General features: G+C 41.4%; 4 protein-coding genes and 1 long non-coding RNA gene across 9 annotated transcripts; 2 read left to right on the top strand and 3 right to left on the bottom strand.

Moving 5' to 3' along the window:
* The first annotated feature begins 83,652 nt into the window (after nt 1-83,652).
* Nucleotides 83,653-91,109, top strand: CDKN3 (cyclin dependent kinase inhibitor 3). Its single transcript, XM_052783767.1, has 8 exons — nt 83,653-83,698; nt 83,811-83,893; nt 84,440-84,495; nt 86,032-86,076; nt 87,093-87,315; nt 88,234-88,265; nt 89,163-89,266; nt 90,571-91,109. The coding sequence occupies exons 1-8, from the start codon at nt 83,687-83,689 to the stop codon at nt 90,655-90,657; spliced, it is 642 nt and encodes a 213-aa protein (XP_052639727.1). The 5' UTR covers nt 83,653-83,686; the 3' UTR covers nt 90,658-91,109.
* A 4,590-nt stretch (nt 91,110-95,699) lies between these two features.
* On the bottom strand, nt 95,700-103,869 carry CNIH1 (cornichon family AMPA receptor auxiliary protein 1). Its single transcript, XM_052783596.1, has 5 exons — nt 103,725-103,869; nt 102,007-102,075; nt 98,602-98,714; nt 97,486-97,629; nt 95,700-96,737 (listed from the first exon to the last, which is right to left on the bottom strand). The coding sequence occupies exons 1-5, from the start codon at nt 103,857-103,859 to the stop codon at nt 96,710-96,712; spliced, it is 489 nt and encodes a 162-aa protein (XP_052639556.1). The 5' UTR covers nt 103,860-103,869; the 3' UTR covers nt 95,700-96,709.
* A 791-nt stretch (nt 103,870-104,660) lies between these two features.
* LOC128140122 (uncharacterized) lies at nt 104,661-112,240 on the bottom strand. 2 transcript variants are annotated; one of them, XR_008234626.1, is made up of 2 exons: nt 106,867-112,240; nt 104,661-106,519 (listed from the first exon to the last, which is right to left on the bottom strand). It is a non-coding gene; the product is annotated as an uncharacterized LOC128140122 (long non-coding RNA). The 2 variants fall into 2 exon arrangements; XR_008234627.1 differs by having other exon boundaries at nt 104,661-105,524.
* A 602-nt stretch (nt 112,241-112,842) lies between these two features.
* GMFB (glia maturation factor beta) lies at nt 112,843-126,930 on the bottom strand. 3 transcript variants are annotated; one of them, XM_052783600.1, is made up of 7 exons: nt 126,832-126,930; nt 124,436-124,530; nt 123,841-123,890; nt 122,819-122,868; nt 121,652-121,734; nt 119,346-119,419; nt 112,843-116,761 (listed from the first exon to the last, which is right to left on the bottom strand). In XM_052783600.1, coding segments are annotated over exons 2-7 (330 nt in total). In that variant the 5' UTR covers nt 124,437-124,530; nt 126,832-126,930; the 3' UTR covers nt 112,843-116,689. The 3 variants fall into 3 exon arrangements, with proteins under 3 accessions (XP_052639560.1, XP_052639557.1, XP_052639561.1); XM_052783597.1 differs by lacking the exon at nt 126,832-126,930 and adding an exon at nt 126,303-126,650 and having other exon boundaries at nt 124,436-124,532; XM_052783601.1 differs by lacking the exon at nt 126,832-126,930 and adding an exon at nt 126,245-126,264 and having other exon boundaries at nt 124,436-124,532.
* A 1,543-nt stretch (nt 126,931-128,473) lies between these two features.
* Nucleotides 128,474-141,507, top strand: CGRRF1 (cell growth regulator with ring finger domain 1). 2 transcript variants are annotated; one of them, XM_052783594.1, is made up of 7 exons: nt 128,474-128,650; nt 133,489-133,628; nt 134,880-135,057; nt 135,252-135,399; nt 135,500-135,640; nt 138,647-138,754; nt 140,128-141,507. In XM_052783594.1, exons 1-7 carry the CDS (start codon nt 128,481-128,483, stop codon nt 140,476-140,478), a joined length of 1,236 nt encoding a protein of 411 aa, XP_052639554.1. In that variant the 5' UTR covers nt 128,474-128,480; the 3' UTR covers nt 140,479-141,507. The 2 variants fall into 2 exon arrangements, with proteins under 2 accessions (XP_052639554.1, XP_052639555.1); XM_052783595.1 differs by lacking the exon at nt 135,500-135,640.
* Nucleotides 141,508-144,179: the final 2,672 nt, after the last annotated feature.

Raw genomic sequence — 144,179 nt, 5'->3', positions numbered from 1 at the left:
CACAATAGTAAGAGTGCACTTAAATGCAGACCCAGATGAGGCCTGTAAGCTTCCACTTACACTGGTTTAGACCACTGAAGTCAGCAAGTATGACTTCATGAACTTCACTGGGCACAGGAGCAGGCCCATACCTCTCATACCTAAAACCTGCTTTCCTTCCTGTGAAATTCTACAGCCAGTGAAATCAACAGGAGTTTCCCTTTAAAACTTAACAACTCATTTGAGATCTTTCGTTCCTTAATGATAATCTCAAAACAAAGTATTATCAGTGACGTAGTATTGCACAGGGGTAAGTGAAACTCTAAAATATTTCTTTTCCCTTTTTTTTCTTATTCTTTTTTAATTGCAAAGTAACAAAAGGGACTCTCACTGTTTGGATCACTTTTCATGAAGTAAATCTACAGACCCAGTCTTAAGAAACAATTGTTCTCAAACTGCTTTCTGAACTAACAAATAGTAAAAATAAAATAAAATAAAAAAGATTTGCCTGTCATGGGAGTTGGTCAATAAAATGCAACAGTGTTTATTACAACATTTAAAGTCTGTGATTAAGAACACCAAAAGGCCTAAACTAGAAAGGGTTTTAGCCTGTAATTTCCCTACAGTCCTGGCCTGTACTTCCTTATGAGCTAGCTCAGCAGGGCTTTTCTTCCATGTCCATCATCAGCTTGTAATTATTGCCATTCTCAAAGCTATGCCAGATGGGCTCTTTAGAAGCCGGCATGCAGCTTGTTTATGAGAGAGCGAGCTGTAATATTACTCTACACAGAGACCTATCTGGTCCTAGTCAAAGAGCCATCGTGTTCCCCCCTCCCCATCCCTCCTCACTCTCCCTGCTTCCCTAGACAAGCCTCTCAGTTTCAGCTTGCTTCCCCCACCGAATGGGGACGGCATGGGGGATACTGTAACTCAGAACAGGGAGGCTGATCTCTGTCTCTCACTCTATTCATTCCTCGAAAAAGGTATATCGAAATGGTGCAGACCAGACACCCGGGCAAGACACCGACTTTGGGGATATTTCCTTCTTTCTCCCACTTCCTTCCTCCTCTCTGAGCTTATGTTTCTTCCTTTGAGCGAGCACTGAAGTTTAGGGACTGAATCTCCCATTGCTGCGCCTAGCGGAGAGGATAAACATTTGCGGAGGTTGAGGTTAAGCAGTTGTGCACGTCAACACAGGGAACGGCAAGAGGGAATAACCCAGAGTTCATCTTGTTATAGGCAGTCAGCGTTAGATATCTTGGAAGGCCAAGACAGTGCTTCTATCAGTAGTTAATGAGGCAGGACTTGCAACAGATAGCCACTTTTAACTTACAAAAGCTTTTAGATGTCTCTGTTTACTTTGATCCATTTCAGTTCATTTGAGCCTTTTTTCTTTTCCTTTTTTTAAACCTTCCCCCTCCCAGCAGCCACCCCAGATAAACTGCCTTCCCCCTCTCTCCCCCCACCCTTAACTCAAACAATAGTATCATTTACCAACTTTTATACTTAACAAGTTTGAAGATCTTTAGTCAAGTTCTGCTACAATGGCATAAAGAAAAAACATGGCTCTTGAGAACACCATCATAAAGAGAGAGGGAGGGGAATCTGGCTGCAGAAACGTAATTAAAAAATCCAACTGCCGAAAGATAAATGAAAGGAAGGGGGGGTGGGAATAACAGGAAAGGCTGCATTTTCAGGAGAGATTTAAAGTTATTTGTTCCTGATTGGGGGAACTGCTCATTCTTTTATCCCTTGTTATTTTATCCATGTGATGCCAAAAGAACTTTCTTTGTTAAAATGTTCTCAGAACGGATAAAACTAATTTGCTGGAATGTGAAATAATCCAGAAAGTAAGAGGACTGTGCCTAATGTTCACAGACTGAGAATGGCAAATTAACCGGCCACAGTTTCCAGTCCCTGGGGCACAGGACTGGAATTTAAAGCTTCCGAAGAGAGCCCTGGTGCTAATGGATTTGCATGAAACTTGGCATGCTAATGGAGATTGTCTCTTGTAATGAGCTTTTAATTAGGTCTGCTTGGTGCTTGACCTTCTTGTAATATGGGGCCACTCCTCAAATGACAGCATTTCTAACCCACAGGTGTGGATAAACAGAGCTTGTAAACAGACAGGACTTCCCCAGCATTCTCCAAATCTAGCCACTTCTTTTCCTCAGATTGCTTGCCTCTTCATCAGTTATTATTCCTTCCCTCCTGTGAACATCCTTGCTTCCCTGATTATTATTTTGAAAGAGACTTTAAAAGTCAGTTGTTTTCATTTTCTTGTCTGATTAAAGATAATATTCCCACCCAACTGGAAAACAAAACAAAACCAGCAACAGGAACCTGGTGTTGCAAGTACACATGGGCAGCCCCAGCATGGCACAAGGATGGGTCACAGACTCTAAGAGTTCTTCTGATTTCCACTGTCCTTCTAGAAAATAAATGTGGGGAAAAGCCTTACTTTGCTAAACAGGCGGCCAAACCCGCCATCTCTAGACATACACACATGAGCCCAATTACTGAGGGCTGTCCCTCCCTTGATAGATAGTCTGAATAACTCCGAAAACAAGAAGTATATGTACTTTCGTATTTTCATATTCCACCATAAAGGGTTTCTTACCACTCACTGTGGCTCTCTGAATCATCATTTCTGCCTTTCATGCTTGCAGGGTGCCCTTCAAATGCTGCCAAGATGTGGTAACGTGCTGGAAGGCAGCGCCTTTCAGAAACTGTGTGAATCACTTCTCACAGCACCAAATTCTCACAGTGGAGGCTATCAGCAACCATGCTTTCCCAAACCATGCTCCTGCTCCTCTCACAGACCTTAAAAAAAAAGGAAATTTTAAGAAAGGAAAGAAGCTGGGTGTGAACCATCTGAATATGTAGCTAAAGAACAATGAATACCAGTAAATAAATTTAAATCCCTCTTTTGAAGCAGCCTCTGCCTATTCCCCTGCTTAGGAATATAATTAGCAGTCAACCTCAGAGGATACATATTCATAGATTCATAGAGTGTGAGGCCAGAAGAAACCATTAGATCATCTAGTGTGATTTCCTATATATCACAGGTCATTAACTTTCACTGGGTTACCCCTGTGCTGAACCCAATAATTTGTGTTTGACCGCAGTGTCACTTGTAGCTGGCTGACACATACCTTTCACCAAGGCAGCCAGTCTTGACGTGATGACTTCAAAAGATGGAGAATCTATCAGTACTTTTGCTACAAAGTTTGGGTTGCTTTAATGATTGAGAACCGCTTTCATTAAAAAAGGTATCATTTTCATTTCAAATGTATCTGTCTAGCTTCTAGCTAGCAGGTTTCAGCATGCATTTCTCCAATAGATTGAAAAACACTACTTTACTAAGTATCTTATACCTGTGAAGGTATTTATACTTTGAGACAATTTACTCTCAATCTTATTTTGACAAGCTAATCTAATTGAATTAAGAAGTCCTTGCTTAATTTATACCTACTGCAAAAGACTGCAGAGCTACCTCCCACCAATGAAAGTGAAAAGGCTCTGAGGAACAAAATCTACCAAACTCCATAACGGAGGAAGGTTACTGAAGTCACTTTAGATACCTACATTGGAGACATCTACCTCTGAGCTTGTCAGGAAAACAAATGGAATAGACAATTCAGGGAACTTATAGTCTGAGTTGGTTTAGGCAACTATTAAAGGAAGAGACTGATACACCTTAATTCTCTTCATTCATTATTTTGGAAGCTAGACAGGTAGCTGAGGTGTAGACAACTTGCTGTTAATATCTGCATATGTCCCCATTGTAACTATTAACATCCAAGTAAAAATTACAACTCTTCATGCAGAAGCTAATTCATATCAAGCTGAAATTGAATAAAAACAGCTTTCCTCTTTAAACCTTATGCACAAAGGTAGAAAAGCCTGAAGTGCCTTCCTAAAGACCCTGGTTCTATCCAAAATAACTCTTAAAACCTTACTACTGCCACAATATGAAGCTTCCCTTCTCTTTCTGGAGCAAAGTCTTCAGATGGAAAATCTGAAATTGAATATTATAATTTAAGCAAAACTCAGACACTCCTTTTGGCAAATGCTTTGGATGAAGATAAAGGACAAGTATAAGACAAGTTTGTCTTTGTGGAATGAGTCATGGGAAGATCAGCTGTCAAGGCCTACAACTCATTCAGTTCTTCTTGCAGATGTTTTTACAATTAAGAAAAGTGACTTGAGTGTCAAGTGGGAAAGAGTATTCCCCCAAGATTCATCCATTAACTCTGTCAGCAATACCCCAAGCCTCCACATCAGAGCAGGTTCCTTGGCTGTTGACAATACAATAAAGAATGACTATTTACCATATGGTAATTATAGTTCAAGATGTGTTGTCCACATGAATTCTACTTTTGCTTTTCATATAACCATACAGGCAGTTGAGGTCTCTTGGATAGTAGTGCCTATAGAAACATCTTTATGGCTGGATATGTATTTCTTGTCTCTTCAGGTGAGCTACCATGACCACAAAATACTTGGTGAATGCCCCAGGGCTGTGAAAAGGTCAAAGAGAAAAACCCATACCAGAATCCTAGTGAGATATCCTTACAGAGAACTTGAGGTACTTTCTGTAAAGTGAATGAATGAGCAGATGAAAGACAGTATCTTGCCACCAACTCTGTAATGAGGTATTAGGGAGGAGTGTTGAAAAGACAAGGAAAGTTGTTGAGATATTCAAAACCCAGATGGGGGTGGTAAATCTTCCTTTTTGTAGGTGAAAAAATAGCAGGAATGAAAAAAAAATCCTGATTGTAAATTCCAAGGGCATCTCCTCTGGATCTGTAAGTTATAGTAGAATCTACAGTGGAGGGAATCGAGACCAAGCTATGGAGGGATTTTGTGTAGCATATTGCTAAGAGTAACAGTTACTGTACAAGTAAGGAGCTGTTTCTTCTTTTTCCAGTGACTATAAATCACAAATATATTCCTCTGCATACTCCCAAGTGTTACAATGGCTGTAAAACTTTCTTCTCAAGTCTGTAGCAGCTTACATGCTTTGATGATGATATGACATATATGAATGTATTAAAATTGACTAATGATCAAAATTAGAATTTTCTTCCAGAATTTTTCTCCGTAGATGGCCTAAGCCATCCTGGTGAAACAAGCAGCAATGTTCCCTGGATGTCTGGAAGTCTGACAGGTAACATCCACTCTAGATACTTATGGAAGCCAAAATCAAGATTCTCAGTACTGAAAAGGCTTGGTCTCTCTTATTTTCCAATAGGCAACATGGACAGGATCTAAACTGCATAATCCAGTTAATTAAGGTGATGATGTCTCATATATACCCAGTTTATTAAACTTGCTCCTGTCCCTGATGTTTCATAGCTCCAGCAAAAATAACTGACACGCTTACTACTTGAATACTTAAGGTAGAAATCTGTTAATTCATTGGACACGAATTCAGGATAAGTCTTAATAAAATTTCTTCCCTGTAAAAAAACCAATATGAAAGAGATCTACCATTAGTGATTTTCCCTCCAGCCTTCCTTGTTATTGCTTAGAAGAAATTAGAATTCAATTGGACAATTGAAAAAGAGAACAGAAGGGTACAAAGTAAAAAAAGGTCTCATGAGTATTGTCAGAACTCAAGTAAAGCTCAGAAGAGAACAATTCCTTTGCAGGTAAGTAAGTCCTCTTTAAGCCTTTTATTGACCTTTTTAACAGAGGTGTAAATATATCGAGCATTTCTCAAGGAGCTGCCAGCTGAAACTGTACTGAATTCACCAAAGGCTCATTACAATTACAGGAGGTATTCTCAAATGTTTTGAATCTGCCTGCTAGATGGAAATGGCAGATGACAACAGGCCTGGATAGAAAATTTCCTTTATTTATCTTGAAGGTACACTGTTCCAATCTTTCCAGCTAAGGAGGATATTTTACGCACTTCAAGAACAGGCTCACTTTGCCTCAATGAAATTAGCAACTTACTGGCTAAACTGTGGCGTAGAAACTGCAAATCGGGCTACAAAGTCCAGCTATGTTATGGTGGTATCACATCCTCAGTGAAAAGAACCAGCATTAGATGGATCATCACTTTTTGCAGATCAGAAAACTAATACTGTTTTGGCTACCAAAGACTCTCCAAATCTTCTTAGCATGTTCTTGTGCCAGCTTTCTGAATTAAGAGGAATTGGAGGGAATGGGGATAGCATTTCTAGTCTCCACAGGGAGAAGTCTCCAGTCTCCACTGGTGAAAGAAACCAGGATACAATCAGCTAAAAGTTTAGTCCTGAAACAAAAGCAGTGATATTTTCTGTTGACTCCAATTGCAAATAAGGGTGCATCAAGAAACTGTTATTTCAAGAATATTGACCATACTGTCTAGTTTCTCAGGGACAACATCCTTTGAACTTCTTTATGAGGTGATCTGTAGAGAGAACTTCTACCCTAGAAAGGTGAAAAACTTAAGAGATTATGCTCTTTTGAATCTAAGATCCAGAGCTGAACTGCCTCCTCACCACAGAGATTAGACCTTGCTCCACTAAAGTACAAAACTATATGTGAATCTGAATGTCCAGCGGGAGTTTGCCCATAAAGCGCATATAGGCGAGAACATGAGAATTGTCATACTGGGTCAGAGCAAGCATCAATATCCTTTTCCCAGTAATGATACTAAGGAGACATCCAAGGTAGAGTAAGAACAGGGCAATCATTTATGATACTTGCCTAAATACTGTTCCAGCTTCCAACTCCACTCAGCCTAGTGGATTTCATGATGCTTCTGTTTAGAAACACTTCACAGATCTCTTGTCCAACTATTTGACAATCTCCCTTAAAACTATTTTTGCATCCATCTATACATCCTCTGACAAGGAGCTCCAGAGATGAACTACCTATCTCTTTTGTCTGGTTTGAACAGGACTCCCATTAGCTGAATTAGCTCCCATTGCCCTCTAGCTCTCGTACTGATACATGAACAGCTGATCCCTATCGATACTCTCCACATTAATCAGTCTTCGTAGCTTTTCCAGGCTAACAAATCCCGACTGCCACCCCAGACTTTTATCAGCATTGTTGTTCTGTGAAGATTTTCTAGTTCTGCTATATTTCTTTCAAGATGAGGGTCCAGAATTGTATACCACACCAAATAAGTAGGCAATAAATTGATTTATATAACAGTGTAAGGATCTTCTCTTTTCATCTCCACTCCCTTCCTAGTAATTCCTAACACATGATCTGGGTTTTTTTGAGTGCTATCGAGCATTGAACTGACATTTTCACAAAAGTGTCCAAGAAAACTAGAGATCATTGCATCTTTCTCCCAAGCGGTAGTGGTCAGCTTAAAGCTCCTCACTTTATCTGTGAAGCCCAGACCAATTCTCCCAATGTGCATCTGTTCACAGGTATGTCTGTTGAATTTCACCCTTTATTTTGTTGACCAGTCACTCAGTCTTGCAAGCTCTTTTACATTCTTTCACTATCTATCAACAACTTTATTCCCCTGACTAAATCCTGCCTCACCACCAGATTTTCTCACTGTTTGTTCTCTCCTCCCCTGACCACTTATGAATATGTTGAACAGCAGACCCCAGCTCAGGACTCCACTAGTGAACTTCCCTCACTGCAAGAACTGACCGTTTATTTCAACTCTCTGTCTCCTGTTGTTTTAAGTTGTTATTTATCCCCACAAAGAGCTTCTCTCCTATCCCATGGCTGCTAAGTTTCATTAAAAGCCTTTGGTGGGAGGTTTTGTGTAAAGTCATTTTCCCAAGTGGATTACATCTATCAGATCACTCTTATTCACTTGTTAATTGATCCAAAGAACTCCAAGACATTTTTAAGATAGGACTTCCTTTCACAGGTACCATGTTGAGTCTTCCCAAGTAAGCCATATTTATGCATGTGTCCATTATTTTTTACTGATTTGTCGATACAAACGTCTGTATTACGCTTCTGTAGTTCCCTGGATCCTGGCTACAGCCTTTTGAAAAACTGTTGTTACATTTGACCCTCCCTATGTTGGAAAAGACTGGTAAAGCTGGAAGATATAAGGCTTGCACAAGTGATCCATGGAGCAGTTGTTAAGAGACTGTCTTGTCTTTACAGCCCACAGAAATGGTCAGAGCTCAGCCAAACTGCTCAGTTCAGGCACCAGATGTCTTAATTGTCATGATTGCTATTGCTATCTGCATTGTAACTTTATTTACAAGCACTGCACAACATCCAAAACCGTAAACCCACTGCTCTACCCAGACACTGCCAGTTTACACCCCAAAATATTTAGATTTTGTAAAAGCAGACAATAAGGACTTTGTTCAAGAAAAATGCAAGTAAACCAACAAATAAACAAGACAAAGATAGACCCTGGGGACAAACAGTTCAGCTTGGGACATTCACAGCATAGTTTCAGTTAACAAGCCCAAGTGATCCTGGTGAGCAGGGCAGGAAATCTTCCTGCAGCCACCTAAGTATGCATACGGAGGGCAACAACCAAGCCCACAACACCCTACTGTTCTTCATCGGTTTCTAGCCCAGGTGCTCAAAACAGAGTTCATCAATGATGTAGTTTCTCCCCAAAAACTAGTTTTTTTCAAGGGGGGTTTCACACCTCCTGCTCTCCCATTCTTTCCCCTCCTTATGACTCTAGTTCCAACACCTTCATGTTCCTTCCACATCTGCCAAATGTCTTCCAGCAACCACATATCCCTGCCCCACCTTGTCCATACCTCTACCCTTTCATCCCCAAACCTAAACTACCTCATCTATTTACTTTAGTCCTTCCCAATTAGTTCATCTCCTTAGGGTAGATACTCCTTTTCCTTGGGCTCTCAATATTTTAATGGCTGACTTAACATTTCTTTAATTTATTTTCTTTTATGTGCATTGGTGATGAAAGGTCAGGCTATTACCACTATTTTACATGACACTGAATCACAGAGAATCTAAGTTACTTACTGAGGTTCACAAAGAAAGCCTGTAACAGAATAGAAAACTGAACCCATGTCTGCCAGGTCCAAAGGAAATGCTCTTACCATGGACCAGCCCTCCCCTCTCAGGTGGTGACCCCATTGTGGAAGTGGTGGTGGCACGTGACAGAAAGAAATGTATTATTCTAAATTCACGTACCTCACCCTGGTCCATGTTCAGACCTCTGTAGTGGTCATATCCCAGATGTCTTCAAGCATGCACAAAGGTAGGAAAAACAGAGTGATTGCAGACCGATCCTGAGATAAACAGCTATCAGTACTCTGTAGCTCAGCTAAATGAAGGCATCCAAAAGAAATACATTTGCCAGCAGAGCAAGGCAGTGATTTTGTGTAAAATGAGTCTCAGCAGTGGGTAGCCCAGCAGCTCTGGCAGCGCCAGCCTGTTTGTACTAATGATGACAGCTGCACAGAAGAACTGGGAAAGTTTTTCACTTTGCATGTTTCCAGCTCATCTAGTTGCCCTTTTCAGGAGTGCTGTCCAACTGGAATGGCCCGAGGCCTTGTCTCACCCCTCCCTGAAAATGGAAAGGCAGCTGGTATATTCCACACTGTGTACCAATGGCCTGTAAAAACTAATGTTATCCAGCTGGCCATGAACAGGATGACTTTCTAGAGCTAGAGTCACACTCTGGGACTGGTGCATTTGCCTAGTGCCTATGCAATGAAAGGAAGATGGGTCTCAGCCTCAGGACTCCACTCCTGCTCAGGGGTCCCATGCCTGGGGACCACTTGTCGTGCAAGCATTCCCAGACAGATCAGGGAACAAAGTGTCAGACTTCCTTAGATTACTCACATGAGCCAAACAAGCAGGATTTGGCCTGAATACAGGAATCAGTCAGTTATCCACTGCTAAAATATAGTGGATAATTGAAGATGAAAGGCAGCTGTAAACAAACAGCAGACCAGACTATTACACTATTCAACAACACTAGGACTAAGCAGCACATGGAAAAGTACATTCCTATCCATATGAAATGGCAGGATAAACTTTGATAAACAGAACGTCATTATCAAATTATGAGTCAGATAAAATGTCCTCTGCCACACAGACGAGAGTGAATGTTGTCACCCGTAGAGAAGGCTCTGCCAGGAACTGGCCCCTCTTGCCTGGAAACAGAGGTAGAGCTGAAAGCCATGGAGGAAGAGAAAGGAGGGAGAGCTGTGAAGAGTAAGGTTTGCTGCTCCTGCTGCTGGGGGAGAAGGAGAGGACAGCAAGATAGCAGCTGCTGCTGCTGGGAAAGGCCACCTCCTCCACACACCCCAACTTCTCCACCGAGGCAGTAGCGGAAGAGCTGGCCCTCCAGAGATCTGGCATGCACTGAACAAGCAGCAGGGCCAAGGAGTCTGCCAGCTCCAAGGCAACTGCTTTGCCTAGAACTACAACCTGCCCTGGTCCAATTCCATATTCAGACGAGATGCTTGGGTACGCTGAGGAACATATCCTCCCCTTGGTTTTTCTTCTCACCAACAGAGACCCAGGGCCAGCATTAGATACTGGGGGATCCCCACCTCTCCATTCGCCTACTCACATACTGGATGTCTTACCCCATTTTTGAACATCATGGGCCTCAAGCAATCACTGCAGCTGCTTGCCTTTACAGCACATCCAGGACCAGAAAAATATCTCCTGACACCCTGTGATTACATCCCTGTGCTGCCCCATGGCACAGAGCATCTGCTAAAAACCACCATCCTGCCACATGTGCGTGTCCCAGCTGAGCAGCTCTAAGACCAGCCCTGTCAGGTCTTGCATAGCCCTGGCTACAGACCAGCTGATCCGAACAGGAAAAGAGCAAGTGTCAGTCTCATTTACTAAGAATGACACAGCCAGTAGGGTGAGACTGAGTTTTGGCTCAAAGCCTTGAGTGTGGTCATTCCTGCACCACCCCCAAGGAGCTGAGAGAATAAAGTATGACCCCTTCCCTGCTCACCACTCGTTGCAGAGTGGGGGGAAACACGGCAGTCCTGTGGCCTGAATAGCTTGCTCTCCTCTCATTCCAGCTGAGCTCCACTGGCTGGTACACTGTGGGAGAAATTACATAGCCTGAGGTTCTTCATGACCTTCTCCACCATGTGCCTGCTCATCTCTGTGCACCATCTCTCCCGTGCCCTTATCTCTGGGTGAAGTGGGGAACCAGGGGCTCACATGCTGGGTGGGAACATTGCACATCCTCATGCAGCTGCGCTATGGCTGGTCCAGTTGAGCACATACTAGAGAGATGATTCAGTCGCAATAGACTCACCACAATCTGTGTCTTTTCCTTTTTTAAACATTATCATTCAGTTTCCAAGAATGGACCAATAGCTTTTATAAGCCCCACAAATATTCACCTTTAAAAATACGCTCCTTCTTTCTGGAGAAATTACTTTTATGTCTATTTTTAAAGTACAAAGGAGTTGTGGTTCTCTATGTGGTTTTACAGTTTATGGTCCCACACATTTTGCAAACTGTAAAATACGGATGTTTCCCTAGTGGAAGAATTTCACTATAAAAAATTCATGGAGTTTCCTGTTTTCACGTGGGGCTTCAGTATTTTCTCTTTAAAAAAATATCACCCCTATGGAAGAATCTGGTAGACCTTAATAGCAAAGAAGAAGCATTCTACAGATGTGGTAAGTGTCCGACAAAATGCAATGGAAAATTGTAACCTCTGTTAAGAAACCCATAGAGTAATTCAGAAGTCCCTATTACTGTTTTCATTTACTGATCTGAACATTTCTATAGGAGGTTATTTTTCACTACAAATTGACTGGTTTCAACCTTGTTACATCTCATTTTCCACTGAGGTAGAACAGGGTAACATAGTACAGAACAGAGTACATAGTCCGGGAGTGCTCTGGGACGCCAGCACACATGTACCATGGGAGCAGAGAGATCACCCCGAAGGCTGCTCTGCGCCGGGATCCTGCTGTGTGCAGTACATATGACAATGACTTCACAGAGAGGGGTTGACAAGAGGGACCAGGACAGTCCCTAGGAAAGGAATCAGCAGGACACTGAGTGTACGGGGGGACATTTGACCCACAGCACATGCTGCGTAGGGTCATGTTAGCAGAGGGCCTAAAACATCTTACCCCTTCCTCAGGAAATCTTCCCTTGTTAGTACTGGCTGGAGGAGCCTCTGAGATGCAAAGGAAAAAAATGTGCCACAGGAGAGTAATCAAGGACCTAAGGTCTCCTAGGATGTCTGGGTGGCTGATGCAACTTAGATATCACTCCTTACTCAGGGCTTAAAGTGCTTAAAGGCAAACCCTCTCTCTCCTCAACTGCTACTTTCTATCTTTCACACTTCACTTGCAAACAAGAGTGGTATTTCCACTTGCGGCAGCAGCAGGATGGCTCTCCAAAGCCACTCTAGAAGACATCACTTTGTGCGAGATGAGCACTGCTCCAATAGACCAAAGAGATAGGAACAGTCTGCCTACAGTCTGGGGTGAGAACTGGCTTCCTCTCTTCCTCCTGGAAACCAAGATCCTAGATTACAGTAATGACAGCAACAACAGTAATACCTCAACTGTGTGTTCAAAGGCCTGCCCACTTTTTTTCTAGCTGTACAAATGGGCCTGTTGACAAATATTACTGCTTCGCAGAGTAAATCACCATGGCTGCAGCAAAGCTACGAGTATTTGTCTCACAATACTTTACATACGGTCATGATCTGAGCTCTCACAGCAGCCTTTTTCTATTTATTTTGATTTCAACAATGCAGGGATACCTGTACAAAGTTATGGCCTTGCTTATCACATACTTACCACATAATGCTTACCACATAATGCTGTTGGCATTTTCAGTGTAACTTATAGGGGAAGCCCCCCAGCTGGGTAAGAAATCTTTTCTAGAACTTTTTGCACCTGGAAGAATATCTTCAAACCTCTACAAAACCTTGTGAAAGGGATTCTTTTGTCACAGAAAGAACAATTTTTTGGCCTGTTATCTCTATCATCCCAGACGAATTTGCCAAATCAGAAAATCCAGTGCAGTCAATGGAGATCTTCCCAGTTCATTCCAAGACTTTCAATCTAGAATCACCTGTTCAAATCTGCAAATAACATGAAGCTGCCTGTGGTACCTCAAGGGACCCAGGAGCCACACCGGAATATCTTCCTTCTCTACACAAAAGCCCTGGAAATTTAGGTAAGGGGAGACAGAAATTCAGTGCTACTGCAGCCACAGAGTCAGGCAGTGCAGAGCGAGCAACAGGGGAAATATGTTTTTTCTTTTTTATTATTTTTATTTTTTGAAGTATTCTCTGCATTCCCTCTGCATTTCTCTGCTTTTCCATACTGGCTCAAAGGCTGACCAGAGCTGGGGACAGGCATTTCTCTGCAGGTTCTTCTGTATATACACAGGCTGTCACGGCCAGGCTGAGCAAGACTGTGGTGCATGAGCTGGTAATAGATTACTCCACACCCAAGGCCTCAACAAGCTTTTCTCCTTGGGCTGCAAAACACCACGGCTTCGAATCCCAGAACTCAAACTTAATTCACTTCCTACTCCCCCTCTATATTCCTCCTCCTTTTTTTTTTCTTTTATTTTTTTTTTTTTAACTGAATGGCCATAAACTTCACCAACAGATTCCATACGGGTTATGTTACACCACCACCTGACTCCAAATCAATTACAGTCCAAAGGGATAGAGTTGCAGAGAGTCTGTGAAGCCCAGCCCTGGGGTTTCCATAAGGGACAGAGAAACTACAGTGCTAAGAACAGAGCCTGGAGATCCAGCTGAAAGAACTGAGTGATTTCACGATGAAAGCATGGGACTGGGAGGCAGAAGACCCAGGTTTGTGTGCTCGCTCTGCTGCAGACTGCCTATGTGAGATCGATCTCTTTATTTCATATCTCAGTATATGGCTCCTTGCACAGTGGAGTCCCCAACCTCAGGGCTTCTCAGTGCTATCATAGCACTGATGTTTCATGATAAAGATGCAGAATGCTTTCTGGGAGACTAAGGCACTGTGTGAGTCTGAGATTCTGTTTCAACACAACGCCAGAGATTTCCACTGTCATTCTAAGAAATATGAGCATGCTGATCAGTAAGAGCTACCAAAATAAACTGTATTCTTCTGTGACATCCATCATTAGGAGGGAAATCACAGGAAGATGAGGATGGAAGGGACTGAATTCACCAGGTTCTGTTTCCTGCTATTACAAGCAACCATGTCACATAATCCTTTTCGTAAGTCAGTCAGTCACACGTTTGTTTGTCAGGTGTACCTTACTAGGCTGAACTTAAGGTGTAACATAAGAAAGCAAACAACACTTTCTCTGCAAGCAATGGCTGTGAAAGATACAGCCACAGAGATAAGAGATTAGGCAGGCTGCGGCTGCCATAGAGCTCATGAATGAGGCCCTCCACCATCTACATGGGATGGCAAGATGTGCTCCACACCAGTGAAAAGACACAGACAGAGCACAGACGGCATGTGGCTTTGTTGCTTATACACAGGAAAGGCTGAGCATAAGGATTGCTCATCTCTTCTTCCTCATGCCTTCTCAAGAGAGACTGGAAAAGGGATAGAGAAGATAGTATTTCTTACAACCCTGGTACACACGATGTACAGAACAGCACCATGCAATACAATGTTGAGATATCAAGATATCTCTGAAAGAGAAGCAGGATCCATTTAGCCAAAGCAGAGCCCTACTGCATTCAAGCCACCTCAGTGAAAGTGCTGTGGGCACTGCGCTCTGCAGCAAAGAGAAAATATTTTGAAGTCTGCTGCCCAACAGGGAGAAATAAATAGCTGCTTTGCAGTGTCTGAAGACATGTGCATGTTCTAGACCTGTTGTTTGAGCAAAGATACTTCTAGTACAGAAACTGCAGCTTTTATAAAGTGGTCTAGAGAAGTCACACTGTGCAGCAGCTGTGAACAACCTGAATCACTGCTGAAGACTGCTGCCTGTCAGCTCAGGTCTGAAACCTTCGTGGCTCACTTGTTTTCTGCTGATTTCAGCAGAAGCTGGAACATGTCTAATGAAATGAAGTTCAGCTCCTTACCATTGAAGTCCTCTTCAGCTGCTTTAGCTTAAGGTTGAACTCAGCAAATCCAGAAAAATCTCTGAGACTCACAGGTCTTTATCCTTCCTTTATCTCACTGAATGGAGAAAAACAGCAATTACCAGGCACTGTTGTAAGAAAGAAATGGATACAGGGCCTGGTAAAATGTGCTGCGTACCTGCGTGTCCCAGTGGGGCACAGCCTGAAGTCTTGGCTCAGTTTTTAACTGAGCACAGCTTGGAAGGATATTAAAGAATGGATAATGAAAGAAAGAAGTGAAGATTTCTGGATAAACCAGTGGAAGATGCTGTTGCTAAGCACCTGTTCGATAAGTTAAATAAAGAAACATGACACATCACCCAAATGCCTGAAGCCAAATTTCTCTCTGGCATAACCCTACTAAATCAATCAAATTACACAAGGAATGAACTTAGTTCAACACACCTCTGCCTAGCAGCCACTCAGGATTTGCCCTTCCCAGTTTCAGCACTGTTTCTCCAAAAGAATTGCGATGTAGACCAGGGAGTTCACTGGAAAGTCAGCCTTTGTAGATTTGAAGTTATGGGGAGGGGAGGGGGGTTACTGTTCCTCTCTTGCCTAACCTGCCTTGAACTTCTCTGCTGCAGGAACTCAGAGACCAGCACATATGTTAGCGCCTTTCAGTGCATTCATACTAACATAAGCACAGAAAGAAAAAAATCTTCACTCGCCAGCTTTTGATATAACCTGGAAAACAAACAGCTTGGAAGAGTTCCTTTTTCCTCAGCAGTGAAAATCGTGGTAAAGCACCATCTTGATAGTTCCCAAAGAGATTCATTTACAAAGATCAGTATAGGGGAGGCTTGTTTGGTCTCCCGAGATGTATCTCATCCTCTGACAATTCACTGAGACCTTTGCTGTATCTAGCTATATGTGTATAATTATCTGCTCTGATACCTGAGCTTCTATGCAACAGTCTTACTCCAAGTAATCCAAACTATCCCCAAGGCATGGCACACACAGAATGGTCAGGGGAGAGAGGGGAGGAGGGGCAGCGGACTTCCCTCGTTTGCCGCTGGAAATCGGCATTTTAGGGCCTTGTAGTCATTTCCTTGCTAGTGTGAGGAAACTTTTTGTACATTTATATAAAATAGGAGGCCAGAAGTGCACACCCCCATCTTACTTCCTAATATATTATGTCCTCCCCTGCCGAGTCCTGGGACTTAGTCTGGATTTGGTAACTGAAGTAATATAAATGTTAGCTAAGAAGTATTCCAGCAATATGGTTCCAATTTAAGCTTGTTTTGAAGTCTAAAGGACTAATATGTCTCAGAGATTCTTCACTGGACGTTTTGCTCTAATGTAACTTGCGCAGGAGTGCACACTGCTCTCTAGAAGCCCTTCTGCGACGCTCCAGAAAACAGGTTCCTTCGCAAGCAGGATGCAGAACAACCACGAGCCCTGGCCCTTGCTGACAGCTCGCTTGCCTCTTCTGAATTTTGGGGCTTTGGCTCAGGAAATGGTGTTGTATTTGCCAGGCCTTGCAGATACATGAAGGCACACGGGCACTGCGTATCGCCACTGGTTTCACTCCCCTTTTCCTCTTGCTTTGTGGAGGCGAAGGAAGCCACCTCTGAAGGAAGCCATGCTCTGCAAGCTGTTTGCACTTTACTTCAATAACATGCTTCTTGCAATGCTGGCTTTATTTGTGTAGACATGCATTCTCAAGGTTTGCCTGCCCCCTTTTCCTCCCTCACACCCCTACGGAGCCCCTGCCTGAATCCAAGTAATGAGCTAACCCATGGAACTCATTGCCCTTTATCTTGCTGGGGAACGTGCACCTTTTGAACTGCCATCTGCAGATTGTGTTGATGCACTGACTTGTTAACTGTGCCATACTGTGAAGGAAATGGCATGATTTAGATCAAGTGCTCTGGACGGCTGTTCATAAGAAACACTTGAGCCAAGCTGTTACTGCTCAGGATGTGCCCTGGGGAGAGGGGTTTCGTTTCGGGTCATGCTCTTGCCTTGTATGAGGGCAGGCGCAAAGTACTGAAATCACAGTCCTTCCCTGAAGCTGAGGGGAGGGGGGAGGAGAAACATTATGAAACCATAGAAGCGAAGCTGCCAAATTAACTTCTCACCCTTTCAATCACACTCCAGAGGATAAAAGCCTAACATTTCTGCCTCAGAAACAGGCTCAGTTTACACCAAACAAGTTATTTCTCTAATTTATCAGACTTGCCAGCTATCATTCTAATTATTGGAAACCTCAGACTTTTTATGAAGTCAGATGTACAGCGTTATTTGCATGGTTGTAGTGTACCACTAGATAAATAGGTCTTGGGGAAAGAAAGGCTTTTTAGAAAGGAATCTGCAGGTTTCTTTACACAGTTAGGGGTTTCAGAACACTATCACTGGGAAAAAAAAATGGTTCTGGATTTAATTTTCTTTTTAAAAAAATGCAACTTCCAACATAATGTAACATACCTCAAGTCAACATGAGACAAGGAGACTATGATGGAAAGCTCATCAAAAGACTCCCATTGACTTTCACTGGCTTTGGATCAGCCCTTAATTCTTTATCTTCACTTGCATAGTAGCATAATCACAGAAACAACCTAACACCCAGCAGTCAGGCCAGGCTAGAGGAGTAGTCGGAAAGAGCCATCTCGACAAGCTGCTCACCCAGCCTTTCAAAACGCAAACACTGATTTGTCCATTATATGTAAATGGATGATTAGAGTCATTCTCTAAGACAAATTTACTTTTCTGCACACTCTAAATCTGTTTAGTCACTTTAAAGGTGTCAATTATTGGAGCATGCTAAGACTATGAATTTCTTAGTAATAGCTTTAATAACATTTTGAAATGAAAAGCAGATACCTTGAAGTTGGCTTACTTTGAAAAGACATATGAGTAGATCTGGTTTTAATTTATGTCCTATTCTACATCTGGAATCCCTTATAATTAAAACTAAAAGCTGGACTACTACTTCCACCTGTCAAATGATGAAAAGATGAATGCACTAATAGCTTACTAAATAGCCCAACATGATAGAGTTTACTTTCCCGTTCTATACAGTAAAAAAGGATTTTGGACAGGAGGCTAAAGGTCTTTGGTCATTACTAATAACACGCTTTCAGTATTAACCTACGTACCCCACTACCACCACCACCAGTGCCTTTTAGCACTGAGATCTCTAAACTGCACTTTGCATTTTGATTAGATGTGTGTAGTCATCTCTGCTGCTGCAGCATTTCAGGATTTCCCAATCCACAGGTTATCTGCCAGGTGGATTCTCTCTCCTATAACTATTTTCAATCACTCCACGTATTTCTTCCTTTCATTTTATTCTGTCATTAACTACTTTAATCCATCAAGTTTTCAATCTATATTTTTGAAGCACTCTTATCCCAAATGACAGCTTTCCCATTGATGTGAGCAGTCCAGGGCATGTGACAACTTGGACTCCATTTTTTAATCTTCTTGTGCCATTCTTTTATGATTCCATCCCCTCCTGTTTCTGTTGATCCACCTGTCTCATCTTACTACACTGCCTGATGCAAGAGAATTTCAGTGCATGCATTTGTACAGAATCGAACAAAACTAGACCCGCAAAAGATAAATAGGGCCTTGAGGTACAGACACAATATAAATAAAATCACAGCTGTTGGATTAACAGGTTAAAACACAATAAAAATATTCTCCTACAGAAATACTGAACACTTTTTCCCTAATGTGTTGATACATCACCCATGAGTCTTTATAGATGCACAGTCAGATTATGAACCTTTTATGAGAATCCATGAGATTCCAGCTCTCCAGTGTGAGCCTACAGCCTCTTTTGGCCCTTCAGAGTCATTCTTCCCAGCACAAGCTTGCCCATTTATCTTTAAAGCTGTTGAAAAAGGAAAAAAGAACAACCAAAAAACAACAGCGGGTTGAATGCATTTGCAATGCTATACATTCATTTTAAAAATAAATGAAGAGCAAAGGAGTTAGTTTCAAAAGGAAAACTTTGGTTCCGTCCTCGCACAGTCCTTGCAGCAGACAGCCAGCTGTGTGGGCAGTCTCTGAAGATTAATTGTCTCATCGCCTGCTCTTGTTTCCTCTCTTCATAGAAATATGAAAATATCCGATCTGGAAAACAGGATTTTACCCAGCTTGAAAAATAGTTTGGCATAGTCCGAAATGTGAAGGTGTCTACTCTAGATAAAGCAGTCTTATTAACACTGTTGATGGTATTATTGCTATCTTCAGAGCTATTGCTATTTCCAGTGAACAAAAAAAACCCCAGTAGTTCTTACAGTTCTGAATATTGCTGAATAAAGTATTTTCATATGACTGTGTTCCTCAAAGGAAAATAAAAGTCTTGTCTCCTGAGTTGCTAGACAGCTGCCCAAATGCCTCCTTGGCATATTGATGCCAAGAGACATGAATATTCCAGCAAAATGTTTTAGCTCAGGCAGAGAGCTATGGAAAAAGCTGTCCCAAATATTACAAATGCGCAGCACTCTACTTCTTACGTCAAAGCAAAGAGTAATGTTTCGACTGCCCCAGCAAGTAGGAAATGATGCAGGTATTAAACGTTATTACGAGAACAGAGACACATTAGTTACTGCTTATGCAGTAGGACTGTGAATGGAGCTTTTTGTTGTGAAGGATTTTCATGGGGAAAGTTAATACACTTTGTCCAGACCATGAGATGGTACAAATCAGTGTAGTTCCATCTAAATCAATGGATCAGTGTTGATTTACAGCAGCTGAGGATCAACCCCCTCTTTTTTGGCCTGCTGAGGATTGTATAACATATACTGCCTAGAAACACTGATGACAAATTTGAAACTGTGTAGGGATATGCTGAACCAAAAGCCTGATTCAAACCCGAACTGGCTACTCTCCTTTTAAATCACTAAGAGCTGCTGTCTTAAACGTTACTGTCAAACGAGCATTTTTAAACATGTATCAAAATCTAGTGGCTGCACCCTCCGGTCTGTGCCACGCATGCTGCATTCCATACAAACTCAAACCCGCCTAGTGCCGATTCATAAATGATGTGTTGGTTTAATCTATTTTTCACAGGGGGTGTTTCAGAGCAGGAAAATTAGAAACAGGTAGAAGGGACTATTATTACTGTCTCATAGTGTGCTCTTGTACATGAGGATTGGATTAAGATAACATCTGGTCTATATTTCTTGAACTATTTCCCTTTTATCACAAGAAAATCGGCAACCCATCTCACAACTGCTCCTAATTTAGATCTAAATATCACTGATGAAACATTGTACAACATGCTGTTATCTATTAAAATGATTTCCCCGAAGGAACAGTGGATACTTTTATATTTTCCAGCGAAGCCAACCACATTCCCCCTTAGCACTAACTAGTTACCTTATAATCATATACTCAAATGGTAAAAGCAAAATCACTTTGGAAAAAACAAATGAGTCCCCACCAAATCTTCAGCTGGTGTAAATTAATGCATGTTCATTGATTTCAGTGAAGCGAGGTCCATTTACACCATCCTCCTTATGATAATGGTTTTGATTCACATACGGTCCGAATCTGCAAGGTGCTAAGGATCTTCTGCACTCATTGGTTTTAAGAGGAACTGATTAAAGCTAAGTCCAGGCTCAAATCCATGATTTAGCAAAGTTTTTAAGCATGTGCTTGAGGGCTTGACTTTTACACACACAGCAGAGGAACAATGAACAGTCCTGAGATTTTCTTCGGGTAGCAGAAAGGCAGAGCACAGCATACTGTCATCCCTCCCATTTGGTTCAAACAGAAAAATTGTCAGTGGAATGCAGTAATCTTTTTTTCAGCACTTTGCAGAGTTCAAGTCCCCAGAAAGCAGCCTATTGAGTTCAGCAAATAAAAACTTCTGTTTTCTTCACGAGTCTATAACTCATTTTCATGGACAGTAAATCAGAAAAGGGGGAAAAAAAGCATTTTACAATCTCAAACTATTTTGCATACCTTCACTGCACATCAGTTTTACCCATTTCCATTGTATCGTTACCACTTAAAACAGGGGAATTAGATAAGCATACGTTCCCTGTATTAACTGGTTTAATTTAAAAGTAATTTATACCATCTGGAATTACTATTTACTGTTGTTTGGAGGAGGAAAAAAAAAAAGAATCTGAAACTGTAGAAAAGATCATCACAATTTCTTTCAAAGAATAACCAATCTGAAGGAGGGAGAAGCGTACAAGGAATGTAATTGATTGTCCACCAGTCAACTTGTATATTTTGGAGGGAATTCTGAGAATAAAAAGTCTCTAGCAGTTATCAGCGGTCAGACTGGAGCCATTCATTTTTCACCTGCTTGTGTTTGTTGTCTGGCAACCAGTCAAGGGTGCTATTAGCAGAATTAAGCTCCAGAAGAAAAGATTACCCTGTAGGAGGTAAGATAAAGACTGGAAAGTGTGGCTTGTTATCAGTATCACAATAAGGACCAGGTCAGAAAGGATTCAGTGTGGGTTTCATTTCAAACAGGTAATCTCTGCTGAAATAATAGAGTAATTGTTGCTTTGAAACCTTTATGTGCTGCAGCATACTACAGCTCATTTGATACAGATTCTGGATTTAATGAAGAACTCCAATAAGACTGAAACAGACACACAGAGAAAGCAAGAAAAGAACAGTGCACCAGTGGAAAATGTCTTTATCCTGTAATTCCAGATCAATATAGTGAAACATAAAATATTATTCAGGGCAGTTTTATACCTTGATTTATGTCTCCCCTCCTTCTCAGGCTGCTTTCTATCTGTCTATAAAGTTTTGGTCTATAAACATGCAGTAACGTAATACAAAATATTGCAAGAGTAATAACATATGCAATTATAGTACATCTCACAAATCCTGGACATAAGCAATGAATCAAAGCTTTCCAGGGCTATTCCTTGAAATACAACTTTTTCTAGGTTTTATTCAAAGGCTTGAAAGCGGTCACTGGGACAAGCTGCAAGAGCAAGATGCACATTGCATATGATGGACAGCATTTTACATTTTTCTGGCAAATCGCCTAAATGTTTGTCTTGAAAAGTAATTGTTGAGTGGGCTTTTCCTTTTTTTCTTTATAAAGATAGTGCACCTTTCTCTCTGTTGTATCCTCTAGAAATGTACATTAACTGTTTGGAGATTAATCTGCAGTTTGGTTTCTTAATGTCTGCAGAAAGCACTAACCAGCAAAATAGTTGAACTTCTCTCCTGAGTCTCAAAGTACAAAGGATGAGGTGGTAAACACTGCCAAAGTACAAAGAAAATATGGGAAAGAATTCTCTCATCTATGGCCTCTTACCTTATGGCAATCTTCGATTTCCAAGCTTTGGAGGCATTTAAAGAAAGCTCCATTTTGGTGTGGACATCATCAGTCTTATGCATAGTTCTTTTCAAGCCGTGACGCAAGGAGGGAAGCCTGGTAGAAGCAGGTCAAGGCTATAAAATCTTCTGCTGGAGCCATTCTGGGTTCTGGCTGTGGAGCAGAAAACAGTAGATTATGCAGAGTTGTTACACATGGAGGCAGTTCCCTGATGCTCCTTCAATTACCACAGGGCGTGTTACAGCCCTCAAAACAACCTAGAGAGGACATAGCCAGGCTATGATTTCAGCCCAGAATCTCAGTGCTGAATCCACAGACACGTTCTATGGGTATAATGCCCACTGTTATATGACATATTTATGGATGTGTGTGTGCTCGCTCCTTCCCTGGATTCCTGATAGCACTTACTATCATACTGTCTTATGCCTGGATTCAGATATGAGATAATTTACACTTAAAGAGTTTTGAAGAGTTGTCCAAGGAGCTCTGAGCTTGTATGGTTTTTATTTAAGATATGTTGCAAAAGCAGGGGATTCGCAGAAAATAATTTATGTACCGATATTTCTATAAAACTAGGGAACTGTGGGTAACTACAAAAGGGTCAACACAGCATCAGTTCCAGATAAGACTATTATAAGGTTGCCATGAGATGCAATCAGTTACAAAGCCTCACAACCCAGATAGTATCAATCCTCTTGATGAAATGGAATACAAGTCTTAAATGCTTAAATGTTTTCATGATTATAAATTTGTTTGGTTAAAAGTAGTGGACCTGACAGAATAAATCAGAAAAATCTGCAGAGTATACTTCACAACATGTCAATTTTAAATAGGACTTTATAAAAACGGATTCGGCATGCAGTCTTTGGCTTGAGCATGGCCAAGAAACCACTCCATATGGAAAATTGAGTCCAAAGGTGCAAAGAACATAGTCTGGGAGCTCCAAGAGGCATAGCACAGGTGGTAGCACAGCGGTCTCACTGTTGACAGTGCCATGCAAAAACATTCCAGAGTTCAGAGGAAGAGACAGTATTGCTGCTGATCAAGTTTGCAGATGACACAAAGCTGGGTGAAGGAGAGAATAACAACAAGCATATGTCAATTCTTCAGTTTGATCTGGACTGTTTGGTAGGTGGATCTCACTTGTCTATTTACACATCTTGTAATACAACCAGATGCAAGGTCATGGCTTGGCAAGGTCCACGCAAGGCTGGCTTGGCATGAAGAGCTATTTGGTTCCTGCTTGGGATACAGTAGCTACAATTTTGCCTCCTGAGCAAGGCCAGTCGCTCCAGTCACTCCAAACCTGTCCCACTGGAAATGTTTGCATCGTCCTAACACTGTCTGCACTGCCTACAGATAACACTAACTGGTTCTAAATCCAAGGAGGAAAAAGGAACAAGGCTTGAAGGAAACTCAGTGTCCCAGACTTTTAAAGTTGATAACTGAAACAATTGCTTGTGTCTTGTATTTTGCTAACCTATTCCAATTACTTGCTTCTGTGATACCTTAGAGGCAACGAAATCACCACACAGACCAAAAAAAAAAGATGGAAAGCTCCTCATTCATAATAAAACTTAGACTCAGATTCTAAAATGAGCTCCACAGGAGCAGCCTCCAGGCTCTCCTGACGCCACTGAAGTCACTGGGGAGGACATGGGCTTGCCTACAGAAGGATCATGGCAGATTTGAGCATATGAGCTGAGGGGGCTGATCCTGCTGACACTTCATACCAGGCATAGAGCCAGGTGCACAGAGATATTCAAACTAAATCCTAATTAAGTGTCTGAGTTCCCAGTGAAATCCATGGGTAGTTAGATGCCTAAATAGCAATGTGGATATTGATCCAGCTGCTTATCACTGTGAGCACACCACTGATTTCCAGAGCAGATGATGGCACTTGCCATTTTATTCTAATTTATCTTTTTTTCTTGAATGTGAGAGAAGTAAACTCCGAGGATGATTGCACTATCATTAATTGTACATACACTAGCATTTTCTCAAATAAAAAGAATGACTCATACCTAAATATGAACCTGAGCTTGGGCAACACAGGGAGAAAATTAGCACATCACTAGAAAGCACAAGGCTTGAAAGTTTTGGAGAATACATACTATAAAGCCTTATAAAAGAGCTAGAAGATCTTAAAGATTTATATAGTCTGAAACATAACGACCTATATGCTTTTTGCCACATTACCATTGAAATTAGCTGATAAAAATATTTGGTGAATAAACCAAAATAAAAACATTCTGATTTCACACAAAAGGTATGCTCAGCTTCTAACAGGAAATAAGAATCCTGCACCTATTAGATCATATCTTTGCTACCCACTCAGAGTAAATGATTGATATAACAGACACGTTGAATCAAGATGCTAGTTCATTCTTTTCTTTTTCTACACAGTCACTTTCAGCCAACAGATTTTTTTCCCCCAGAATATCTGTGATTCCTTAGATTCTTTGAGGCTATTCCCTTAATAATTGGAGGAGCTGCCTGAGCAAAAAGCTGCAGTACAATGCTTTCTCTCTGCTGTAAGAGCTCCCTGGGTCAGAAGCATACACAGTCTGTCTGTGCTGCTGCAATCAAACCAGCCCAGCTTGAGAAAGTATAAACACTGTGGTGGGCAGAATAGCCAAAAGTAGGGGGCCAGGAGGGAAAATAGTCATGTCACTGTTATTTCTTTAACAGATTAGGGCCTGATCCAGGTCCCACTGAAGTCAGTGACACAATTCCTATCAAGTTCAGCAGAAGTGATCTTTAAGAGCATGCTTTCTTGCCAACTATCTGAGTAATATGGCTGGGCCCTACAGATTTCCGTGGCAAAGAAAGTAATCCTTCCCCACCTCCACAGTTCTTCAGAGAAGCAGACCTTCTTTAAAAGAGCAGCATCTTCAGGAGGCAGGATTCCATTAGCATAAATATGCCTTCTGTCCCCAGTCACCTTCCTCCTCTTTGCATATTAGGACTGCAGTGAGGATTTTCAGTTTTTTTCAGATGTGGGACACATCCTTAAAGAAAGCAGCTACTCTTCTCCATTTTGTATTTGCATGAGCTTTCGCTCTTCCTACTCATACCTGGAGACAAGTAAAGGGAATCTGCAGAATAATGACTAGAAAGTTATTTATCTCTGCAATTCAGCAGATGAAAACAGCTACACCACACAGACTTCTGCAAACCAAGAGAAGATGCTCACAAGTCATGGGTTTTTTAACCTTTGGTTAGCATATCCTCTAACTTCTGGCATCTTGGCGCTCTCCCACAGTGTGCCCAAACACAGGAAGGCAGTTCCAGGCTCTTTGCACTTGACTGTACTAGTTCATGTGTGTCAGCCGAAGCCAGGTGGGAAGTGAGTTAGAGCCATTGCTGAGGTATAGCTCAGAGCACATGGATGTTTTGAGTTTTGAGCTCTTGTTGGTAGCACAGCTGTTACATGGACATTTTACACCAAGAAACTTGTCAAAAGTTAGGTAAAATCTTACTTACTGTTTTATTAAATTACTTGGGATACAACAAAATGGAGTTTGAAGTCTTTTTCAAAATACAGACCTATTTCTTGTTGTTTGTGTTCCTTTGCATCTTAAGGGGAGAAATGATACTTTATTGAGTAGGAAGTGTAATGGGAATGACATATTTGAGGAAAGAAGTATCCACATCATTAGTATCAGGAAATGTGGTACATTAAGAATGTAGGAAGAAATTTCTTAATAATGTAAAAGAGAGGGTTTATTAGTTTGGATTATCCCAAGGGGTGTTTGTTTCTCACAAGACTGCAGGAAAATTCTTTTCCTCTTTCAACTCCCAAATCAGCATACCTTCGGGAAACACCTACTTTTCCTCCAGTTACTTTCTCCTACCTCTACTATGTTCTTACCCTAAGACTGAGGAGCTTGCTCTTCCCCTAAAAGGAAAGAACTCTGTAGGGATTTCTTCAGAATAAATCCTATATTTGTTAGGACTTAGTATGGATGAAAATGAATGAAATAAATAGAACAGCAGAAACAAAGGCAATGCTGTTTTCTATTGCATATATGCTGGCTCCGTATTCAGCATTTATTATCAATAACATTTATTCTTGACAGATTCCTGAAATCAGTCCATGTACTGCCTTCCTATTGCACCTTACTACACCAGGTGTTAAACAAATGTCACTCACCTGAGTGTATGCTTAAATTTACAATTTATGTTGGATTTGTGTGGATGAAGAGATGGATGGATACATGAATTGTGGGCAAAGCTGTGAGAATTCACTGTAGTTTTGAAAAACTGGATGTCAAAGATGATCATTTTTTTAAGTTAGAAAAATAATATTTGATCCACAGATGATTTTTGTGCACAGACTCTTGTTCTAACTAAAAATACTTTGCTCCAATGATGTTATTTGTTTTCTACCACTGTCAGTGTGAAAAGCCTAGATCTACAGAATCTGGGCAGATCTTATAACCAAACTATTCTGAGAAAACAAATCTTAAAAACAATATATGCAATACAGCTGTTTAGTAGTTCCCCAGGGCTTACTGGTGCTTACTGCCAGCTCTCAGCTCTTTTTGCTTTAAGCAGGGAGGGACAATTTCTTTAGATTACCTTATAGAGTATGTACGAGACTCTCCCCTCCATGCTGTCACCCTAGATGGCTCTAACACGTCTCCCGCTGCCACATTCTTGTTCTCAGGAAGATCTGTTAACATTTTTGTCTCCTTTTGATCTCTGGACCCTTCTCCTGACACTTTTCACAGCCTCCTGAAAATGGGATTCTTGAAGTCAATAATTTGCTTATTGTCTCTCTAGTGTAAACTTAAATGTTTTTCATCTTGGAAGCTATTTCCGTATGTGTTCTTTTCACATTTCCTATTGGATTCAAGTGACCTGGGATTTAATAATCATTCTACCACCTGAAATGAACACTAGCACCTGCCTACTGCTCAGTAACTAAGTTGCCTATCAGTATTCTGGGATTTATATCTGATAGCTCCTTTCCTTTATAGCATTTGATCAATTTAAGTATATGGAGGTGCTATAGCTGACAGTGGATTTTACATGTGAAGCCACACTTAAGGATGTCATAGTAGATGAGACCTCTTCTATTCACAGCGAGTCCCACCGGGCCTGTAAGGGTCCATGCCTTCAGACCCTGTTGCAGGATGGAAGCCTAAACAAACCATCTAGCATAGTAAGAAAATACTTCTCAGCCTATTATATTCCCCCCAGCACCACCACCCCTCCAATTGGTTAAAATAGCACAGTATTCTGTACCACAAAAGACTGTAATTTGTAAGGAATGCTAAGCACTTGGAAAGCACAAGGGGACACTGAGAGTGGGGAGGTCCTACCCCATAGACACTCTGTCCCTTTCAAACCATGGGAATACAGGCTGCCTCCCTCGATGTGAAATGCAGCCTTAAGAGATGAATGCTGTTCTTAGCCTGAACAAAAATAAAAAAGATGTTTCCAAAACTGCACAGCTCTCCCTTAGCCCAGAGTCTTTCTTTTAAAACAATGAAGCCTTTTATAGGTTGCATACAAAGGAGGAACATGGAAGATAAGTTTACCCTTGCTCCACAAATGAAATCTGATTATATAGCAGTGTTCAGCGATATGGAACAGAGAACGTCTCAACTCTAGGGAAATTAGACCCCAAGTGGTACCTACCACCACCTCCAACCCTATGTGGCATTGAAGGAAGACTAGAGAAATAAGATGGACTGAATCTCCAGTTGATAAGAACAGGAGCAATCAACACAAGGACCTCTGGACATTCAGGTATTGTCCTCACCAACTATCTGCAGGAGAACCAGCATGCATGTTCATTCACAATTTTCTGATGGTTTCACTTGTCTCACACCATTTTAACAGTTGAACTGGTTTTAAAACAAGCAAAACCAGTTTTATTGAAGACAAAATTCTGGTACAGAAGACAGGTACTGTGTTTATTTTCTGCTTTTCTGACTATGGTGACACTGGACATAGAGAGAACTTTCCATGATTCTGCGTGGATTTTCTGTGCCTTCTGCTGAATTTTTTGCTGAAACCCTCCTTCATCCTCACTGTTTCACACCAGTTGTTTCCCCTACTCATATTCTCTTCTTCCTATACGGGACTGCCTATGGCCATAGCTAAGCCACATCGTCCATGCTACTGCTTCTGCTGTGGAGCCATGACTGCAGCTGAGTGGTTGGGTGGACAGCAGACAGTGGGGAATTGGCAGCCTTTTCACTTGCTGAAGGCTAAATGCCATAAGGACCACAAGTCAGAAGCCAGAAGCCTAAGATAGCTACAAGCAATGACCAGGAGTTAAAACCTGGATATAGATTTTACATAGGTGGCACAACCATAGCAGAGCTGTATCTTCCTAGTTCCACCATTCACTGTTCTTGCTGGCCTACAAGAAAATCTACTGCTGAGATATTTTTTCTTTGCAGAAAGACTGAAGAAGGAAAAAAATCTCTAGCTCAAAGACTCTCAAAAATTAAACCATTATTAGAAAAGCAAAAATACCAAATGAACTAATGATATCTGCTATTACTTATTGTACCTCTCCCTCATAAGGAAAGCAAAATGGTACAGTTACCACAGGCACAGGTGAAATCAGTTAGTCACAGTACTTTTGAGAAATTCCATCGGATTTCACGAGCTATGCAGGTCAGGTGCGACCAGGTTATTGTTTCAGGAGCAACCTCTGAAGAATACCTGAACTGCTGCAAGTGATGCTGCTCAGCCAGTAGCTGCATCCTACTTTCTAAATCACTGCAGAGTAGATGACCCAACATTATATTAATGGCAGTTGCTGACAGAGATGTTATCTTTCACATGACATGTAAAATTCAGGTACTTAACACTTTTGGTCATTAAAATCAGAAGGTACCTTTTGCAGGAAAAAGAATACTAGTTGCAGTGTTTCAGCCAAATTCCAACACATTTAGGTTATGCTATCCTGGGAGCGGAGAGGCAGGTGGGACTTGCACAGCTCTGGGAGCTTCACCTTCAGTTGTTTTGAGGCTCATGGAAAAACACCACTGCCAGAAGAACTCCAAAGAAGCCGTACGTCCACAATTCTTCCATTTCCAAATCCAAACCCCAAAATAACATGAGGTGAAACCCACAGGCTGTGGAGTATTGTGCTGTGATCCTTGGCCTTTTGGGAAACAGGAAGTCAGACAATTTTCTGAGGCGAGCTCTGCTGGAAGGAAAGAATCCTTCACGTCGCGGTATTCTTTATGTGTTCCCAGGCACTCCCCTGACCCCTGATGCAATTCACTCAGCCTGCAGGAAAGTTTTTGGTCCACCTGACCAAAGAAAAGGGGTAATTTTCTTCCAGGTTGGTGAGTTGGTTCAGCTTTTACTATGCAGTCAGGCAAGCATAAGAGCTGCTGCAACAGAGGAAAACGATCCACATAGTTGGGAAGAAGGGCAAGGAAGAAGAGTGAGACTGGCCCTTTCACCTGAAGCAAGCTGTTGGACCGGTTCAGTCTTATCATGCAACTTCCATTTTGGTCTCTCTAAAGACAGAGAAGGTGGCTCAGTGCATAGATGACCTCAAGTACCATCTGGAGGAACCTCTCTTCCTCAGAGGATAGCATAAGCCTAGTACAACAATGTTCCTGACTTAAGACTGTACTTAAATCTTTTGCCTAATAAGGATAGAATTAAAGCATCTCCATTAGATGAGGTAAATATGGGCCATGGTATCTATGCCTTAATTCATTCTTGCCAAAAGGTCAGTTTAGATGGACCCAGAGGGAGGACTGCATTATACATCTCATTTGAAACAAAAATCCTACTTTTCCCCTGAATACATGCTTTTTGCTCTTCTGACCAGGCACACCTGTTTTCTCTACTAACTCAAATCCTTGCAGCCACGTGTGCCCAGGGGATGGGGGGGAGTGTAATAAATAGCAGAAGCAAATAATTTACCCAGTAAAGAGCACTCCATGCTTTCTGTATGCAAATTCTGCATAAAAATTCTACATATATGGTGCAGAACTGCTCTGAACTGAACTCTAAAAATGTTTAATGCAAACACAGCTGTTATCAAGTGTTGTTCTTTCCAAGACTCCATTCAGTTTGATAGTTATCACTATGCCAACGGCATTCCCAGTACAAATCTCTCTTTCTGAGACTTTAACAACTGCTTTACACACAAGAGAAGTTCATTTCACCCTGAAACTTGGTGCTCTGGACCCCTACCAAATGTGTGTTTCTCCCTTCTAACGGTACCAAGTGAGCCCAAATCAACTCTAACAGATACTGATATTTAGCTAATTTAAGGTTTTAAGAATATTTTTAATTTAAGGACACATTTTATAACATCCCTGTTCAGCAAAATATTGCAGTGCCTTTGAGTACATACTCAAATCTCACCGGTGTCAGAAGAGATATGATATATATGTTTAAACCACAGTATCTGGTAAAATTCGCTAAAGTGTTTTGAATTGTAATAACACCTTATCCAGATACCAGTTTTTGAGGGCTGAGGTAGATCAGAGAATTCTGACAAAATGTTAGTGTACTATTTTAGTTGACCGGTTAGAGTGTTATTTATATTAGCTTTTAGGAAAGGGGTATTTTCATCCAGCTACAGAGGAGTTTTTTTAAGAATCAGAAGTCTTTTAAATTTATAATTCTACGAAACTAAAGGGGACAGCACTTCACTTATACTTCCTTCAGGGGGCTGATCATAGGATCTAGCTGTGCATTGTGCCCTTGAGAAAACATCTAAAATAACTCAGCAGCTGGCATTTTCAAATGTCATAAGGACAGTAAGGTCAGCTCCCCAGCTGAGGTCTATTTAACTCAAATCAGGACCTGAACTGTTGATTATAGAATATGGCTTGATATTATATGCATGTATGTGATTTAAAAAATCTGAGCTGGAATATTCTTCTTTGTTTCATCGAATGCCTACAAGGGAGATGGGAGCTTATTGCTTCTTTGCATCCCTGCAAGTTCCTCCACCCTCATCAAATCGATTCCCATGTAGGAAGCAGAGATGGCATTCTTGTCAGGGCTGCCGCTCTTCATCTCTTTCAGATGGGTGGATCCTTCAGGATCATCCTTCCCATCACACCAACCAGCACTGCAGAGCTAATGAGGTGGAGCAGGTCATCTGCACACAAAAAAAGAATGGGAACAGACCTCCTTCCACTCTGAAGCAAAGACAAGCATGTGCTACAATGTGTATTAGTTAAATGTTGCATTAGTAGCATATCTAATATCAAGTCGCAGGAGAAGGTAATTCACAGAGTGTCCTAAGAGTACATATCAGTATTATTGCTGTAAACCCCAACCTTACAGTTCAAACTCCACTTTTAGAGTGAAGTAAATGCTCCCCTACACAACTTCAAACCACTCAGGATAGCCTCTTACTACAGTTCGTCCTCTCTCCCTCATTAGCTCACCAAGCAGCAGCATCAGAAGCAAGTGGGGGGTTACTGATGCATTGTAATTACCAACTGATAGCCTGTCACTAGGAAAAGCAGAAGAGAAGTCTCTAATTAACATAGGCCAGTTACTGTCCTCTCTTAACTCTGCCTTCGCTGAAGCACAAGGTGGAGCTATGGTAGGGATGTCCAATGAAAAGCCTGATGGCTATTTGCACCTCTATGAGTCGCAGTAATTTAAACAGGTTTGACTCCATCTGGGCATTAATATAGCTTTGAGAAAAGCAGGAAACAAAGGCATATGGGCCTGTCCACTAGAAACCAAGTTATCACCCCCTGACTCCTAATGGTGAACAGTGATACAAGCAAACAGTCACAATCAAGGAATCCTGGACTGACCTGGCAGCGGGCTGAGTTCCATGATGCCCCTGCCCTCAGTGTCACATACGGAGACTGTGTAAAGGCTACCCTCAGGGTCTTTTGGGTTTGTGTGATTGCTTTTAGGATTCTTGAGTAGTTTGCATCAGGTACAAGGATGTGCTGTAGGTTCTGACTTTGATTCCTAAACTTATTTGTAACCCTTTACAAGGGGATGGTACTAAGGGAATACAAACTGTGAAAAGCAAGTGGCTGGCAGTGGAATTTCTGAGAATATTCCCAGAGTTGAGCTTGAGGCTTTGCTTTGTAGTGCAGTTTCCCATGAGAAGCACAGACAGAGAGACGGTCATCAGCTATATGCCGCTACACTGGATGTGCCAGATTTCAGTTCCTCCCTCAAAAGAGACATATTTTTGCCTTTATGAAGTACAAGGTAATAGTTCTGGTGGAGGAGAAAGTTTGTGGCTGAGAGAAACATCTTTCATCAATAGACAGATCCAAATCACTCCACAGGGACTCCCACACAGTCTCCCAGAGGAATCACATAAAAAGCATAGACAAGAAAACAAAAGATGACTGAAAACATGTCACAGCGAGGAGGAAGCCTGAAATCTTTACCCCTGGGTGTATTTAATTGTACCTGACATTGTGGACATATGAAGAGACTGCCTTGCAAGAATAAGCTGGAGGAACCGATTGAGAATTGCCACTGGCTCAAACCAGACAGACTTCAGAGGTCAAAGACACAACCCTCAACTTGCCAAAGTCGATAGATAGTCCTGTCTGAGAACTCCGTGAAGGAAACTGATTAAGACGATCTGCAAGAGACAAAAGACAGACAATAGGAAAGCTAGTAGTTTTCCAGGAATGAAGGCAACATATTATTACAATGAACATGGAATATTCCAAGTTCAGGAAGGACTTCTTTGGTTACCACATCGACATCCATGACATTACACCAGGCACCATCCCAGAGCTCTTGACAGGCTGCAGAAAAGGGTTTTTAAATTATCTTCTCAGAAAACTTTCCAAGCAAGGAAAAGAACAATAAGTGAAAGTTTAGCTCATTAGGTAAGCAGTGAAGGAGGGGAAATCTGGTTTTGCTGAGCAGTGGAGAAAATTTTACAGAAAAAAGGGGTTTAGTCTCACACAGAGGGCTAACAGCCTCCTGGAAGATAGGCTGAGAATCTCTTATCAAACTGTGTAAATGGAGGTTGAAAATGGGATAATCATGGTATAAATGCCTCAATGTGTATGTAATTGGACAAGGGTTCAATCAGCAAATAGCACTGCGATTCAAGGCATTATCTAGCCTAACAATATGTCACTGCTCCTTTGCTGCAGGTTACAAAACCACAGCTCAGTCAGCAAGAGATCAGACATCTCCTAATGCGGACATCAGTCTGAACCAGTCAGATTAGCAGTTCAGACAAGCAATTTCAGGACATGGACAAATAGTACCTCTAAGCCAATCTAACGGTAAAGCGTCACTGAAAAGGCTGGTTCACCCTTCTGCCTTCTCTCTCTTGTGCCACATCTGGTGCTCATCTACCTGTATGGTGAGCTGGTTTAGGGTGCAGTTACACAAGACTGCTATTTAGCTGCTGAAAAAGAGCGGCAGGACTGTATAGCGGGAAGCAGGGAGGAGCAGAACTACCTCTTTCAACACAAGGGCAAGATGTTAGATCAGCTCAGCTGTATCATATAACTTTATCCTCAGATTGCCTAAAAGAAGAGGCAGAAAATCAGAATTTAGGTGGTCTGAATTACTCTCTAGAGATTTCTCCCTAAATTATAAAAGGAACCTAATGTGATTGCTTCTTAACCTAAGAAAAAGTGAGTAATTATCAATGGTTTTGCCTTCTCCAAGCTGCCTCACTACACAGTCTGATGACTACTAAAGTTTGTGGGAAGAAGGGATTAGGAAAAGCAGAGGTGAGTGTGCTGGTGAGGCCGTTCTGGTTTAGAGGGACTAAAACTGTTGTGGACACACACTGATTTAATCTGGCTGATTTTTGAAGAGCTGGGGAAGAAGGAATCTTTACATTCTAGTCGTGAAGAATAGCTGAGGATAATAGTATCTTAAAGTGGCACAGCTAGACCTAGAAGACAGTGTCTAAAGGCACTTGAAGGTGTTGTGGTTTGAGAGAGACTAAGCTTAAAAACCTCTGTGTTGTAATAGTAGAAGTAGCAAAAAGGAGGTGTTAGACACCTCCTTTTCTTTCCTTCTTTCCCTGATGAAGAAATAATTATAGGGTTAAAACTTGGGGATAAGTCACTTACTTAACCTGAATGTTAAAATCAGTGGTTACATCTCCTTCTGTAAAGCAAGGAGAAAACAGAGCGCACTTGATTTTTTGCAAAGAAGACACTTACCTGTTAGGTTATCAGAGATCATAGAGAAACACACAAGCCTGAATGCTTCCAAATGTCTAAGTGAGCAGTAACGTGCATCTATTCAGTTGTTATCAGGGTGTGCAATAACCTTCTTTCAAGCCTCTGTCTGTAATGGATAGAAAGAAAAACTCCATTATCATGGATGGATCACTTGGCCATTTTAATACATATTGAAACATAACACGTAGGTGTTGCCAGCAGGATAGAGATTGACTCGGAAAGCAGTAAGGATTCAAGGGGCAATGGACAGACACAAACCTCTGAGATGCTGTGGCAAAAAAATAGTTCATTTGATTGTAAGATGTCTATGAAGTGGAAGCAGAGATGCAGCACTGCCTCTGTACATGGATGAGACATCTATTAGAGTAGCTGGTTAGTTCTAATGCCCATGCTTTGAAGGAGGTTGGAATATTCCTCAAGTATTCAAAGAAGGGCTACAAAAAATACTCAGATAGTGAAAAGGAAAGCTTATAGTATGAGGCTTAAGAAATTCAGTCTGTTGAGCTTAATACACGGAGAAGAGACCTGACAACCAGAAACTTCTTGATCTAACAAAAGTAGAGCAAAATCCTGTGGCTGGATGGAGTGGACACAGGTGAATTCAACTCTAAAATAAAATGTAATTTCCTTGTAATAAGCATTATTAAATATTGGAACATCTTAGTACAGGATTTGGCTGACTTTGTTCTTCTTAGCCATTAAGCAAGACCAGATACTGTTCCAATTTAATGCTTTAATCCAGCTTCCAGAAAACACTGTATGGCCTATGGAAACAAGGGGTTGGAAATAGATGATTGGTGGGGTGGTCCCTTCTGCCCCGAGAGCCTATGTACAGGTAGCAGGTACTTCTTTAAGAAAATAAACAAAGACCCGCTTTAAAAGCCAGAGTGTAAACTGATCTGACTGATGTGGTCTGATGCAACAGACTTAGCTTTATTGGATTAACTAGCAAACTTTATCAGCTTCCCAAGAGTCCCATGAAAACATTCTAGTGCTCACCCTTTCAAGACTGTTGCTTAAAAAGGACTTGAGCATGAGCAACTGCAAAAAAGGTAGATCAAGAGACCAAAGTTGTTAACCTTTGCACACAATAATTAAAATACATGGTTTATGGATGTCCATTCACATGTATGAAGCCAATCTGAATCCGTTTATAAAGCCCTGCTGCTCCTATGTAAAAGAACAACCCTTTGAGCAGCAAGGAGCAAAAGTAAAACTTGGCTTAAGTAAACTTGACTTTGCTACAATAACCAATCATATACATCACTGACTTTCAACCTGTGATCAACAGACAATTTTTAAGGAGTCAGCAGCGTAACAATAAAAGACAGCCTATTTGCCACGGTCTTAAACTCAGTGTGCAAGAGTCTACCCTCCTCTGGGAGACTTTTCAGAGTCTGTAAGCTGAAATATTTGGAAACATCTAGCTTCAATTTTCAGAAGCTAACAAATGCATTTGGATGCCTTAATTTTTAACAGCATTCTTGTGATATATTTTTTTTTTCAGGAGACAGATCAGTAGAAATATTCAAAGTTTCCTGAAAACTACATGCCTCTGAAGAATCTTAAACACAAAAATTAAAAAAATGAAAAAAAACAGTTACTTTTTTTGTCCCAGCTAATCATCTGTTTTTCTTTGCCTTTTCTTCCTTTGTTTTTTCTAAGACCTGTGAATAAATCAGAAAAGCTGTCATATCTTATTTGACAAACAAGTTCTCTAAGAATGAAGGCATATCACCCCAAAAAGCAAGGTGCAAAATCTCTAACAACTGGCTCTTCTTAGGGCTGGTACATCTGCATTGTCAGCTATTCTCCAAATAGGCAGGTTTGAAGATTTCTGCATGCACAACACACCATGTGGGCTCCTAGCCTACAGTACAGCTCCTGAAAGTAGATTTTGATGGGTCAAAGCCATTTTATTGAATTAGCCCTTTATTGTTTACATTAAATCCAAGTGAGCTCAGAAATACTGACTTATCCTTCTGAAAGGCTGGATTATACCGCGTGGCTCGGATGCAAAAAAAGATTAGGGTTTTTATACTAATTACTTCCAGCATGAGGAGTGCATGGACCAGAAGAGCACCGACTTTGGAGACACTCTGCTGGGCATTTCAGTGCAGAAATGTTTTCCATCTTTTCTTGCCGCAAGTAAAATGACTGCTGCTCCATAACATAATTTGGAATGCCACACTGTCATTAAACCCTGTGTATGAGAATTGCCATGTCTGGTACAGAAGGTAGTAACGGCCCTTTCCACTTGTTTCTGGTTGTTTTATCTACTCTCCCACTGTCACTGTTGCTGTGCAGTACAGTGTAACATCGCTTCCTCCTACTCTACATCACTCTTTCAGAAAGGAAGAGAATAGAAAAAGCTTATCTCATTATTACTAAGTGAGTTTTCATTCATTTATACTTAATCAACTAAGTAATCCATCAAAGTTTCCCAGACTACAAAACTGAAGGTATTTTCAGCAGTCTGAAAAATCAGAGTTGAATATAGATGTGAATATATTGGAAACATGATATGCCAGATCACTGTCATTACTGTAAATCACAAGTGCTGCAGTCAGACAAGATGGACAGAAAAACAACATGCATAAGACTCTTTCACATGATGTGTCTTCTTCCCTAAACGAGCCCTCATATTTCTCATAATCAAAGGGGCATCTGCCTATGCAGAACAGACATTCAGCTTCTGGGCAGCTTTCGTGGCCAACGATGGAAATCGTTCACAGGCAAATCAGAATTGTCGGGGAGTTTAATAATTTGTATGGGCAAAACAGATGTCCCAGAAGTGCACACAGCTTTCGCTGAATAACTTTGCACACAGTGACATCAGATCTTCTCACTACACAAATTACTACTTGGGGCCTGGGATCTGTTGGTATTTGTTTGAGTGATGATACTCTGCGTAGCTTGTGAAACAGAACAAACAGAAGGCTTAAATGAGCCTAAAGATTTGTGAACTGCTGATCCTACAGAAAGGACACCCTTTATTGCTTTTACATCCAGCAGTATCCAATACAACATGGGGTTTTTTTGTGATTGCTCTTATATATTAAGCAAAATGTTTGTGCTCAAACTCTAGGTTACAGAAAGGAAATGTACAGATCTTTACACTCACACAAGCTGTGATGTGGAAGGTAAGGCTCACAAAAGGGTCTTGTTTTAAATCTTGCATTCAATAAACTGCTAGAAGAACAAAATGAAAACAAGCTATTGTGTTAATCTCCAGATTAGCCCTCATAGTCTGTCAATTTAATACTGATTAGTAAACAATGTCCATAATTAAGCTGTTGTTGGAGACACAAATGCCCCACGAGCCCGAACTAATGCGTAGTATTCAATCCTTTTACAAAGGATGGCAGATACAATTCCAGGAATGTTAATGCTGTCAAGTATCCATGATGTACATAACAAAAGAGAAGGCAGAGAGTTGAGGTAATTAAGCTCACACTAGACCCTCTCTCCAACCTGTACGTGTTTATTGACTAAATGTTATTAGGTGTAGTAAATAAAATGCCACTGAATCGTGGGAGTTGGGACCAAAAATGGTATGAAGTTTATGGGGCCGTCAAACTCTGGATTCCCCTGGCATCAAAGCACACACATACCCTTTGCTAAGGCTAGTGACATTAATGTGCATGACAGGGGTCCATGGGGCCGTGGTCCCCTAATTGTTTAGGAGACCTTTTAGTCTGGTTGCAGACTGCATGTCTTGGTATTTGTGGAGCTAATTGCACTAAAATCCGCCAGCACAGTGTTTGCAGTGATGGGTTAACTCATTTATCCTCAGGATAATACTCAGCTCTTTGTCAACCTGGTCTCCTGCATTCACTCCTAGACTGTCACCCCAGATGCAGGAGGAGGAAGCAGGCTTCCAACAGTGCTGCCCGTGGAAACTCACTGACTGCACATGTGCAAGAACATAAACATTTAAATATGAAACAATACCATTTTTCTGAGTGTTTTCATCACTGGTAACCTGTTCTACTTTTCTCATGAGGGTCACAGAGCCAAGTCTGGAGTTTTGTCCCTGATAAAGTCCAACAGTTGGGACCAGCAGAGGTGCTTGGCCTGGGCTCCTCTTATCAGTTTATTTTTCTGTACTGAATCTCATGAATCTTCAATTTTGAACTAGCCCTGTGCAGCAGAGCCTGGACAGGCTAATGCTCTGGGTTGCCTGTGACAACCTTTTTTTCCCCCGCAAGAAAAAAAATAAAGGTGGACATAATTATAAGCAATCTTCTATTCTGATCTCAATATTTTTTACATGGGGACAAATTGGCACTAGCCATAGTCTGAAAAGTGACATAATGCAGAAAAATATTTTTTCCTAATATGGACTCTAAGATTTACAAACTTCAGAGTGAGAGGAATTAAATATTCTTTTCGCAGTTTTTCCAGAGTTCTTGATTTACGGTATTTTTCTCAGACTTCTTGCCACATGTTTACAAACATACAAGTAACTAACAAAATCATAATTATAGCAATTCAGGTAGGTGGAGCACTTTCTGTCCAAGGATCTCAAATGTCTTGGCCCACACAGAGTGGCACTGTGCAAGTTTCCTATGGGATCAAATGTACTGATAGCCCCATTATACAGTTTGGACATCAGCAAATTAAATTCTTTTGCCAAAGGTCAGAAAGAGTGTAAATTAGTGGTAGAACTAGGAAAAATACTCAACAGTATCTTCCCCACTCTCCATCCTAGACTACCCATATAAATGCAGAACAGCACTGAGTGGCTTCCTGTTTGGACATGTGGATTTGATTAAGGCAGGCCACAAGTTCCCAGAATTTTTGGCCGGGTAGTGACTTAGCTTCTTGGGTGTTACTGAAACACAGCACCTCCGCCGTTCTTTCCTGCCACACTGCAAAACCCACTGCATGCAGGGAGCAGTCCTGCCCCATCCACAGCTACAGGCTTGCTAGAGCCAGCACAGAAAGGAGAAGGGAGGAGATTGGGAGTGGGAATGTGCAAACAGAGGTTAGGGGTAGCACTAGACCACAGCACACCAATTTATTTTGGCTTAAACTGCTATGGAATCACAGGCTCAGTGGAAAATGCTCCTTCTAGAAATAGTGCCAACCAGCCTGTATCCCCATCCCTTGGACAGACTCATAACTAACGTTACTGAGACGCAGTGTTCCCATGTATTAAACTCCACTCCAACACCCAAAAAGTCTTTTGAGCCTTTCCAGAAAGCTGCTTGTCTGCCTTGTTTGCCCATTTCGAGCTGTCAAAACGAGAGCAGGTGAGACAACAAAGCACAAATACACAGCTCAAATCTCACTGGATCACACAATGGTACATCAAAGGGAACAAAGGCAGCAGCTGACATAGAAGGAAATTTGGGGTTGGGACTGAAGTACAGAAGTGAGAACTAGAAGGTATAACAGTTTTTCCCATTTGACACAGGAGAGTCACACAAGAGACTGCCAGAGCTTTTACTGAGCCGGGCAGGAGATTAATAGAGGAATAACCTCCTTCTCCACTTACTATCCTGCTTAGATGGGGAAAGGCTGTTTAGAGGAAGACTCCAGTTCTGGTGAAGAAATCATATTTGCCAAATAAACCCCATTTTGAGCACATTAGCAGAAAAACAGAAGTATGGATAAACTGTAGTTCCATTCCGTGGTTCAAGTGCATCAGAATAAAACAGGAACTTCTCATTGCTCAGCAGAAAAGGAATATGTGCTTCTCTCTGGATTCACAAAAGAAATGGAAGCTGATCTCACATTTCCCCTTATTCTTTTAATTGTTTCATCATGCAACATACAACCAATTTGATTAGAATTTGCAGAGAACTTGGAGGTACTTAGTTGACAGATGCAACAGAAGCACTCACACAGTATATTTTAGAAAAATATTACCCCCATTCTATCTAAGAATATGGATAGGCATATGAAAATTGCTGTCTCTTTTTCCTACTGGCCACAGCCAATAGCTAATGATTCATATGTAAAAGCAAAAATGTCATAATGCACTTAACCAGATGTGAAAAGCTGAAAATGGAGGTGTCGGTGGATAGCTGTCCTTAGCTCCTTACTGTTGCAGTAATCTCTTTCCTTAAGACCTGGAGTGGAAGAGTTTGAAACTTCTCCATACCAAACAAAGACAGACCCTCTTGGTAAGAGAATCAATACTTTTCAAAATTAAATTGTTAGCTGGACTATTCTCTAGACTAGCTGTATGCTGTTTGAAAATCTGCTCTTTAACATTCACATAGAGCACATAGAGGCGCTTTCATACTGTCAAGTGCACCAAGAGGCAAATAATTACCTGAAGCACACCTCAATACATGCCACTGAGTTCCTCAAGCAAAGTCTCAGCACAAGGGCAAATTCTGCTAACAGCAGCTTTTTCTTGACTCTTCAACCACAGAGGGCTGAAGGGAGGCTCAGGCAGAATGGAAATGTGCAAAGTTACTTACTCTACAAACATCCTCTCCTGGATCCAGCAATACCTGTGGAAAATGGGACAGCCTTCAGCCCTGTCAGTTTCCTAGGAAAATTGTTCATGGAAGCACTGTATCACATGCAAAATTAGTGAAGGCCTGCTATTTACATCGTTTAAACTAGCCCTGCTCCTTTAGCCTGCAACAGGACTCACACGAACACCCTTGTTGGTACAGCTGGGGTGGCTGTGGCAAGCAGCAGGGCAGTGGTGAGCAGCTGCAGCAGGCGGGTTGGCACTAACCTCCTTCCCCAGCTCAGCCCACTGTGTAGTGCAGTATGTGTCTCCATCCAGAGGAAGGCAGCCTGTTGACCAGAGTGCACCCGCATGTAGGAAAGTCAAGCCTCACTGCTCTGCTACACAATTTCAGCACGATCTTGGGCAAACTGCTTGGATCCAGATCCTTCAGGACACTGTTTTTACAGAGCCTTAAGTTACTACTAGCAATTATACACTTAAATAGCTTTGTCATCTCGGTGAAAATTTCTCTGTGTTCCAGTTGTTCAAGTGAAAAATAAGACAGCAACCCTTCCTTGCTTTCCAGGAATGCTACAGGTATAAAGACAAGTCTCTGAGGTGCTAGGATAAGTATCTACAGAAAGAGCCACTTAATAAAGTCAACAGAGCATGTATTAAAACATCATTTGAAAAACAGAGGGGTTAGCTCGGTTTTCTGATCATACAGTGTCTGTTTGTCTGTCCTCTCCACAAACATCCCCACTTGCCAATTTCAGTCATATGTGAATGGACTGAGAGGTGAAGTCTTCAGAGAAATTAAAGACTTTTAATTATTTAAAAGCAGGTACCTCTCCTCCATTATGGGAGAGAGAGCTTAGCAGTGTATCCCACCACTGAGGAAAACCCTGCATGACAAGCTCAGCCCTCACGAGGTATCAGGAGCCCACAGAGCAAAGAGCCTTTACCTCTGCCCCAAACACAGAAAAACTTCAATCAGAAAATCCAGCTATGAGACACATCAATACAGAGACCATGATTCATTGTTCCACTTTTTGCTCAACTTCTTGTTTAAAAATCCTTTTCACTGCTTCAGCCTTTATCACTTTGCCTGGTGCTCGCCTGTCTTTTGTGAGCATCTACCTTTTCACCTACATTTCATGCAGGGTTACCAGACTGCAGAGGTAAATCTCCACTTTTTCTTGATACATCAGTTCAGCAGTAACAATGAGGCTGAACTATTTGGAGTCTATAGTCTTATGTTTGCTTTGTGCTTGTCCCTGATTTCTTGCCCAGCACCACCCATACCTGAAATCCCCAGGTGCTCTCCCACCCTGGCTGACAGAGGTTCCTACCCTGTGGTCTTTAATCTGTGAAGAGTCTCTACAGCCCTTCCTGGTGGGCTGTAGAGGCCATCTGGCTATGCTGTGTTGCTGAGGCTTCCTTCTCCAACTGGATTGGAACAATCCTACTGGATTTTTATTTAAAAAAATTAAAGTGCATTTGGCACCTTCTAGTATTGCTTCATTTGATCAGCCAAGGACACAGGTGCTACAGTTACTATTTCAATAATCAGTTGCAAAACAGAGGAAATGGTTTCTGTGGCTGTCCAACAGAGAGGATATGGTCTATGTGACTATGAATGGAAGAGTGTTTTTACACACATGCTTCCAAAAACTAAAACAGCATAATAGCCATCGATTAAGATTAAGGATAAGCAGCTCAGCATTTAAGCACACAAGAAAGAGCATAGAAACTGCCCGCTATGTCAGACCTAAAATCTACTGAGTTCAGCCTCGTCCCTGGGAGGGGAAGAGGGAAAGAGTAGCAGATATTGAAGGAAGAATGTAAGACACAGGCCAAATACAGTACAATTCTTCTGACTGAACCCCACCACCCTTATTTCACATCATCCAGTAGTTTCCAAACAGCATGTTATCTACATACTGATTAGCTGCATTGAATCATCGGTATTCACACAGTTAAGCCAAACCCATTTGTATAATTTTTTAGTAATTTAGTTCTCCCTTTGCAAATTAAGATCCAGCCTTACTCCATCTCCTGTTCTACAAGCTTCCAAGAACCGACTATTGCGGTTTGCAGTAGGTCTGATTCCCTGATAAATCTCAGTTACCCATTTCTCCTGCAATTGCAGAGGCAGAATTCCCAGTCTGCTCAGAAGAAGAGTCTGCTAGATTGCCTGTTTGTCCTTCAAATCTGACTGTTCCTCGTTCCCCAAATACAGGTACACGGAAGATGCCCTGAAGCGGAAGGAAGAAGGAAACATATTACCCATAACTTTAGGCAGCTTAGTTAGAATTAAGAAACTGTATGATATTTTTCTGTAAGCAGGGGCCCAGTCAAAGTTTCCTTTATGCCAATGAGAGTTTTTTGAACAACTTCAAGGGACTTTGGATCACTTCACAAATGAAATGAGCTGAAGCTTTTGTGTCTGTTCTCTTTTACCAGGCAACAATCATAACAGAGGCAGCAGTTACACCCTGGAAGGGTGGAGGATAGGGGTTACAGAGCAGAGGATTCACAGCAAGTGTCACCCATCACCTCTGCTGGCAGTTCCAACTATCAGGAATCAAGAATGCCATGGAAAATCATACTGCATTTGCTCCTGAAGGCATTCCCTAAGGCAAAAGGAAAGTAGGTTATAATTTGCTGCAAGAAAACTGGGCATTACTCCATCAAGACAGAAAAAAAAAAGTGATATTTTAAAAGATTATGAAATCAGATGCCATCTTGTGGCCAAAACCCATGGAACTGCTATGGTAGATACAATACAGTACACAAAACACACAATAAATACACAGACAAAAGAGAAGAAATAAGGGCTTAAAAGATTGGTGACCTACTATGGAGACTTCTAATCTCCAAGTCTGTATTTCTCTAACTGTTTTAGCGTGTTTCTGTTCGCAGGTGTAGAACCAACTCCTCCACACTCTGACAGTTAAACTCCATTAAAAGATAGCTGTAATTATTGAAATTTTCCCCCACAGAAGTTTTCTGTGAAAAAAATCACTATACATCTTCTACAAGTTTGCCCAAGTTCTGACTGAACTGAAGCAGGAGGAAACGCAGGAGACTGTAAACAATGAGGCCACTGAGTGTTGTTACTGCCTGACATAAAATAAGTGCCTTTCCCATGAGACAAATGCTCCAATTAGGACATACCTGTGGACTCTAAGACCTAAATGTTTATTTGTTCATAAACACGAGAGCTGGGAAAATGGCTGCACAGAGGAAAAGAGGGTAGTGATGATAGCAAAAGATCTGAAGGAGAATGAGAAGGCATATGTAAAGACACTACCTAAAAGTAGCTGCATAGGTTATGGAGGGAACAGAAAACACTATGCCAATTATAGATGGGAAGCAGGAATTTCTTCAAAGTCCATCTTATTTGTATTACACTATCAAAGGCAGAGAGTCAGTAGCACTGCCCTAGCCCTTCTCCTATTGAACAACCTTTTTTCAGACCCATCCTCCATGTTTCTTTCTCTCTCCTTTCCCAGCTGCCAACCTGCCCAAATCTCTGGATGAAAACCATTCACTCCCACAGCAGTGAGAGCTTTACAATCTGCTATCTCACACCTCACACGACAAGCAATGAGACGTTTACACCATTGCTAGGAAACAACATAAAAATTTTACATTAGCTCTTCCAGAACTTGAAAATGATCACACATCTATGCATAGAAAAGCTACTTTTGGCCTTTTAGATTATTTCAGATCACCTTTCATGTCCCATATGGCTGGCTGTAACTAAGTTACCTGTGTGGTCTATGCAGAATATAAAACCACCACACGCTCAGGTAAAGCCTTTACTGGCACACATTTTGAATGACTCTCATTCCTGTTTCATGGTTTTGCTAACCAGAAATCATGTGGCCCTCCCATTGCACTGTGGGAGGACCCTGATTCCTGACTGTGCTCATCACAAATACAGAAATAAGTTTTGAAAGTAAACATAGGCATCTAGTGACGCTGAAAATGTCTTACAGTATCAGAGACATCTGCACAGCACTGGCAGATATAACAGAGGACCTACAGGAGACCCATGCCTTCTCCAGAGTGACAGCTGGAGACCAGGTGGGATACCTTACAACATGTAAAATGGTGCTAGATGCCTGTGTTTAGGCAAATGAACTGTTCCCACCCCATGAAAACATACAGGACTATACATTTGCACATATAAAGAAATGCATTTGAGCTAGCAACAGCAGCAGTTGTGAGTAAGGGGTTAACTAGCAGCCATCATTATATTGAGGAAATTGCCCCAACAGAAGTATAATCCACATGGTAGAAGACAAGTGTTATTCACAAGTTATTAATAAAAGAGACCAAAAAGAAGGCAATGGTATACTGTTCTGTTAATCTCATAAGCCCAGATGTTCATGAAATGAAAAACAGCTCAAGTACATGACCTTTCATACTGATGTAAAGGAATGTTTAAGATATGATGGGATGTTATATATCACAGGATGTTAAAAACATCATGGAAAATATTCAATATGGATAGCAAAAATTTAAAGAATCGAATACTTACATAAAGATATATCTGATAGATGCAAAAAAAATCAAATAAGATTATACTTTTCCATAATCATAATTTTACACACTTTTATAGACACCAGCACTTATACAATATGAAAGTACAATAATGGCAGGAGTCACTATGGCATAGGATTGTTACAGTTTCTTGCACACTTTCTCTTAGTGTGAAAGAAACTGTTCATTCTTGGGAAGACATGCAATGTTCCGTTCTTATGCACAATAAAATGTTATGCAGAAAGCACCCTATGTAAAAAAAAAAAAAATCTACAGACTTTATTGCAGCCTGCTCTGGAGTCAGTTCTTGAGGTAATCAATTCATCTGGAAGCAAACTAATTTGGGGAAGTGAGATTCTGAATTAAATTTTATCTGAATGCTGGTCACCCTTTTCTGTTCTACCACTGGTGAATGAGCATAAATGGAGAACCGCAGGTATTATGGGGAGATTAGAAGGAAAAGTCTGTGTGTGCAGACAGCAAAGAATTCAGACATAATCTCTTGGTCTTCCCCCTTGTTTCTTTTCTTTTCAGATGCTTCAGTGTAAAACATGTGGTTTACACTCATCTTTGTGTAAACTTCTCTGGAGTGAGTTTCAGACAGAGGGCAGTCCCTCTGTAAACAAGATGGACAAAGCTGAGACTCAGAATGTGTGGGAACATGTGTCTATTGTAGCTTTTTATTAATAACACCACCTGGTTGATGTGGATTCTGCAACTGCAGACCAGCACAGGCCTATTGGAAGCAATAGAATAAAGGAAAAGAAACTCACCAAAATCTAAAATTTTGTCCCCCACTCTCCACTCCCTGTGTCCCCACCATTGCTGGCATCGAAACAATCTGGCCTAGATGAGGGGAACATGGGGCAAGTTTGGGAGGTTAGTTTACACACAGGTCAGCTTATACATGAGTGTATACAGTATTTGGGTCTGTTTTCTATTTGCTTGTCAAATACCAACACCATAAAGAAAAGAATAGTACTAAATCCACCATTTTAACCTTACACATACCCACAATTACAGCTGAAATAACTCAGCAATTTTTGAGTTATATGAGTGCAAAGAAAGCATCTGTAACCAATCACCTATTTTTTGTTGGCTTTTTTTTTTTTTTTTGGCAATTCTATATCTTAAAAATTGTGAATGCAGCTCTAATTTTTTTTTTTTTCCAAAAAACTTGTTAAAAAAAACAACACATGTGCTCTCAGGCTGAAAACACACATGCCAAATTCAGCCGGGAGAGAATTTTTACGGCTGAGTTATAAAACCCTGAAAATAGGGATTTATAATGGAAATGCTGACAGACCATTAACTACAATAATAACATAAACGGAGCAATAGAATTTCCAAGTTATCTCCTTTTTGTTTGTGTCAGCATTCCTGCACCAAGAGTCTGCACAATGCACATACAGCATTAGCAGCACATCACTTAGGGTTCTCTCTGCGGTGTTCACAGAATACAGAGGAAGACACAGCGGAGGAAGCAGCAAGGCATAATGTATGCAATGTATGTCTCTGGGTGCGCCACATCCCTTCAAACAGCTCTAATCATGGGCTTTTTGGATATATGTTTTGTGAGGAATCCTGCCACCAAGCAAAGACAAGTAGCAGGATGCCAGTTCACCTGTTTTGCTCTGTGCCCTATCGACAGGAGACCAAGCAACTGCTTGTTGATCCCACACAAAAACTTTCACTGCCCAGCATGAGGTTTGCTTCAAGCTTCCTGCGTGACTCACAAAAGAAAGAGGGAGATGATAACTACTTATGCTGGTGTGTGAAAACGGGGCACACGAGGACTATTAAAGACTTTAACTACACATTGTATGCTCTTGCATTAAAAGCTCAAGCTATGTCTTCTCTGGGAAGATAAATATACTGAAAACATGTAAACTGTCATGCTGCTCAGATAATTTGTTCCCTGTCACAGACAGGGACGAGTTGTTTAAAAATAAAATAAGTGACAGCTAATGCTACAGAATCTGTACATTCTTTGCCCTTACAAGAAAAAAGCTCTTACTGCTGAAGATGCGTTTAGCCCATTGCTAGTATGTTGCTAGTTTATAACAAAGCACACACTCCTAATGAAAACAGAATTTCAAATTATTCTGTATGGGAAGAACAATACTGTTCTGGGACAGTAATTGACACTGGGAAGGAAAGAGGATGACAGATCCTTGTACAGTTAGGATTTTGTCAGATTCAGGGTTTTGAAGGATACTCCAAGGCTTCTGACTTGTTCCCTGGCTCGTTTGTCCTGTACATCCTAAAACACCTGACATAACATAGCCAGTATCATTCCCATTTTACAGACGGTTAAAGAAAGGCACAGCGGTGAAATAAATTCCTAAATATTACATATCAGATTTCTTCCAAAACCCAGGAAAAGAACCAAGTTTTCTCCTTGCTTTAGTAATGTCTGCTGTACAAAACCCAGATTTCAATCTTTTTCATTTTAAAGGAAAAAAGGCTAAATATGACCCATGAGTTGACATAACTCATCTGCTTCAGAAAAGCCCTGGTTCACTCCATAAGCGGATAACACATTCCAACACCACAATTTTTTTTTTTTTTTCTTTTCACAAAAATCCTCAGTTTTATACAAAAAGAGCAAGTTTAAACAAAAGAACTGCACAAAGTAGCAAAACAATCTTCTTCTGCTAACACCATCAATGACTCCTGACAGTGTCTCCCTGCTACCAGCCTCTTCTGACATCCACCAGCTCCCTCAAAGGGGAACCATTCTCCTAAAAAACATTCTCTTTACTTATCTGCATCTAAAGAAAGAAAACTACTAGTGGCCGAAATTACTCAAGCTGCTTTACGAAGTACTTCTGCCACTATCACTCTGCTTTTGTCCAACACACGTGTCTAAGCCTTGTCTATGCTAGAGATATTTGGCACGCTGACCATCCTTTGTCCCCCTAGCATGCCTAACACACTACAAAAATGCTCCCAACGGTGCACAGGCGCTCACGCCACTGTTTGGATTAGAGTGCTTGTAGATGACACATAGCTTTGTCTGCTGTTTACAACCCAGGATAATACAACAGACATTCAGTTGACCCAGTGTCTCGCCAAGATTAGCACGTGGAAGAGCAGGAGCTGGCTGAAGCTGAGACTCAGCAGGACGGAGGTTAGGCTTGTGGGCAGAAGGAAATGCTCCAAGGAGCATTGCGGTTCCCTCAGAGCGAGGACACATGCTCACAGATTATCAAGAGAATCCGTGTTCTGGAAGCTTTCTTGTCTCCTTATTGATACTGTGCTCTCATACAGCAACATCTGTGAGAAACACTTTCTACCATCTCTGACAAGCCAAAAGTCTGCATTACATCCATGTGATGACCTGGCCTCAGGGATAAATGCCTTCCTCACTTCCCATCTGGCTATGGCACTATAGTCCATTTGGACTTCGAGCGTCAGCACCAAGAAACCTCCAGCTGGTACCAAAGGCTGCAGCACACCTTCCTACCCACAGTAATTGCAGGCAAATTGTTTCCTAGCCATTATGCTGGTTAACCATAAAATACTCTCCTAGGTTCTCACCCTTATTTTCAGGAGAACAAATGGCCTGAAGAGAAATGGTCTAAAAGATCACTACCCCCTCCAGAGTTCCCTTCTCAAGGATACTGCAATGGCTGACATTAAAATGAGGATTATTGCCCTGGAAATAGAGCTGCCAGGCGGTAGAACATTTTCTGCTGCGGCCAAGGCTGCCATAAGCATTTCCACCTTCATGTCCAAGTCCATCCTAAACCTTTCTTTCCACAAGAACAATGCACAGCTCAACCCACCCAATAAACAGCAAACCAAAGGAAGCCCTCACTCCATTAACTTTTCTCCCCACATTTACACAATCAATGCACTACCATGCTTTGAAACTGGAAAGAAGTGGGGTTTTTTTTGCAGACAATCACCAGAAGTGAAGCACTTAAACGGAAAACAGAGTTCTAACCTGGCAAGCTGACTGCACTGGGGAGTGGCAATAGGGTGGCTATTCCCAGAGGGAGAACTTACCTCAGCAGTCCCCAGCCCTGCTGCCACTGCACGGAAAAGGTTGGCATCTTGGAGCTTAATAATATGGTATTAATCACGTTCTTGTCGTGTATACTCATCATGAAAATCAAACAGCAAAAACTAGAGAAACAGGAAATGCTGAATTAAGGTAACACTTCCCCCACACAAACCACCACACAGTCCTAATTCTGTCCCTGCAGCAATGCCAACCCTTGTAAATGAGACGACTTCTCAAGCTGTTTGAAGTCCTGAGCAGCCAGCTCCAAAGTGAGGAGTAAGTACATGGCTTCAAGCCACATTTGCAATACCTCCCTGCCAATTTCTGGCTTGTACTTCATACTCCCCAGATGCAGGTTCATGAGCCATGACAAAATTTGGGGGCAAAGTGGAACAGATGCACAGAATCGTTTCTCCTGGTTTGAGGTTTCAATAGGAATGCTCCAGACAGCTTTGGTCAGGGTTGAAGAGAACAGGCAGTGCTGGGTGGTGATCAGAGCTCAGCACCTGCCCTCACCTCGCTATGCACTCCCCGGTTTCACTGTGTCATGTTGAGAAGAACAAACATTCACTATATGCAGGACTGGCTTTTAAAGTTACAGAACTCTTGCTAAGTGATTTATAAGGTGCTATTATAAAGTTGTTTGAATTTCTAAAAAATAGAAGGGCTAGAATTTTTTTTTTATTTAGTGCTTAAATTGGTTTGGTTATTTGTTTCATTACAGGAGATCAAAAATAATCCTGGTATTCACAATGAGCAGTAAAGGCCATTCAAATATGTTGGAATAACTTTAAAAGCAGGTGGCTACCTTATTAAGTGTTAAATATTCAGAGTTGAAATATGAGTTTGTTTCCATCTAGGGCATGCAGTAAATGGCTTGCACATATGCATAACAGCCCATTAGCACAATAAAAAAAATTAGTTATCCAGTTGAAATTAGAACAAACCTGTACTAAATGCAAGAATTTCAAAGGATCAGTTTTATTTTATGAGCCATTGTTCCAGCTGGGTAGCCATGGTTCCCCTAATTTAAGCAAATACCACAAAATAGAATTTTTTTTTATTTTATTTTATTTTTTTCCCCACAGTACAGTATTTGTGGAAGGGGAGGTGGGGGGTCAGAAAGGTTTGGACTCATCAGGTACATGACAGAGAACCTGCAAATTTTCATTTCTTAAAGAGTTCAGAGATTTCACAAGCAGAGAAGCAGCTTTCCAGGACAAGGCACTTGCTTGAGTCTGCAACATCAATATAATTCACTCCTGAAACCCAGTTTAGTGAAGCAAACTATGATTGCTCTCAACATTTTGATGCCATACTAGCAGGTCTCACCTCTGCCTGAGCAACCCACTGCAAAATTAATTTGCTGAACTTTAACTGATTCTTTTGGAGTGAAATATTCATTGGCAGGTGGGCTCTAAAGGGCCTAATATCCAAGCTTAATAAACATGCAGTCTATCAGCCTGTGTGTGTTTTAATAACCATAACAATTTTGTAGGTATTCAAAAAACCCCAAATAATTTTATTTTTATAACAACCTGTGGCAAGTCAAATAGGGAATAGGGCAGTCTAACACTAAAGTAAATGTCCATAAACTTTTAGCCATAAATGCAAAAAATAAAATTGTAACAATAAAAGCAGTTTAGTAGTCCCCATGCATACGTTTCAGCTGAAGGTAACTATTTCAGTCACATGTTCGTTTTCTCTTGAGGGTTATGTTTGGTATTTTACACTAAATTCTGGCACAATTTTTCACTTGTTAATTGGAAACCACAATCACTTCTGCAGTGTTTTGCTCTGCTTTCTGTATTTGTAATTTGCACTCAACTGTCAAATCTTTAATGGTGGAGAAAAAACATCTATAAAGTTAAGACACATAATGCTGTTCAGAAAGCCCAATGGCTGTCCTGACAAGTGAAACCGCTCAGATGATAGCATATCTGTCCCAGCTCTCCTCAAAGCTGACCTTCCAGAAAGTGAGTCCTGGCTTCCATACGTAGCAAACAGGTAGTTACTAGAAAGACAAACCCCAATTCTACAACCTGCACGAGAACAAGGCTCCCGTGACGGCAACAGCATTGTGTCTATTCACACCAGGGTAGAATTTAGCAGTCAGATTTATCAAAATGTGTGCATTTTGTATCCAAAGGGAAAAATTCTAGAAACAGATGCAAATCTTCTACATGGCAGGTCAACATTAGGTTTCTGGTTAATTAGGTACTACTCCCAGCCTTGCCACATAATATAAAACCTGCTGTATAATATAAAACTTTACTGTCAAGATTGTTATCATGGACATTGTTAAAACCAACATTAGTTACGATGACTGCAGGACTGTGGGATCTCTCTCATATATATATGTATGTACATTGCAGTTATCCTCATTTCTCAGCAATGAAACTCCAATTTTGAATACCACCTTCATATACCTGTAACATGGATCACCGGGGAGGAGATTGAGTCACCAATGCTTTGCCAAACCATGTTTGACTGCTTCAACCATTCCAGTAAGCAGCTCCTCAAAAGTTTCCATGAGCGAAGCTCATTTTCATTCTCTATCTATGGTAGAAGTACAGTACATTCCACCACTACCTCCCCCACCATTTAAGTGCACACAGAGATCACAAAATGCCCTTAAACCCTCAAGGAATCTGCCCAGCTTTAGTTTTAGCTTTACCTTTTTTGTTTACCAGGAACCACACCCTGCCAGTTACTCCAACAGCATGCAGGGACATCTAGTGACCAAAGAAGATATTGCAAATATCATTACAGCTATTTACTACACTATTTTGTTAAAATCAGAGGAGCAAAATTAAGTGCTTGAAAATTAAGAAAAACACGTTCTTTTTTTTTTTTTTTGTTGAGATGTTTTCTACCCAGTAAAACAGCCAAGGCCATGTCCACTCATCCACTATCTTCACTTGGTTTAACCCTCATCAGGGAAAAACAGAAGGCAAGTTATTTATTTTTTAATTTCACTCTAGAAAAAGATTTTATTTTCCTTGAAGTTAGATCTCAACAGAAAAAATTTGCCTACCAAAAAGAGTTTTCTTCTTTGCACTGAACAACTGGAATTTTGAACTCACTAAGAGGACTTTCACAAGTTTTGTCTCATTAGACACTTCTTATGCTTCAAATAAGACAAAAAGCAACATTCTACATCACTATGGTCTTTCTTTTTCCTCCACATCTATAAATACTCTCATGGAAATGGCACTGGTAAGTAAACCCATATTTCTGACCTGCTGCATGTCTAACATTTCTTCTTTAATAACTCCATGAGCATGGCAGGCTCTTCCTATTAACTACATTACATCATCATTATCAAAGACGAAAGGAAATTAATTTTGTTTTCCAAAGACTTGGCAATAAGTCGGTTCTTTACTTCATCAGACATCTGCTGTTTTTCTACGTATGTCATTTGTGAAGCAGAGTTTTCCTTATGACTTTATTCTCCTAACAGTTTATCATGCGACACTGTTTACCAGTGAAATAAAGTGGAGCAGGATTTCTCATTTGCCCTGTAAAAGTGTAAAGCTAACTTAAAGCCAATATTATAATCTTTATTTCAGTTTCAAATACTTTTCTGGTTTAAAATAAAGCTCAGTGAAGACTGTCATGCAAAAATAACCTTTCATGGTCTTTGCCTGAAATTTATTACTAGTGCTGCAGTACTTTGTTTTAACAGATGGGACTTTATCAGCAAATTATATGGGCAGGCCACCAACTTCCCTCAGGAATGGAGGAGTGCTAGTATTTACTGGGGCTCTTATCTATGCACTTAAAGCCATATTCTAACCACAAAATTCTGTTTTCATTTATTGATATAAAAGACAAAACACAGAGAATCTTCTGTTCTAAAGCACACTGCATCCCTAACCTTTGTCTTCCTCATGTACGTGATAGGCAGCTGCTGTCAGATATTTCACATGAGCAAAACTTTTTCTCTTTTCCTTTTTGAAGTTGAATGGACTTCAGAATTTGTTTTCATGTTCACCATGTAATTCCATTAATGCTGTGCAAAAAGGGACAATTTAGATCACTTTTTAAAATATTTATTTTGCTAAATAATTTGTTGTGGTTTTGTTGGGAGTTTTTCCCTACTTAACTACCCTGTAATATACCCTGTAAATAGTATTCTAAAAGAGAACCTTGCTCATGGCAAGTACTTCTAAACTACAGCCACCAGCACATCAGGAACTGGAAGGTTTAGTGAATGTATCCAGAGAGGAGTGGCCCCCACTACATCCCTTATGCTAGCACCTTTGTGCTATTCCAGCAGCACAGAAGGGCTCAAAAAAAAAAAATATCTGTCTATTCTGAGCAGTCAGGAGAGGGTGCAGGACCACCACAGCTCTAAATACACCACTTGCCGGTCAGTCAGAAGGGAGGGAATACAAGCGTGGTGCAAAGCCACTCACCCCACCACCAGCCTGGCTTGCACCTGTTCTGCAGTGTAACCTGTATGGTATGCTGCGAGCTCCTGCTGATGGTCTGCGTAAGAAGCAGGTGAGGGAGAAAGACTAAATAAATAATAACTCTAGGGAAAGAAAGAAATAGTGATAAGCACAGAGTGTCACACTAGCTGCCAGCTGCTATGTCCTATTACAGAACCTGATATTTATTCTTACTTCTAATCAAGATCTAAATACATCAGAATTTCTTTCCAAAGTGCACACATCATCCTAAAATAAACTCTTTCTGAAGGAATTTGAAAAATGTGCATCCTTTGTCTAACAAGACTCCATTCAGCAGTGCACCCTGAAACAGATGGTATTCTGAAAAACATGGGACATCATAGCTTATTTTAAGACTTTCCAAATGAAACACGGCTTAACAACAGTGTGAATTAATAGGAAGGATGCTAAGTAACTTATTTCAAATGGGAAAGAAAATTTTAATAGAAAACCACGTAAAAACTTGCAAAAAATCCACTGAAACTTTTTAAGTGTTTTGTTCCAAATTATTGAAAACATCATTAAAACTAAACTATGCTTTCCTGTTCAATGTAATTTTTTCAACACAGTTTTATTTGCATATGCCTGTTATAGAATCTATACTGCAGGACCCAATCCTGTAATGACTCCCATGTAAGTAACTGTTGCTTATTACTTAACATGGTCTTCTACATTCTATCCACTTCTGGCATTTTATTTTGCTTATTGTTTCCACAAAGATGCTTTTACTACCTTTTTTTTTTTTTTAGCTATAAATGAAATAACCTTTAAACATACCTATTAATAAAAGCAATAAAATAAGTGTGAAAATATATTGGAGTATTGGTCTACATTGGACTACTGGAATTTTTTCACAAAACCCAACTACGAATATTAGAGCAATGCATTTAAGACTCATCATTCAGCCAGATGACGCTCGCTGTTAGTAGAAAGATTCTAAGTTAATTGGCAACTATAAAATTCAGGATCCAGCACAGAAATAATCATTCTGAGATACAGTTAAACAAACTGTTTAACTACAGTTAAATGCAATTTTTCTTAGTTCTTACTCCGGATGACTTGATCGTCCTATTCTTCAACCACATAAAAAGCCCCACTAGGCAATGAGAGATCTCTACTATACTCAGTGGGTATTGGATCAGATCTTGACAGCCAAAGTCTGCTTCTTTTATCCCCAGAATGAATAGCTTCTATTCCACGGGGAACTCTCCACAAAACATGGTGTTACTTACTGCAAGAAAAAGTATCAGAAACTGGACCTCAGAGAATAACTTAATAATACACTCCTAGCAGAGAAAGTTTGAAAATACACTCACTACAAAAGGAAGAGGATTTGCAAAGCAACATTGTGAAAATCTGGTAATGGTTCTGGCCCAACAATCCATATCTGAATTTCAAATACTCCAGAGTTTGCAGATAGAGATATAAACCAAATGGTGTGGTATGGACTACCATAAGGATAAGGGTTATTTGCTAAACAATAGTTTATACCATGCTTAGAGGCAATAAATAATTGCCAGAGCTTTAACTTGTGTGAGAACAGTTAAGTAAAGGCAAATTCCAAGGTATTTTAGCTGAATATTGCATTCAAATTCTGACATACAAGGATAGGAACTCATGTGAAATGTGGACCTGGATTTAAATTTTAAACTTGCCATTAAAGTTCAGGGTATGTTTGGGTCACACAGCTCAATGCGGGTTTAGATCTCTACAGAATATCAGGTTTTTAAAGATACTTTTCATTTTCAGATGTGACAGTTAAAAAATCCTGGGTACAATAAACCATTTGACTTGGGGAAAAAAGTTGAGCTATAAACTGAAACCAAAGTAGCTCAACTTGGGAGTGTCCCAGCTGCAGAAAACTCTTAATTTTAAAACACTTTGATTGATCCCCAATCTCTTCGAATTACACTGCAATAAGGACTGTGCACCCTTCTGAAATCAGGCTATGCTTCAATTACTTCATCTGCGTATAAATTTCATTGTTATTTGAAACATATGCAAAATGCAGATACCAGTATGCCCTAAAATTGATTAAATATCTACCTCATTAAAGTACAAAACCTACAGTATAAGAGGCCCTACTATGAGGGTTCACTTTGCATTAAGAATGCTAAACCTTGCCAGTGAAATACCATTCTGGCTCAATCCAGTTTAGCTGTACAACATCTGTATTTTAGCAGCTGGACACTTATACCACCAACACTCTCACTAGGGTTTTCACCGAGTTTCTGCTGACAGACTAAATACGAACTGACTCCTGCAGCAAAAGTCTGCTCACCTGGTTCACTCAGGCTATCCAAATGAGAAAGGCAAACAGAACCCAGCCTCAGGTAAAACCATGGAGTGAAAAGCTTCATCCCATGAGCCAACATTTTTGAGATCCAAATTTGGATCAGAGTATTTCAGAATATTTTATGAATTCAAAAGTGACTCAAGGAAACATGAAACCCGACAGGCTATTAGTCCATTCTGGGGGACTATTACCTTCCAGACAATTATTTTCAACATATAATTCTGAGGTTTGGAAAACCCTTGTGCCACTTCCCATGAGGATTCACAGTCTGTTGGCCAAACGTGTCTCTGCATTGTGATACTTACAACATACACAGTAATACTGCGTTTGCTGCCCTTGACACAATACACCAGCAAGCACTTATAGACAGGAGGAAAATTTCATACCTTTGTTCTGAGACGCTATTTAAAAAAAAGCAATAATTATTTTAAAATGACGGAAAAAAATTTACATAAACACAAAAGTCTCAGGAAAAACGTAGGTATAGTCAGTCCCATCTTGGCAAGGAAGCAAAATAGGTGAGTAGTATTCAGACATTCTGGCTGAATGGACCATTTTTTCCTGTCCTTCCCCTACAAGTTCTGGGGTGCCCAAATAGCAGGAATGGCACTTCCTGGGGTCTCTCAGTTTTCCTTGCATGCATGCAGGCAGGAAAGCCTCTAAGCATCCCAGCTTACTCTTGGAAAAAACAAAGCCATGGATGTGCTCCTTGATCAGTTTGAACAGCCTGTTCCCAGTTGCCACCTTCTTTTCAGAGGGAGAATCAGGAGGATGCAGACTGAAAGCCAGATTAACTGCTCGAGAGGTGGTGGCCTACACTTAGCTGATATTCTTCACGGCTCACTTCTGGCACCATGCACCTCATAGAAAGTAAGTCCAGGAACTGCACAAGGAAAACAGGGGTCATGATCATGGAGTTTCTACCACCCAGACAACTCCAGAAGCCAACAGTCCATGCTTTATGTGCTCCTGAGTTACTACCTGAAAAGAAGGAGCAGGTTGCAAACTGGTTTAATTCTTTGAGCGAGCAATATGCAGCCTATGGATCACAGGCTGAGCACCCTTGCAATCAAGAACCTCCCTAAGTGTCTTTCAGCCCTATTTTGCTACTACGTTCTGTGAGAAGCAGTACAGCTCCACATTGCTGCTGCTCAAAGCAATGTCTAGAAGGTGTAAACCAGCCCTTTAGTTAAGCAAGGAATTTGAATGGGTACTTGGTCAACAGGATGAGTTACAGAGTTGTATCAGGTTTAAATCAATCCCTTTTCAACAGACCACTTAAGTATGTGATTACCTTTAAAGATGTATGTTCCTCATTAAGTTGGTGGGGTTAAGCATGCCCTTAATGATAGAAGAACAATAAGAATACGCTTAGCTATTTTACAGATGGCAAGCTTCTCTAAACCAGGACCCTCATTAGTGTTCCCACTGAACTGACAAACAGACTGGTCACTTTTACTACAAGGGAAATGGGATGTGGTCTTTCATAATACTTTAAGCATTAAATGCAAATGCAGTCTCCAGAAGAAAGCCACTCAAATCCACTTGGACATTCTAGCTACGTTACTGTACATCTTACTTTCTGAGCTCTGCAGGCAAATGTCTTCTGAGTGTGCAAGTGACTGTCCACATAGCTGCAGCGGCAGGATGCAAAATGTGCACTCTTGGAAGATCATTTGTAAACTTGGCATGAGGTTTGTTTTCTAGAAAGCTGTTGTGAACAATTTGTCACTGACTCCAAGTCTGACAAACAAGCCCCTTTAGGCTCATTCAGATAAAGATTAGGAATGCTTCACTGGAGCTAAGGATGAAATACAGGCTTCGAAGGCATCATTGTTACTTATGACATCAAAAAACTGTTAAAATAACATTGACAATGGAATGTCAAGAATTCAAAAGTTATGAAATGCCAAAATTAAGGTTGCCTGTACAAACCTCATTCAGCCTTTTCTGAGTGGACTTCATGATACAGGTTTTCATTACGTGATCATGCACAATTCTTTTCCACCAAACCACTGCCTCATCCATCATGAGGTAAGGGACAGCTTGAGGAAAGAATCAGGGTTGTCAAGGAGATAGCTGTCTGTAGAAATGCTCACTCATGCAGAAAACAAGCAGTTATTCAATACTTCTTTCTATTCTTCCATTCAACATGTAGCCCCAGGCTTTGTCCTATACATGGCCTTTAAATTCTTCGTTTAATACAGAATCATTCATTTCCTCATAGGCATTCCTGTGGTCCTATTGGCATAGCATCCAAGTGCTTCACATAGGGTAAAAAGTTTGTCTTCACAACAGATACATGAGAACAGAATTAGCAGCCTCCACCCAGATAATTTTCTATTTCCTGCTACCCCTACTTTCTACTTCCCTCCCATTTTCTCCATTGAAATTCCCATCAGGTGTTCTTTTTATTTGTCCTGCCTATATAGTTCAGAGACAGCACCAGCAGCAAAGAAAAGGAATTATGCAAAAAGCAAATTTCAGTTCAGATGAAAACTTCAGAGAATTTAGCTGCCTCTACTAAACATCTGTGAAGTAAAATCTTTTGACAGCCATACAGCTTGGCCAGATTTGCACAAGGAAAATGCTTGGCCAAATTTTCATAGGGATGCCAAGAGATCTCTCTCTGATATCATAACAACTCATAACAACTTCCACTTCCACGTCAGATTTCAAAGGTTTGTCCAAAGCATAATTTAAAAAAATTTTTAATTTTAACAACAACAATAATGTATCTTTCTCTAATCTTACAAACAATGCAGCTGGGTTTAGCTATTCCTCCCAAACAGCTGAAGAGTGACAATGATAAAACTAACTGGTAACACAGTGTTATAATGTAAAGCTCCAGATAACACCATAGATAGTGTTACTTACTTTGCATATAATTAATGTAATGTAATGCTAGAATCACTGGCAAGTACAACATTGATATCTTCCAGGTATTTTTAACAATACCAGAATTAAAAGATGAGAAGAATTGTTTGCCTACTGGTACAGAGTAAACATTAACAGGGATAAATACTGTTACCACTAACAGCAAAGCTCAGTATAGAGCATACTGGCAGCACTTGGGTGCAACTATGCAAAAGCTAAGCTTCGTGGAAAGCCCATAACATGCCACATGATGCATCTCGGGCATCAGGTTAAATTGTAGAGAATATGCTACTGTGCTACTTTGTGGCTGAGGAATGTGGTTTACTTCTAGTACAGTCTCTTTCAGCACAGCACCCTGTATGACCCTAGAGCCAAGTCCTACAGCTTCTTGAACCACACAATGGGAATCAACGCCAGCTAGACATGCCTTCTTACTTTAAACAGTAACACTGCATTCATACAGTAAAAGAGCAGTGGGCGCTTTCTGAAGTTAATGGAGTTACACTGGTATGAAACTAATACATTGGAAAAGACAAGCAAGACCTTCAGTCTTCCTCATCTGGAGCATAATCCTGAAAATTATACCATGTTACAAGTCTTTCTCAAATTCGTGTCTTTGGGCAGACCCTCAGCTGAGATCAGTTGGAATAACTCCACAGAATGCATGTCAGATCATACTGAGTAAGGTTATGACCACAGTATGCCTGAGCTAAGTTTTCCTCAAAATAAATAGGGAAGGACCCAGCAGACTATTCTCTATGGGTGTCCTCGGTTTTTCACTTCATTTCCCTGCACTTTGGCCCACCAGAATCTGAATATGTTAGCCTCCCATGCATCTTATTAAGTTCATCTTTTTTCAGTCTGTTGAGATACTGGCCTGCCTGGCCTGAGGATGAGAATGGACAAGCTTTTGGTTTCTTGGTGGGTTTTGGGGGAGGGTTGTTTGTTTGATTTAAAGACTATCTTTTTTTCAGGAATGCATTTCTATTAGAGTGAATGGAGTGCTACTAATTAAAAACAGTTTAAAAGTTGGAACAGATATCAGTGCAATATGTACTTAAAGCATTTGGGTTCTTCTGGGGATATCAATTCAGATTTAAACCAATACAAATTTGGGAGTAAGGTTTCTTGAATTTAAGGGTAAATAATATGGACAAGTAGGCTAAGGTACATTAGACATTGCAGTGACTCCTTGAGCTAAGGCTTTAAGAGCCATATTAAATAACATGTGCTTTGTGATATCAACAGTCTGACTCCTCTGGTTTTCACAGAGAAAACTGAGGAAGTTCACGGATAGATTTCACTTTCAGCCTTTTGTCTCTGCAGAACTTTCATTAAAAAATAAATAAGGCAAAATAGTCTAAGAATAGGGTGGTGATTCCAAGACCTCAGCGGGCTTTGTTTCCTTTCACATTTAATTTTTTTGGCCCATATAAATTTCCTTTCCCATTTTAGCACCCTAAATTAATTAAAACATCACTGGAGATAAACCTGCGTCTGATCATTTGGCAGGACTCATTACAACTTGAGAAATGGATATCAAGCAAATAAAAGGACACAAATATGAGATAGTTTGGATTGATGGGACAATGTTTGGTTTAACTTAAGATTATAGTACGTAGTTAAAAAAAAATGGGCCCCATTGTCTCCTAAGAGGTTAAGTCCCTAATGGTGGCTCATTGACCTGGAAAAGAGAGGGGAATATCAGTGTAAAACACTACTACCCATAACACAAGGGTGCTGTTAACAGGCTGGCACGATGATGATCATATTAGCTGCAGGCACGGCCCATAACGGAGGCGGGGTACTCTGTACTTTCCTTTGGGCACCTTCCAGATGTAAAATTTCTGTGGAGCACCAATGAGATCTGCCAACCACTTCCTAGCAGCTGGGATTCGACTCCATCTAGCTAGGAAGCTTCACAAAGAAAATCTCATGATAGTGCTTTTTTCTGTCCTCTTCCAGCTATTTGAGTACCTAGTTCTTCCCTCCCACCCCAAATTTCTGGGTTGCAATGAAAATATAAAAGTCAAAAAGTACTGAATATGCCAGGAAAATATTAGAAGCTTATTAAAGCTACTGGCAAAATGGTTAGTGCTTTTCCCCTTCCTGAAAATGTCAAGGAAAGGTAGTAGGTTTTGACAAATTTCCAGTAGACAATAATGACTTTTGATCAATAACCCACAATGATATTAAAAAAATAAGTATTTAGCATAAAATATGTCTTTTGAGATTTAGTAAAAAATTTCCATAAAAGTAGGTATTTTCTACATAAAACCCAAGAATTCTACATGTTTTATCAAAAAAGAATCAACAGCAAATTTATGACCAATGGATACTCTTTGATGCATCTTTTTATTTTAACAGCCCAGTTTCCTTATTGTTCCTTTTCTGAGTAAATCCTCGTGGGCCACGAAGAACAGCACCTTTGTGACTCCTTTCACAGCACTGCAGAGAGTGATCCCAGAAGGCAGCCAGTGGGCCAGGAGGATATATATGAAGGTTGTTATAATTCCTTAAGGCTCTGTGGCTTTATTAGGGGGGATTTCTGTCTGCTGGCCTCCAAAGGCTATTCCCGAGTATGACTCTTCCACCCAGGATGTGTGCCATGTGAAGGCTTAATCCTTTAGGACAGGTGCATGCAAAGGAAAATAGGAAGACTATTTTAAATGCAAAGGAAAACAAAGCAGATAAAGCAGTGATTTTAAGTATGCTTCTCATTAGCTTCACAATTCCTTTTAAAATTAATATGTTTATTTCTTATGCTTTCTTAGAAATGAGCATTTGAGGGGAGGACCACAGCTGAGAGACACACTGGTAGTGAAGGCAGATGCTGTTACCTAAACATAGAAATCACTAAATGTTACAAAGTACCTTTCCCCCCACCCCCCCCCTTTTAAATTGATTATGCAATCCAATTAATTTGGTTTTAGTTTATAAATCAGCCCAAGTAAGCACAAGATTCCTCCCTTTCTTCCATGTTCACTACTTTAGCAAGAAATAAGGTCCTGCACCTACGGCCACACACAGGGCAGGGATTTACATCGCAAGGCCCCAGTGCTGAACTGTGGAAAACAGTCATTCAGTGGCAGGAACAGCACCTGACTTCTTGGCTTGCTCCACACACAGTTGTGCTGACAGGTCTCGAGTTGCCTTTTACAGTGTCATATGGTCAGACTGCTAATTGCGATGTCCCTTCCCACTCGTCCTCCTCCATGTCGTTTTTCTTCTTTGACTCATACTTAGCTCTAACAAAGCTGCATGCATTTATCCCTACAGACTGATGGGCCCATATCCCCTCTTTACACTTTACAGCAATCTCAGCCAAATATGCATACTGAGGCAGCCGTCTAGGCATCCCTATACAGGATTTCCTTAAGAGGGTTCTGGTACTCTTCCAAAACCCAACCCAACAAAGCAATGGGCTTTCCCCCACACCTTCATATCGGAGGACCTTAATTTCAGCCCAGCATCACTGCCACTTCATTAAGCAGACAACAGAAGTGCCAAGAAAGTGGTGTCCCACCTCAGAACCCCAGTTTGTCACCACCTCAATGTGAGTCAGTGCCATTTCATATTATTTCCACAGATCTCTAGTGTGTGAATCTGGGATGTGGGCTGTAAACATAATTCACAAAGCAAGCTGAAGTTGCACTGATAAAGTATTTTTCTTGCTTGTTTAAACATTCAACACACCAAATACATAAAACATCTTGTACATGAACCTCTTCCTGTGTGGACAGACTCACTCTAGAGAATAAGCCCATTTTCTTTATGTCACATGAATGAAAATCAACACTGGGTGACAATCTACTGTGTATCCATTTATAGTGATTTACTGAAGTATAGGACACTACTTTCTCAAGTTACTTGGTGTAACCCACCTGCGAGTCTGACCATCTGGTTAAATAAGGTTTTTCTAATAGATTTCATAATGTTGCTGCACTTGGTCTGTAGATACTAATGATGAATCATGGAATGGTTTGGGTTGGAAGGGACCTTAAAGATCATCTAGTTCCAACCCCTCTGCCATGGGCAGGGACACCTTCCACTAGACCAGGTTGCTCAAAGCCCCATCCAACCTGGCCTTGAACACTCCCAGGGATGGGGCATCCACAGCTTCTCTGGGCAACCTGTTCCAATGCCTCACCACCCTCACAGCGAAGAATTTCTTCCTTGTATCTATATTTATCTTATACTTCATCAAAAAGGAAAAAGAAGTCCAATTGCAAAATGATGTAAAGACTTCCTGACCAAAACTCTGCAGCATATCCTCTAATGTTGCAAATTGGCATGAAGCAACTTACATGGGGCAAGAATCTGGTGAGCTATTTAGAAATGAATGACCGTAATTCCACAGCATCTGAAATCATTTTTCTAGAACTCAAGCAATCAGAGTTCAACAGATTGAAATGAGTATCTCACAGGCATGATGCTGCAAGATAAAAAGTATGCTGGCCGTTTTCCAACAAGGAACTTGAGCATGTGCTTATCTTTAAGCTTACGAGCAGTCACAGTGAAGTCCCATGCTTCAAGCCTGAAATTAAACATTAACTCAAGTATTTTGCTGGATCAGGGCCAACGCAATTTTAAAACTGTCAACTCCAAAAGCAGGGATTGTTTTGGGAACAGTTACTCAGGTGCACCTAGTATGAGCTCAGCTGATGGTTGCAGGAAGGGATGAAAGCACTGTTACCTTTCTGCTTTCCAGTAATCTCAGGGCCTGACAGTCTGTCATTTAAACCATGGTATAAATTAGAGCAGATTCAGGACTATGTGAGTTTATGCTGGTTAAAATTCCAGCTGGTCTGCCACTTACTGTTATGAACAACCCTAGTCTGGCAGCTGATTGCCTCCATCCCACACATGCCTAAATGGGAGGGAATCCTCAACTGCAGAGATTTTTGCAGAGCAGGACAGAGTTCTTGGTCTTGATGAGTACACAGCAAACACTAGTCAGCCGCTAGATATTCTGGATGTGTAGAGAAGCCTCAACATCCATGATGCTAATCACTCATCAGAAAGCAGTGAGAACCCCAGCTTCCTACAAATCAGGGAAAAGGAGCTTAAAATATTACTGGTTTTGTTATTTTCAGGTTTTTCATTTCATGTTCTAATAAAGGGAATGTTTTCAAGTTACTAAATGCTTATTAAGATTAATAAGAGAATGTAAAATGAGCCTTATACAATGCCTTGCAAAATGTAGCATATGTATACTTTTACCTTAGTCATCCAAAATAAAAATAGAGAAAGTTCTAAAAATCTGGCACAAAACTTTAAATTAATTGTTTTGTCAATAGCTGAGTATTTTGTAGCATTAACATGCAACTTCAGCTATTAAAGTAAATCAAAGAGACGGGAAGTAGAGATGGAAATCAGAAAGAAGAATAAGACCTGCAAAATTAAACTGTACTCCTTCACATGTGAAATTCAGTATAAAATACTTCCCTATAAATAGTTGTCAATAAACACAACTGCTGCAAATGTATTTGGTAAATGTTGAGGTCAAAGGCCTCAACTGTTTATTGCCTTGTAAACTCAAAGGCAAGTAAATTTATTGCCTGAACGAGTTTCAGAGTATTGGCCATCATAAAAACTCTGCATCCAAGGTACAAAATAGCCCATAAGCTAGCACCACAGCTATTCCACATGTAACTCAGGGGCCACTGCGCGTATCATAACTCAAAGTATCAGAAAGTATATTGTTGCCATGCTGAATATACACTGTCACAGGTTAGTGCTGAACTGTCTGTCATTACTATTAGAACCACCACTCGGTGAAATTATAAATCATTGTGCTTTTAAAAGCAATTTGCTTGCTGCACTACTGTAGCAGAAAGTAGCAGTACATTTGCCTGGCACCCTTGTGCAGCATTACATTTTCAGAAGTCCCTAACTGAAACTGGAGCAGCAGTGTACTACGCGCTGTGCAAACACAGTAAGCAGCAGCATTTACCCCAAATGTTTGCAATCTAAGTGAAAACTTACAGACAGATGATGGGAGAAAGGAAATATTTTCCTCTGCACTTTACAGCTGGAAGAATGGATCTCAGAATTTATGTGATTTAGGTCTTGCAGACAGAATAATATTACTTTAATGTACCTTTTTTCCTAATTTTAAAAATGTCAAAACATTTCTATAGCATGCTATAAAATCATTAGAACCATGGTTAGTGTTTAGTGCCAAATCCTATCCTCAGATCCGTTATTCATGACTATACTTCCAAGATTAATGTGTTGAGAATCTTATTGTCTTCCAGCTTCAAAACTTAAAAGGGCCAGTTCAGGAAACAAAGTGTATATATATCTGTTTTCTTGAACAGGGTTCTATTTAGGAAAGATTATGTTTCTGTCCTCCAGAGTTAGAGCTCAGGAACTGAATATGTTCAGTGTCCTTCCTCACATGTTCCTTTCTCAAGTAAAGTGTGACTATTAATTAATGTAAATTAACAGAGAACAGGTATGAATCTGTACAAATCAGATCAAGAGAAAATTCTGGGCTCAAGCTAATAAGGCATATAGTATAAAATATTACACAACTGGACTTTGTAATCTAGATTGTAAACTCCTCAGGGCAAGCACTGATGTTTTTCTCTCTGTATCATGGAGCATGCAGCCAGTGCTAGTAACTTTGGGGATAACTCAAATTTTTTATCCTCTTCAGTTGTGTGATCAAAAAGGAGCTGTCCGGCTGCCCAAAACTGTGCTTGCCAATTTAAATGGAACTGCATCCTGCCTTTGCTCTTTGAGTCCATTCTTGAGTAGTTGATAGTATCTGCAGATAAAGTTTTGCAGAGTGTTATTTGAGAATGAAACTGTTGTCAGAGAATGAAGCACCTGACTGCATCTGCCAGTCAGCAGCCTAACTATCTACACACTTCAACTGAGAACATGTACATGTAGATAGGCAAATATCAATACATGCATACACATACTACCCCCTACAGACAAGAAACCGATCAAACAATAAAACACAAACAGCAGCCACACTTTAAAAAAAATAAAATCTACTTCCACAGATCTGCAAGTTCAAGTAAATCAGAGATCTAAATACAAAGCATGCAGGAACATGCATAGGTACATCTCATTTTCTACAGAACTATGGCACCAGTAAAGTAAGGCATGTAGATTTTTGTTTTTACTCCCGACAGATCTAACTGTTTTCTGATATTGTTCCCACCAAAGAAAACTGTCTCAACTTTCCTCCAGCCATTCCTCTGAAACAGTGCTCCATCTGAGAAATCTACCCCAGTAAATTCCATTTGCTGCACAACCTAAATCAAAGGCACGAACACCTTGTCACAGTCAACAAACCAACATTTAAAATGAAAGGTACTGTGCAAGGTACCGTCATGCTGACCCTCCTTTTTCTATTTGTATTTGTAGCTTTTATAAATACATGATTAATCCAAAGCACACATAGCATATGACAAGCATAATACTGTGATATGGTTATGTATGAGTGGGCAAATCAGAAAATTTAACACATTTTTCCACGTTCCCATAACAGCTTTATCTTGTGATGCTGATACACAGGAGGCCAAATGCAGAACACTTATGACTGAAGCCTTCACTGGAGTAAACTGTTTCCATCTCCAAGAAATTCAGTGGGAACTCTGTGCCGCTGTTGTCAAAAGGAAACGAAAATGGAAGAGACATCTCCAATTGTTAACTAGCAGCATCTCATTGCCTGTCACTAGGAAAGGCAAAACACAAAGGTGCACAGGGATAGCTTAGAGTCCTCCAGACTCAGTGCAGGAAACCAAAGTAGACAGAGAGAAATGTTTTTCTACTGCCTGCAGCAGACCAGTAGTTGCCCTCAAGTCTAGCACAGAGGTGCATCAGCTTATGTATGCATGGCAGTATACAATACAAATATCAGCCTTGATTTAGAGAATCCATCACATCTATAGGATATGATGTAAGCAGCTCCATAGGTTTGCTGGTTTTGCTTATAAAACACATGGCTCTTTTCCACACCAGGACCACTTAACTCCCCCACTGCTGACAATTTATCACTTACAGGCATTGACTTCTTGGAGGAAAGGCTAAGAAAGCAGTACCTCCCTCCTTAATTAGTAATACTTAACAGAGGTTTACCCAGGACAGAGCATATTCCTTGGGTTATACGGCAAAGGCATAGCCACAGAGCAGCATATTGCCTGAGTCCACAACACAGTTGGATCCAGCCTTGAACTGTAACTCCTCATTAGACTTCACTGTCTCACTGCCCTCAGCCGCAAGTGTATAACCCATCACTCTGCCTTTGCCTTCCCTCAAGAAGAGTAACAACCTCATACCCACACAAACCAGCCTTTTAGTTTGCTATGAAAAGGGTTTTTTTTTTAAAAAACACACCTATTTTTTATCCTGGATGAAATTCCCCATTAATTTGTGCTGTGTTGTCCAGCAAATATCAAGCTACTCTACAAAAGAATTTATTCTCATGCCTGTGCTTGGTATTTGATGCCAAATGGAGAATTAGTGCCTCAGCATTAATCTCTTCATTCCAAATCATGAGCGGAAAATAGCAGATGATGGGAGTAAAATCAGAACAAAGATAATAGTTATACCGGCTCCACTAAGGTTAATGGGACTATTCAGAAGAACGGCTAAGGTGAAGGAGAAATAGAGTCCAAATCACCACAGGGAGAAAACAAGCCAAACGATAATAATGCACAAGTATTAAACATAAAACACTTTCAGGTACTTCTGTCTTGTAAGTCTCTTTAGTAACAGTTAGTGGAATAGCAAATAAGTGATACTCCATTACCCACCAGCACAATTTCACTCAAGAAACAATGCAGCCATGAACTTTTCTTGGCATAACATGGGATATGAATGGGGTACTGTTGCTTAATCATTCTCCTAAATGTTTATAGGATGGAAATAAGATCTTAATATAACTAGAGGGGCCACAGGAGGGACACTTTAAAGGCCACACTACCATGTGTGTCAATAGCCAGGGCTCAGCAATGTCTGGTTTAATTCATTTTTTGAGCTGTTTACTAACTGGAGACTAGGTGTTATTTCCTCTTTGAGATGGGAAATGCCTTTAATTGATGCCGATGCATCTCCCTCATGCCAAACGGGCACTCATGAGACACTATGAAAACCAGTTAAGCAGCTGTGGTAGAAACAGGGGCTGGGATTTGCCTATGGTGTCTCTTCAGATTGCAGGCCCTTGGAACAAACGCTATCTCTTACTGTGCATGTCAGTATAGCGTTTGGTGCTACAGAGCTTGAATTCGGGCAAGGTTTCTCAATGTTTCTAAAACACAAATGTATAAGAAGATTGTTATTTCCAAAATCTATACTCTCCTTTGAACAAAGGGAATGTATTGCTTCAGCATCATATTTTCCAAAATATCTTCCAGAACAAGGTATAGCCTTTAAGGAACTCTGCCCACCAATCATTTTTAGAAATGCAATTTTTTTAAAAAATCAACTGTTAGCTATACTGTTTTGGGGAGAACTTTTGATTGGTTGAACTCAGTTTGTCTTCCAAAAATTAGTTAAACATTAGCGAAGCTGCTCATGAATAAATTTTCAGAAGAAACTGGGGTTTTTCACATCCATGTTTGGCTTTGTAATCACAAAAAGAAAAAGCAGAAACGATTCAAGGCTATTAGAGAAAAATCAAACTTTCCTCAGATCATCTGTATCAGCAAACAAGTTTAATGCGCAGCTGCAGATAGGCTATGTAGATAGGCTCTTTGTGCATTCACACAAAACATCAAACCACATGAATAGCCATACGAACATGCCAGAAAAGGTCATTTGAAAATCATTATGCATTCATTTCTAAAAGTAACACCTTGTGGCTCCCACTGTGAATGTGGCTGTACTGCAGCCATTTCCTTTTATGTCAGAAATGTTTTTTGGAAGTTTGGCATAAGAATCACACTAATTTTTTCTTTAAGAAAAATTTCAGATTCCGCAGCAGGTCCTTGAAAACAGCAGTGTAATGCAAGTCTTCAGATTTTTATCATTTGCAACCCAATTTCAACTTTGCTTTACATCACAATAAAATTCCTTCAAAGCTAATTTCAGTCTGGTCCCAAGAGAGCATTTGTCCGTATCATGAAAACCAGTATTTAATTTAACACTATTACATACACATGCTAGTGCAGTCGGATGCCCAACTGGAATAGCAGAGTTAAGACAGGTCAGGATGAAGGTGCACTGGTGGGGCTTGGCAGGGAACCTGCTTTTAGTGCTTTTGGCTCTAGCTGAGAACATCAGTTTCTCATTGGTGAGTTCTGAAAACAAAATCCTTTCCAAAGAAAAAAGAAAAGAAATAAAAGAAATCCCTTCACAAATTCTACTTCGGGCAATTGTGTATCAGTGTCATAACTTAAAATCAACAAACCATACAAAGGAGGTGAATCAAAGTTAAACACATCTGTGGACATTACATTCTTTGATTCTATTTCTTACACCTACTTTTCAAAACAGACTTCTGATGCACCGGACTCAGCTGGCAGAAGCATTTTATTCAAGTTCTCCCAGCCAGTTCTCCTCCACAGGTATTAACTCCCCCTGGGGAATGCAGGCACAGAGGTAATAAACATATTCATTTCATTACAACATCTTAAAAAATGTAAAAATTCTAAAAAACCAACTGTAAGCTGACCTGCAGCCAAAGTACACATTAATTATACAGCTTAAGTCAGGCGGATGCTCAAGGAAAAGAGATATAATGTTACACCCAGCTGGATACTTTGTAGTTAGCACAAATGTAATATAAAGCGTACCAGAGTTTGTCAAGTGTCTGTCTGGATTTTCAGTTTTCATTAGTACTATAATTAAAACCACATTTTCAGCTATATTACCTATAACAAGAAAGGAATGAGAAATGAGGTTGTCAAGGTCAGTCTCTTTCTGCTCTTTATACTGAGTATCTGCAGGCCACAAGTTGTTGAATTTGGTGTAAACCAGAGTAATAGGATGGAATGTCACGTTACAACCAAACCTTTGTGGTTGAAAAGACAAACTTATGAGGTCACTTCCTTTTAATCACCAATGGAGCGTATTTATCAACAGTCATATAAGTCAGGAAGACAGGCAGGCAGATGACAGACAGACTGACAGATATATGGAAATACAAACACCCCAAACACAGATACCACAGAGCTGATGCACAGAAACATTCCTTTTCAGAAAGCTGCGCTTGATCTTATGCTGTCATAGTCCTTCCCATTTATAAATGACACCACTGTAAATGCTTTTTATGCCCTTTCTATGGCTTGTCACAGAGGACACAGCAAAGATTAGGAAAATATGAACAATGGATAACTTGGACAAGAACAAGATAAGAAGATTTAGACCCTGATTCGTATTTTTAACACTTTCAGAGAGCTCACAATTTTGCTTAAGACCTATAAGGCAAAGTGACCAGGTAGCAGATAGTAGACTTCCTAGCAGAGGGACATATTGTTTCAATCATTATAGTGGATGCCTTCATTAGAGATTGGTGGTGAAAAGCAGCATAGCTTCATAGATGAACTCAGCAGAGGTCAGCACCTTACTAAGGACCTGATCCATAAATTTCAGTATTAAAAGTGCGATTTTTTCATATACAAGTGCAAATAAGTACTTGAGGCAACCAAGGCGCCAGTGAATGCAAATGAGATTTCCTAGATGAGCATGCAGTGTAGAAAGCAAATATGGTTTTAGCTTTCAGAAGAACCCAGGGAAAAAAAAAAAAAAAAAAAAGCAAAGCAGCTGATCAGTCATGTTAAATATAAATGACAGTTTATTTGTGATACCAAAAAGGGATTTTAGCTTCATTTAAAAAAAACTGCTATGAAGGAGATGAGTGAACTCTTATGACACTGAAAGACTTAAAAACGATACCCCAAGAGATAACATTCTGAGAATAAAGTGAAAGAGCTCATATAAAATACAAAAGGTGTGTTGTAAAGAAGGATCAGAAGGGCAGACTTTGAGCTTCATCTAGTCATAAATCAAAAGCTTGTTCTCCATCATTCTTGTCTATGAGGTCAGCTTTGATTCCCAAGCTACAATTCCCAAAGGATGGAGGTATTTCTATTGGCAAGTATGTGTCTGTCTTCCCCCAGGCTGGCTCTGCCAGCCCTGCTGTCACCATGGACTGTCATTATCTCAATCTCTTTACTGCCCAGGATTGTTCCATCCTGGAGCCATAGGGAACTATTGCAGGGCTGTGAGAGGAAAACCCAGTTGGAAGACTAAGGGCATTTGCAACAGATTAATTGATAAAGAAGTTTATCAAGACAGGCCATCTACAATAGTTCAGTCATGCTCCATCATAGTGGCCAAATGCTTAACATACTGGTCTCCAGGTGACATGTTAGGAATACAAAATGTTATACACAAATTAAATGTGTTAAAAAACACAGTATAAAACCTCTACCACCAAAAAAATATTCAGAACAACTCTCTACCCAGTCACATGCTTCTTTTTTTTTTTTTTGTCTGAGTAACTTAAGCATTAATCTCTTAGCTGTTACTCATGCAGACTGTCCATACTCGTAAGAATAGCCTGTGTAAACAGAAATACCCACCTGAATACCAGAGGCTGGCTTAGCACCTCAATTTGCAGTCAGCCATCTCCATGTATACAGATAAAGGGCAGACACTTTCCATACAGAACCGTTTACAAAATACATTTAGAATGTTGTTTCCCTGATTTTCATGTCACATACTAAATCAAATAACAATTATCAGCTTTATCTACATTTCATGAATCAAAATGTTTCAATATTTTTTTATCCTAAGTTGAAGAAAAATGTTAATTCCAGAATACTTCTTGGGTATTACTCAATTACGGCAGACTTTTACAGTGTTCTTGCACAGTCAATTCTATTATTTGCTTCATTAGTATTATAATGGTTTTACTTCAGTAGTTCTCACTTAATATAGAGAAATGTTGCTGTGTGGCATAAAACCTGATAGATACTGCAAGTATCTTTAACAAAGATAAGATTTACAGAGAATAATACAGACATCTGATCCTATATGTTTCTAGAGATAAAAACCTTCATTCTTTCGGCAACAATTTGTAAAGGCAAGGCATTGATAGGTGTAAAGTCTAAATTTTTAAGACAAGATCGCCCTCTACTGCTTAGGAGAAAGTAAAACTAGGGAGTATCATCCTTACCTGTATGAAGTCTTTACATAACCGAGATGTGAAGCTGCTGGCCCAGAGATGCTTTGCAAACCTTGGTGGCTTTGCAGCCTGGGAATTGTTCCCTCCCTCACAAGCATACCGCTGAGTGAACTCAGTGACTGCAGAGCAATAACTCCACGGCAAGATGTTGCTAAGGACGGGAGGAAGATTATTTACACATCCTCTCCTCTCTCTGAAATTGGTACGCAACTCCCTCGAGTGCAGGGAAGTTGATGTAGGATCATTTGCATGGTACACTTGTCCTTTGCTGCACATAGGCCTTGTTTTTCCCCAAGCTGGTATTCAGTGCGTTCCAGACTCGTATGAAATGATATGGATTGCTCAATAGGATAACATCCTTAAATAAGTATTATCATATATCGCCAAGCGTCTTCACCTTAAGTGCTCTAAACTTGCTTACAAACAATAAGCCCATAAATCCAAAATCATATGGTGGAATGAGAAGACACATTAAGCCAACAATGGGACTACGTCAAAATCATTCTTGTAACCAACAGAATTGCACCAAAAGAGTGCAATTTCTTGATTCTTTCAAAAAACTATTAACAGATCTTTGAGGCCTGATTTCCTCTATAAAAGCAGTGTTTACTCTTTGCCATTATAGCTTACTTACCCAAGTGCCTATTATTTCTATTTTTATTATAGCTTCGACCAACTTAATATGGCAGTCAGGCCCACATAAGTCTCTTGGATCCTTGTTAGTACTCTTCTAAAAGCAGGCTTAGTGTTTGTCACCTGCCATCCCAGTGATCTCAATTCCATTTCAAGAGAGAAAGGAGCAGCATACCAGAGCAGTTTGGTGACCTCATTATCCGATGCCTTTGAAATTCTTGAGCGAACAAACACCTGCTGCTGCTAGCCATTTATTCTTCATTTTCATTGTGTTGGTGGTTTTCTTTTTTTTTAAAAAAGAACTCTGATACTATAATTTGAGGCAGTTCCTCAGAGACATCTTGAGTAAAGAAAGACTGTAGTCTTGGAAGATCCCTAAACTACTCTGTGAAGAACATTGATTCAAATAATTCATTTAGTCTTCAACTGCAACCTTATCTTCATTAAGGATTCCTCTTACACCACTGTCAATAGGCCATAAAAATTCCCTGGCAAGTTCTGCTTCCAATATGACTGGAAAAAGCATATTAGTAGTTTTGTATCTCCAGGGAGTTAGATCCTCAAAATCTTTTTAGCTGTGTCACTATCACCTTACATTTAACTTGGGTTTTTTATTCCTTTAATCTAAATACGACAGCACCTTTGATGGATGTCTATTAACTTCCAATAGTGTTCTCTACTGCTTAAGTAATCCGTCTTTTTTCTTTTGTTGTTCTTGTTCTTCAGATGTTTCCTTACTACATAGACTCCATGAAGCCTGCACCATGAGACCTGGAAGATGACACTTCCAGGTAAATTTTGCTGAGTTTTCCTGCAGTCTTTTCTATCTAACGGCTAATCAAACTTAAGCCTAGTTAAAAAAATGTGAGTTGCACTGAAACCCAGCTTCATGCTGAGGGGAAGGACTAAATACATTCCAAGTGAACCGCGAATTACTGTGTATAGGATTTGGGTTTAAAAAAAAAGTGTAACTAGAAGATTGCAAAACCTGTCTCCCCAGAAGTTTACTATTGAGCTAATATCAATGCTTTCGTAAAGCATTGGACACAGCTGGAGATGGAACTTCAGACAGGCTGGACGAAGTGCTTGGGCAATGCGGTTTGCTTACGGATATTGCAATCACCACATTTTGAGCCAGGATGATTCTCTCTGAAGTGAAATGAGTAGACACCCAGCAAAACAAATGACATACCTGCTGGCAGTGTGTAGGTATAATTCATCCAGTCATTTTCCTTCCATTGCACAAGCTTCTGGCTTGTATGGCACTTTGATCTCTCTGCCATCACCACCCAACTTCAGCTCCTGATCACTGCCATCTTTTTGCCTATTTACAGTCTTTAACAATACTATGGAGGTGGCTCAGTGAAATTCATTAGCTTGTGTTATACAGGAGGTTTAATGAGATAATTTGATAACCCTATTGCTCCTAGATTCCCAAATATAAAAGTAAGATTTAGGGGCCAAAAAGGACTTCCTACTTCTGATACATCTTACTGGGCCAGCTGGGCAACCTAACTTCTTTTTGATCAAACTCCAATTTTTAATTAACTGAAGAAATTTCCCAAACTATTCGGGGAACACTTCTGACTATTTTTTTCACTAATAACTTAAGATGAGTGAATGGAAAAAAACAGATGCATTTCAAAATCTTCAAAATAAAATTCCTTTCTAGTTTATTTTTCAAAAAATTGCATTTTTATTTTTGGACCCAGTCCAGTAACTTCTATCCACTAACATTCTCAGGGCAAACCCTTCTTTGCAACATACAGTTTAAGGGAACAGGCTAAGATGAATGACTACAGAACTAAGAAAAGAAAGAATCCTCTGACTTTGCATCCAGTGCTTTAACCCCTGTTTCTTACAGTCACTACGCATATCCACAGACACAAACAGCAAGAGACAGCAATATATTTTAGTCACTTGAAGATACAGATACTAATCCCTGGTACTGACTTCAACCACATCGCCCCTTCATTACTCTGCCCTCCCAGAGTGAGTACCTTGAAATCAGGTTTTACGGTTTGCGGGAAGTAACTATTGTTAATATCGCACTTTTCTACTCCAAGTTACATTTTGATAGCTTAGAACCATTCCTTGGGCTGAAAAATCTGGACTATGAATGTTTAAGTATCTCATAAGTCACCCCAATTGATGAGATTGTAGCTAATTTTCACTACAACTCTCTGAAAAACAGGAAAAATTGAGAAAGAAAACATGTAAATTTATTCAGTCCTGTGCTCTGATAATATTTCCATTGACTAGCATGTAAAGAGGAAAAAAGAAAAAAAAAAAAAGATTCACTATGCCAGAACCTCTGAAAACTTTCCTGGACTATCAAGCTTTAAACATAATTTAAACATATGTCCATTTATTAAATATTTGGTTTAGTTCCTTTACCTTCATTATGGTTCATGAAATTATTTCACAGGCACTCACTCAAAACTTCACCTCCTGCTGTTTTCACAATGACTGAAGTAATAATTCAGCTGTCTGTTTGGGACTTGATATCATCTCTACTGCTAAAACCTGTGCTGTCATAGACCAAATATTTAATATTATTGAAAAGACAATGTCTGGAAGAGCAAGCCAGAAACACACAAAAGCCCTAGCTCCACTCTAGCCTTCCTATGAGCAACTTGGTAAGTGCAATGAAAAAGAACAAATTCATCTACATACAATATTTTCCATTTCATCTTTGTTACCATAAAGGAAGTATACATTTTAAAAGTCCAATTTTATGTTAGCTGGATCGATATTAAATAGGAACAAATTACCTACGAAGCTGATAAAAGGAAATAGAAATAATGTTTCCAAGGGAGAGTATGATCTCCAGTTAATGTAAACCAGGACAGCCACCAAATGTGGCAACCTTATCAGTTGAAGACTTGGCCTTCCAAGTTCTTTTTGCTCTTTCACACTTCCCTTCTTTCCTACTGTCACTGCTGTGCCCTGTTTTGATCGTTGCTTTGAAAGTTCACATTCATCGAAAACCACAAATACAGAAAAAAAATTTTGATAAGAATCCAAATCATTTTGCTTGCAAACAGGATGTCCACCCTTCAAAAGTTTTACAGTGATTATTGTTAGACATTAAGGGATATGATAATAAAGAACAAGTGGCCACATATAACTTGGAATAAAAATTACTCATATCGTATGTCAAGCCAATGACTGACTTTTGATGCTCAGCTCCACAGGCAACATCGTATTTATTGCAAATATGACTTTATCCCTTGTAAATCAAGTAACTGCACATGCAAGTATGCTGCTGCATACACAGTGCAATATAGATATCCACAAATGACCTGATTTGGAGCAGTAAGACACAACTGTTGCAGTCTCATCTGCTGTATTGTTGCCATGAACTGTGATTATTTCTTGTATTCTGGCAGGGCTCATATAGACAAGTTATAATCAAACCACACTGTGCTAAAAACTAAGTTTAAAAGATTTTTTGTTTTTACTCCATTTAATGGAGTAATTTCTGAAATACAAAAGGAATCACACAGTAGGGAAAATCTTGCTTTTAAATAATCATTTCCATTAAAATAGATTCTTCAAGGTCATGAACAGACCACTGTAGAAAGAACAAGTCACAGAAACAAACAAAACAAAAAGTACCATTACAGAGACTTCCTTTACCACATTAGGTATAACTTCTGTGTATTTAACACAAACAGAAAAAATAATAAAAAATATATATAAAAATGAGAAAACTGTGATGAAAGAAGGGCAGACAAGAAACATGGACCATCTCATGTCAACTGCACAGGATGGCACAATTCTTAACTCCAAATAGCACTAGACCTTCTTTGTAGCTATTAAAGGCTTCACATTTCAATCCAGAATAAACAGGGATTTGTTGAAGACTGCAAGTCAAAATATCCCGATCCCAGTGACACTTATGTCATTAGTCTTAATAAAAGCAGGGCTGCACCCTGCCTAGAAATGTAAAGTTCATCTCCACTAACAATTGCCAGTAACCATTATAATACTGCACGGAATACTATTTTATTTACCTACAACACTGGTTTTCATCACCAGCTTTAGGGCCAAATCTCAGTTCTGGTTTTAATTCAATAGACAAATGGATTTATAGGGCTAGACAGAGCTTAAGCCCTGCTGTCTTTCTTTCAACTCTTAACTCCATGGTACAATCCTGGCAAAACAGTCCATAAATCCAGTTCTACGGCAGCAGCAGCAGCATATAAGACTATATTCACAAGTAAGTCACTCTGCAAGTCAACAGCTGTTCTCAGTAGGCAGGGTGGTTTTGTTCAGAGCTACAGAGAAATTACAGTTCTGAAGCCTTATTGACAGAAAAGACAGCCAATCCATGAGCTTTATGTTTCCAGGCAGCTGTCTGCCACAAATGTATTTGGGTTGTGATGGAAAGCAATGAAAAACCACATGCACATGAAAAAAAAAGAGTTCCCTCAAAAAATTTGGAGTATGAGAGCAGTTCCTTGTTGTTCTGAAATAACACACCTTGCAAAGAATCTGCCTTCAGCAAACACTTTGGCTTGGAGCAGACAATCACCATTCACAAATATTTCTGTCAGTGTTTTATTGGCACAGTTTTAGAAAAAAACCCTAACAAAACAAGCTCAAGCGTAGCTGAAGATCTAAGTAATGATGTGGAAAATACACAGAATCTCCCAAAATTGTGCTTACAATTCTAAAGTTTTCTTTTGTGTCTCAAGTTAGAACTGTTTCTCCAAACATTACACAATTTCATCTCACGTAACAAGAATTTTCCATTCATATCCTCATTGTGAGGTGCAATGTAAAGCTTATAATGTAGTGGTTCAGTTTTCCACAAACATACAATTTAAAGTGAAGGGGGGGGGAAGAGAAGATGCTTGAAAATGTTGAAACTCTGTTCCACCTATTATTTTTTCCCTCCAAAAACAACAATCTCAAAAATTGAAATGATGCCCTGTGGGATCTTCTGGTGATATCACCAGTGGAGTGCTCCCAAAGACATTACAGTGTATCTCTTGGAACACTACATATATTAATTAGTCTTACTAAAACGCAACTTCCAGAAACTGAGATATGAAATGAGAGGTGACTAACAAGTCTTTGGCATTACATATGGTTGTTTGGAATAATCAGTAACCAATGACTTTAAAATTATTTTGATGGGTTTGACATTTCAGATCTCATTTTGGCTCCTTGCAGGAAAAGAACATAGCTTGTTTGTTAAAGGTTTATGTTTGAACAAGACACGTGCTGAGACTATATACCATCAAGTTCCTTCACTCATTCTTTCACACTAGTCCCTGGGTGTCTCCACTGCGCACACACTAGTTTGCTCCCAGGCTTTTACCTGAAGTAAATCAATTATTTATTTTGTCCAGGAAACCTGAGTGCAGAATAGCAGATAGAAGATACTACATATATGAACCACTCCACAGTCCCTAGGGATGAGGGCTCTTCCCCTGACCCAAGGACAGCAAAACCAGGTTAGGCTTAACTGTATTTGTCTGGCAATCAGAATTTTAACACTTTACCGGTACGACAAGCTATGAACTCATGGTATAAAGATCTTGCCTTTGTCTTTGGCTTGGTGCACACAGACACAAGAGCCAGGCGTAATCAGAGTAACATTCGAAAGCCAGCTGGGCTCTCAGGAACTTGACTGTTTGCTGAGAAATAAGAAATAAAAATGACCTGGAACCCAGATAGGTTTGTACAGGATTGCTTTCACAGGAGTCACAATCAGGTCCATGAGAAAATTCTTAGCTAACCCACTAGACCTGTCTGGGTTTTCATACACCATTTTCTTACATTACAAATTTTGTATACAGATTTTGCTGCCAGACCACAAACCCATTCTACATACGTGTATTGAAAGCCTGGGACATCGGGCTGCTTGGAAAATCTTGCTGTTTGACCCCCCTCACTGTAAATTATTTTTAGTATCTCTGGGAGGGTATTTATTATTGCATTAGAGGCATAAGTGTCTTATGTCATGTAACATAAGCGTTATTATCTCTCTCTCTCAACAACAACAAAAAAAGCCAACCAAAAAAGCATAACCCCAAGCAGCTACCACGTAAGCACAAACTCACCACCCATATTTTTATTGATTGTTGTTGTCAACACTCGCTGTAAGCAATTCTTATATGAAGTAGAGACTTCCCATATTCTCACTTTTGTCCATTGTCTCTTCTTTTTCTGCTACACATCTCTAAGAAGAGTCTGGCTCTGTCTTTTTTAGACCCTCCCATTAGGTATTTGTAGACAGCAGTTCCTGGCCCAACCATTTATCTAAAAGCCCAATTAAAATTCTGGTTAAATCACACCTTCTTCATCACCCTCTCTCACCAATGAAATAAATCTTCCAAACTATGTATTTCAGCCCATGCTCATGACTATTTTTCTTCACTTTGCACAGACCTTCAATCTATAAACTGACAAAAATTTCCAGAAGGTAAAGCCTTGATGTTGATGTGTTCCTTTTTATATGCCAAAAGGACAATTTCTTGCAGACCAACTCCTGTTAGTGTTTCCTATAAAATACATCACAACCAAGCTGATCTAGAAGCTTTAGCACATTACAATTCGATGTGCTGGGCAACAGCTCAATTTAAGAAATAAGCAGACAACCATAGCAGGTAGTCAGCTAATAAACATAGTATTTGTCATTTAATGCTGCAAGATGCCTGGGGTAAGAAGGAATCTCACAGGACCTCCTCAGGTTTGGTTTGGGGTTTTTTTCCAACCTTTTTCCTACATTTACTTCAGATTTCACACTTACATACTATACCTATTCATTTCTGCCACAACAGACCCAAGCTCTAGCCTCACATTTTGCAGATCCCTTGGCATTACCAGCTGTTATTACCATTTTAGATTCCATGTAATAAAATTATTTCTACCACGTGAAGGCACCCAAACTCCAGAGAATTCCTTTGATCTTTTCAAAGAACAACAAGGAGCGTTATCATTGTTGCTATTTTTTTGTATTTATCAGTCTTATGTCACTGCTTCCATAAAGATATAATCCTCAGAGTTAAAATCTGCAATACCTTTCACATGAATAGGTAAAATCAATCATGGGGGAAAAAAATATGGCAAATTTCACATCTATATCAGACAGTATGAGTGTTGCACATAATCTCTAAGGCGACCAGAGCTAACAAGATGGTGAACAGAAGCAAACAACACACCTGTTCCTTCAAGCAGTGGCTGTAGGAGTTAATAAAACGATGTTTGCAGCTACAGTGGCTGGATGTCCTCATGTTGCCTCAATTCTTAGGCCGTATTTCTTTCCATTCCTCATCTTAGTCAGCAACATCTGCATTGTTTTAATTCTCCATTATGCTCAGTAATGTAATTTTTGTACATCTGCTATCATATTCCGGGTTTTAATAAACTGGTTTTCTCCTTGATCCTCTCATCATCTGTTTCTTCATTCCCTGAACCTACCCTAAATCCTGTGGTACCAAGCAATTTGCTTCTACAATCCTTCTCAGGCAGGTTTCATTAAAACCTCCAGCTGTGGAACTAATGTTTCTAATGTAGAACTAAAATCTAAAATCTCCACACCTGGAGATCTTGCACTGGCCCTACTGGGAATCCCACCAAACTCAAACCACTTAAGGAATTTGTACACAGCCATACTTTTGACTTCAAACAACATCTTTGAAAGTCTCCATGATGTTATCCTCTAGATTGATGCCAAAAATCACTGTCTGTGCCTGGCTCCTTCACAACGTAGTTCTACACATGTCTAAACACAGACTGTAGAAATGCCTCAATACAATTTTTAAAAACAGAATTCCACACTACAAATTTATGCAGTTCTTCCTATTAGTTAATGGCCAGAGTTACTGGCATGATGAACCAGAAACGCTGCAAAAAAGAGGTCTACTAAAATGCCATAAGCATGGGCAACAGCCTAGGTCTTAAAAATCAGTTAGCGAGAATCTTTTTTTTTTTCCCCTGGTGCCATCTTTGATGTTAGTTAGACTAAGATAAAAACTCCATGCAATATCCCTAAAACCTATTTGCATGGAACATTAGAAAAGAGGGCCATGACAAGAGCAGGATGTGGACACATCTAATTGCTCTAATTCTGAATTTTCCATGCGATCTCACAAGAGTGGACACTACAGCTACCTTCAGCTTTCCTTCTGCATGGAGTTGTGAGTCAGCTACCTAAGCAGCAATGCTAAGGGCACATCTGTGAGGTCTGGACAGTCCCAAGAGCTAGATGTCTTACTGCTGCCAGAATATTTGACATTTAGTTCATGGTTTTAAAGGGCAAGCATTGTTCATTTTCTGTTCCTAGAAAGTCCCATTTTCTCTGCACCCAGAATGGACCACCTAAAAACTCTGCAGGGCACCTGGGAGCCCCTTGAAAACTGCCCTGCACCCATGAAGGCCACAGCCATACACAAAAACTGTGCTAAAACCAAAAAGGGCCACCAAACTGCACTCCAACCCACTAAACTCAAGCACATTCCTGCTCTCATGTGCACTGTGAGTGAAAGCTCACATCTGTCTCCATATCTTAGCCACGGCCTGTGTGGATGTAGATTCTGGATACCACAGGCCCAGTTTTCAGGAAGGGCCCATCCCTTCCCTTCACCTTTTCCCTCCCACCCCATCTGCACTAAACACACCGCAGCAGATATAAGACCACCAGAGAGAAATGGAAATAAAAGGCTGGCGCTGCAGGAGATGGGGAGCACTCCATATTCACTTGGTGCTTTCCAGCACCAGACATGCACCTGTTGGAGCGGGTCCAGAGGAGGGCCACGAAAATGATCAGAGGGATGGAAGACCTCTGCTATGAGGACAGGCTGAGAGAGTTAGGGTTGTTCAGCCTGGAGAAGAGAAGGCTCTGGGTAAACCTTATAGCAGCCTTCCAATACCTAAAGGGCTCCTACAAGAAAGATGGGGAGGGACTCTTTATCAGGGAGTGCAGTGATAGGATGAGGGGTGATGGTTTTAAACTGAGAGTAGATTTAGACTAGATATTAGGAAGAAATTATTTACTGTGAGGGTGTTGAGGCACTGGAACAGGTTGCCCAGAGAAGTTGTGGATGCCTGTGGTGGTACAGCCCCCCAGGCCACGTTGCAATGTCAGGACCAGCCAACATTGTGTTCTTGCGCAATGAGTTGGGACAACCCAGTACTTTCTTATCCTGGCTATGGTACAGGACAATTAGGCACCCCCTAACTGCACCTGAAACTCCTGTCACCTGGAACTGTACCTGAGACTCCTGCTGCTTGGATCATGACTCATTTCTGTGGTTGTCTGACTAGAATTATGGCCAGAATGGAATTACACTGACCAAAGCCGATCATCTCCTGAATTTATAAACAGTGGTCCCAAGTGAGGCCCTCTGAGCTCTCCTGGACTGCGGCGGGCTGTGACCAGCACCTCCCTCTGGGGGGACACCTCTCAGAGCTTGCAAACCCTCCAGTCTGCAAAAATCAGAGGACTGTCGCCAAAAGCTGACGATGGGACCTGGGCTGATACCCTTCACTCCTAGAGGCTCAACCCCTCGCCTGTTGAGAAATGCCGAGACATTTGAAGTGAATATTTCACTGAACTTGAGGGGAATTTTTAACAGGTGTAGCTCTGTTTATATTTATATATCTTTGTGTCTATGTGCATCTGTGTGTGAACTGACCCGGGTATCTGATAGCAAGTATAGTATAAATATAGCCCTTTTGAATCTATAATTAAGTTGTGATTGTAGTAAATTCTACTTAACCACTTAGTAAAATGTTAGTCAATGATTAAGTGCTGCTAAATCTCGTGATTAACCTTATACTGTTAATGAATCTTAGACTGCTGCTACACACATATAATCCCTTTACACATAAACCATTGACCAGGTCTGGGACTAGGAGTGGATCCAGCCGCACCTAAACTCCATCAGGAGTTTAGAAAGCAAGGGGGTCTTCTCTGAACCTCGTGACCCAACGGGAGGGTCTCCCCTACCTTTTTACATCTCCGATCTTTGTACAAATCGTGAAAAACCAATTCTAACTTAGTTTTCCTTTGTATGTTTCTCCCTTACCTTTTTGCGTCTTCAGTCTCTGTATCAATCATTCTAGTTTGATTGTAACTTGATTTTCCTTTGTACGCTTCATCCATGTATTAAGTAACAGAGTGAACCTTGCCATCAAACTTTGTGAAGTCACACTTTTACAAACTCCTATTAAATCACTTTTGCTAATACCTTTGACGGTGATTCTTTAAGCAGTCCAAACCACTTATTCACGACAATGCCCCATCCCTGGAGGTGTTCAAGGCCGGGTTCGATGGAACTTTGTGCAACCTGGTCTAGTTGAAGATGTCCCTGCCCGCGGCAGGGGGGTTGGAACTAGATGATCTTTCAGGTCCCTTCCAACCCAAACCACTCGATGATTTACCTCAGGAACAGCATCCCAGATGGGAAGGGCTGGGGCAATTTGGAAGCAATGCATGATAAGCCAGTGAAAGCGTACTTCCACCCCTTTTTCAGTCAGAAATGCGAAGCCGGCTCTAAAAAGGAATTAAGGGCAGGGGTAGCTGCCGGCACAGCCGCGCGGCCCCTGACAGAGCCCTCACAACGCCCCACCCCCAACGGCCACCTGGGGCTCGAGACACAGCCCCTTCCCGCCTCACCGCCTCAGCCAATCAGCGCAAAGATCACCGCCGCCGGCTGTTTTTTTTTTTTAAAGCCCGCCTCTCCTTCGCTGCCCACCAATCAGAATGCTCCTCTCGTGAAGCCGTAAGGAAAGCGGCTTGGCTTTTTACGCATTCGGCGGGAGGCAGCTTCTCATTGGACGAAAGAAGGGAAGGGTTCGACCAATGAGGTGACCCGGATGGGCGGGTACAGTTCAAACCGTCGGCGGTCGGGGAGCAGCGCCATGGTGAAGCCGGTGAGGGACGGGACCGGGACCGGGACCGGGACCGGGACCGGGGTCTCCTCAGCTGAGGGGGCAGGGCGGGCTCCGGCCCCCAGGTGAGTTTTTCGCTCTCCTCCCGCCGCAGCCCTCCGCGATGCAAGCGGATGACTTCGACTCCTCTGACGAAGAGGCCGCCGAGGAGGACCTGAGGCCGCTCCCCATCTCCTGGTGAGACGCGTCCCGGGCGTCTTTTCCCTCAGAATCTACCCGGGAGTTTGCGTTAAATCCCTCTCCTGTGAAACGGGACTTTTTTTTTGCCGTGAAGGGAAGCCGTGCCGGAGCCCTGGTGGCCTGCCAGAGAGAGGACAGAGGTTGTGGTGGGCCTGACAGGTGCCCCTGAAAAGGGATTAAGTTGGTGCTGGTGAACCGTCAGTGGATGTGGGGCCCGGTCCGCTTCTGACAGCTTTTACCTAGTCACTGTCAGTTGTGCTAACCCGAGCGTCTCGGTGCTCAGGCGGGGATTTGTCAACACTTTCCGTCCTCCTCTTGGGCAGGGGCGTGTGATGAAGTACACTACCAAACGTGTGATTCCCTTGCCTGATGTTATAGAAATAACACTTGAATACTTAGGGTTTATTCTTAAAACTGAATTATAGGCAGGTAACTCTTCTCATGATCCCACAGAAAAGGAATGTCTAGTAGTGAGTTATCTCTATTTGACTAATCAAAATATTCTGTTCTGATTTTTTAATTATACTTTTTATTTCCTGGTAGGTTGTCTTTGTCTCCTTTCTACTCTTCTGAGTCCCTGGGATTATGTTCCCTTCCAGGTAAGAAGCATTCACTGAAATTTACAGGCATGTTTGGAGCTGAAGAGAGGTAACATCTTGTACCCCAACATTCTGTGTTCCATTTACTTGGTGGGGTGACTTGTTTTGTAATCTACCACTGGAATAATTGTTTTGGAAATACCAAAGCTAATGTCGAGAATATCTTAATGCAAGATCATATGGCATAGTGGTAAGAAAACGGTGGCCGTCTTCCATTGTCAGTTAAAATATTTGGCTCTTTAGCCTGGCTTACTATTTATAACAAGCAACAACATAACTGAAACCAGACTGCTTTAACAAATAATTCCTTTATAAGATATATTGGGCTCAGATTACACTCACTCACTGTGCTGACAGTTCTGTACTGCTCTCCCTTAGCATCTGGCTTGCACTACCATGGCCATGATATAAAAATAAACATATAAGCTTTCTCTGTCTTTTTAACTACCAAAACTGCAGCCATGGTGAATCTCCTTTGGTCACAAAAGAGATAGAACTGCTGGTGAACTTTGCCTACTTCATTTAAAACAGTTACTTGATTTTCATTAGCCAACTCTGAGAAATACAAGCTTGGGATTAATACCACACTAAAGAACTAAAAAACAAGTGTTGAATAATATTTGGATTTAAGGCATCTTGAAGTGGATGATGGCCAGTGCTGATGAAAATCCCACTATCACTTGAACACCAGTTAACATATGTATGCAAAAAAATAGCTGCATTTTGTGTTTTTAGCTACCTGAGCTGTTCTTGTAATAGCTGCTTAGTCTTCAGATGCTACCCTCCAGTCGTAGCCCTGCCGATACAGCTCTTGGTCTGCAGGATTCTGCTGTCATGATTTCAAAAGGTGTTTCAGGATATGCAGAATCCTGACTGTTGTCAGGGCAGGTGTAGATTGTGTGCCTATGAGGCTGTGAGTGAAGGAGGGGAGACAGAGGGAGGACACAGTACAAATATTTTAAGCAATTACATCTCACAAACCAAACAATAGCTGTGAATATCGTGGTGCAGTATTCTGTAGGGGTTGCAAAAATGCCTTGGTAGCATGATAAGAGGAAAAAATGGAAGTGGTGATATGCTGAAGATTGAATAGTAAGGAGGACTTTTAATGTGATTTGTGCTGAGTATTACAGAACAGGGAACTTTCCCACTCATCAACCAGACAAGTCTTAAGTGATCTCTATCCAGCCCTCTTATTTGTTGGATTTTCTTGTTTTGTGGGGTTTTTTTAAGCTGTATCCTGACTTATAATATCCAAAACTTTTCATCTGCAAAATGCACAGCAGCTTAAAACCTTGGGCAGATTTTTTTTTAATCCTATTACATTACAGTATTAAGCAGATAATGGTGTTTAAACTGTCTTCTGCGCTAGTGATCTATTTGCAAAAACAAGAACTGTGTTTTATTTGGGGTGTGGCTTTGTTGCTAGCTTTGGTTTTGGGGGGAGGTTGTCTGTGCTCTATTCATCAGCTGTAGCAGCCATTCCATAAATGTCACTTACCTGGAGTGGTAATTGTTATTCATAATTTCTTCTAGGTTGCAGGTTTAAGGATGTTAGAAGAAATCTTCAGAAAGATATAGGTGAGTCTTCTGGCCAGTGTATAAGTGCCTCTTGTTTCCATGTAATGGGCAAGAACAATGTGCAGGCAAACTGAAAGCACAAGTTACTGAGAAGCTAGAGGTTTACTTTGTCTTAGTCTGAAGACTACTGGAGTTGCTGTTTATCAAATCTGGGCATAAGGATAGAAACGCCAGGTATCTAAAATAGTGGTGTTTTATTCATACTTTTACAATGGATGCTATAATTGTCCATGTGCATGCCACGATGTTAGAATGCAGGGCAGTTCTTTACAAAGTCTTGCTGGGAGTACGTCTGACAGCAATGTCTTTCTTAGTTTTGGTAATACTGTGCTTGAAGATGCAGCAAATAGCACAGTCACTGTTATGGGTACTAGACATCACTTTCAAGTGTGCAGTGCAGCTTTCTTTGTGGCTTTTCTATTCAAATATTGAATAAGTAGTCAGGGTATTTCCAGGCTGGAGCTATACAGGCATCTGCATAACTTTCACAGTAACCATGAGGTCTTCTAAGTCATGTGCAGGGGAAGGCATCTTCAAAGCAGCTAGGATCAAGATGAATTACAAACTTGTAATCTCCTCTTCCCAGAGAAAACCAAGATTAGGATAGAAAAGATGAAATTATGTAAAGATTTGTGCTGAGTATTCGTCTGTAAACGCTAGAACAGCAGAGACTAATAGCAAAAACCCATGGTATTTGGACATAGTCACAGCCAGAGATGGGACAGAATCATGCTTAAGCAGGCAGCAGTTAACAGACTGTTCTGAGTGCTGACATGCTTTCTAGTGAGGCTTGTCTTGAGACTCACTCTGAACTGAGAAAATTTCTCTCATGGGTTACCTGAGGGCAACTGTGGGAGAGACTCAGTGGAGGAAAATGCTGCTCAAAGCAAAATTGCTACCTCCTATTGTCTTAACCTCAAAGACTAAACAAAAGAATCAGTACCAAGTAGCTTATCTGTTTATCCTTAAGCTCGATAGGCTTTTGTTTATTTGCAAGTGTCTTAATCTGTTGGCAGAAGAACTAAAGAACTATGGGACCCAGGATATATTTGTGCTTTGTACCAGAGGAGAGCTCTTAAAATACCGAGTACCAAACCTTATAGACACCTACCAACAGCATGGGATCTATGTGCACCACTATCCTATTCTTGATGGGGACGCTCCTGACATTGCCAAGTGCTGCAAAATTCTGGAAGAGCTCAGAAGCTGCCTGGAAAGTAACCGGAAAACAATCATACAGTAGGTTCTGGTTGCTTCCCTTTCACCCCATCTTCCTGTAAAAGATACCAGCTTCTCTAGATATATGATGAGCTGAAACAGAATCCTGTCAAATGACAATTGCATTCTTTAGGGTTAGTTCAAGCTGTGAAAAGCTGCTTGTTTCTCCTTGGGCACCCTTTTGGACCTAACTTGTCCTTTGTAAGATTTGAATCTCCCATTTCCCCTTGCTCTGTCCAGCAAGCGCTTCAAAGTCTGTGTTGAATGGCACCATATGACTCCTTGCAGCTAGCCTAGTTGGATATCAGGTATACAATATGAGTTGTAAGCTAATGCAGCTGTTGCTCAGAGGGTAACACACCCCTGGGCTGTTTATCAGGGGCTCAATGGGTTCCAGCAGTGCAAAATCCACTCTTAAATTGCATGAGATTGGTTTAAAGTAATTTCTTCAGACACTTGTAGCTGAGCTCAGGGTAGAGGGGAAGAGCTTTCCAAGTTCTGTGTTCCCTGAATGATCCTGCTGACAGCTCCCCACACAGACATCCACCGAGTCCTTGGTCTTCCTGCTGATGCAGAACCCTGCTGCTATCATTAGCTCACAACTGTCACAGAAGCCTGAATCTGGAGTAGGATTTAAAGAAAATTGAGATTGTCAGTCTTCATGCCGTTTTCTGTCCTCCAGTGCCTTTGGGACTATTAACCATGAATGAAGGGGAACTTTAAAATTGCGGTTTCTGTAGAAAGACACTACTTAAGGAAGGTCTGAAGATTGTATGGGAGATAGCCTTGTAGGTATTTCTACAGAAATTCTTATTCTGACTTTCTTGTACCGCTGCTCCTCTTGCAAGAATTGTGTCCATATATTTACATATTGAGGGGGCCTCTGGGTGTTGCAGCATACTACAGCTTGTTACACTCAAACGTTCTCTTCTCTTTCAGCTGTTACGGTGGCCTCGGACGCTCGTGTCTCAGTAAGCAGTTGCCTTCTCCCTCTCAATGCCTGATTAACTAACCCATCCTACAAACCTGTTCTCATGAGACAGCACTGTCTAAAAGAGCCAAATTCTGCTTGAAGCTTAACTGTGGTTACAATGCAAACTGTCACTACAGGCTAGTTAAATATATTTGCGTCCATTTCTTGGGAATGGTGTTGTCAAACGGTAGTAACATTAGCTGCCTGTATAGAAACTGTTTGTGATGAGTGATGTAAGTATGTCACGGTATAGACCTGAGTATGTAGGTGAGGGGATGGAGGGTCAGGCAGGGTCAGTCTTTCAGTGAGGCTGATAGAAAGTTCCCTCTTACCTTCTGACTCTACCTCTGTTTTCACTGCAGATTTTAGTCTCCTCTGACTGATGGGATTGCACTTTCCCCTCTTCCTTGAACATGTCCTCAAGAAAAGGAGATGAACCTATTCCTCTGCATCTTCAGCCCAATGTTCCCCCTAAAGCTTTCAGGGGCATTAGTTACTGTGTGTGCCCCAGAAGGAAGGGGTGGTGGCATTGCCAAAAAAGCAAATCCCGTCAGAAGACACAAAGGGGAATTAACTGGGTGTACTGGGACTTCTTTTTGGAAAGACTTTAGAATTTGCCTCCCGAATGCTGCTAGAAAGGCAGGGTGGGGAAAAGTGGGAGGGTTTTTGCCTGTTTCCAAAGCCTGCAGGCTTGGGCAGGAGCAGCAGGCAGATGGGGCCAGTGCCAACAAATAGTATTCAGCAAAAGATCCAACAGACCTGTGACCCTGATATGACAAGGTTGAGTTTTGCTAGAGTGGTTTTCATGGAACAAACCTATTACTGTGCAGAAGTGGTACTGTGTACAGCAAGAGGTGCTTAGTAGCATATATACGTATATACTTTTCCCTTACAGTAGCTGCATGTCTCCTGCTTCAGCTTTCGGACACGCTGGCACCTCAGCAAGCAATAGACAGCCTCAGAAACTTGAGAGGATCTGGGGCGATACAGACCATCAAGGTAATAAGGCTACAACAGGTAATGCACATGTCAAAACAAGGGTAGAGAGCAGGGACAGTCCTCCCTGTTTCACAAAGGGATCCCTGTGTCTTTCTGAGAAGCTCCACAGCTGCTCTCTTGGGTTTGAGCTGCTTCTAGATTTCTGCTTGCATGCTGAATTTGTCTTGTTCTGCCTTCAACAGCTGCTCTCCCTGCCTGCTCTTCACCATCACTAGTGTTGCTTTCTCCTCCTTATCCCTGCTTGTCAATTGCTAAGCTATCGTCCTTTTTTTTCTGTTGCTCACATGCTCCTCGCAACTCAGACATTGCTTGATTTTCCTGCCTTGGTTTTGTTCCATCTTTGTAACCAAGCTAGCCATGTTCATCTTCTGTAGCTATCACATCAATACACTGGCAGTTGCCTTTTAAGAAGTATCCCTAGCACTAGTGTTAAAACCCACATGGAGGGAGGCCTAAGTTGCCAAGCAGAACCGGGTTTTTCTTTTTTCAGTGGGATTTTTAGCTACTCTGTGTACATATTTTTGTTGATAGAAGTCCAAGATGTTATGGTCTTAAAATAGTTCTATGTACAGGAAAGAGGAGCTGACATTTTAAAAGTTTACAAGACTAGTTTCTGAGGAGAAAGTTGCCTAAAGACTGTCTCTTTGTTAGCTCTAAGCCTCTCTGGAAGGCAGATCTTGTTTAAACTACTTATTGAAAATCAGTTTTCCTCAAACCAAAGGGGCAGGTGGGGAGCAGCTTGCATCCCTGGTTGAAGAGGCGGGGAAGGATATGAACAAATGTTACAGCTGGAAGCCCTCACAGCCACCTGGGGGGGATGATCTGTCCTTTAGCCTCTGCTGACCAACATTTTTATCTCATGTTGAACTCTTGCTTCTTAATATTCCACATGATGTATGAGTTGACCTAAGAGCTTACCACAAACTGTTGTACATCATCATACTAGCTAAAGGCTGTGCTCTGCATCATGGACTCATTATGGAGAGAGTAATAACTCTTGGTAACCCAAATAAAGCAGCTTTGAATTCTGACATGAAACTCTCTCCTATAAGGACCATGTTTTGCGTTCCCTTGAGCTCATATGTGCCCTTTATGAGGAACCACAGGAGCCAAGCCAGGATCCATGTAATCTGTGTCTGATGGTGAAAAATTTCAGAGGATTTGGAGTAAGCACAAGAAGAACAAATAAACAGGCTAGAGGGTGCAGTTTTTTTATCCTGGGGTATCAAACAGCTTTTTAAGATAGGCCGTGCCTTTTCTGAAAGTATAGAGCACTCACTACAAATCTGGTTGTGCTTTTTCAGCAATACAATTACCTCCATGACTTTCGAGAGAACCTAGCTGCACATCTGGCAACAAAGGATACAGTATTAAGATCGGTATCACGGTAATTAATACTGAATTAATACTGGCGTGGTGTACCTTTGTGTCTACGTGGCTGTGGCAGACACCTGGACAAGACGCCTCACTCCTGATCTTTAGTTTCTTATTGCTGCTGCCGATGTGACACAGCTGCTCACTTCCAAATCCGTGTGTCAAGTGTTGAGGTGGGGGAAGGAAATTCCACAGGACATGCAGCATCTTTGTCTGTTTGGCAGTCTTTAATACTCTCTGCCTTAAAAATACATGAAAGTGTATTTGTGTTCATTACTGTTCTGCTGGTGGCCTGCATGCCTAATGAGCTTGCTTTCAATATAATAATGACTCTTACACAATGTTTACCTCACGTTTAACATCACTTGGTACTGACAACATACACGTCTGCTGCCATTGAACTGGCATGCTGATGTTTTCATGTTGACATTCTCTGGGCTGCTTCAGTGAACTTCCCAAGTGGAAGAGAGGCCAGGCTGTCAATGCAGTGACTGAATATCATTTTGATTTTGTCTCTGTTCTATGTAGTGTGAGGATTGGGACAAGCAATTGGACATGAAGGCAGGATCTGCGAGGAAACAGAATAGCCTGTAACTCCTCACAGCTAAGTGCAGACTTCCAGTGCTGATAGGCTGGCTTCTGCTCCAGGGTGTAGGGGAAGAAAAGGGGGGAGAGGTGAAGGGTAACTCCTTCTCTACTGGCCTTTGTAAGAGAGTCATGCTGGGATAACGTAGCTAGATAAAAATACATCACTGGAGCCGTTTAAAAAAAAACCTCGGCTCTAGCTTTAAATCAAAGGAAAGTCAAGCATGAAAATTTTCCGGCTGGAGCACTTACCCCTTATGAGCTAGTAAGAACTCATTCTAAAATGTCACAGTTCTACTTCATGTGTTCAGTGATATTTAGAAACAAGACCCCTCGTTCCAACAGAAGGAGGTTTTATACTGAAGATCTGTAACAAAACAAGGGGGGGGGGGGTTATATGAATATGGTGGGAAGAGACACAGTGCTATAGCTGTGTGGGTGAGATTCTGGCACAGCACTTCTGCATGCTAACACTAGAGAGAGTAAATAAACAATCATCAGCTGTGGGCTGGAGAGAATCTCACAGCAACATGCCTCTAACAGTCCACATCCCTCCTGTTTAACTATGTCCACCCATCAAGACCAGAGAAGATGAAGAGAATCCTGAAGACAACATTTAAACTAGTTCTGTCCCAGTCTGAGGAAGCGATGATCATCCACCTCAGTGCCCAGGTACCTTCTGAGGCCCTGCGAGGTACACTTTGGCTCTGGGAAGAAAGCCCCAGTCACCCACACCGTGCCTTTCCCTGTTAGACAACTCAAGACACTTCAACAGGTTTAAAAGTGATTTCTACTTGTGGTGGGTTGACCCTGGCTGAACGCCAGGTGCCCACCAAAGCTGTTCTATCACTTCCCCCTCCTCGACTGAACAGGGGAGAGAAAAAATATAACAAAGGGCTTGTGGGTCGAGATAAGGACAGGAGAGATCACTCACCAATTACCATCACAGGCAAAACAGACTCAACTTGGGGAAAATTAACTTATTACCAATCAACCAGAGTAGGGTAATGAGAAATAAAACCAAATCTCAGAACACCTTCCCTCCACCCCTCCCCTCTTCCTGGGCACAGCTTCACTCCCAGATTCTCTACCTACCCGCCCCGCGGCACAGGGGGACAGGGAATGGAGGTTACGGTCAGTTCATCGCACATTGTCTCTGCCGCTTCATCCTCTTCAGGGGCAGGAGTCCTCACACTCTTCCCCTGCTCCAGCGTGGGGTCCCTCCCACGGGAGACAGTCCTCCATGAACTGCTCCAGCGTGGGTCCCCTGCGGGGTCACAAGTCCTGCCAGAAAGCCTGCTCCAGCGTGGACTCCTCTCTCCACGGGTCCACAGGTCCTGCCAGGAGCCTGCTCCAGCGCGGGCTTCCCACGGGGTCACAGCCTCCTTCGGGCATCCCCCTGCTCCGGCATGGGGTCCTCCACAGGCTGCAGGTGGAGATCTGCTCCACCGTGGACCTCCCTGGGCTGCAGGGGGACAGCCTGCCTCACCATGGTCTTCCCCACGGGCTGCAGGGGAATCTCTGCTCCAGCGCCTGGAGCATCTCCTCCCCTCCTTCTGCACTGACCTGGGGGTCTGCACCAAGGGTTGTTTCTCTTACATGTTCTCACTCCTCTCTCCGGCTGCTGTTTCTGTGTCCCAGCAACTTTTTTTCCTTCTTAAATATGTTATCACAGAGGCGCTACCACTATCGCTGATGGGCTCGGCCTTGGCCAGCAGCGGGTCTGTCTTAGAGCCGGCTGGCATTGGCTGTCGGACACGGGAAGCTTCCAGCAGCTTCTCACAGAAGCCACCCCTGTAAGCCCCCCGCTACCAAAACCTTGCCACACAAAGCCAATACACTACTGATTATATTTAATTAGCTCTTACTACCTTTCCCTTTTCCCCTCCTAAGACAGGCAACAGTTTCCACAGCATGGAGTCGCTTAGAGAATACTTTGCTAAAAACATGTATTGTTCTGTCCCTGACACTACTCCCCGACACTCAAACAGAAATCAGAGAAACAAAAGTGTCTGTCTGTCCCTTCTTCAGTACTGAATCTTGCAACTGGAGGTATTCATTTATTAAATATATGTCAGATGATACCTTTTTAAGATGACTTAGCAGGAAACTTGCTGACAGGGAGAAAGAAATGTTCTTTATTTTCTCCATAATCTTTTGCCTCCTGGAACTCCAAAAATCAATTACTATCAGGTCCACATTTTGAATACAAAATGACTGGTACTCTAGCTAGGCATCGTGCATGCTTCTTCACATGCATCAGTTGCTTTCACATGGACTGCTCCCGTAAAACTCAGATGTGAGGCTCACATTGCTGGGTACAGATGAGAACGTTCACACCACCCAGCAGCTAGGTTGATGCTGGTAGGCAATAACCTTTTTTAAAAATAAAAATGCTGAAACCAGCTTCTAAACAGCATTTTCTGAAGGACTCGGCTGGGCAGGCATCACACTTCCAACACGCTGGGTTCCCACAGGACTTTTTAACTTCTAACTTGCACTTCCGACCTTTCTCTGCAATGTTTTGACAGTTTAAAGACCTTTAAAATGAGATTACTTAAATTCTTCAGCGCTCATGTATTTAACCGCAGCGGGCAGGACAGACTCCAAATAAGCATTTTGCTCCTGGGGTTAGCGGTGAATTCAAGTTCACCAGTAGAACTGCACTGGCAAGCTACTGCGCTGTTGTCCCCTCTGAGTTCCTCTGATCAGGAATACTCATGTGCACTTTCACCTTAGATGTGTAAAGCTGGTCATCCACCAGACAGTGCAAGTGTTGCAAACGTTTTGCTAAATATTCCTGGCTAAAGCTGCTCCACCGCTGGAGGGGGTTTTCAGGAGAAGGGGTTTTCAGAAGGTTTTTTTCAGTTGAACTCAGTAAATCCTGCGTTGTTTATTCTGCTGTGTAACTTGGCTTAAATCAGCCCAAGTACCAAGGGAGTGAAAGATTTGTTTAGAAGGACAAGGAGAGCTAGGGGCTATGAGCCAGTAAGTCTCATTTCCATAACAGATTAATAAATACACAAACATATGAAAGGGTTAATTAGTTTTTCTTGCACAGGCTTTAGTCGTATCTTAGAGCAGTCTTTGAAGGCACTGAGCAGCAGGAAAACAAAAACAATCCAACAGGAACAATATTCCTGCATTTCCAAAAAGCCTTTCAGAAATTCTGATAAAAGCTCAAAATTATGATTGCATAAGGAAGAAAATCCTCTTGTCAACTAACAACTGATCAAAAGGGATTACAGAATAGGAATAACGAGTTTTCGGTGAGAAGCTCCTCGCAGAGCTCCAGAGGTGTGCGGGCTGGAACCCGGGCCTTTGCACAGAAAACGCAGGCTGTGAGAGAATGCCTGCAACTGCTGCAAATGGTTTGGGACAGTCAGGAAACAAAATAAATAAATCTTGTAATGCTGAATGCTTGAGCAATGACGGCATGTGAAATTAAGTGTCAATAAATGCAAAGAAGAAACACAAGTGAGAAAAACAATTTTATATGCATAGTAATAAGCTGTCAGATATCATTACTTAGCAAAGAGAATTCGAGGTTATCACAGCCTGAATTCTGATATCCCCAGTACATTAAAAAAAAGTAGAGAGGAATTCAGAAGCAGAGAGCAGGAAACTGCCACTCTAAATCCCCTGGGCACCCAAATCTCGTGCAATGACAACAGCTTAGAAAAGGAAAATTTGTAGAGGAGAAAGGATAATCACAAAGCCATGGAAGGACTTCCAGCAAGAAGAGATTAAGACTTCTCCACTTTGAAAGATGACATGATGAAAGTCTAGTCAATCATGTCCAGCATAAATAAGGTGGAAAGGGGGAAATTTTCAATATGCCTCAAAAAATAAGAGCTTAGGGGCACCAAATGAAGTCCGGCAGAACTTTTAAACAAGTATTTTTTACATACTGAGCAATTCCATTGTAGAACTCACTGTCTCAGGGTGTCTTCCATACTAGGCTGTAAACATGCTCAAAAAGCAACTGAATTAATGGAAGAAAAGCTATTCAAGGGCTGTTTAAGATGCCAAACCTCTAGCTCAGGAAATCTATAACAGGTAGGTTTCCAAACACATTCTTCCACTATTCAGGCAGAGATATTCAATACCTGCCCTGTTTCATATTCTTTTTGCTCAATCGTTGCTGCTGTCCAACACACCGGTGTCTGGATTTCTGGTCGAACCCAGTGCAGCCATTCGTATGACTTCTATTGCATCTAACACCCGAGAGACCCAAAGTGAACAAATAAACAGTTTATATGAAAATGTTTTACTAGAACTCAGAAACTATTCATTGTTCTCCAGCACAGGTAAATGAAAAAGATCCCTAATTATTACTCCTAAATTAAGCAGCTGTTCGCAGTCACAATTTACAATGCAATATTATCGGTTTAGCTGAAACATCTTCCCCCTGCCCCGCCTACTATTTATCTGCAGACCCATGAGAAAAAGAAAGCAAGCAGGAAATCAGAGCTTCCATTTTCCAGACGTAACTTGATTCAGTGTTCTATTTTTAAAAGGTAATGCAATTATCCATCATAAAACAGACAGATGAATACAGCAAGTATCTGTTCAATTTAAAAACAAAACAAGGCACCAGGTAAAAATAAGTATTTCTGAATTTGACATTTTTTTTTTATTATTTATTGCACTAAGGAACAGCAGGGCAGTTTCACAATCTCACTTTCTGCTTTGAAAAGGTCTGTAGTATTACTCTTAAACTCAAGAGTATTTTCATCATTGGACTTGATAAATGTTGTAGGTTTGTCCATTTGTTAATAAAACAGCACAGACAAAAAAAAAATCATCATTTAAATTCACTCCTTCGTGGACAATTCAACTTCTCCTATCACAATGACATATGCTTGAGATTAAAGCAAGGCTAACGTTCAGTAAAAATACAGAAGTCTCTGAACCATGCATATACAGGGAAAGATTAACTAGATAGAAAAAAAAATACAACAAAATAGAATTCCAATTTTTGCAATTGTGTCCATGAAGTCATCTCTTAAGACCAACATCGCCTACAGGTGAAACACACAGCACTTCCAGTCCTTCCCAAGCAGTCGGCAGCTAGAGCTGATTTACAGTTAGAGTGGGATACGCAAGTCCAAATGAGCCACTATGAAGCCCAGCCTAAAGAAAATCCCTAGTGTACTAAGGCTAGTCAGTAACAAATACCTACTTGAAGATTATGGCTGTTCCTTATGGAGTGCAAAGTCAACACTTTTCAAAACCCAGTAATCTTTATATTAATTTACATGTAATTCTTTAATTTCACTGTCCCAGTAAAATATAAGAAAACAGTCTTTCCACAAGTATAAAATGTGGAAATATTTTAAAAATAGGGGAGTCATTGTTTTCTAACGCAAATGCGATCATCAGATTCCGTAATTAATCTTGGTAAGAGGATCTCCTTGTAAAGAATCCATGTTTGTGGCTTTTGCATGCACTTAACTGGAACAAAGCTTACTGAATGTCTTCTTAAGAGCTCACCAGAACATAAATCATGCTGGAAAATAAAATAAAAACATTTAAGATGCACCATTTTGATTAGCGTTAGACATTGCATTATACAGTCATGTATTCTAAGGAACAAAGCTGTGTGAGGTACGTGGATTGTGACCGAAGATTTTACACAAAACACGAGAAGGGCATTAGAAAGCAAGACATGAACTGATACAACAACCAGTTGCCACTAAATCAAGTGACATTGTAATAGGGAGCCCTGTATAAATGTGCTGAGAGGAAGGAGGACCGCGCACCGCTTCCGGTGTCACACCACCTGGAGCAGATGTGAACACCGAGCTGCGAGGTGGCTTTTGGCTCGAAGGAAGAATTGGGAGAAGGAACCAGGCGGCGGCACTGGCTTTTGTGCCTCCCACCCCTTTTCACTCTCAGAATGACTCTTCTACCTTTGACTTCAACAAAGAAATTACATTTACATCAAAATACATATTTACTTACTCTAAGAATATAACTGTTCCAGCTTCTTAACGAAAATACTTGGGGGGTTATTATATTATGCTTAAAAGAAGAAAAGCCCGGAGCTTTGAAGTCTCCAGTCATGGTATACAGATTCAAAATAGTAATTCCAACCAAATTAAGGCTTGCATTTTAAGACAGAATAAATGGTAATTGTGGATTCTTTTTCAGGAAAGTTGGCACTATATATGTTTTCCTATGTACAAAATTTCTCTTGTGTGCTAAGCCAAAATTCCAGACTGAAAATTAGATGGGAGACAGAGGAAAAAACTTACCCATATAGGTAGTAAAAAAATGATAGAAGGTAGAATGCTAATTTGCACCATCCCTCTTTCTGGCAATAGGCTAAAATATCTGCATTCATGATGGTTGTAGGATCATACAGACCAGGGCCACTCATCACAGGTCTACTCATGTACCTGAAAGTGATGCACAGTTAGTTTTGTGGTGACAACAATGGAAAACATTGGTTCCTGCCCCCCACCCGCCAAGTAATACCAGAACCGAGACAAGGAATCGCACCCCTGACAGCAAAGTCCATCAGCTCCGTGTAGGAGATGGCGAACTGCAAGAGCCATACGAAGCTCCAAACTAAACGTGCCTATGGAAGAGCTTTCACAGACGGTGCCGCGACAGCTCACCTCAGCCTTAAAGCATGCTGACCTCTGGTACGCCAAAAGGAAATAGGACAAATTTATAAATAAATGAAAAATGGGATTCCTTACGAAAGGGTTGGAAAAGCTGGAGAAGAGACGAGCGTATAAGCCTACGTAAAACCTACATCCTCTACTCATGAATAAAACGCATGCTGGCTACCATGCTGAAGGAATACTCATACGGGTCAACACAAAATGATCCTGAAATTGTAGTTTAACACAGGCTGCTAGCAAAAGAAACAGTCCTACCTCCACCCCTCTGATTCCTCCTCACGCCAGGACTAGCACAGATACAGCCACACAGTGAAAGCTGTTTTGCTGGGTTACGTTTCAACCAGACCAGCTCCCTCCTGCAGCTCCCTGCACAGGACTAATACCAGCACAAGGAGAGGCGGTGCCCATGTCTTAGTGCTCAGAGGAAAGCGGGACTGCCACCTCTAGTGGCAACCCGCACCGTGAATCTGCAGTATTAGCACACCTTTGACATGTCAGCTACCTTGAACGCACACACAACACAACTCGATTCTTGCACAGCACAAGAGAATAACAAATAAAAATGGCAGAGAAAGCAAAGGGATGGCTCTTATTTTATAGTCACGACGTAAACTTTCTCGACGTCGTATCGGAAAGCATCTTTATTTGCCAAAGACACAGAACACTTAACAGGAAGCACTGCAACAGGAGAATGAGTAACAATTAACGTGACTACAGAGATACCAGACTCGTCAATATTACCTCCAAATATGATAAGCCAACAAAGGCATATTGAGACCCAGTGTAAGCCACTCTGCTGCACAGAGAAACATAACACAGAAGAATGCATGGATGAGGTACTCTGGAAGTACAAGCTGGAAAAGAAAAATATGAGTTAGAAGTTTTGATTACTCAAAGCAAAATGTGTGGTGTTTAGTCTATTTTGGAGGTAAGCTATTGTTTAAAAAAATATTATTTAAAAGCAACACTAACAAGAACAAGACTGCAGAAAGTGAAAACAGCAACCAGCAGTACGTGCCTTGCTGTTTTCATATGATATTCATGAACAAAGAAGAAAAAATTATAAAATTAAATGCTCAGATAAATAGTTTTTTATTGCTTCTATTAAATTAAGTGCACTGTTAACAGATTCCACGCTTTACACGTGACCTTCACAACAGAAGAGATCATCGAGATATTTCTGCTCATGCAAAAGAGAAATATCAGTAGGAAACATGCTCCATGTAACAGTTTATAGGCAAAAAGATGTTTTGTGTTTTCCTGTTTTACAGCTTTGTTTTGGTATTCACACGTACATAATTTTTCAAATACAAACTATTGCCAAAACATAAAATCCTAGGCAGAGCTTTATAGAACCAAATCAGCGGTAACGTTGTTAGGCACACCGGTCTGCACAGAGACGAGCGCTGTGCTGCCTGCAGCGCAGGAGGGCACGACAGCAGCTGTGCACGTACGGTTTAGGGCGTATTTGCCAGCTTCGTGTTCCTTCACAAGTACCTAATAGGCATGCTTTATAGCATCATGCTTTCCAGCAGAAGCCCACAGAGCTAATTATCAGTTTACTACAAAATCACAGAAAGCGTGAAATGCCAGGTATTATTAGTGTTATTAATAGGAATAATATGGAGAGATACATAGATTAAATGCATGCAAAGAGCCAGCAAAATCTCACACCCACCACAAGAGTAAAGTTTTCCAAACCAAGTCACCCCAAAGTGATGCCATTTACTCCTTTATCACACAATGCATAAAGAAGCAAATCTGTAAGCTTCCAACTTCTCAGCTCAGGACCACTGAAACATCTCCTCATGAAAAATACTCCATTTCTACCTAAACATTTTTATTGTCTATGTGTGCGTCCACGCATACACACACACACACACCACTCTGTCCCTCTTTTTGCGTAATATGACTAACGTTGCATAGGATGACTACATTGAAGCTTCAGTGTTCTATAATTTTTTTTTAATTCTCTCTAAGCAGATGCTGCTTTTAAACCCCCAAAATATCTTCCTAGAAACCTAAAAACTACCAACAAACAGACATTCTCACCACCTACTTTGCTACAACATTCTGCTTCTCTCTCTAAATGAAGAATATCAAACAAAGCAAACTTGCATCAACATCAACAAAAATAAGCTGTCATACATGAAATGTTTCAAGTAAATATTTCGTCCAGATCCTTCTTTGTATACTTACCACTTACAACTTGGCAATTATTTATAGTCAAACAACAACCCCCCTATCCAAAACACAATGCCTTGGCAGCCTGCTGAGACAGATTTACCAGGTCTGAAAATGTGTAGTTTATTTAACTACACATCTCAAAACACATGTTTCTTTATCTTGTTTATTATACCCTACTCCCACACCAGAATACCTGTCCTTTTCAAATCCACCACACTTTATCCTCCCTGGCTGACTAAAGGAAAATGAACTACATCATATTCTACCATGATATTTACCACAGAAGCGAGGGAGGAAGACATCTCGTTGCTGAGAAGAGAGATGACTATAATAGGAGCAGGGAAGAGAAGGCATCAACAGTATACTAAGCAGTTACTATTTTGGGCTAATCTTTCTACTGAGGTGTCTCAATTCCTACCAAGATTTTTGATTCTTTGTACAGGAAAACAACACTTCAGTGTGTTTGTCCAACAACATTTACCAGATCCCCTCAAGAGTCTGGATCTTAACTTCACTTTTAGTGGTTAATCTGCTTTCACCAGAACAGCAAATATTAAGTTATTTAATATTTTCAATTCAGAGAGTATCATATAAATAAACACTACATGCATGTGGGCTAACCGAAGGTTAATATTTGCGTTAAACATGCGTATTATAATACTTTAAAGGTTGCGATAAGATCATAATGCATAAATGTAATGAGAATTTGCCTTCCCCCATACTGTAGCAGAAATGACTGTAGAACAGACCAAGCAAGGGAAACTGTTAGATGCACAGCTATCCGAGCAGCAAACCTCACCCTCTGAGATGCAATCCTCAGCCTATCACCTCTTCTCCTTCTCCTCCCCAGCCGTTCTCATGCTATAATGCCCGCTGTCAATTTATGTGCCATATGTCTAACATGCATTCCCCGTGCCCCAGCTACTGTAAATTCATTTTTCATTTGCATAATTTACTTAACTCTTCAAAACACAATGAAGTCACAGTCCAGGCCACGCTGCTGTGCTGCCCCTGCATTGTACCTCAGCCTGGGCACACCAAGCCAAAGTAAAAACCATGAGAAATGTACAAAACCCCTGCTGCATCAAACTATATGCTCTTTAACAAGCATCCCTTTCATTATTGGCCTGTTAAAGATGCAAGCAAATAGTTTGCCTCAAATTCTTTTCATAAACCAAGGAGTGCCAGAGTTGCATCCAAGAGAGGCCACCAAGATACACCCCTGATCCTGGAACATAAAACAAAGAAGTGAATATAGCGCCTATCACATTATGCCCACCTAAATCCTCAAACAAGATCAGAATTTACTGGGTCAATGCTTAAAAAACAACTAGTCTCCTATAATCTCAGAGTTCAATAAATCTTGCTTGAAAAGTACTATTTATTTCTATCTGTAGTTACTTCAGCTAATCGATAGGACATATATAACAGGCATGTAACAGTTTTCCCCACTTCACTGGGTAAGCAAGCAAAATTGTTTTGCACAAAATATGGAAATCCATGAAGTTGTTGTAAACCCCAACAAACAAATAACGAGCAGATGAACAGGCACACTAAACAAAACAGCTTAATAGTATTACAAATGTTCCTTACAAAATGAAAGGGAAGTGGCATTAAAAACATTAAACTGAAAAGCAGTACACACCTTTAATGCAATTTTGACTCTTTTAATCTTTTTGACCTTTTCAACTGTCTTTGTGCCGAAAACGTAGAAAGCAGATTGAAAGAATGTTAGTATGACAGCTGACAAGATCACCAGCAGATTAATAACAGTCAGAATATTCAACTTCAAAGTAAAGAATCAGATAGATAAAGAATCTTCCCTAGAACTTCTATCGAATAGCTAGGTTTTGTCAACCCAGATGCAATTCTATTGCCTAGTTTGAGTATATCAAGAGAACACCAAAAATAAGCACTTTACATAGATTTATTTAAAAAATTGTTCAGCATGCAACTTACAGGATTGAGTGTATTACACTGGTCTATGGGATTCTTGTAATCGGTCTTCAACTCATCAAATGCTATAATCTAGAAAAAAAATGAAACAGTTGTGATTCTTCAGTCCAGGAGCAACAATGTGTTTTATCCATGAAAAGTAATATTTTGGCACAGAGCCATAACATTCAAGTGCTGCCATCCTGTTCAGGACCGTAATTTCTCCTGAGTAAATTCTAATAACCCCACAATAAGCCCACAGGTTAAGAGACATTTGAAATAGGTTATACAAACAAGAAAGCAGAAGATATTTCAGGCATTCAAAGACCTCTGCCCACACGCTACCTTTCTACCTCCCCACTGGCAACGAATTTCCAACGCCCTTTTCAGCAGTTTTGAACCCCGCTCGCTGTGCGCAGACCCCCATCACGAGTGAGTTTTGGTTGCCAGCAGGAACCCGACACAGGGTTCGTTAATGAAGAAAAAGCAATAGCAATCTTAAAAGCAGCCAGATGTTTTGTCTTGTTACTCTCAAAGTAAACGCTGACCCTGCATATATGTCCAAAAGGTGCATCCATAAAAAAACCAACCTACGTATACTCGACCTTTCATGCCATGAAAATTAGACAAAGATGCAGCACGAAATACAACAAAAGCCACCTCTACAGAACAAACGTCATGCCAAACGTTAAAAAAAGTCTCAAGACAGACCAAGTTCTTACCAGCATAAAATTCATTTATATTCATGTAAGCCCCACTACACTTAGAGGACAGGGCCTACATCACAACAAAAACTGTTCTGTTAAGGATAACTAGGAAGCTTGAAAGAGCACAGGAACGAAACCCTCCTCGCGTCCTCTCCTAGAGCCAAGCCTCACAGCCGATCCAGGTTCCTATGTGGCTAGCTCTCCCTGTGCCAGCCTCAAGACAGAAAACTCTCCAAAAAACAATAGTAATTTCAAAAAAAAAAATCTCAAAAACGAAGTCTCAATACAAAGCACCGAAAGAATGCAACGCTTAACTCGTTATTTCTGTCAAATAAGCAGCCAAACTGACTTCAGACTAAAACATTTTCAAGCGCTGTTTTTAAAAAGGCTGCTCTCCTTTAAAATACCGTTTAACGAAACGGATGTCTCTTACATCAGCACTTAAAAAACAAAAAAATCTGTTTTATTCACAGCCAAGCGCTGCCAGATTTCCACCTCTTCGCGATAAGGACGAAGGTGGGGACCAGATCGCCGCCAGCCCTGGGAGCGAACCCTTTGGGGGTTTCTGAGCGGACACCCCCGCCATTACGCCCCCCCCCCCCCCTCCGCAACCGGCTTTGGCCGGGCCAGGCCAGCCCGGCCCCGGCCGGGTTTCGCTTTCGGCCTCGGCTGTGCCTCTGCCCCCTCCCCGTTCTTCCCCCGGGTTCCCTTCCCCCGGGACAGCCGCGCCTCGATGGCGGCGGTCGCTCTCTGAAAGCCTCCCGGTACCGACACAAAGAGCGGGAAAACACGTCCCGCCGCCACGAGCGGACACGGAGGGCCTCCCTTCTGACTGACTGACTGACGGACGGACACCGGCCCGGCCTCCCCGGGAGAGCCCTCAGGGCCTCCTCCGGCCGCAGGAGCGACGGCGGGAAAGGGCCTCACCGGAGAGGGGGGGGAGCGGGGGGGCCGTCCCCTCAGCCCGGGCGGCGGGAAAGGGGGGGACGCGGGACACCCGTTCCCTCAGAAACCCGCCCTCCCCGCCGCACTCACATGCCAGATGGCGAAGAAGATGAGGGCGGCGGTGAGCAGCAGCGCCAACATGTAACAGAAGGCGGCGAACGTGAAGGCCATGGCGGCGGGGCCGGGCGGGCCGGGAGCGGCGCGGGGGATGCCGGGCGCGATCATTCACCGGCGGGACGGGACCGCCCCGCCCCGCCCCGCCCCGCCCCGAGGCGGGCGCCCCCTGCCGGAGCCCGCCGGCACCGCCGCCGTGGCGTGAGGCGCCATTTTCTGCCCGGGCCGGGGCGGGGAGTTTGGGGTTTTTTGGTTTTTTTTTTTTTTGGCTTTTCTCTCCCGTGTCGATACCTGCAGTGAAAAACGCTGCAAAGGCCGCGGGGCCCCAGAAATGGGGCGTTTAAAGACACATCTGCAAGGCCACGGAACCAAAGAGTTGGGAAACGGGGGTAAAAAACCAATGGGAAAATGGAATTTGACCTAAAGCTAGATAAGAAAATGTTTTTCAGGTTAAAATGTGGGAGACGGGCATGCGATCGTAATAATTGTAGTGCCGTGTTGGAGGGGATTGCCTGATAAGTATGAGCTATGTCTGGAGAAACGGGAGATGGCAAATTTCTCTTCGGAAGAAATACTGGAGAAGGGTCCCCGGAGGAAGGGGGTAACTGGTTCCTACGATCCCAAATCGATAGAATTTGGAGCCGGCTCAAAGGAAACAGCAAGATGAGAAAACAGTTGGAGGAGAACATCACCTATTTTTCCTCCCACAGGGTCGTATAAAAGCCGTTTCAGTTTTAAGCCATGATACCTTGCAGTAAAGGAAAGTCTGGGTAGTATTGCTGCAATCATTTCCTCCAGATGAGCCGTCCAAGTAGTGATTTCCATAAACCTAACAGCTGCCAAATAGTAAACAGTGTTTTCCGGTGATAGCTGCTGGAAAGCTTTACGCACAATTAATTGAGTGTCACAACAAGAGATAAGCAGAAGCTTTATTTCCTTCACCAAAATATGAGGGAAAACTGTAGCAAATGAGCCGTCTTTAGGAAATGCAAACATAAAGTTAGTATTTCAGTATAAAATCATGCATCTCGCCCACAAACTACTCCCATAAAGCTGCTGCGGTGTCATTATGACCAATAAAACTTCAATGGGAAACCCAGAAAACAGATTTAAAATTAACCTTAGTCAAAATTAATTTTAAAATGGTAAGAAAACGAACGAACGGGCGAGCGCGGGGTGGGCACTACAGCCTGGGCAGCTGCCCGGAGCCAGCCGCTGCTCTGCCCCGGGAGCCTTCCCACCCCCTTCCAAAGGGGCCAGACAAGATGACCACCGGGCAATCAGAACATCGGCGAGGGCTTGAGCCCGTTGTGGTTTCCTTCCATCTCGGGGTGACAGGACGGGTTAGGAAGAGAGCAACCACCGTGTTCCTGTTTTGCGGAAGGAGAGGACCTCGGGTAATGGGGGGGGTCATTTGTGCCAGCGGCCGGTACTGCCAGTTCACGCGGATGCGGCTGTTGAGCCCCTGGCAGTGCATCGCGGCCCCCTCCCGACCACTCCTCATCCCTGGCTCCTGAGGAGTGAGCGAGAAACAACAGGGGACCAGAGTCTTCCTCTGCAATAACTTACTTTCCTACATATAACTTGATGCTTCATTAGGCCTTATCTATTAGCACACTGTTGATTTCTTACTTCGAGTAGCCTCAAGCTGCACAGGTACACTTACTCCCGAGGCCATTTGACTGGACTTTGCTGGAAGACCTGACGTTCAGTGTTCAAACTCCCAGTTTCAGGCTGTTCCTAAGCTATCCAGGAGGGTCATCTGCATCAGAAGAGCTGTGGGAGGTAAAGAAACAGAGGATGTGTGCAGAGATGCTGTTAAACCTTGGGACTGGGGAATGCTGGTTTTCGACCGCAATATGGAAACCAGCAGTTTGATCCATTCGAGGTAGATTTTACTTAAAAAGGCACCCAGATGTAGTGACCATTGCTGCTTTAACTCTTACGCCTCCCTGGCGAGACAAAGCCCTGCAGAATTACAGATGCTTTGGCACTAAGGCTATTAATATTGTTCAGGAGAGAGGTCTGGCTCCCCCAAGACCCACCACAAGCCACCAGGCTCACCTATAACACAGGAATTTGTACTTCAAGACACATAAATATGCACTAAGGACTCTACACAGGATTATGCCAAGCCGCTGTTCATAAAATAATAAAAAGGTGTGTCAGCCATGTACTTGCATTTGCAATTAATACTGGTTCTGCTTCAAGGAATGCAATGTTTTATTACCTCTGATGCTTCTATTCCATTCAACTGCAATTATCTTGTCAGGAAAAGTGGAAGGCAGCTGTAATCTTGTACAACAAAGATTTGTTCATTGAAGGATTTCTTGTATTATAGATTGTCTTTTTAAGGTAACACAAAAGGAAATTAAAAGCAAATTCTGTAGAAAAGGGTCTAATCAATTCTCATTTCATTCATTTATTTGGGATCTCAAATCAAACAACAACTGAGTATCTTCTCAGAATTTTCTCCGATTAAACTTTGTAAAGAATGTAAGGAAGACACAGTGGATATCTGGAAACAGCCTACAGCTTTTAATGCACTTTCCTTTTAGCCTGGGCTCATTGAGTTTAATCCTGATTGGAATCTCAAGGGAAAACATCGGTGTCTGTTCACTTTATCTTAAATCCGTCTCAAGTATTTGTCCTTATCAGAAAACAGTCATATAATCGGTCATAATTCAGTGTGTTACAATCTGTTCATAAGGAAGATTAAGCTGAAGAAAGAAGACGCTGGCAGGTCATGACAATAGTGCTTTGGCAGAGAACTGTGAGGAAAGATTACAGAGCAACTTCTCTGAATTATGATGGGAGAAATGCATGGGTTAACCACGTTTTTCAACATTAAAAATAATATCCCTGGAAAAATAGTCATTTCAGTTATAGATATCAGAGAAGAATCTAATACCATTGAACTCAGTAATAAAAATCCTGCTGACTTCAATAAAGACTTCGCTTACAAGGTTTTCAGCAGAGGAAAATCTGAATATCTATCTACAGTTTAGAAGAGACTCTCCAAGTACCTCTAATGGAGCCTAGCAGAGGTCACCTTTCTGCACACCTTTTAAATACATGTCAGAAGCAGCAGAAGCACACAATCTCCCCACCTGCTTACCTCATTTATGTGCTAACAGACATCAGAATGCAGGATGTTGGTTCACTGCTCAGTCTTTGATCAGCTGGATGAAAAGATCCCTGGACTTGCGAGTGCACCAACTTCCTTTCCGAACCAGCAAATATCCTTTCCTGTTGCGCTAATTAACTCATCTTCAGAATCCCTGTTTAGACTCTACCATTATGTGTGTGACCGCATAAACAAATTAACGTTATAAATTCCTTTGCACATGAAAGTAAGTCTCAAGAGAAACAACAATCACATTTAAAACCCAATTTCAAAACACAGACGCTGCCAGGTGTCTCACCACATCTCATTATGGAATCCACTCGTGGCCTCAATCCCTCCAACATTTACTGTCAGATGGCAACAGTTTTCTTTTAATAGGCTAAATACTGAATACTCAGCCTGTCCTTTAATAACAGGGTTTGTTTTTCTCTTGCTGCGTAGAGCTCCTGTTAATGGCTATCTGTACAATTCTGAGCCCGTGGCATAATACCAGTGTGTGATCAGGCAAAGGGACCAGTAATTGTTTTTTCAAGAACTATTTTATAATGCATTTTGGGATTCGGCTGCTCGTTAACAAAGTAAGAGGGGGATTTTCCAAAACATTCTGCGTTAGCCTAACTGTAGCAGTGATGACTCCGAAAATGTCACCCTTAGAGCCTGGCTCTTCAAAGAATAACTTTAAATTCTGATCCAAATATAAACCAGTGCAGCAACATCAGCCTGAATAAACAGAATCTGAAACCATAGTGGTAGCATTTTAAAATGGCGTTATGTCTGGTACCAAATGACAACGCCTAAAAAAAGTCTCCCTTGTTAATTATTTCACTGCTAATCGTTTTAGCAGAAACCCCGTCACTGCTGGATATGGTGGGAAGATTGCATCAAGGTGGAGTCAGGGCAGCTGCTCACTGGGACAAATGAGGCATTCAGTCCCCTGCCAGATTAACATCATTATTGTTTCTGCCCAAAAGGAGGGAAGATACAAGCAACTTCTGCTTTGTATAGAGAAAAATAAGCTGTTCAGGGCTCGGTGTCTTGTCAACAGCCAGAAGACACAGCCCGGTTATCACAACCTCATGCTTCCCGCAAGCAGCTCTTGAAGTCCCCAGCACGCTTGAAAATTTGGGAAGGAGAAGAGTCAGCAAGGGATGCAGGAAACACTGGTCCCCCTGTTCTCCCACAGACATCCCACGTGGCCTTGGGTACAGCACCTTTAGGCCCAATGTATATTTGCACACTTAAATCACACTAAACAGGATTTCAAAACCCTTCATCTACATCTAAATTCCTTGACAAATCTTGCTTTTGATCTCTCCAGCTACATCCGTATTATCAAATCAGCTCAAGGCTCTACCAGTGCTAGAAATCCACCCCCCTGGCTGTTCTTAAGATTTAAGCGCTGCCCTGCACTGGCTCTAGATGAGTACCGTGGTGTTCTCCCACCAGTAACCTCAGGCACAGGGCGCAGGGTGGGCTGGCTGGCTCACACTCCACGTCTGCCTCTCTGGGCCACATGGACGAGGTCACTGAGCCAGTCGCTCTGAGATCTTAGGACTAAACTGCAGCAAGGAGAGCAATAGCAGCATCGGCCTAGGGAATAAAGATGCAGAAGCTGTCTGTAAAATGAAAACAGCTCTGCTTAACCTCACACACAGAGAAAGTGGGCTTATGTTAGACTGTACTTAGAGGCCTTGGAATGGGGCCATCTAAGGAAAAAAGGGCTGTTGAGTGGATGCATCTATTTTTCCATTCTTCCAGTAATACAGCTATACAATTTGTTTTGTATTTCTGAACCAAACAATTGCACATTCACAGTTGGAGGTAGGGTATAAATATTGTCTCTAGCTGATCCCTTGATCCAGTCATCCTAGCTGAATTAATCATGTTGGCAAATCAATCCAGGATTTGTTGCTGTCAGAGCAGATGGCCAGGCAGACTGCATTTGCGAGCAAGGCGGGCACATTCTCCTTCCAATTATCCAGCAGCATTTTCCAACGGCGGATATTTAAAATTAGACATTATTTTGAAGAAATGCTAAATCTCTCTTGTTCCTTATTCAGCTCAATAAGGGCACTGACCCCTAACTTTCTGCTCTACTTCTGTCCTCCAAAGCCTTAGTGAAAGTGCAGGACGGCTGGTGCCCCTTTCCCTTTCAACGGAATATTTTCTGCCCCATTTTCTTCTGCTGTCTTCCCATTTTCTGCAGAGAAGAGGTGACAACAACAGATGCTGTTTGGCATGGGGATTCGAAGGGTGCGTTATATTAATTGTTGAGCAGAGTGCTGCAGAAAAGGGAAGAGAAGCTGCGTTCATGCTACTAGCTGCCTGCCATGGCACATACCAGCAGGAACGGTTAACAGTGCGCCTTTCAAAAAGCCTTGATGGGACTTCCCCATCGCAGCAGTAAATTTGCCATGAAAGACAGTCATGCTGTTTTCCCAGTGTTCACATCTGTTCGGCATTCAGAGTCGTTCTGGCTGATAATTGCTCTCTTCTCCCCTCTGTCTCCTGCTGAGGAATTGCTAGAGCTGTCAGGGGAGTTTCAGCTGAGCTCAATCACATTCTGTACGAGATGTCTCACTTATCACCAAAGGTGAACAAGGTTAAGCGAGAGTATGTTTGCAGTCTCTGAAGGAATGAAACATGATAAAACAGTCCAGAGGAGACAATCCCCCTGTGGTGTGACAAAACGGACCACACTGATTAACTACATCTATGCAAATGTATTAAAATCATCTCCTTCGCTTTATGGCTGCATTAGAGAAAAGACACAGAGCCTAGTCAGACCAAGGCGAGGCTGCACAAGATACTGCATATAACACTGCAGCAGCCAGCCTGTTATCCGCACAAGATCACATAATCTTAGTGGCACCAAAAGGAACAGCAGATACAGAAGAAAGCCTGCAAGAACTGGGAGGGGAACAGTGGCCCAGTTTACACTGATGTGAATACAATTTTACATGCCAGGAGCGTCCTGACCACTACCAGCACTGTTTAGTATTTCACCATGTTCCTTCACTGTTTCCCACAAAATGAAAATTGAGTGTTTATAGAAAAATTGAGGTATGTAATTGCTCAACCTTATGCTCAACCTTTCAATATAGAGACCTGGCAGATACAAATGTGTATTAATTGGAGACATTAAAAGCTAATGTCAGGGCTCCTTGTACTTCAGAATTGTTGTGCTCATTGAAACGTGGCTGGAAATGAAGCTCCCAGTGCCTTGAATACAGCACAAATGAAGCCAGACCACCACCTTATACAACAGCCCAGAGAGAGGTTGCCAGTTCCCCAAGACTGACTGTTGACCCCACAGATACACGCTGAGAACTACAACTCCTTTTCCTTGCTAAGCTGCAGGAACCTATATGCCTGCATATCTGGCAGTTCCAAGACTGCTCTTTAGGAACACCAGGGCTTCCACTCAGATCCCAGAAAAATTCTCTCTTCCCCAGCAGTTACAATTTAAGCTGTGTACCCAGCCTGGAAGCCAGCTCAGCACACAGGACCGATTCCCTGGGCTCAGTACCCTTCTGGAAGAGCTGGGGAAGCAGCAGGTACTTCACAAACTTGGTACCACCTCCACAGCTCTTCCTTTGCTGTTAGAGAGAAGCAGTTGCCTGCCCTAGGGGAAGACCCTGCAGAGAATGACTGTTACCAAACTAGAGTCATACACATAGAAGCAAAATCCAAGAACTCCAGCACCGAGATCTATAAACCCCTCTGTGCAGGCTTTTCCACATGAAGCTGAGCACGTTTTTTTCCTAACTAGCCATACCTTAGGAGATTGACAAGTCTTGTTCTGTTTTCAACTGTAACACAGAAACAATCCAGCTAGACCAGGCCAAGGCTTTTTAGGGTTACTACAGCAGCTAGCCTGCCTGCAGCTACCAAGAGAGGTGCCTTAGCTAACCCCCGCAATGTCCCCACATGGGTGAGGTCTCCCCTGCTGCCGCAGAAGGCCCTGGGGGGCACCACCAAAACTGCAGCTGACATGACTGTGCAAACTAACAAATGCAGGGGATGGCCCTCCTGCCACACGTCTTCATTTTTGTTCCAAGGGGTGAGGCCCACCTTAAATCATCACCCCTTCCATACAGGAGCCTAGCAGAATAAACCCCAACCACTCTTACACCCACAGAGTGCCTCAGGTCTCTCTCTGTCCCACAGCCTCCCTGCCAGCACTCCCCCTTAAGGCTGCTCAAACATCCAGCCATGCTGCCTCTCAGTGGCACCATATCAATATCTTACATGCCTGTGCTTGTCTTCCCCACCCTCACATGCACCCAAACACAATGTGGCAGCACCTTTGCCTGTGAGGAGCAGGTTAGGAGGTTGGGAGAGCCAGCTTGTACTCCAATCAATTCCACGACCCAGGAGGGACATGGAGCAGTAGGCACAGGCTCCCAAGACCCTTTGACTGGTGTCCCTTTCACTGCCAGCAGACTGGCACTTATGGGCAGCAATTGCCTCAGCTCCTCTTCCAGCTCCTCCAGAACCAACTACATTCCTCCTCTGCATCATTCCCAAAGACGCTGCCAAGTCAAGGGATCTCTTTAGCAAACTTTTTCTAGCCCTGGGCCAGCCGTCTATTCACACACCTGGAAGAGAAAGCACCAGCTGTGTGCGGTACCCAGGCTACATGTACATTGCAGATTTGTAGTGCTGCACAGAGGTTTTCCATTTTGTTTCCTATTCCCTTCTCTAGCTTTGACTTTAATAACCACTCAACTGCCCTTTTCATGTAACTGTTGCAAGTCAATGACCTTTCCTGAATGAAAGCAGCTGCCCTTCACTTCACGTCCCTAGATCTCCCTGCAATTCTCTAGTCAGCTTTTGTTCTTACTGTCTCAATGATCTAGCAGTACCAGTGAACTATCACCTCATTCTTGAGTTAAACCTACTCAGTGAACAACAGAGAATTCCACAGGACTCCACAGGTGACCCCCCTCTGATGTGAGAGCTATTTATTCCTTTTTTCCCCCCTCCTTCCCTTTAATCAGCTGTTCTTGAGAACCATTCTTCTCCCACAGCAGCTTAGCTGGTTTTTTTCAGAGCTTTTGGCAACAGATTTTGTTGCAACACATAGGTGACCAAGGTGCCATTCAAGAGCCAGATATGATGAAGCAGCTGTGCATTCTCTCCTTCACAGAGGTCTCTCACTTGAGAGAGAAGAGGTTTACTTCTATTGCATCTAATCTGTGGCCCATTAATGCTGTTCTTCAGCATTGGCAGAAACAACGCATGTCAGCTACCAAAGCTGAATTCCTTGGATTATCTTTAGTAGTTTTTTTTCAACAATATAGGTGAAAAAATAAAAATCTCCAAAGATTGGGAAAGGAAGAAACAGTCAGCAAGAATGAGGAAAAGGAGTGCTTTGATCAAATTAATCCAGTGGTCTCTTGGGCTGGAAAGAGATGACCCAACAACTGTGAGAAGGAAAAGGTACAACTAAGTTCCTTTGACTCCTTCAAGCTTTGGGGTCTCCTTGACAACAACTCTAACATTGTTCAGTTGGCACCTGCACTCTATACTGTATTTCACAGCTCCAGGTTATGCCAGGAGCCTTGACCTTATGGGAGAGGTGAAACATGGAAGTCTAAGTGGCATTTCAGAATGAAATCGAGCCCCCACGCTGTCTTGCAGCTGACAAGTACACACGCTGAGTTTTGTGACACAAAGGTGCAAAGCAGTGGAGGAGGATGGCAGTTATCCCGCAGTGCTCCATCAGATGCTGTCCTCTCCTCTCCCTTGCTGCCACCCTCCACAACAGAGGGAAAGAGGAATTATTTTAGGTAGACGAGCAAGTGAGGGAGCACATTCAAGACTGAAGACCACACTACAAGTCCAAAGCAAACTCCAGGAAGGTGAGAAAAGGAGAAAGGTCATACCTAGTATTAACAGCTTTTCCCATCAGACACACATGCTAGATGTGCTACTTTGCAATTAAAACAGGGCAACAGAACCTCTTAATTAAACATTTTATTGAAACCAATACAAGCACCATGCTTAGCAAAAAAGATTTGGTTTAAAGTAAACATGCAATGTAAACTAGCAGAGACTAAACAGCATATGGAAGTTGTACTGGTTACTGATATTTTCATGGAATTGCCAAATTCTCAAAACTGGCTGTGAACCTCTCGCACCATTTACCACCCACAGCACTGGTGCCAACCCTGACATGTCACAGTACACAAATCACATCGAGTCTGGATCACATAACAAAAGCAAGAGTTTCACTGCACCCCTTCTCATGTCCCATCACACCTCCATTTCACAGTTACTAGTGTATGTATCAAAAAAAAAAAACATTGCATGGCATTTTTTTTGAACACACTAAAGCAAGGAATTGAACTCTTGCTTTTGCATGTTTGATTCAGACCCGTTACCAGTTTAACATTGTTTCTGGACAGCTATTTTACAGTTAAAGATACAAAAATGGAACCTTGGTACAAATGCATAAGATGCTCCTTTGGAGAAGTGAAAAGGTGTCAACACCCACTTTATTGCCTCCTTTGATAGATCAAAACAGCATTCATGATACTAGAAACACACTTAAACCATCAAATACCAGCATTTAGGGGTTTTTTTTGTTAAAAATATTCAAACAATACAAGTCCATTTTATGGGCTGACATGCAAACTCATGCTTTAATTCAGCTTACCATCAATTAATAGGATTACAAGAGCTGTATCCCAGCCATCTATTCAGTATTTAAAGCAAACCAGATTGTGGCAGAAGTCTCCCTTTGAGAGACCTTTGACTGTAACTCGAGGCCAAGGATTTTATGGCCAACTTACTAACTCCTGAAAAATAGGAGCTCACAATGGAAAATGCTGACTCTCAGACCTTTAGCTACAAAGGCTCCCATAGGTGGCATTAGTTAATTTATGTTGTCCTTTAGTCTGAACCCTCTTTAGGGATCTGAAAATTCAAGACAAATGTATGATTACAGATGGGCAACTCACTAGTAAAGCACAGTCAGAACATACTGGCCTTCTGAACATGGACACACCTGCCTCCCACTGATGTTCAGGGGAAGCAGTATGGAAAATACAGTTCTAAAAATAAAGTGGGAAAAGTATGTTATGAAAACAAGTATTATCTGTGCAGGAAAGATTTTGACATAATTAATGTCTTTGTTTAATCAAGTATTAGCACTACCTGTATCTCAAGAGCCTAGGACAGTAAGCAGCAGACAGTTGTGTCAAAACACTGCATTAAAAACAAGGAAACCACAAACAAGCCTAGAACAGCAAACATCCTCTGCACACTCATTCTCCAAGTACCTGCAGCTGCTTCCTCACTTCCACAGCTCAGAGAGGGGAAGGAGGTAGAGCTACCAAGCAAGACTGTTTGAAGAATAATACTGGTGGCCTGAGCAGCATCAACATCACCTTTCACAAGAAAGTGGGCTTTAACATGCTCATCAGGATTTGTCTGCTTTCTACAAGATTTGAGGGGCAGCACCCAAGGCAGAAAGTCCCTAACCGGAGGCAACAAGAACATCCGAAGTGAAAGAACTCAGACTGAAAATACAGCCGTAAGTAGCAATATTTTCTTGGCAGAAGGTGGAGTGATCCAGAGATGAAGAATCAAATTCAATCATTTGACTGCAGCAGCTCCTCCCTTCTCCTCCCAAGAGAGACAGGCCCCTTTTACAGTTATTTTTGTCAAGACCTGTGCAAGCAGCAGTTGGATGCTGGCAGCCCACCAGTGTACAAGATTATTATTAAGATTATTAATAAAGATTATTAATCCAGTTTTCCCCACTGCAAATCAACCTGAACGTTATAAGTGGCAGCTTCCCTCTCACCCACACCGTACTTTGACATGCCTTACCTTTAGCACAATGCCAACAAAATGAGATCCTTGCTGTTTCCAGACTGATGCTTAGAATGACACTATTCTTTAAGCTAAAGCCTTATTTATACAATGTTTGTCACAACAGACATTGTTTTTATTGATCTGTAGTACAGAATGATCAAGCAACAGTTTCATAATCAACATTTTTTTGTCCAGGGAAATTAAATTGTTTTTCCAGTTCACTACGTTAACACAGAAATTTAATTTTAATTTACCAGCATTTCTTTCCCGCACTGAAAGATCAATTTAATTGGATCATTCTAACATGTATTTTGAAAAGCTCCTCTCGAGTCAGATTTGTATACAAATAAATGAGCAGTAACATCAAACTAAGAAGAGATTTACGAACACTGAGGACCTTTGCAAATGAATTCCTTGTGATCTTAGAGGAATTAGTGTTTTAACACTAACACAACATATGTTTACAAATGAAAAATAAACCTTCTTTCAGCAAAGGTTTCACAGCATGAAATACTGGCCTCCAAATTTAACACTGCATTCCTTCTCACCAAACAGATTTGTTAGGGCAGCTGTATTTTAAGGTACATTATCAACAGGAAGCTGCTCTTACGCAGATACTTCTTCAGTAGCACAACAAACACTCATGAGCAAGATAGTGAGATACTGTCACATGAGTACTCCTTTTGCCACTGCATGGGCTGAACATGTCCCATATCAGACAACTACTCTATTGAATATAAAACAGACCTGTAAAAAGACTGGTCATTTATAAAAGTTAAATACTATTTTCACATTAGAATATTTGCTGTTTCAAAGAGATGAACCGTAAGTAAATTAAAATCAAATTACCACTTATGCAAAAGCTTTATCTGGAATGTAATTTTGACCAACAAGCAGTTAAGAAAGGTAGAGACTGTAATTAAAGTACTCAAAAGCTATGTGCGGCCAACTTTTATAACAAAAGAGATATAAATCATTCATTATCATGAAAATCTTTAACCTCCTGACTCCTACAAATGGAGTAGATGACTGGAATTTCAAAGATAATGAGGTTAGCTTTTTTTTTTCTTTACAGATGTCAACTGCAACACTAGGCACTAGGAAAAAATGTTACTTGGATTCTTTAACAAAGTTTTTACCAAATTTGTAATAAGTGGCAGTGTAAAATTCTCAAGTCATTTTAAAGCTAACAAATTAAAGGCACACAGTATTAACAGGTGTTTGTATAACAGGAAATGAGCAGAGGTAAACTTCTTAACAGTGTAGTAAGTTATATATGCAAGACATCTGGTACAAGAGTAACCAGAGTTGTAATTCAGCCCTTAGTTATCACCTAGTTCCTGTAACACTATATTAGCATAAGAACTGGACAGTCAAAGCTTTGCCCTGAAATTTAGTAAGATTGACTCAGTCAACTGAGGAATTACTGGAATGACAAAAATTAGTTCCAAGAATTTAAGAAAGTTCACATGGACTCGATGGAAAGATAAATGGATGGATTTGCTGTACGAGGATTTTGTCTTTTTAATACTAAATGCTTCCAGGGAGTAGTTTTCAAAATTGAGAAGACATTAAGTCAAAAAGTCTGAGAAGTAAGTGACAGTACACAATTTCTGCATATAAATGGCTAGTATATGTCATAAGGATGCATTTGTAGCTCAGAAAAAGTTAGCGTCAGCTTCCAAATTATGTTTGTAGATAGTTATAAATCCAGAACTGAACTATTTTAGTTATAGAAATATTAGTCACAAGAGTGCAAAAGGAGTCCCTGCAGAGGAGTATTCCCTTTTAACAGGTACAAATAAGGAAACACCTGCAAAGATTTGTTACTTCAAGGAGACAGACCTGCTATTCTTTGCACAAACTTTGCACAAAAGATATACTGCAGGAGACAGATGTAAATACAGTGCATTTTTTAGATGTAAGTATTCATGTCTGGTTCCAGTATTATCAGGATGGTACATAAATACTTATTACAGAGGTTTTCTTAATGGAAGAAGCCCAGTTTCTCACGCAGCCATTCTTCAGTTAGGTCTTCTGTATTTCTTATTTCAAATACCTAAACAAAATTGCATTGCATAAATTCTTGAGGTGATGGTAATTGAAAGGGATAAGCATACAATGCAATCAATACCTTTCCACACAAGTTGTTTGAGCCATAATAAATCAGTAGCCAGCCTAGAGTTTTCATGTGCTTTCTTGAAAGGATTGGTTAATATTCTAAAGTAACATCAGTGCAAAATAAGACTAAGTGGCAAAGAATATTACTTTGCCACTTGAACAAGAAGTTCTTTGAACTTCTTATTAAGAAGTTCTTATTCTTTGAACAAGAATCCCGTAATTCCTATTTCTAGACTTCATTCTTCTCCTTTAAGAATATGTGAGACTAGCACATGTACTACTTTTTAAAGTTACTCTGAAATGGCACCATCTCGTATGCATTATCTCAGCAAGAAGATTGTCTATTTGAAGAATACAAATTAATTTAACCTCTGGGCTGAATTAACCCCAAAGTTCAGGAATTTTGCTCAGCCCAAGACACAGTTATTCCTCCTTTGAACTAAAATAAATCCATAGTATCTAGTAGCATACTGTTTTCCCTGTAAGAAACAAGCCTGGGATACCTTGAAATAGAAAACTTGAAATAAGCCACCCCAAAACCACCAACCCAAAGCTTTGTGGAAGTCTTAAACAAACCTGTAACATAGCCTTGAAGCAGAAAACAAGACCAAAGACACCAATATACTCTTTCCATATAGGCAAGTAACTGGTTTGGTTTTTGTTTTTGTTTTTTGGTTTTTTTTAATACCCTGGAAGAGAGGCTAAGTTAATTTTGAGATGCCCACAAATTGATCATCTTTTCAGAAGAGTCAAGTAAGTTAATTTTACAAATCCATAGGCCTTCAGATGTGTTCTTCTAGGCAATGAAAACAAGTATTTTAACTGGAGACTGCTGTTACTATTCTGACAACACTGAAAATAAAGCTCTATCAACACTAAATCAGTTACCTTCTAATGGTATGCAGTGCATAGCTGCAAAAAGCATGCTCAGGCCAACAGAACGAATAGGATTTTGTAACACTCACAAAACAAAGCTTCTCAGTGAACCTGCTGTTTGGAATGAACTTCCTCTTTAGTCCTGCCCTCAGCCATTTTACCATGTTAATCTTCTTCAGGAAACAATTCAAGTTTTGTATCTTTTCTTCCTCATTTCCCATCTCTACTGGAGTGGGCTCTGGATACTGCTTCTTGTATTTAGACACTGATCTACTACTATCAACTAATACTGATTATTATTATTTTTTTTTTTTAAGTAAAAGATGGGGGGAAACCAAAAATTCAGTGTTGTAAGAACAGAACAGCTTAACAGAAGCCAAGCTAATATGCAAGCCACTGAAAAAATAAGAGGATGCAGTTGAGTCACATGCAGAAATCGCACGAGGAGGAAGTCACAGCACGAGCTAAAATGGAACATAGCTCAGCGAGTGGCAAGAATAAAGCACATTTGAAGAGCAAGTAAGCAACCCTAACTGGAGACAGGCTATCTTCTCCACCTTCAGAAGGAAGATGATTATGGACCTCTACATCCACTCCTAGGCTTGCATTCAAAAGCCTTTCAAGACTGAATTTCTCCCACTTGACAGGTGATAGTAACTCCAATACAGCTAGTCCCCAGGCTTTCACCTTCTCATCAACTCTTCCTTCTCACTTACTGAAAACTGCCTTCCTCCTCAATGAATTCTTTTCTATCAAAGATGCTAGAGTTCTCAGGCCTCTAAGATGCAGTTTCAACAGACCTAAAAAAAGATTTCTCGGGGCTGTACCAATTGCTTCCATCATCTTATCTTCTGCTTCCTTCCTATTTACTCCTGTCAACCTGACGTCGAATCTAAAACAGAGAGGTCCTTTCTTACAAGGTACAGCTAGAAGAGGTAGAAATTCAAAGTTCTCTTATTGGCCCAACATACATTTTTACTGGGATGTTAAAGTACTCAGTCAGAATAAGGAAGGCCAAAAGGGAACGGTGCTGTTGAGGAATGATGAAGTCACTTCACATTGTATGAAAAACCTGAAGTGACCACTGACTCTATTTAGCTTTACTGGTTGAAACTAAAACTTTAAGAAGTCTAGGCGCCAATTAAGCAGATATTTCAAATATCTCCAAAATGACAATTAGGTGGCTTTTTTTTTTTCCCCCAATATATATATATACCTAGGCCTAGCAAATGCAGTGACTTCTTCTGGTCTCAGCACTGGAGGAAGCAAACACAGGAAGATTTATAATTGTTCATCACTTGGCACATGTTACTTATTCTGAAGGCTATGTTCTGCAAGCACACAACCCCATAAACCATGCTGCAAAACTAGTCCACACCACACCATACTAAGACTTCAGTCTATTCTTCCCATCAATAAATTCATTCCCAAAGTAAAGATGTCCAATAGATGTTTTAGTTTTAGAGAACATTGTTCTTCCTGTACTCCAGAAAATCCCCACATAATACTCCTCTCTTTAGTCTTCCTAAAACAGAATCTGTTCACTGTAATTACAAAGTCTCATAACACCCTTCAAGCAAGACAGAAAACAGCTTCTGCAACCTGCATTTAAGGGGGAGACAGTTATTTCAACTAGTCAGTTATACCTTAGTGAGTTCAGCTGTCTGTACAAGCTTATTCTTGCTTCCAGCATACATCATCTGCTGTTCAGGCTTACATCCTGTAGTTTTGTGGGGAAAAAAAGGGTTTGTTTAGTTATTTTGACTGCAACACTAAAGAAAAAAAAAAATCTTATTTTTGAAAAGAATCCAAACTGAAAGCTGAAGTCTCCATTCAGAAAAGTGACCTATTTCTTTATATACATTATCATCCTTGCTCTTACTTTCATATCTAGTACTTGAAAAGCATTTCCAGAAGTAATAGTTGTGCAGGTTGAATTGGTGGTCTCAACACGCACCTGTATTTCTGCTTACGAGCTAACATCAAACATTGCAGCAGTCAAACTTGAATCACAGCCAACAAAGCAGTAGCTCCTGCCACTACAGTAGCGTGCTGATTACACTACATTCAATTCTTCGCCCTCTTGCTATTTCTGGAAGATTCCCATGTTTTCGCTAGTTACACAGATCTTTATAGCATATGCCTTTGAGCTGGAGCCAAACTGAGAACTAACCAAGGCAGTTTGAATTTGTTGTTCTGTCTCCTAATCTCTCCCCAAATCCCCCAACTGAACTGGTAGCTCAAGATGACTCCTTCCCCCCCCCTCCCCAGTCCCAAACACAGACCAACTTCAGTCACAGTTGAAGTTAACTGCTGTTTAGAGTCCTAGTTAATGGTTCATTGTTTCTGACTCCAGTATCAGTTTAACCACTAACTTGTATTTGCAGAAATTTTTTTGAAACGGAGAACCTCAAGAAAAAAAAGACTTTTCTTTAGAAGTTGCTTGTTTAGAAGTTTGTAGATATTAGCGTATTTTAAATCTTGCCACCCATAAAAACCATTGTCTAAGCTCTCTTTTCCTATGAAGTACTACAAGTCTGCCTGCTTTGCTATTTCAGGGTCTGCCAGGAAGCTTCTTACTGCTGTTCTAACTCTCAAAATATCTATCCTTCAGAAGTAACACCCAGAACATTCATACAAAGATTCTTCAGTAACTACAGAAGAATATGCTCAATAGTTGCTAAACTCTTTTACCTACCTAGTTATTCTAGTTCTCAGTAATGAAGGGTAAAACAATGCAATCAGTTTATCTTCTTCTAGAGGATAACAAGGATAATCCAGTAATACCAGCAAGCTACCCTATTACAATTCAGAACACAGATGGAAGCCACAGGAGCAATTCAGCTCTGTAAGTCCAAATCAAGTCACAGGCTATTTGGCTTCTACTAAAATTACACAGTTCCCTGCACAGGTATGTTTATGTTGAGGGTTGCTGTGACCCAGAGGAAGCTGCTGCTCTATATAAACATGGGATGATCTAAGATTACAGTCTTTCTCCTCGAACATAATCTGTTCACCCAGCACTTTCACCTGCCCAGATCTGGGTTATGGAGCCCTCTTTTCCTCCTTTTCACCCATAATTGTGACAGCCCTTTAGACCTTCACATCACAGCACTGTTTGGAGGCATCCTCTGTTGCTGTCCATTGCACACAGGCCCCCTGGAAAACCCTCCTCTCGAATCCCATCTTAACCCTTTTACAGAATCCTGTTCCTTTCATGGGTAGACATGGGTTCCGATGCCCTTCTGAGGAGAGGAATTTCTTCCCACCCAGTCACTAACATCCAAATAGCAAGATGGACAGAGGTGAAGAGAAACCCTCAGGAACAGAGGTTGTATCTTCCAGCCCTCTCCTCACTTATTTCCTGAGCCTTGTCTGGTCATATTTTGAGGATTGCCCAAGATTTGAGGAGAGTGACAGGAAACCCATTAGGTTAAGCCTACATGAAGAGATGCAGAGTGCTCCAGGCTAGGCTCTTTTCCTTTACAGGAGGGTGTTGCTGAGCACACCCCTGAAAACACAGTGGGCAGGCACATTTAGAAAGACACACCTTTTGGCCAGCTATGCAGGAAACGAACATTTCTGTTCAGCCTTCAGAAATGGGAAAGAAAGAATCTCTTCTATCACACATCCTAAGTGTCCTAAATGTGAACCACAAAGGCAGTGAAAACCTCCAGCCACTAGGTAGATCTGGGCAGATGGAAGCATTTACACTTGTCACCAGCTGACGGTGAGGATGGAGCTAACACTCTAGAGACTCCTCTCTGCCAAAGAAGGTCTCCAGATAATGCCATAACTTTATAGTGCCTTGCTTCCAGCAGTGGCATAAGCAAATCTAGCCTTAAGCATCTGAACCACTATTCGAGCATTAAGCACTCATTTTATCTTCCAGAGCAAAGAATATTCCCATATTTACAGCCCATAGTAGCTACCATTCGCAATATTCACTCACCAACTGGACTGGAGAAGATAAAGCACAATGGATAAGAAACTCTTCCATCATCATGCTGATACTTGTAACTATACACAATAAATGTTTTTTCTGAGGTTAAAGAAACTAAGAAATCAGTGATTTTATTAGGATATAATCTTCAGTTATCAGAGCTTGATGCAGGCACAAATTAAGTCTTGCACTCTAGAAGATGCTTTAAATTTGGTAAGTACTCTCACTGTTCTCCTGTTTTCACTTTCATACTTGACTTTCAGAACTGACCCCGCCTGTCTTTATCAACCTCTGCCATGGGTGAGGGCTGTCTCTGTATTACTGTTTCACATCAGAGCTAAAAATCACCCTTTCATTGCAAATATTCCTCTCCTAGCTTTGTAAAAAGATTTCTCACACCCACTAATGTGTTTCTGACTTAATGAAAGCCAAATTCTTTCTTTGCAGACTAAGCATTTCATTGTTTCAGGTGTCTTGCTGAATTTGAACTCAAGTTTTAGCTAGTACTCTTGCTTTACAGCCTCCTACTGCACTATGGTCATGAAAGAAAAGATTCACAATGGCACGTGGAACAGTGCCAACCAGCTTTTGCGGATAATGGAGGCAGATATTTTCTTCACTTGTAACTTAAGTACCCCTCTTATCTCCTCTAGTTAAAGAATAATTTACTTGTCCCTCTTTTTTTTTTTTTTTTTTTTTTAATACAAGGATTCTTCCCTAGATCACATGCCTACAGCACTCCCAGAATCAATAACTGCAGCAAAATAGCAAGGGCCACACACTGAGAGAGTACCAAAACAGTTCCTAAGTTACACAGGCACTCTTCTATGTTTAGAAGTAGCCACATACAAAACTGGTACATGTTACTCACTTCTTTACATTAACAGCAGTGTGGCTTTGCTTTACTTCCCCAAACATTATATAGTCTAAAAGGAAATAAAATCTCAGGAAAGGCCTAAATGTGTCAACAAGTGGAACATTCCAAATTGTTTCAACAAGTGGGACAACTGTTCAGTGCATCATAAGAACTGATCCCTAGGTTATCTCACAAATAAAGTGTCAGTAAAGTTGCACTACAGGCAAGTATTGGCCTAAAAAGGTGAAGTCCAACTTTGAACACTTTGAACAGCTTCCAGGAGTGAGTAAGAGCAAATGCCAGCAGCACAAGAAGGATATCGAGGTTGTCTCTCAGGCAGCTCATCTTTTAGCTCATCGGGAGAAATACCCTGGTAACATTAAACACAAGCAATATTTGAACAAATGATCTTACACTTGAAGGTATACTATGAAGGCTAAAGCAGAATAAAGGAACAGTGAAATAGCTGTAAGTTAGATGTACATCTACAGTTGAACTGATAATGATCTCTCACTCAAATTACTAGAGCGGTTTAGGAAAACCTGTGTGCCAATAGATTCCTATGACTAAACACAGAATTAATGTTAGCATGAATAATCATCCCTATTTTAGGCATAATGAGTTTAGAAAACATTTTTGGCTCTAGTTGGATATGCTAGCAGCTACCATGCTTTTCTAACTCTAGTACTAAACAGAAGTAAGCAAGCACACACCAAAAAAGTATCTGTTAAAATCAGCTACACAAATGGTGCTTTTGAAAAATTCAGTCCTTCCTCATTGAGCAAGCAAAAAAAAAAAAAAAAAAAAAGTCCCTATTCTATTCAGATATTACATTAACTTCTACATTCTAGGGAATAAGAGCTACGGTTAATGCTCAAATCCCTGGGAAGGATTTAATTTTGCCCTATGTACCATTAAGAAATACTACATGCTGGGCTGACCTTATTATGCCACCTATCAAAGTTAGAGTCTGCAGAGGATTAGCAATCCTAGCTTCTAATTGATGGCAGATCAGCTCAGAGCCAAATATGCAAACCTACGTGGAAACACAGCAGAAATCTCTTCAAAAAGCCAGCAGGTGCCAAAGATGCTTTTTACACAGTTGTATCATAACAGCTTTAAAATAACTTTTTTGTGCAATTAATTAGTCAACTCAATTGCTTCTGCATAATTCCACTATTAATAGTGCTGTGCTTTACATGCAGTGACCATGCATTTAAATAAGCTCATGACCCAAATTAGATTAAGAGTTTGATAACAATTTGAAACTAAGGCAGTACCTTAGAGACAACAATACATTGCAGGCTGAAGATACTCTTTATTTACAATTCATTTAACAAACCTCATGCTCCTCATCCAGTACCACCAACTGCTTATCCTTGTCGATTTTCACTATAAATCAAAATAAAACATAGATCAATGTTATTTTCCATCGATTTATGCAATGCACGTATGAGGCTTTTTAACATTACCCCAACAAATATATTCCTTGTGCTTCCATTCTGCTTCTTCAGTCTATCCCATGACTTCACAAAATCACTGAAGGGAAGCGCACAGTCTAAGCGCTGTTCATTGCAATACACTCTTCTCAAATTTCAAAGACAGAAACGTCAAACTCCCCTACTTAAAGGCTACAAAATTTACAAACTCAAAATGACTGTGCCTTGACATTTTTTACTATCATTTTACAAACAGTGGTAGACTCTGAGCTAAAATTAAGTATAAATACTAAGAGCAGATGCAGTTTTGTATCATAACAGCAGCACTGCTTTACTGTTAAAATTACAGACAGAATTTGAAGTACCGACGTCCATACAAGAAACAGCCTCTTGGCTCACATATATCTGTTACAGCAGCAACGTTACATGGGAAGGAAAAGAGGAGATAGGATTTTCTGCAAGACCTTGCAATTTTTGTCAGACATGTTTTTAACTTACTTATAATGGCAGCATTGTTGGTTTCTTTACGAAACCGGAATTTTCTCAGTTTCTCCACCAGGTCTTCAGCAACATCACAAACCACCAGAGATTCACTCTACAAAAAGGAAATGGCAGAGGGGAGGGAAAGATAAATAAATCTTTCTAGTAAACAAACAAAAAAATCCCTATGTCACACATATGTGCGCATAAACCCTACTAAAGTGGAACTGCATGCAGCTTGTCCAAAGTTTCAGAACATATACATAAACCAGAAAAACCATGGATGAAAGCAGTTTTTAAGAACACACTAACAGAACACTTATCGGTTTTAATACCCCTCCTCAAAGCCACACAGTTAACTAGAAATATTTTATTAGCTATTCCTGAAGTGGGACTATTCTCATAGCTCTTAGAAGTAAACAAATTTTACAGTTCATTTGCCAAGACAAGTCCTGAAAGAAGGAAGCCTGTTAAAGTGGCAGTAAACTGGCTAAAGTAATTTCAGCATTTAAAATACTAGGACCTACTACTAGTGTTTCAGAAGAACCCAGACAGTAATCAAGGGTCACTGCTTATTTTTACTCACAAAAATATTACCTGAACTTTTGAGACTTACACACACAGAAAGCATTTAAGACATTTTAATCAAAAAGCATGCATACCTTTCCCCCCTGTGCTTATATGCTACTAACTCCAAGTTTTCAGAAGAAATGTCCAGATAACGTATTAGTCATCACACTGAAGATGGGGAAGGAAATGATTATTTCACAAGCAGCCATGCAGGTTACCTTCCATTACATATGCAATTTTTAAACTGTACCAAGCCAACCACTGCCATTTCCTGAGCAACATTTTATCCACACAGCCTCTACCACCACAGTTAAGAGATGCAAGCCAGCTAGACGAAGAAGTTATTTAACATCTCCAGCTTATTCATATTATTGTATTTGTAAATTCCTAAGGCATCAAGGCTTTGGTGCCAAAACAACTGTATTTCAAGACTTCTTTAAAAAAATTGCTCAAATAAAAAAAAATAGTTGTAAGATTACCTATCCCAAGATCTACTGAAGAGCTGTTTCACTGAGACAAATCACTGCTTACAAATCAGAAGAAAATTACTACTTAAAACTCTGAGTTGTCTCCTTGTGTTCAACATTGACTTGTTTGTGAGATTTTCATCAAAAAGCAGAGCACTGTTCCTCTTCCCCACTTCCAAAATCACCTTGCAAATATCCTATGTTTGTTGTTACTCCTAAAAAGACTTCCACCTTGACCAAATTCTGGCACAAAGCCTTTTGCCTCTGCTTCCTTTTAACAGCTGGAGAGGAAATCAGGCTCTGCTGTGAAAGGACAGGTCAGGCACTGTGTGCACAGCCTTTGTTATTTTGCTTGCTCCCCTAAACTTTAAATTGTTCTTGGCTCCTTCTGATCCACAAATGTCATTAATACCCACTCTCACTATTTCAGGAGGTCTCTACTTAAAAAAAAAAACAAAAACAACAAAATTCAGGGCTGCATTTCAAAATTGAAGTTATATTCTGTATCAAACGCTCTTTCTGAAGGAAGCATTTCTCCCAGTCCTCTGGGCTCAGCAGTTTCCTATCATCTTCCAGTAGACACTGCAGGGTAAGCAGTGCTCTTGCTCATACCTGCGCAGTCACAAACATAAACCCCTAAGAGAAATTGAAGGCTGTGCCTGCAAAACACGTGTTGACATCAGATTCACATCATCTATCAGTGCTAGGCTGGCTCAGCAGTGCTTGGTTTCATAAAAACTAAATAAAGTCGAGTCAAGAGACAGGAGGACTGCACAGACAGTGGGCACACCTGCCAAGCAGCACGGTGGGGGGTGTTGCTGTTGGTTAACCTCAGCCACCATTCATACCGGCATTATACTTCAAGATTTTCAGAAACCGATTTAGCCTTCTGCCGAACAGCAGCTGGCAGGGCAGGGTCACGACTTCCTTTTTAAACAGCTGTTTCTTCACTCTCCCCCCGCAGGCTGCCAGCGCCCACCAGAAAAACAACCGAGGAGGTCCCTTGGCCGGCGGGGCAGCAGTTGAGCACGGCACGACCCGGGGGAGGGGGGGGTCGGGCAGGGCCGGAGGAGCTTCTCACGGCGGCACCTTCCCGGGCAGCACCCCTAGACCGAAGGGCACCGGCTCACCCTGAGGAGACACCTGCCCCCGCTCCTCCGAAGGCACTTGCTCTCCCCTCAGAACTCCCTCCCCAGCCCGCCGAGCCCGGCCGCGCGGGGACACCGGCCTCACGACGCCTCTCCCGCCTCAGCAGGGGGGACCCTCTCCCGCCTCAGCGGGGAAGACCCTCCCTTCCCGAGCCCGCGGAGGCCGTTGGGGTTCCCCCCGGCCCGGCCCGGCCGCCTCCCCCCCTCAGACAGCGCGGGCTCCTCTCACCATCTTGTGCGCGCGCGCAACCGCCCAACCGCCGATCGCTCGCGCGCCAACAACGGAAGCCTCCGCCCGCCGCCGCCGCCGCCTCCCTTGCTAGGCTGCGCACCCCACTGCGCCTGCGCCGACGGGGACCCCGCCTCCCCCTCTCCTCTGACCAATCAATACCGCTGTCCCAGCTGGGGGGCGGGTAGCGTCACACCGCCTACGGGTAGCGGGAGGGTTCAAGGGCCGCGGGGTAGCTGCTCGTTGCCGGGCGCGTCCCACGTGCCGCGGCGCCGCAGGGAAGGGAGGGAGGGAGGGAGGGAGGGAGGGAAAGGGGCGCGGGCGCGTGGCGCGGCGCCACGTGATGCCCCGGCCTCGCACCCCGCCGTGCCCCTCCCCGTTGCTATGGCGCCGCGGCCCCGCCCTCCCGCGTAGTCATGGCAACGGGGCGGGGCCGTGTGCAACGGGCGGGAAGGTGTTTCCTCACGTACGGTCTGTCAGCTGTGGGGGCGGCCGGGCCGCCCCCGGGGATGCGGGAGAAACGGGCTCGGAATAGGGGAATTCCGCTTCTTAGAGGTTAGCGTGCCTTAAGGGAGACAATATTTAAACTCTGATCCGCAGAGGATCCTCCCTGTGCCAAGGCCGGGCCGGGATATCAGCCCATGGGCAGGGTCAGGAGCAGGCCCCGGGGGAGGGTGACTAAGGTTAGACGAGGCCACTAAGGCCTGTCAGTAACTTCACATCCTTTACTAAAACGCTGGAGAATACACACAGAAAAATGGCTGTTAAATAAGCCTCAGCTGGAGTGTCTGCCTGAAAATTCAAGCATGAGACAGAAATCAGTAAGTTCTGCCACTCGTGGTACTTCTTGTTTATACGAGTTGAGTGTAATTCTGGAAGTAAACCAGGATTTGGAGCTCACAAATCACAAATACGAGCCGCAAGCACGAGGCAGACACTTTTCTTCCATAATAGGCTGTTGCTGGAGGGATGTCTTGGTGCTAGAGGAAATATCTGGCCTTTTTTGTGCTGCTGGAAATTTAAGCTGCTGTAACAGAAAAGAAAATGCCTTCTCGGCAATCCCATAACAGCAAGAATTAAAAATACTGCTTTGCTCACTCAAAGAGAATGAAAGTACAAAGACTTCATGTCTTGGATATGACCTCTTGCAAATCACATTAATGACTTGAATGCTGGATCTATGCGAAAAAATTGCAGATTTTCAGCAAGAGCATCAGTAAACACCATGGAAGTGCAGGATTGCAGAGCAGCTGTTGAAGTGTCACTTAATCTCTCTACACTCTTAAAACCAGATATTTCCTCGTGCGGTATTCTGTAGGTAGGTTGCTTATGCATTTCAGCATGCAAAACATATTTGTGTAGTGCTCCGTTTAGAAGTAGAGGGAGGAACTTGGCAGCATCCCATCTTTACTCGAGGTCACTTTTCCAAGCGCTAGGATTGCCACAGTTAAGGCACGGAGGTGTCTGAAGGCGGGTTGTGCCGGATGGGCACACACGCGGGTTTTATTAATTAAATGCTTCGTGGAAATCCAGGCAGCTGGGGAACCTGCGGGCCGTCACTAGGCAGCGTAGCCCCGCCCACGGTCCCGCCCACGGTCCCGCCCACCTCCGGGCAAGCTGAGGGCAACGGCTTCGCTCAGCTGCTGCGCATGCGCCCGGCTGCGGGAGCTGGCGGGGTCTACGGTGAGGCGGGCGGCTCGGCTCGGCCCGGCCCCATGGCCGCCGTTTTCCTCGTCACGCTCTACGAGTACTCGCCGCTCTTCTACATCACCGTGGTGTTCGTCTGCTTCCTCGTCACCAGCGGCCTGGTGCTAGGCTGGTGAGTGCGGTGGTGGGGCCGGCGCAGGCTGTGGGGGCAGCCAGCACCGTCTCTGTGGGGCCGGCTCGGGCCGTGGAGTCTGATCTGGGGTGATGGGCCTTGGCTGCGGAGGGCTGGCGGTGTAATGAGGTGGCACGGCGTAGGAGGGGGATAATGGGAGCTGGCACTTCTTGGGGAATGAGCTGTGGTGCTGTGGGGTGGCCCTGAGGTGGGACAGCGTCAGGGCTGGCAGTGAGGATGGGTGTGTGGGGACTGGCAGTGGTCGGAGAAGTGGGGTTGTGTTGAAGAAAGGAGGATGAGGAGGGCTAGCACTGACCATAGGGGAAGAGGGGCTGCTCTAGCAGGAGAAGGTGAGGACGAAAGCTGTGGAGAAAATGGGATGGCTGGGAGAGGACCTGACCCTGAGTGAGGGGGTGGGAGTCAGGGAGGGCTGCTCCAAGGGGAAAGTTTGGCACTGTTGGACATCTCAAATCTTGGTAGTAAATAAAATGGGCAGATATTGAGTAAAGTGCCTGGTGTTAGGCCGGGTAGCAGCTAAATTTGCCAGGCTTCAAGGCAGAGTTGTTACTGAGGTGTGAGACTACCCAGGACCACTGACGGGGTACCAGTCTGTTCTACTGCTGAAGCTCGGAGAAGGGGGTGTTTCAGGTGAACCGAACAGGGTGCTGGGACTGGGATGGGGAGGAGCCTTAAACAACTGATCTGCTAAAGTGTCTAGAGGGGTGATGAGTGGAAGACCTTCTCCTATTTGTGTTTGAGAGGTTTCAGCAAAGATGTCACTGTTGCCTTTTTCAGAAACGGGTCCCTGAATGTCTGTTCATAGCACTGTTCTATCTGTTTTCCTGCCGACTCAGGAGTGTCTGTAAATGTAAATACTGATACTTGCCAAGTGGAGAGCATTGATTAGCAATCAAAATATTTTAAGTAGGAATTGCATTTCCTCCCATTGGCTTAACATTAATATCTGTAGTGCTGTTCTTCAGTGTTTTCCACCCTTTGTCTCTCTTTGAATTACAGATGTTTTAGCTGTAGCTGTTTCTTCTCTTGGCAGCTTATAAATACTCTGCTTGACTTTTCCTTTAGTGCAAAGTCTTTCCCTTGTTTACATCACTTTGTTAGCTGCCACTGGCTCAAACATATGCCATCTATTGCTTTCGGTGAGAATGAAGCAGATCTTTTAGATGGGCTTTGTGGGAAGTTTTTGTTCTTGTTTTGCATTGCCTCCCCTAGTGCTGGGTGAGTGGTAGTGAAGGCAAGACTGGTCTTTTTGTTGTCTTTTTGCTGGATGAAACTCCACCTCATTATTTACTTGGAGAGAGGTAGTAGAAATCCTTTTCATAATTCTCTCTGTGCCACTGCATACTGACAGTATTATATTGCCTTCCACTTTTCTCCACTTTTTCCTTTTTTGCTTCATCAGTTCTTTAAAAATACTATCTTTACAAAAAAATTATACTGAATCGTGATTCAAAAAAATCTCTGGCATGTATATCCCAAACCAGTAATCCTTTATCAATTTAATCATTATTTATCTGCTTATAATAAATGCTTTGCAATTGCCTGCAGTTAAACATCTGTGTTTAGGTGTGCCAGAAGGTCCTCACATCTGTACACGTGTCCATTGATGCTTTTTGGGCTAGAGGGTGTGCAGAGGACTGTCCAGATGCATTTTTATTTCAGGATCAGAGATTCTAGGTGCATCTGCACTGGATATTATTGCAGTTTATGTAAATATGTACAAACTGTCGTCAAACTAGTTTGTTAAGGAACTGTTAGTCAAGTAGAAGCAGTAGCCAGGAGCTCAGTACATACAAATATGTGAGTATGTGGCCAGCTGCTCAGAGATATTTGCTGCTACCTTTGAACTCTGCTGTACCATGGCCGTATGACCAAGAGTCTCCAAACAACTTCAATGTGTCTGCAGCTGCAGTTACAGTTTAAGTGCACATGAACTTACTCGTGAAAACAACTTGATCCTTTATTTGCTACACAGAGTACTATAAATGTATATGGTGTCATAAGTACATAATACTTGATATATTGCTGTAATGACATTTTGTTTCCCCCATCGTTTTCGGCATCAATTGTCAGCTTCTTTTATGGATGTGTTCATGATGGTGTCAGTCAGCCTGAAAAACACCAACTGCTTGGGAATGTTAATGTATTCATTTGCAAAATCATGCACTGATTTGATGAGCGTCTGTTTTGATGGCCAGCCCTGGATACCTGTGGCTCTGCTCAGAGAGTCTAAGTAGGTTACTGCACAGGTAGCTTTCTAGAGCCAGCCCATTAGATGCTCTGTGCCTAGGAATGAAGTGGAATTCAGATGAGGTGAATACAGTCCTGTACGTCACTTTTTTAGCTGGAGATGAATGCTCGTATTTGGAGGAGCTGTAGGCTCAGCAGCTGTTCGAAGTCCAGGCTGCTCTTTGAAGAAATTAACTCATGAACAAAAATGTTGGAAACTCCTGCCTTTTCTAAACTATTATTGTTCTGAAGAAGTTAATTTTCCCCTATACCAGCTCTAGGCTGATAGACTGTTAGATCATAAAATAAAAACTGTCTTTATTCATCCTTCATACACTGAATACTACCTTAAAATTTACAGAAACACTGTACCTTATTGTTGAACAGAAAGGCCTTTCTGCCTTCAGCTGCTGCTAAAACTGTACTAGAGGCTTTTTTCTATGGCTGCTTTTCATGGTGATTATCCTGTTGCTTTCGACCAGCAAAGAAAGTTTCCAAAGAACAGGGGTTTTGCTTCGGAATCAGCCAGATGGTATAAAACAGGAGGCATTTTTATGTGCGTCTGGAGAGATTAGCTCCATTGAGTTTTGGATATTGAGTAAGTGAAACAGCTGCTGCACCTGGTTTCTTTGTAAGATGTTTAACTGGTGTACTTCATTACAGCCTCAGTGAAGTCAGCATGGCTGTGTTTACTTGCATTGGACAGAGATTTGACCCTCTATGCGCACAAACGAAGTATGGCTGAGCACCCGATATTATATCATCGAAGAAAGGCAAATGTTTCCATCAAAGTCTGGCAAACCAAAGGAATTTATCGAAGATGGAGTAATGAGTATAGAGTACTTTCCGCCAGCTCGATCTCTTTCTTCTTTGGTGTATCTGTGACACTCAGGCACACAAGACATTAAATGGTAAAGGCAAATATTTGTTAGACTGCCAGGAACAGGTTGTTGCTGTTGAGAATGGCTTTGAGAATTTTTTTTCCTGAAGTAGTTTCCTCAACTTGAAAATCACTTTTGACTGATGTTTTTCCCTGTTAGTCTTACAAAAGGCACCACTCCAACATGAATCAATAGAAAGGAGCCCAATGTCAGTAAAAGCTCTGCTTTTCTTCTCCATTTGACACACAGGAGTTGGAAAAGATTTTAAAACCAGGAAAAAGTAGCAGTTAAGCTACAAAATTGTCTGTTTGGCTCAGAGCTGTATTGTACATAAAATTGCTTTAGCAATTTTCAAACTGATTACATTGAAGTTGGTAGTGCCCTTTTCAGCTTGAGTTATTGATATGAGACCCACCTTACTGTAACAGCTGCTATTTCAGTATACTAAATGGAAACAATTGATGCAGGGAAGAGCCGATGCTTTGTGCCATTCAGAGTTTTCTAGCACCCAATATGCTGATGACTGCATAAACCAAAATTCAAAGCCATTAAACAGGCCATCAGGTCAGCAGTACAGGTGGCAGCGACAAAAGCACAAATTCAGGAAAGTACAGCCTGAGCTAATTAATAACTGTTTTCTAAAATGCATTAACAAAAGACTCCCACAGCCTCTCCCTGTTGCCTTACTAATGGGACAGGACTGGATTAATGCAGTTAAGAAAATCTCTTCAGTCTCCGAAGTAGTCTTCTGATTGCATATCTGGGACAGTTTCTCTAATCAGATTTTGGTTATTGAAAGTTATTGCTATCACCTTAGAGAATTATTTTTAGCTGAGCGTAAAAGGAAGTCTGTTGTGGAGCTTCTTTTGTAGATCCTGATCTTCTGTAATCGTTCTTTTAAAAGCCCCAGGCAATATGAAAATCTTGGGGGTTTTGATTGGCATCGGAAATAATATGAAAATATTCTTCCTTGCTTTCTTTGATTTTTATTTTGATTCATAAGGTGTTTAACCTTTTAAACCTTTGTTTCGTTATCCTTTTAGGGTCAGAATATCACTTGGGCTAGCATGCTAGTTTCAGCTTTGAAGGGGTCTTAGAGTCTCAGCTTTGATTCAGAGTCTTGACTATTTTGCACTTGGTTTCTGGCTCAAAGCAGAGGCTTTACAGCCTCTGGTTTAATATGAGCATAGTGTTGTAATTGAGGTTTACATGGGAAATCAGGATCTTAGTCTCCCATAAAAACATCTTGCTGGCTGTAGTTACAGCTAGAAATATCTTGGGGCTGAATGATTTACTCCAAGGTGTTCTTTTTGAGCACCCAGTCCATTAAGGCTGTTCCATCTTTGCCAGCAGCGACTTTTTTTGGTCCTGTGATGGGATGTGTAGAATGTCAACTGGAAGAAAGCTCTGGGTAACCATTTGCCACTAGAGGGCATTGACCATTCTGGTTAACTTTAGTCTCTTTCTGGAAACGCAGGAGTAACATACTCCCCCTTTATAGGTTTTCTGTATCGCTGCAAAGACTCCTACCTTCTGCCACAAAAAGCTGGAGTCAGATTGGCAGGCTGTATTATGCATGCATCCTAGCAGATATTCTGCAAAGCCAAGCTAGCTCTATTTGTTGTGCTGCTTGCTATTTAGAGCTGAAGAAAAATTCAAATGTGTCAACACTAACACTTAACCCACTTGTTCTTGTTTCATGTCTCATAGGTTTGGGTTGGGTGTTCCTGTTATTCTGAGAAACTCAGAAGAAACAGAATCCAGCACAGGAGTTTTGAAAAAGCGGATGAGACAAGTGAAGAATCCTTTTGGGTTAGAAATCACTCATCCTGCTACAGCCTCAGTAACAAGTCAGTGGATTTCTGATGTGCTTGATTTTTGTCAGTTTGGGTTCTTGATCTTAGTACTATGTTTTCTTGCTCTCACCCTTTTCCTTTACCAAAATTCCTCAGAAACATGCTTCCTCCCATCATTACAACAGAAATAAATTTTACACAGCTTATAAATGTGGTGCTTTTAAAAGTGAAATGTTTGGATATTTAAGTACAGTTTAATTCTTATTAATGAAACGCTTCCTGCTATAACAGATTTTTAAGTAACAAAAACATTTGCAGATTAGCAACTATTGTGGGCGTTTTTGTAAACTTTACAGAATTGTTGAATTATATAGAATTCATTATAAAATATATGCCGCCCACTTAAATCTAAGTCCAGATCTCCAGACGTGTTTGGAGGTGCACTACTTTTATTAAATAAATGAATATCTCCCTCTCTCTCTGTCTCTGCTTCAGTGAAAACTGAATTTAAATATCTATTTGGATCAAAGTTCAAGTAGCTCCTAACATCTTTGAAATCACCCACGTAGGAAGTGAAATTCATGCCCTTCTGCATCACTGGGGAGTAGTAAGCAAGGCTGAGATGTGGAGCCTTGCTATGAATGAGAAAAGGGCTGCAGCAGTTTTACCCCTCCCTCAACATAAAAAAAAAAAAACCAAAAACCCAACAAACCCAACAATTTAGTCTTCAGGTAACCTGGATTTTTCAGGAGGTTTGAGCACTTGAATTTGGTGGGACTTTTCAAGAGTTCTGCTCCTGTTTGCGCAGTAAGTGTTCAGAAGTTCATGGGTTGGGTACTTGATTTTTAGAAAAGAAATGGAGTGCATAGATCCTCTTTTTATCCTCCCTCTGCATGATCAAGAGGGCTTTATTCTTTGAGCCCACAGAGAGTGTTGTAGGCCAGTGATCCAATTAATACCATTATCTAAGGAGGGAATGGACTTTGGGCTAGGGGTTGTGCTCTTGGGTCTGCCAGTGAGTGTGTAAAATGTTACCAGAAGTTAAAATTTAGCCTTCATAAAAGGCACATGCTACTTTTGTCAGCTTAATCAGCCATTTTATCTCCTCGCACCCACTTCTTCATCTCCACTGACTTTCATAAGCACCAAACCTAGTCTGAATTCTTAGAAGATTAGATTATAATGATAAAAATCTGGGATACTGAAGTTGTTTTCTGCTTGTTGCCCTTTAAGAACCTACACTTAGCAGTTCCAGAATTCCTGCACATGGGTTTGTTAATGAAATCCTTATCTTCTTTCTATAAGAGGGTATAACACTGACACCTGATTGTCTGGAAGACTGCATTCTTACATGCTACTGGGGCTGCAGTGTTCAAAAACTCCACGAAGCGTTGCAGAAACATGTCTACTGCTTCAGAATAAAGACTCCTCAGGCATTAGAGGATGCTCTGTACAGCGAATACCTCTATCGACAACAGTACTTGTATCCTTTTTTTAAAATTGTTTTGACAAAATATGCTAATTTATTGGCACAGGGAATGTTGAGACTTGTGAACACTCGGCAGTTCTTGGCACAATATATTTATGAATAAATATGATGACAAACATTCTTTATGCAAACGTCACATTTGTCTACAGTTGCAGGGACACTGATTGTTTTCCTTGACACATACAAAGCATTAAAAAAAATGACAAGGAAGAAAAATATTGTCAGTTACCTGAAGATGCTCAAGTTGTCGATTTTGGCCCAGTGCCTCGATCTCGCTACCCATTGATAGCATTGTTGACGTTAGCTGATGAAGAAGACAGAGAAGTATATGATATTGTAAGTAATATAAGAATATATTTTAGGGTCGCTATATTTGAGGCCTGAATGTTTCAGGAGACAGGCTTGAATAAAACAGCTTCCTTTCCCTGCCTCCTAGAATTTGGTCCCTAACTTTGTCACTGATGACTGCAGGGGAACATGGCAGAAGAGCAAGGATAATTGCTATATAAAAATTATGTATGGCATTCAAAGGATGCTTATGATTTTCACAAAGCTCGTATCTGCAAAGGTCTCTGTGGTAAGCCCTGTGGTCAGATGAACTAGGGTTGTGGTAGGTTAGTAAGCTATTACTCTGATTTTTCTGGTCATATAAACCTGTGGTGGAGCTCTCGTGCTGATACAGTCTTTTGGATTGCTGTTGGCAAGGTAGCGGGATTTTTTTTTTTAGTATTTGGCACAGATATTTGAGCTGATTGCTGACTTGACTGTTAGGAACATAGAAATTACCTTTCTCCAACAGGCCGGAGTCTATGTAATGCTGTACATTATGTCTCACAGTAGCCAGCTTCAGGTCATTTACAGGAAGGTGTAAAGGTCTTGCAGTAGACTGATATGAGATACTCAGGTTCTCAGAAAGGTGGTCTCCTAATCTCTTACAGTTAAAGCAGCTTCATCTGTGTCACATACAGTTCAATATCCCTTCTAAACTCTAAATTGACTGATTCTTTTTGGAACAATTTGGGACGCACTTTTATCTGCCATCTATTCATTTGGTTAATAATCTGATAGCACTAACTGCTTGAACAATAATACAAATGAACTCAGAAGCAAATTGCCTAAATCCACTGAACACTTTTTCATACATTCATTTGGAAAGTTTGTGATCATACCAGTGCTTAAGAAATCTGCTCCCTTTCCAAGTGATGCCTGTCCTTGGCTTCTTGTCACTTGACCTTAGGACTGCCTTCCTCCCTCCTGTCCCCACTCGAGATTCCCCCCCAGCAGTTTCCTAGATTAGTACATCTAATATGTTTAGAGCTCAGATTAGTTTAATATAAAGAGACTGTAAAAGTCATATTTGAATGTGTTTGACATTAGCATGGACATGAATTTGTAACACCTCTCTTTTGTTCCTTAACATAGAAGAAAGGGATGGAAGGAGAGTGGGGGAGATATTTTTCCTCTGGTTTTGGAGAAAAAGAACACAACCGTTAACATGGTCAAAGGAGTTACTCCACCTGAACTCCTTGCCAGACAAATGTCAGAATTGCATCTGTTTTTGTTGAAAAAACTTGTAAAGTATAAAGATAGCATGGAAAGGGATCTTTGCCACTGTGGCCAGTATGGTGTTGCTGTGTTATTCTCACATCAGTGCATCAAGCTCCATCTTGAATTACTTTTTTTGAGTGTGTGTGTGTCCATCACTATGGATGGTGTTCCAGTATCTCTTTTCTGGGGGGTCTAATTTTCATCCTAACTGTATTTGTGGCTGGATCATACCTATTTGGTTTTGTGCCGCAATTTTCCCCCAGCTCCAGAAAATTAGCATGACTGTATATAAGAGTTACAGAAATTATTTGAAGACTGGCAGGGCTAAAGTGGAAGAACACTTCGATCTCAGGCCTGTGTATAAAACAGAAGATTGAGAAGTAACTCGATTATGGTGTACAAGTATTTACAAAGAGAGAAAATACCTCGTGCTCGTGGGGAAGGGGTTCTATAATCAAACAGCATAGCATTTCTACTAGATCATAGTACCACTGTATATGTTTCTATACTGCAGGACAGCATAACAGAGACGACAATAGCTTGAAGATCGAGATGCTTACATTAGGAACTGATCCCACTCAAACTTAAAAAGTTGCCTAGGTGTCTGAAGAAAGTATGAATTGAGGACACGCGTCATCCCTGAGAAAGCACTTATGTTATGGTGGGATGACATAATACAAATACAGTGAGAACAGTTAGCTTTAAAACTCTTATTATCAAAACACAAAATCTGTCATTTTAATTGAGATTTAATGGCTTTCAGGTTCCAAAACAAAGCTAATAGTGGTGTGGGTTTTGGTTTGTTTGTTGGTCCTTTTTTGTTTGGTTGGGTTGGGTTGTTTTTTTTTTTTGAGGCATTGTGATTTAGAAAAAAAGACCTTATTGCTACAGAATAGTAAATTCAGTTAGTATAAATACGTGTGTATAGGTACATATATATTTAAACTCTGCATGTAATTAGCCATGTATGGATTTTGAAGTGCAAGTCTGGTTTGCCTTTAAAATTTTTTTTTTATACAAACCAGCTTTCTTTTATATTTCATTTCTCTTTTGACAGCTTCTGGGAACTACAATAATATTGAATTTCACTTTCTTTTTTTCCTGCTTTTTAGAAGCTATTACGTAATTTGGGCAGGGTGAGGGGTATTAGGCACAGCATGCAAGCTTAGAGTACTTTTATTTTCAGAAAAATGACTCTAAAGTCAGCCCATGGGGTCCTTTCATAATCCTTTCCAGTGAAATTTGTCTTTTGCCTACTCGGTTTACAAGCCAATCAGCAACACTTCTAAATGCTTTTTGGAGTCTCAAAACTGCAGTCTGTGTGTTTGTGAGGGAAGTGGGAGAAAGAAGAGAAGACTTTGCCTTTCACATGTTCCCCTGCAATTCTGCACTCAGACTTCAGCTGGCAGGGTCATGTCTTGTGTTGAAGAGAGCCTGGGACGTGGCTGCAGATGTTGTACGGGACTCAAGTGCATGCGCTCGCTTGGGACTCTGTTGCTGCACGAAACTCCTTGCAGTTTGTCAGCTTCTCTCCCATCTAGGAGGAGCTCATCATGAGTTGGTGGTGTGGAAGGAGGAGTGTAGGAGCTGCTACTTCTGGTTGAAATCATCATGCAGGTAGCTTCTCTGAGGCACATCCGTGACTGTGTAAGCAAGCCCTACCTCAGCTGCATAAGCACTTAACCTTCAGGAGGACTGCATGTGTTTAGGTGCCATTTTGGTTTGGGGCCTAATTCCATTAGGTGAGAGCAGTCCGAGCAGGTCTGTGCTGTAAAGTGGCCATAGAAGGGCTCCATGGAGAACCAGGGCAGAAAGCTGAAGTGCCAAAAGCGTTACTTTGTGCCACGTCCTGTTTTTGCTTTGCCCAGCTTATTTTTTTGATCTGTGCTTGAAGTCAACATTGTTGAAGTCCTGATTGTCTAAGGAAATAAGCAGGTCAGAGGTTGTAACAAAGTATGCAATCTTTCAAGCAAACTGTTCTATATGAATCATATAACAAAAAGGAAAGTTATTAAACATAGCTTTTTTTTGGTAGGTTTCAATGGTGGCTGTAATTCACATTCCTGATGAAAGCTACAGACTTTCCTGCAGGATACTATATCAGTATCTACTTCTAGCTGAAGGTCAATACCATGATCTGAAGGTAGGCCGCATACTGAGTCTTGTTTAATTTGGGTGACAGTGTTTAGTTTGTGTAGGCTTTCAGGAGCCTAAATTAGTATAAGACTTTTATTATCATGCAAAGAACTGGATAATAGTTAAAATTATTTTATCAGTTAAGTAGTTCCAGCGAAAGTTACTGTACAGAAATATTTTACATGAAAATATTCAACATCTCCTGGGGAAATTACTTGATTCTAGTCTAGAGGCCTAGGTCCCGTCCGCTTATTAAAGCAGTAGTAAGACATTAACTAGCTGTCAAATGCTTCCGCTCTACAGAACATTTGTTACCTCCTTGCTAGTCTCTCAAGCCAGCACTTTCTCCTATACTGCCCTTCAGTTGGGAAAGCCTCAGAAGATACTTTTTTTTTGGTTCTTTTTACTCCAATACATGCACAAAGGTTAGGAATCTGCCTAGCACATACCATTGTAAGTTAAAACAACGTTCTCATTATTCCATTACAGTTCCCCTTATCTATGCATGTTGTGGGACCATCTTTGTCCTGTGTCTGTCAGGCAGTTGGTGATGTGATTCTGTGCAATTCACTTTTATATTACTGTGATAATAAAAATAACATATGGTATTGATAAGCTAGAAATTGGGCCAAATTAATTCAATTGCCTCAATTAGCATTCATTCAGAAATAGATTTGTCCAAAGAAATGTTTGTCCTGACCATTTTTTGCCGACATAGTTGAGCCAGGTAAACTTCCCTGTTGATCCCCTTAAGCTTTCTTTTCATGTATGGTTGCCATTGTAAAAACACTGCTTAAACTGAACAGAAATAACTGTGCAGCTGCATTTTGTCTAGTTGTATAGTGTGCTCTCTATGGGCATCTTTAGCTGCATGGTAGTTTACTGGCTATATTGAGAGATCATGCCCAGAAGAATTTGTGCTTCACATAAAATAAGACAAAAAGGAGTAGGGGATTGTACTATGAGCAAGAGCGGAATGGGTTGAGTGAAGTAGATCTGACAGCTTGGTGGATATATTTTTGGTAGGAATGGATACAAACATCCCCCTAGGCATAGAGAATGATATACCAGAAACAGAAACCCGAGCTGCTCAAAACCTGGGCAGTTCTGTTAAAGTTCATGCGTGTACATTGATTTGATTCAGCTAAAATTTGATGACTTATCCTTAATATTTTCCCAGTGTTTTATGTAATTTTATGCTTCTGAAATACCTTTAACTGAAGGCCAGGCAACTGTCAGGACTCACGCGAAGAGTCTGGCACTATTTGACCCAGTGGAAACCAGTGAATCTGACCCAGTGGAATTTGCATTGCATGTGGGTGTTCAGGTATCAAGGGGAGTTTGTTGACTTCTAAATGTTTGTGTATATGTGTATTTTAGCAACTCTTCATGTCTGCAAATAGTACTGCACCGTCTTCAAGCGATACATCCCCTGCTGAGAGAAGCACTGACAGAAGCTTGCTAGAAAAGGCTGGACTGGCTGAAGATGAACCAGAATTGCATGAAGAAAACAGTAAAGACTGTGTTGTTTGCCAAAATGGCACAGTGAACTGGGTACTCCTACCCTGCAGGCACGCATGCTTGTGTGATGGCTGCATTAAGTATTTTCAGCAGTGTCCAATGTGTAGGCAGTTTGTTCAAGAATCTTTTCCACTTTGCAGTAAAAAGGAGCAAGATGAAGATGAATCAACACATATCTTGCAAGATGTTCTTCCTGGAAGAGTCTTTTAATGGGGAAAAAATAGAACTACTGGGTTGTATGCACCAAGATTAAATGTAGAAAACAGACTGTTTATGGGAGGATATGTAGCATTAACTTCTATGGTTTTGCTTTTTATTGTTAGGTAATTTTCAGCTTCCTTGTTTTTCTTTGCTCCATATGCTCACAGGAACACTACGCTTATCCATGCAATGTGGACAGGAGAAGTGCGTAGAATATCTTTGACGGACATGATTTTATTTATAACTTCTTACTAGTTTTTTGTGGAGTACTAGTGGAGGCTATTTTGATTACTAAATTTAGTATATCTACTAAAAAAAGAATAAAACTTGCAAGTGAAGTTGCACACAGCTCATTCTATATTTATTGTATTTAAAATACTAGAGCAATATATCATTTTAACTCAGTATGATTTAGAAACACAGCACTTTACAGAATGTATCAAATGAAGGAAAGTAAATATTCTTCATTGTTAAACCCATGTATATTTATTTTGTAGATGAAGGCTGGACTGTGGCAGGAGCTGGGAGTTGAAGGTGTGATTCAGGACACTGTTTCTGGCTGTTTTGAAAGATTTGCATGTGTGCGTGCATGTGTGTTTGTGAGGGACCTTAGCCAAAGCCTGTTGGAATGAGTGGAAAGATTTTTTTTTCTTGATTATTGTTGGCTTGAACTAAACATTGCTGACACCTTCAGGCCTGAGCCTCTGCTATGTCATCTTGAGACAAGGACTTTCAATCTTGTTAGCAATGGCTGTAAGAGCTTGTTCTCCATGCAAATGTTAGTTAATTACTCCGTAGAGTGGTTACTTGGGCAGTTTTGTGGTGCTATTCTTATACGAGTAGCCTGCTTTGGGCAATTTCCAACTCTTTTTTACTTGCGTTGTCAGCTTGGATGCAAAGTTAACCATTTACCTTTTATCAATAGTCCCAGGGAATTTACTTATAAAGAAAGAAGCTAAAGAAGAGCAGAAAATTATTTCTTTTTCCCTCCAATGGTGTATTGTCAAAAGCAATAAAAACGGCTGTTGAGAAGAGAAAGTGTTGTTTTGCTTCTTGAGAGAGAGCCGAATTCTCCTAAAGACAGGCGGGCTGGGTTTCACATCTGCTTGTGTAAGACAAAAATACAAACGCTCGTTAGAACCTGTAGAAAATGGGGAGTAGCTGCTTTCTGTCCTCCCTCTTGTTCCCTTGCAGCTTTGTGCCACATCCAATTCCAGGACAGCTGCTCGGTCTCGGGGAGAGAAAGCCGTGCTCCAAGCTATTTGGCTGCACTCTCCTGCAGCTCCTTTAACAGTGCTGCAAGGTACTCACAAGGTGCTGCACACCTCTGAACCAGGGAAGGAAGCTTCCCCTACTCATAGTTATTCCACCTTCGTATTTCCATCATTCAGGTTTTTTTGTTTTGCCATGACCCTGCTTCCAAACCATTGGCTATTGCCTCTGAGGAAAAGATTGAGGTGGTGGTGGTGGAAAGAGTAATGCTTAGCTGTAAAGACAGATGGAGGTTGGGAATTGATGCATGTAGCCACAGATTTCCAGCCAGTGATCAGTAGGCTATTTGTAAGACAATTTATCTGGTCTACGTAAAGTGACCTTCCTTGCCAGGGACAACTCAGGAATAAACTGCTCGCCAAATCAGCCTTTTGTTTGCATTATATATCAAACAGGAATTAAATACCTAGGTGTTTGTGGGGCCTGATCAGTGCTTCCAGATAACTTTGGAAGACAGATGGTTCTGTGTGGAAATCATCATGGCAAAGAATGGTGTATATGCTGCAATTCAGGAGGCTGAGGACAGCAAGAGGAGAGCAGAGAAGAATGTAATAGCAGAAGGAATGAGTGCTGGTGGCAGCGAGGCCATACCTCGGATAGGAACACAACACGGATATGGAGCAACAACAGTGTGGTGCAACTCAAGCAGACCCAGAGCTGCCTGTATTAAGAGAAAGTTTAAAGACTGTAAATGTCATATGGTGTCTTCACCACTCAGGATGAATCACAGAGGCATGATGAAGACTTGTCCTCTGCATCGCTATAGGCAGTCCTCACCGGATCACTTGGACGCATGTGTCTTGGTGCTAGAGAATGTGAACGTGCAAGAATGAGCATGAAAGAATGAGTGGGTGAAATCAGTCTTAAAAATCACCTTCCCTTTCTATGTGGTCTCGCACTGAGTTTTGCTCGCTTGGTTGCAGCATACCTGCTGGAGGTAGTTGCTGAGTTTAGCCTCCCGATCTCTGTCACTAGCCTTGTTCTGCCATTAAAGGGGAGCAGCTAACGTGATGATGGTGGAAATAATTACTCTGCAGACTTCCCTTCATATCCATGTGTCACTGTTGTGAAATGGAGAGCTGGTATAAATTGTTCTAGGCCTCTGTGGGCTCTCAGAAAAAATTAATATAAAGACCCAAGAGCCTGAGCCATGACAACAGCTGTTTCCATATGAACAGCTTCTATTACCAGCATGTGGCATAGTGGCTGTGCAGCTTGTTGTTCCAGAGGAGCAGGCTAAAGCTGCGCCAGTTCTAACCTGGAGTTGGGTACTGCTTGATAGTTAGCAGGGACTTGGTTTGTCCACGTAGATGATCAAAGGGGTGTTGTTTACTGCTTGACTACAGTAGTCCCCGACATTAAATCAATTAATTAAAATTTCCCAACAAGACAGCGTGATCCAAGCTTGTGGGCTTGTTTAATCTCAAAGTGAAATGGTATTCAAGTAAACCCCACAGAGAATTGCCTGGTCTGTCTCATCCTTCAACCAGTCGATGCCGGTATTAAATAATAATGGCAAACAGGATGTAGCTGTGCTGAACTGCCAGGCCATGTATTTACCATTAAGTCTATCCCAGCTTTTCATTTGTTTCATGTTCTTTTAATAGCATTTTCCAGAGATGCTTAGTTGCTTTATCAGATCTAACAAGCTTCCTTGCTGGCCCAAATCAAAGACCTGACTGAGAGTTATAAAAAGTACAGTAGCTGGCTTATTATGTTTGCCCTTCTTCTAAGAAGCCATCTCAAAATATAGATCAGGTGAGAAGTAAAAGGAGCAGCTCTAAAGCTGCCTTGTGTGTCCCCTGGTTCTCTTAAAACAGGGATTCAAGGCGCTAAGAGAGAAATAAAACCTTCCTGTGACCCACAAAAACACCATATATTGACAAAGGCTGTTCTGCTCTGTCACCCTGTTGTAATAGAGGCAATATAACATTCCTCTTCCACTCATAGGTGATGTTTATGGATTTGGTGACATCAAGGAACGTATGCAGACTTCTGGCAATAAGACTTGCTTCTTTTCAGCAGCGTTGGGGTATTACAAATTTGTAATGATTTTGGCTGCAGGAGAGAGGTGGGAGGTACCTCACTGCTTGGTTCATCAACTGTAATCAGAGCTGAGGCTTTGAACTGAGTTGATCAAACTAAGTGGTGTTACTTAGGGATGTCCCAAGGTGCCTTTCCAAACGCCAATGGACTATGACATGGACATCTTCCTTCTATAGAGAAAGTTGCTCTGTTAGGATCTTCCTTCCTCCCTACCTGCCTCCTCCAAGTAGAGGGCAAATAGTACGAGGGAGTCAATTTGGGTCAATTCATCTTAAAATGGTCTTCCCATTCCCATGGGGAATTTGGAATTCCCATAAGGCACTTTGAGAACTGGCTAATGCCCTGACCCCTACTCCTCATGGGCTAAAATGGTGCTGCATTCCGCTACAGAC

The sequence above is a fragment of the Harpia harpyja genome, chromosome 3 (assembly GCF_026419915.1).
Source record: "Harpia harpyja isolate bHarHar1 chromosome 3, bHarHar1 primary haplotype, whole genome shotgun sequence".
Taxonomy (NCBI): Eukaryota; Metazoa; Chordata; class Aves; order Accipitriformes; family Accipitridae; genus Harpia; species Harpia harpyja.
The sequence above is the reverse complement of the archived record's forward strand: the minus strand, read 5'-3'. Positions and strand labels throughout refer to the sequence as shown.

What these genes read in the sequence shown, in the direction of transcription:
- CDKN3 (XM_052783767.1), top strand. An exon ending in GGGATTATGTTCCCTTCCAG is followed by an intron (nt 84,496 to 86,031) that starts GTAAGAAGCATT and finishes AATTTCTTCTAG; the next exon opens with GTTGCAGGTTTAAGGATGTT. An exon ending in GGGCGATACAGACCATCAAG is followed by an intron (nt 89,267 to 90,570) that starts GTAATAAGGCTA and finishes GTGCTTTTTCAG; the next exon opens with CAATACAATTACCTCCATGA.
- CNIH1 (XM_052783596.1), bottom strand. Translation starts at nt 103,859, where the DNA reads ATGATCGCGCCCGGCATCCCCCGCGCCGCTCCCGGCCCGCCCGGCCCC. An exon ending in TCTTCTTCGCCATCTGGCAT is followed by an intron (nt 102,076 to 103,724) that starts GTGAGTGCGGCG and finishes TTTTTTTTCTAG; the next exon opens with ATTATAGCATTTGATGAGTT. An exon ending in AGTGTAATACACTCAATCCT is followed by an intron (nt 98,715 to 102,006) that starts GTAAGTTGCATG and finishes TTTCTTTTCCAG; the next exon opens with CTTGTACTTCCAGAGTACCT.
- CGRRF1 (XM_052783594.1), top strand. Translation starts at nt 128,481, where the DNA reads ATGCGCCCGGCTGCGGGAGCTGGCGGGGTCTACGGTGAGGCGGGCGGC. An exon ending in TGCTACAGCCTCAGTAACAA is followed by an intron (nt 133,629 to 134,879) that starts GTCAGTGGATTT and finishes TCTTTCTATAAG; the next exon opens with AGGGTATAACACTGACACCT. An exon ending in GTCAATACCATGATCTGAAG is followed by an intron (nt 138,755 to 140,127) that starts GTAGGCCGCATA and finishes TGTGTATTTTAG; the next exon opens with CAACTCTTCATGTCTGCAAA.
- GMFB (XM_052783597.1), bottom strand. An exon ending in CAACAATGCTGCCATTATAA is followed by an intron (nt 123,891 to 124,435) that starts GTAAGTTAAAAA and finishes TTTGATTTATAG; the next exon opens with TGAAAATCGACAAGGATAAG. An exon ending in TACTGGATGAGGAGCATGAG is followed by an intron (nt 122,869 to 123,840) that starts GTTTGTTAAATG and finishes TAATGTTACCAG; the next exon opens with GGTATTTCTCCCGATGAGCT.